This window comes from Hesperophylax consimilis, chromosome 16 (genome assembly GCF_061612785.1).
Source record: "Hesperophylax consimilis isolate HC1 chromosome 16, BYU_Hcon_1.0, whole genome shotgun sequence".
Taxonomy (NCBI): Eukaryota; Metazoa; Arthropoda; class Insecta; order Trichoptera; family Limnephilidae; genus Hesperophylax; species Hesperophylax consimilis.
Window position 1 is genome coordinate 12,959,733 of NC_142851.1, and position 144,179 is coordinate 13,103,911.

Here is a 144,179-nt window from a genome sequence, read left to right on the forward strand (position 1 = left end):
CTGAGGGAAAGGATATCAGGAGAATAAAGATAGGAAAGTGCTTGATTTTGAATATAAATGTTCTCTAAATGGTGGTCTTTCACCAGGGCTGTATTCTACTACGGAACTGAGTGCAAAAATTATATAATTTTTGAATCGTTTTTCTGAAATACACATGTCAGTTCGTAACAAATATCGCTGTATTTGCTCTCGAATAAAAATTACACCGGCTCTTCAAGTGGCATGGAGTTTGGAGTGGAGACATTCTTCTAAGGGGCTTTAGAGAGTCAGTTAAAGAACACAACATAATTTATGTTATGTTCTTTAACTGACTCTCTAAAAATCACACCGGCCCTTCAAGTGGCATGGAGTTTGGAGTGGAGACATTCTTCTCGAGGGCTTTAGAGAGTCAGTTAAAGAACACAACATAATTTATGTTATGGTCTTTAACTGACTCTCTAAAAATCACACCGGCTCTTCAAGTGGCATGGAGTTTGGAGTGGAGACATTCATCTCGAGGGCTTTAGAGAGTCAGTTAAAGAACACAACATAATTTATGCTCGGCTAGTTTTCCGATGGTGACTCCAGCGATCTTTTTTTTATCAGCGACAACTTTGTTGTCGCGATGCGTCCATGCTTCATCTACTATTGTTAACAAATTATTTATTCATCCAAAGAAATTGAATTAAGTTTTAAAGCATCTACTTTAAGTCGAACATAACTTATTTTCCGGAAGAAGTAAAATTATCTCGCAAGTTTTGCAAATTTTAATGACTGTTACGCGTGCGCTTGATAAGTTTCAGATTTGTAGCTTGCACAAAACACTATTTATTTGAAAAACAAGCCAGGCGCAATATAGACGCGTCTTGTTCGAACAGAAGACCACTTATTATTTATTATATACCTACTCTATTCGTCTCAAATCCTGTATGAAATAAACAATAACCTATTAAATTTCGTCATAAGAGGGTTCCGGACTTGCAACTTCTGGGTCAAAAGTGAGAACTTGTTGAGAAATTAATTATCTAGGGCTAGAAACAGGCGAATACGCATAAGAGTACGATGAACTTTAAGTAAAACTTAATCCTTCTTCCTTGGAAAAACGTAGGAAAGACTTTGATCTTATCTGCATTTTTAAAATTATTAATGGTATGGTTGGCTCACCTACTTTTTGCAACTCATCCCTTTCAATATCTCTTCAGGTAGACTCAGAAGTAATTAATTGCTTTTTGTCAATCAACACTCCATAAATGATTGATACCATTCACCAATGTTCAAAATGGCCAGACTTGTCAACTTCAGTCAGGGCGCTCAATGATTTGGTGTAAGTCATAATGATTTTCGTCAGTCAAGTAATCAAGTAATCCAAGTATTTGTATTGATGTGACAGAAGTCGTGAACTCCATCAAAAGCTTGTTCTCGTCTTGACTTGACTTTATCTTTATTGTTTTTTATCCATATTTTTGTCATGGCTGTATTTTTTTTAATCATATATTGTATCGTTTCTCTTATCGTTGTGTTAAATGTATTGTGTTGTAATTTGATATAATAAACAGATAAATAAGATGTTTATTTCTCGTGGTTTTAGTTCGGGTATCGGCGGCATAGGCTTCCGTCAACTTTGCGCTGGAGGAGAGAAGGGCGTGAGCTCGTGCTTGGGCGATTCGGGCGGTCCTGCCGGCCAGGGGATCAAGATCGGCAAGAAGATCAAATTCGTGCAGTACGGTGTGGTTAGTGCTGGCGCACTTTGTGGCTCCGAGGGAAGGCCCACCATATTCACTAGCGTGCTCTACTATATGGACTGGATACTCGACCAGCTGGAGCCGTGACTTACACACTAACTAAGTTCAAACAAATACCCTCTAATATTAATAATAAGTCCAACTTCTGACATTTTTCGTACATTCTGATCGCAACATGCTACACTAGCACCTTCTAGTGGCATGAGTTGTGCACCTGCTTTGTTTGCTCTTACATTAACTCTGTCTTTGGTGGTTTAAACAGGTAATAAAACTGATTGTGAGAAATTTTTAGATTTCACTTTTTATGATATGAATCGGCACCTTTCACATTTTCCAGATGGTATAAATCTTTTCTTTACATGCTATAACACTGTTTTTTAAGCTGAAATAGTTACTAGTTACAAGTTAACAGTTATATGTCACTATTTTGACGACAACGTAAAATTTTATTTGCTAGGATTTAACGAACTCAAATATATAATTCTCTCACGAAAACAAAACTAACTCCGGGATTCCCCAAGGATCGAATCTAGGACCCCTCATCTTTCTTTTATTCATTAATGATATAGGCATGACCATTAACCGCTCAAAATATCTCCTCTTTGCTGACGATATCAAACTTTTCAGAGCTATCAAAAGTTGTATCGATTCCATTCTTCTGCAGAATGATCTTGATTCTCTTGTCAAATGGTCTGAATTAAATAAATTACCCTTCAGCATCCAGAAATACAGTGTAGTTACATTTACAAGATCCAAAGATACATTTCTATTCCCATATCACATTAATAAAAATATATTAACACGCAAAAAACGAGATTCGTGACCTTGGGGTGATCTTCGAAGCAAATCTCTCTTTCAAATCCCACATATCTGACATTGTCTCCCGCGCCAACAAAATGCTTGGATTTGTTCTTCGTAATGCGAGATCATTAATTACTAATTAAATGGAATTGCAATACGGAGAATATATGAAGCACTTGTCCGCAGCATCCTGGAATACAGCTCCATTATTTGGGCACCTTCTGAACAAAACCATATCTTAGAAATAGAAAAAGTACAGAAAAGATTTATGCGTTACCTGTATATGAGGGAATATACATACTATCCATTCCTGTATCCATCCTTGTTCTTAACAGGATTGCTCGATTTCAATACATTAGAAGCCCGCAGAAAAATATTTTTAGACAAACACTTTTTTAAGTTAATCTCTGGTACAATACACAATCCGCCTATGTTGAAAGAGGTTAACTTTTATGTCCCTAACAATTATACTCGAGGGAGATCCCATGCACTCTTATATGCTCCGAAAGCGAGGACTTCTGCCTATCAGAACGCGCCAATAAACAGAGCGACTCAACTGCTTAACGATTCTGCATTAGCCATCGACATTTTCAATGTCACCTACAGACAATTCAGTAACTATCTTTTAACACATGTCACAAAATAGTAAAACTGCCTCTGTAAACTTTTTAATTTGTAATCTTCTCCATGATATATTGGTGTATAACCGTTTTATGGAGAACATAAAAAAAATAAAAAAAAATTATTCACCAACTATGCAGTCAACGTCTTTTGGCATCCTGAAAACTACTCGGAGTGTTTTTTTGTTTGTAATTAGTACACCCGTAAACTACACACACGGAATCTAATTTTTGAGAGCACAGCTGGAGAGGGCAGAGGGTGTCCCCTAACCGGCCTCACCCAATCCAGCCCGCCACGCAGCTGGTGGGGTGGCGGTACCCATACCTCCATATTCCATTAAAAATTAAATATATATTATATCATAAAGTAAATACTTTTTAAATTATATTTTGTTGCAATTTAAAAAAATTTTAACTTATTTTATTTTACTTATTTTGTTTCAGATTATTATTTATTATAAGTGAAATCGATGCAATTTTACATTGAATAATGTTCTTTATTGACGTCTAAACGGCCACATAGATTTCTATAAGTGAGCAAGTTGAATTATTTAATTTTTGTCATTATCCATTAATTAATAAAATCAAGAATTTAAATATGAACTTAACCAACTTAGTCGGAAGGTTAATGAACGAAAAAAAAAATATATATACAGATTTTAAATATTAACATTTAAATATAAATATTCCCAATTAGCAAATAAATAATTTATTATACGTTTATCCTGACGAAGCAACCATTGGTTTTAAAACATGTCGATCCTTTTTATTTATATAATAACTAACGGACTTTTTTATTTTAATATATTACAAAGCAACACGAAATTTGGGACAATGTACAATGCAAGAGTAAAGGATGGTATATAAAAGCAGAGACAAACAGGGAAAATAAGCAATAATTAGTCGCCTGAAATATCAATACAAATTGAAAATATCTCCCGAGTAAAAATAAATGCCGCCAACGGGAATTGAACCCGTGCCTTCTGATGTCCGGTCAGGTTTTCTGAAACCACTGAGCTATCTCAATCAACAATTACTGCTTATTATATTTTTACCCGTTCTCACATGTCAACCGTGCACATATATAGGGTGTAGGTAATTTGGCTTATTTCCCGACTACGCACCGGTGTCGAAGGGATCAATGACGCTAGTTCCTCGGAGCATCTTCCATTGAAATACCGGTAGAACAAGAACAGCATTCCCATCTGAAGCGTGTGCTAGGTTGTAATCCGTTTGTTAAGATGGGGGAATCGATAAAACGGACTCCCCAGAGCAAGGGTTTTTTTGCTGTATTTTGGGGCTCCAGACCAGAGGTGGCAGCCAAATTAAACAGATTTGTACAGGGTCAGCCTTTATATAATATTAAAGAATCTGCGGGAAATGTACTGTTCTGAGATGCTAACTCGATTCTGGATTAGATGGAACCCTCATGCCAAAGCTGGTCACTTAGGACGGTTTGTTTAACAGAATTTGTATAATTTTAAATCAATAATAAGCATTTTTAATTTTAATAAACTATTTACAATCAATTATAAACAATTTTCAATAAATCAAAAGTAATCAAATTTCAGTCTTAAAATTCACGTTCTGTTGCTATCCAAGTAATGCGAGACAACCGGCATATGGTGACATAATTACAGAACTTGAATTCAACTTTCACAGAACTTGAAGTTGAACTATGAAATTTGACAAATTTTTTAAATTCTGTGAAACAGCCCGTCGTCGGAGTTACACCAAGCATATCGATGGAAGGCATGTTGGGAAGGTTGCTTCCATTGGATGAGACTAGATCAGACATTGGACGTTATGTCCCAGTTTTAGTTTCTCACCAAGCAGTTCCTGTTCCAAGAAACCAATCATATAAACTGTTATAATAAACTGGAAATTTCCATGTATGTTGGCATGAGCAATGTGGAGAATGACTTGTTGACCTTGAACAATTATACTTTACGATAAAGTTAACATTTCAATTTTAATATTTTTCATTTATAATCATTTTATAGTCATTATAAGTGCTCCGAAATAGTAGAATATAGAAATATATATAATATATTAGCACCGTCCGAGTATACATTTAGGCACAATCAAGTTTTAAAAATAATTCACCAAAATTTGGTAATTAAACATAACTTGATTGACTGCCGTAATGTAGTACCATATTATGAATACGAACCAAATTCATTTTTAGAAAACGAATTTTATAAAATATATTATGATAAAACTATACTAACAGACCGAGCGATTAGTCATAATAGACCCGATATAGTTTTACATGACAAAATTAAAAAAATAACTTATATCATTGATGTTGCTATTCCAAATTCCTGTAATATTCAAAAATCTGTTAGTGAAAAAATAAGAAAATACACAGATTTAGGAAATGAAATAAAAAGAATTTGGCATTCTCAGACTATAAAAATATTACCATTCGTTATTTCGGCTACTGGCATTATACCTAGCTCTCTAATTAAAAATTTAGGCGTATTAGATCTATCAAAAAATTTATATATAAAGATGCAAAAGTCGGTCATTTTGAATACATGTAGGATAACAAAAGATTTTTTAAATATTTAAATATTGAAGACAACATTAGTGATTTTTAAACGAAAATCTGAAACAGAAAAATCAGAAAAGGAAACGGTCACATCTGGGACTCGAACCCAGGACCCTTGTCTTTCCGGGACAATGCTCTACCAACTGCGCTAATGGGACCCTATCCTACTCGGTCACTTTTAACTGTATCATACTTCGAATAAGAACTACCAACATTGTCTTCATTTTTTCACCGCACATTTTTAATGGCAACTATCTTTATGTATGATCGCAAGATTCAACCCGAACTAAATGCAATCCAGACAGCGTCTTTTAGATAAACCTATCTTATTTTTTTATTTTTAATGTGCGACATCTGTTGACTTTTTCTGCAAGTCTAGAATGAATATTAATTTTTCGGAATAACTTTATTGAGTAAAACCTCAAATTGTAATATTTAAATATTGAAGACAATATTAGTGATTTTTAAACGAAAATCTGAAACAGAAAAATCAGAAAAGGAAACGGTCACATCTGGGACTCGAACCCAGGACCCTTGTCTTTCCGGGACAATGCTCTACAATATTTAAATATTACAATTTGAGGTTTTACTCAATAAAGTTATTCCGAAAAATTAATGATTTTTTAAATATTTATGTTGAGGGATCAGTAGGATTTATAGGCCCTGTTAGAAGTTCTACCGAGCCGAACCCTCTGATATGAAAATATCTGGAGACGGTGAATTTTTTTTTCCCATTTGATATCTGGTGATTTGACGTGTTGTTGTTCTTGTATTGTTTTGTATTTATTTTACTTATATAATGCACTTACATAGTGTTGATTGACTAGCTGATCATTTGTGGAAAAGTGAGTGGAAGGGTTAAGTTTTTCCTTTGGGGAAGACTTAACCCGGACAACTAAATCGGAAGTTTAAAAAAAAAAAGGAGAATATTAAAGGAAGTTACATACACACAAAAATACAAACAAAAAATACTATCGAACATCTAAATATTAACTCGAAAAAAATAGATGCCAAAACAAATATAGAAATTATGGCAAACCACGTCAATAACTTTTTTGCAACTATAGGGAAAGTTTTAGCGAATCGTAAAAAACACAGCACAAACACACTAACACAAACAAACAGATCAAACATCGATACTCAACCAACACAGCAAAGATTTATATTAAAAACAACTTCGGAAATGGAAATTAACAAAATAATAAATACACTAAAAAACCGGATTGCTCCTGGATTAGATGAGATAACAACGGATTGCATTAAAATAATAAAAAATGAAATATTAAAACCTATAACACACCTAATCAACCTTAGCATAACACATGCCTGCTTTCCTAATACTCTTAAAAAAGGACTGGTAATCCCTATTTATAAATCCGGAGATAAAATGGAAATAACTAACTATAGACCAATCACTTTGTTAAACTCACTATCAAAGATTTTGAAAGACTATTAAAAAACCAAATAATAAAATACCTGGGAGAAAACAAATTAATCTCGGACAAACAATTTGGATTTAGAGAAAAAAGAAGCACAAAAGAAGCTTTGGCAAGTACAATAGATTATATACATACATATAAGTACATAGCGATATATCTAGATTTGGCTAAAGCCTTTGATTCAATCTGCCACAAAACACTTTTTAAAAAATTAGAAAATATGGGTATCAAAGACAAAGAACTCCAACTATTGAAAAGTCACATGAGCGACAGAACACAGCAAGTCAAAATTAATAACTATACTAGCAAACCACTGCCGATTACACACGGAGTTCCACAAGGAAGCATACTAGGGCCCGTTCTTTTCACAATTTACATAAATGAACTTTGCAACATGGAAATAGATGGAGAAATAATTAGTTACGCAGACGACACAGTTTTACTATTTAAATCTAAGGATTGGAATAAGGTATAAAACATAGCGAATCTAGGAATCACGCAAGTGAAAAAATGGTTGGACTCAAATACACTTACACTAAACACATCGATAACAAAATTGACAACGTACAGCATAACTAACACAGGACAGCCAAAAAATAATACAAACACCATAAAAATACACGAATGCATAAACACCAACATCTGCGATTGCCCCCCTCTAGAAAAAACAGAACAAATAAAGTATCTAGGAATCGTAATTGACCATAATCTAAGATGAACACATCACATCAAACAAATCACAAATAGGCTTCTCAGAACAATACACATTTTCCTAAATATAAGAAACATATATAAAATAAAACAATTGAAAACAATATATTTTGCACTATGCCAATCAATAATAGAATATGGACTAATTGCTTGGGGAGGAGCAACAAACGCAGCTATCACTCAAATAGAAATCGCACAGAAAACGATATTAAAGGTAATACTCAAAAAACATAAAGTAACCGACACAGACCAAATATTTAAAAGCTGTGACGTACTTGATATACGCCAATTGTATGTTAAAACACTACTAAACTACATTTTCGACCAAAAAAACAAACCCCAACAAACACAAAATATCACTAATAGACCGGTCAGACAAGCGTACAAAGAAAACATAAAAACTCCGACGGTAAACACTACCTTTGGACAAAGACACCATAAATACCACGCTATTAAAGCATTCAACAGTCTTCCACTTGAAACAAAAATTGAGGAAAATAAAAATAAATTCAAACACAAAATAAAAAAATGGATTAAAGAACAAAAAGACAATATTACCAAAATTCTATAACATAAAAGAATAAAACATATACACGCAACACAAAAAAAAAATATAAAACACGCAACACGCACAATCACATAAATCATTATAAATGCCGATTTACATTCTCTTTCAATATTTTTCTTTTAGTGTGATAATTATATTTTAATTTTTAATCTTTATTTTTAGTTTAAATTTATCTTTATTTTAATGTTGTTTTTCTTTTTTTTTTAAATGTATAAATTCTTATATTATAAAATGGGGGCCTCAGCACGGGTAAACAACCCAGTGAGGCCAACATTACTGAATTAAAATATGAAATATTGTAAAATAATGTATCAACAATAAAAAATAAAAATAAAGTATACCCATCAACAGTCGGTACTTGTCTTTGTTTCTTTTTTTAAGTAGTTTACAACAAGCAACATTTTAACTACCGGGGCCAGTACTTTTATGCAATCCCATTCGTGGAATTTTCGTCGTGGAATGAGGCTACAATCCTGCAGCCCGCAGGGTGAACAACTCAGCAAACTCAGCCAACCTCCGATAGGAGAGATCACCAGAAGAAAGCTTCCTGTGCAAGAGAGACAAAAAAACTTTGTAGGAGTATTTTGAGGAACTTTCCGTGTCATGTTGTGGCGAGAATATTTAAGTTATTAGTTTAATACTGACTAAACATCTGGCACAAAAATTTCAAAGACAGCAACTCTATCTCAGACTACAAATTTTTTTTCACAAATATAGAACTGACTCTAAAATACTCGCCAATAAATTATATCAAACACACATACTCATCGCCCCTGAGGTGATATCTCACAAAAGCGGCGCTTTACAAATTGTCCAATAAATAAATAAATAACACGGAGAAGTCTACTCCTACAATGTCACTAACTTTTTAAACACATATATTCACTGAGAAAAAATTAACCTTGCCTAATTTCATACATGTATTTCGAAGGGAAAAGTAGTGAGGGCAAAGTAAAAGCACCAATGATATTGTTAACTACTCGCAATTAATTTCGTTCACGCACCACCTAAAGGCTGGCCAATTCCTGCTGGCTACCGACTGAACTGGTCAAGGCTGGCCAGTCCTACTGCTGGTCACCTAAGGCTAGCCAATAACTGTTAGCTACCGATTACTGGCCATTGCTGCTGGCCACCTACTACTGGCCATTTGCTGTAGCAGTCTTGGATGAACTTACTCATTCTTCCCGTCTGTTAAACTCAGAATGGAAGGGGCATATTTAAACCTGCATCTCTATTTGACCCAACTTCTCTCAGGGCATGAGGAATTCAGGGGGAGACTTCACAGTCTCGCCCTGTCCCCCCATCCAAACTGCGCATGTGGCAATACTGACCAGACTGCCGAGCACATTCTGTGGCATTGTGAGATTTTGACGGATGCAAGAGAGGAAATGTTGGATGGTCTAAACGTCATCACAAGACCGGTATGGAATGCCGATCTCGTTTCGAACAAGGTGAACTTTGAGTGCCTGAGGAAGTTTACAAAGGTTTGGGTAGAGAGATGGCCTGATCTTAGAGTCGCTGATTAGATTAAAATCATTAAGAGTTTCAGGTGCCATGTGTGACTGCTTCTGGTTTCCTCGGTTAATTCTTTTCTTGCCCTCATATTACCTTCGTTATGATGTCTGTTTTATTTTTTATTTTCATTTTATATTAAGGTTTGCAATCACCTTTGCATTACATATTTGTTTTTGTTTTTTTTTGTTTTCTTTTTAATTTTGTCTAATGCTTTTCTTCTTTCCATAGTAGATGTTTTTATTTTGATTATTTCTTTTGTTATGATTGTTTCTATTTCAGTAGGATTCCATGCGAGACTGAGACCTTGAGCGATGGTAGTGATGACACCATCGCACAATCCGTCAAAATGAATTTAATTAATTTAATTTGAGTTTTTAATTAACTTGTCCTTCATTATTATTTTTTATTTTTTTCTTTACATATTATGAGGAGTGTGTACAGTAAGCCAGAACTGAACTTTAATCGTCCTGTACCGTCCTCAACCCGTTTTGGGTGTGAAATAGACCTCGTCCCTGCGTAATCAGACGCCTCCCACACCGGACAAGTGTTCACACAGAGTCGACTGCGCCTCCCCCACCAGCAAGCTCGACAACCTTCCGCCCACCCTCCAAATGCCTGACGCTCACTTAGTCCCTAGGGTCTTCGGGCACGCCCCCAACCTTCCCACATACCTTTTCTTCTGGGAATAATCAGGTAATCCGGCGGAGGGGCGCGGTAGTCGTTCTTTGTGTACGGACAGACCGATCGCCATGCACATTCTCGATGGGACTGCCAGTGGATGGGTGTAATACTCTCCAGTAATATTTATATGTATATGTTTAAATGTAGATTCCTACAATATAAACATGAATATATGTAATGTGTTTCTTTTCATTATAATATTTTTCTTCTTTCTCTACAGATGGCCTAGTCTTTACGCAGTTATTTCGTCCTGTATTATTTTTAGGCTTATTTTATTTTACTATACCCTTACATATTTTAATATTGTTATTTGTTTCGTCAAATTTTGTAAATTCACTTTGTGGCACCATTTTATTAATAAAATAATTAAAACACTTTGTTTTTACCACGATAATCTTTATTTTTTATATAAAGTCAACATGTTTCGAGAACGATGTTCTCTTCATCAGGACAATTAATGTACTAAAAACTAAATTGCCAAGTATATAGAGACAGGTGTGGGTAGAAAAGGAAGTAGTGTGGGGGGGAGGGGGTTGAGGGGAGGGGTGAGAGATGGAAAGGGGAGGTGCTTAGAAAATCAAAGACAAAAAATTACAATGGAAATATGTTTAAGACAGGGTTATTCACAAAATTAGTTTGATTATTATTAATAATATTTAAATTTCTATTGACATTTTTCCTAATTTCTAATATTTCTAAAAGGTCTAACTGAAAACCACTAACATTAGTTTGTAAAATTTTAAAACCAGTATTTATGTCAAATGAATGGTTGAATTCAATTAGATGGTTAGCAAATTCCGAATAATTATTGCTATTTAGACATCTCAAATGTTCCTTAATCCTTGTTTCAAAATTTCTGCAAGTTTTACCTATGTAAAAATGGTTACAATCATTGCAATTCAATTGGTAAACTCCGGATTTTTTCATTTTTAAGTCTTTGTCCTTGTTATTTAGAATATAATTTTTCAATTTATTATTAGTATAAAAAGCTGGCTGTATTATATTGGGAATTTTTTTCCCTATTAAAATGGAACTTTATTTTTATGATGGTTTGGATAGAACAACACCTCACTGTGTTTTACTTAAATCATTACCCAGGTTGAGGGCTGATGTGTGCCGGTGCTTATTATTTACAATCTTTTCTTGTTTGGGCAAACACGTCCCGTACAATTGGGATAGCTATTGCAGGTCGTTTTTCCACTCCCTGATGGGTTTACCACACTCCCTACGCTATCAGTAGAGGTTTAGTTAAATAATAAATATTGAATTTTCTCGACCAATAGTACATAAACGGTATCCTCAGGCCCCCATACCTGAGATACAGTCTCGAGAATGCTAAGCACTTAGCTGCAGTAAAGAAGCCTTGTAACAACAAGGTTGGTTAACTCTTTTGAATTGTGTATGATAAAACCCGATATCTTTGTGGCTCATTTTCATAAATATGTTTGCAATGTGAGCATGTTAAATGAGCGTCATACAAAATACCTAAGTCCTTACGTGCTTCAAAGATGTATATTTTATTTTGTAATTACAACACACGGTTTTCTGTGAAATCGTAAAGCACACAACTGAACACTTTTGGAAGAGTAATCCGAATAAAATTGTGGAGATTAGATGTGTTGCCCGAACGACACCCCTTATTCCGAGCCTCCTCCGTCAATAGAGAAGCTGCGTTGTGCGCTAGTGTGTACTTGTTATGCTACGAATACATACGCGAGCCGAACTGCCGAACTGAACCTCAACTTATGGGAATGGAATGAAGCAACCGCAAATGGCGCGAAACACCGCTTGCAGTTTGTTTCGTTCCTTTCCCGTAATTCGTGGCTCGGTTCGCGTTTCGGTTCACAAATGTATACGTACCATTATATAACTAACTAACTCAATATACAATAAAAAAGTATCCCAACATGACATACTTTTTGGATCTTATTTTAATTTCATTATTAAAGAAATTAAAGAAGATAAATTTGGATCCAGAACCTCACATAAGGCATACTTGATCCAAATTGAGCAAATCTTAAAAAAAATTAAGCAAATCTAAATCAGAATTGAGACGAAATTTACAAAAAAACCGAGTTGCGCCCAATAACTAAACAATAATACCTTCTCTATTCAATGGTTGCGACAAAGATTTCAAATTTCGCGTTCAGTGTTGATCTTTGGTTCGGAGTGTAGATGCAGCATTCGTCCTAAATAAATTTATTGCTATAGAAACACAGACATAGGAATTAATAGACGAGAAGATAATGGCGAGGGGTAAAATCAACTGTTGAAGAACGAAGGGAGTAAGGCTGACTGTGATTCGTCAATAAATCAATCTGACAGTAAATAGGTATCTCGCATTATAATATCACCATTTAGTTCTTAAAAGTAAAATCTGCTTTTGAATGAATAAACATTTCTACATGGGAGCGCAAATTACTCGCCACGTTATGAACTAATTTGCGAAGTCCAAATTCGGCAAAGTAAGGCAGCTTCTATTTTCAGAGTCGTAGTTAGTTTCAGAGTATTTAGTTAAGACACTTTTACAAATGTCTCATAATTTACTTACCCCAGTAAACAACGATGAGCACACTTGAGAATCGCTACATTGTGATGTGATAGTATATGTTTCTAAAACTGATCCATATAATACGGTGTGAATAAGCTTAAAATAATGCTTACTTATGGAATGTAATACGACAATTGGGTTTATTCTCTTTTTCACATCTATTTTTACAAGTTTTCATATCACAAGTCAACATTTTGCCGTGTTATTTAGTAAAATGAACCGATGATGCCTCGACCATAGTTCGCACAAGAATGATGACGTCACGTTTTCAAATTTCACTTGAGGCCATATGCGAGCCCAGCCGGCTCAATGGAACCGGTATGGGGAGTGGGGATAATACGCTTTTAATCACTTATGGTGCTGCCACACGCAAAGCTCACATCAACAGATAATATAAAGCACAATAGCGCTCGCCATACAATCCCATACAGACCCGACACACGTAAAAAGATAACGCGCTATAAGTGTGGTTCTGAATTTCGCTAACCGAATTTATTTTACGTAACCGCTCCCGACGCGATATTTGAAAAGTTATGCGTCCCCCTCTCCGCCGTAAAAAGGAGAGGGGGTCATTTTAATTACGGAGCTACCAACTAAGTTCCGTGTTCCCTTTGACAGCCATGACATAAGCAGCCTAATAATGCATTTCTTATTTATTATGTTAGCTCATATCGTCATGTGTGCTAGTAAATTTAGAAACATAAAAAAAACTTTATTTGGCAAACATACTTAACATATATTTAAAATATAAATATAATCAATATTTGAATTTGAAGTAAACAAATTTTCGCCCTTTCAAAATTAATCATATTTTTAATCTCAGTATGTTTATATGGTAATATCATTCGGTTTTTTGATAAAAGTTGGACGGCTTGGACGAAAGTTGAGCTTATTTTACAATAATTTATTATATGTCGCTTTCGTCGATCGGCGTGCGAACTGCGAATTTCCTGATTCGACGGAGAGGTTATGTCAGGTTATGTGAAAATGCGCTATTTACGCGCAGATTGTTTAAAATCTAAAAAGTTTATAAATAGCATTTATAATTATATAGTTGGCGACATCATCATCTGAGGATGAGCTGTCCAACAGATCCAGCAATAGGCGACAAGTATCATCCATTTCGAAAACGTGCTCAAGCTGTCAGTAAGTAAAGTTGTCACTTACTTTGACAGATGAAATTATGTTCCTCGGCCGCTCTCGAATTCAACTGACCCCCTCTCCTACCATAGGAAGAAATATTTGATAGCGTCGTGTGTCGGTAGAAAAGATGATGCGCTGTACATTACCTTTTGATGTGAGCTTTGCGTCTGGCAGCAGCTTTAGGGCAGGTCTACTAATATTCATATGTCTATTGTCTATGTATAGAAATGATTCTTTACGCAAGGCCATAGAGGTATTATAGAAGAACGCATATTGTCTATGAACGCATCAAAACCAAAAACTGTCTTTGGTTTGGTTTAGCTGTCATATTTTGTATAATCGAATATCCATTTATTTATGCAAATATCAAATAAGTTCGAATGCCTAATTTGATGTGTAATAAATACATTTAATAATTTGCAATGCCGTTACCACCTGCATTACTAGCCCGTTTAGCGAAGCGAGGCATATTAAATGCATCCGAGAAAAAAAATACCGACGCTGAGCCAGAACAACATGTCAATGAAGAAATCATTGCGGAAGATTATGATTCTCACAGAGATGAAACCCCTAACGGAAAGAGCAACTTCTGGGAAGGAATAGACGGAGTCAACGTCGATCCGTTGAAAGGACACAAAGGCTGCCCCAACAAATATAACATTTACCATGAATGCACATTATTTTGCGTGAAACGTTGGCGGCAAGGAATTCCAGTACCCAGCGAAGATTATTTACGACTCAAAGAAAAGCTTCTAGAGAAGTATCCTTTACCCAACGGTTGGCAGGAAGTATACGACGAGGGTTGCGGTCAGCATTATTACTGGAATATGTATAATAATATGGTATCGTGGCTGCCTCCAACACATCCAAAAGCATCTTTCTCAGACAGCGCTTCTCACTTACGAGAGGAGCGCTTGTTGAAAGAAGGTGATGAGAGCGACAACAGCAGCGATGGTGGAAACTCGGACCAAGAGGTGCCGCAGCACAGGAACGTGGACACAAGAGAAGAGAGGGAGAAGTTCAGAGATCGAAGAGGCAGAGAAAGATTCAGGGACGAAAGGATGAAGAATGAAAAGCGTTCTAAGGTGAAAGATAATGATCTTGATCCCATGGATCCTTCTTCTTATTCCGATGTGCCACGAGGAGAATGGTCAGCTGGGTTGGATAAGCATGGGGATGCCAAGACGGGGGTTGATGCTACAGCAACGGGCCCGCTGTTCCAGATGCGGCCCTACCCTAGTCCCGGAGCCATCCTCCTGGCTAACTCTAAAACCAAACCTCCCCCGCCCGTGAAGAAGTCCGTCTCCTTTCCAGAACAGCCAAAATAATTCTTTTGTACCATGATTGTATTCAATGTGTTATTAAAATAACTTTGAATGAACTTATTGTGTTAATTCTGAAATAAAATCTTGTGAAAATATTGTAAGTAATACTGGATATTCATTGAAATAAGTGTTGACCAAAAGCCATCTCAATAAGGAAATGTCAGATTGATGTTTGCTTTATTTTCCATGCTGCATTATCAAAAGTTCAGACGTCAGTGGCGGTCATCCAACCTCCAATAAGGTACAGAAGTCTGAGAAAAACATTGAAACAACAATGGTTATAGAAATCAGGGCATGGTTTATCTAATTCAGTATGAAGTGATGGTCGCTTTCGGATGTTGTATATTTCAAAGAATGCCCTGAAGAGTGATTAAATAATTCTTAGCTTACAAACTGGATAACCATTTCTTTTTTTAAGATGATAATTTTTATATAAATTTTACATTGAATATGAAATTCAAGGGTTTCCAAACTTTTTGAGACTCCTAAGGCTTTATTTAGAGCAACAATCATTTGCAAAATATGGATGGATGACTCTATCAAATAAGGTAGGTAGGTTTTTTCTCGCAGCTGTTATTTTATTAACTATGACAAGTATGATTTTACAGACAATAATATTGGTAATTTAGGTGCCGCGGGCATTTTTTTTTTCCTCGTTTTGGTGTTGTCAACTGTTTTGGTATATCTATAATTATTTCAATATCTCTGTAAATTTACTAAACACAGTTCATATTCTAGGTGTTCCTCAGTATTACATTTATGTATTGGATTAAATATATGTATTCCTTAGTATTAATTAACTACGCAAAAGAATAAAGTGTTTATTCGTAAAATCTAAAAAAAAATGCATGCATGCGTTGATAACTCGCTGTTTCACTCACTGTGCAACTATGCACCATTATCTGCCGGGCTGTAATAGACATTTTGTGCGTGGCTGATGCTTTTTACTAATTTTCAACACTATTGCATATTTTACTTATGCCCATGTGTCCATACATACTATTAATAAAATGATCTACAAGAGTAATAATGTAAAGTATTCATTTTTATCCAACTTAAAAATAACAAAATTCTAAGTTTGTACCCTGTGCAGAGGTGGGTCTAGGGATCCAGAAGTGGGAGGCCAATTGTAAAAAAAATGAATATGAAATGTTAATACATATTGCTAATGCGTAGTAAATATTATAAAAATGCCAATGTATGTAATTAATTTGCCGGGACACCCACCTGTTCTGAAACCGGTAGTACAAAATTGTCTAATTTAAGATTATTTATCTAATTATTTACACATATTAATAATTAATGTTTTTTTTTCTTGTGTAAATTTACTATTTACTACACATTGCTTCTAATAACTTTAATAACTATAAATATAATAAATTCTGGGTTCAGATTTTAGGTATTCCTCTGTTATACAATTATGCACTGAATTAAAAAATAAAATTTTACACAGTTTTCAAATTCAATTAAATATCAGAGATTTTTGTTAAAAATCGGAAACAAATATGTACACCAAACAATCAACCGTATGACACTGCTACGCGAAGAGTGTTCGAGGAAATGACAAGCTATTGATGTCCCGCTTTAGTTCGCTATGCGGGAACATGAGAAATCCACACGTCCGTAGTTGTATTTTGATTTAGACCATCGATACCTACGACCGCTTAGCTGTGTGTGTGCTAGCCGCCAGCCAGTCGGTCGCGTACCGTCGTCAGATGTCGACCCCTCGCACATTTTTTTAGCATCTGCCGATGGTTTTTTCATGTTTTCAGCAATTAAATTACAATTATTATCACTTTTGATATAATGTATAATAAACATAAGTGATTAGTTATGAATATTCATATTTTTCCCATATTAAATCGCTTATTTTGAGATATGTATTGACTACACAGCACCGGAACGCGTGGATTTTTTTAGCACAGTAAGGGAAAGGTTAAAGATCTTTTCCTATTAAGGCGATGCACTACGTCGTGTAATATTTTAAATCGAGCCGCTATCAATAACAACCCTTACGTAGATGGCGATAAAGTATAAATTCCCGCTTAACACCATCCACCTGTTTTGATTTATGCAAGAAAAAAACATGGCCAAAAAGTGCCTTTTATTTTATTTTGTGGATGTTCAGGCATAAATATTGAATTTTTTTTCGATCATTTTATAAATAACTTTATTTGCCACATTATACAATAAAATCATAACCGAAAATGGGTTCGTAAGTACGAGATTTTGAACTCTAAAGCAGTTTTCATAGGCCTTATACATTGTTTTTTTCTGGGCTTATAAAATGACTTATCTAAAAAATACTCGATTATTTTAAAGGCCAAGATGTATTCTACTCGCAGAATTTAATTAAAGCATCTGAAACATTTCTAGGCGACCACATTTTCAAACCAAAAACACATGATTTTGCATTACCACGTATGGCATCGCCTTGTTTTTTAATCACTAACTCCAAACTCAGTCCATTGTTTATCAATAAAAAGTAAATAATGAAAGAAAAAGTACCTATACGTTCATTTTATTGCACCCGCAAATGCACTGATAAAAGTTATAACTTTTGTTTTTAACCTATTTCTTTTTCTCTCTTGTAACATAAACTAATTGTCACTTTGTTTGAATACGTTTGTTATGATTCAATAAATTGCTTGCGATTTCTTTCGATATGAAATCCACAGAATTTGATATATTAAATTATTCTATGCAACATGTCAATAATGTCAACATAATTTCGCGAACTAATATTCATGTTCAAGATGGCTATCATTAATCACACAAAAAACTTTCGACTGAGATTTTTTCATATTAATTAATTATTCCCTCTAATACCTTAATAATCTTAAGTCGTAGATATATCTATCTCACCGTGGTCATGTCCGAAAATCCCTTTAAAATATATTTTGTATGATACTAAGCATACGTCAGACATGACAGTGTTTACCTCCTTTGTCTGTATAGCAACGAGAAAGAAAGAAGATAGTTTGGGGACAAAACTTGAAGTGACCCACGGTGGGTACATACAGTAGCTTCTCATTTGGACGCTAGATGGCACTGGAACCCGCTATTACCGTACGAATATGCACGAATATTAAAACTAAATTAATAATGGAGTAGTTTGTTAAATCCTTTTTTATTTAATACTATTGCAGCATATTCAAGATCCCCGTAGAAGAGCCGCCGCTGACTGTGTGTACTGAGTACACAGCACTGGAGCTCGAGGGAATTTCTGGTACTGTAAGGAAGATAAAACATTCCCGGGTTACAAATAACCTGACAATATTAGAAAATCTACTATCATCACCCTAAGTGAAAAATGTTGCTCATGTAATTATGGAGGACTTAGCCAGCCCAGAAATTGAACTCACAATTAACCGGACGCGATGCCAACTCGGTCCCAGACCGATCGAATACTTCCATTTAATACTGCTCGGTTTAGAATACTGTTGGGTGTATCTATATTAAAAATTAAATGAATTAATATTGAAAATTTATAACTTTGCTCTTTTCTGTTCACATATTTTTAATAATCGAATCAAGGAAAAATAATAATAATTCCTGCCATAAAATATGTGAGCTTAAAATAACCTGTGACACTTTTAAATATATGGGATATTATTTAATAATATGATAATTTTATAACAAAGTAGATTTTACTACATAAGTACTACAAATAGCTTACATAGGTACTGCTCTATTAATAAAACAATCATAATGTTTATCCTTAACTTACATTATTTTGTCAGCTAAACTACGCAAGCATTATAATATGGCACTGGTGATAAGGTTTATTTATCTTGTTTTTGTCACCTTTGTGATGATTTAGAGTTTTATTTTTGTGTGATTCAATCTACAACACAAGAACTGCTAAATTTGATAAAATTTATATTAGTTTGGGAGGGAGGTTGCCACAAATTTAGGATAAAAAACATATTAACCCTGGAAAGGATAAATGGCTATGTTAATAACATGATAAATGGCTTTATCCCTTCCAGATTTAATATTAATTTAGGATAAACAATATTAACCCTGGAAAGGATAAATGGCTATGTTAATAACATGATAAATGGCTTTATCCCTTCCAGATTTAATATTAACCCCTCCAGCTCCTTTTAGGAAAGTTATGTTTATTTAAAAAGCTTACAACGAAAAGATAATTTTAAGTAGTTACATTTTATTATATTATATTTCTTTATAGTTTCCATTAGCGCATTATAATCAGAGATGTGCTTTATTTCAAATAAATCCATTTCAAATGGAAATGCAAAATGGGTATTTTACATTTTGCATTTTAAATGCTTTTCTAAAAACTATTTTGCATTTTGCATTTTAAATGCTTTTCTCAATGCATTTTCCATTTTTTTTTTTTTTTTTTTTTTAGTAAACACCTTTTATTTTTTTTTTTATTTTTTTTTATTTTTTTTTTAAACATACAACAAAACGATGTTGTATTCCCAAGAGTTATTGAACTCATTAAGGGATATTATTTTAAATGCTTTTTTGCAACATTCTTCCTACTATCTCCATTCATCTTTTTTTCATAAGCCCCAAATAATCAGTCGGTCCTCAACCTCGCTATGAGAGAAAATTTACATTTGTCAAGTTGCTCCCTGGTAGGAGCCCTGGCAATTGAGTGATACCATTACAAAAAAATACTGATTCAAATACTGAACATGGGGCCATGATGCTGTAATATTAAATGTTAGATAGCAGTTTCTATGTTTTTACGTTGGCAACATTAGTCCTGCGCAAATTTTTTGTGGTTTCATAATCCGTAGTCGTGGTGTTTTTGGATTTACCATCATGTAATATGTTTGTTCTACATTGATATCCATTATTAAATGACAAAATTGTTTAAAAATTTTATGATTATTTTGATTGTTTGACCTGAGAAACCATTTTGCATTTTCAATGCATTTTGAAAATAGGTATTTTGCATTTTGCATTTGAAATGCTTTTCTAAAAACCATTTTGCATTTTCAAATGGAAAAGTTTTGACCCATTTCCATTTTGCATTTCAAATGGTTTTGGGTACCCATTTTGCACATCTTTGATTATAATATTGCATTCCTTCGTATAATAGACTGTTTTGTGTATTGGCTTTGTCCTTTTTTGGTAGCCTAATTACATTGCACATTCTAATGATATACCTGTCAATGTCCTTGAAATATATATTTTTGCTTAAATTTTATATCGTCACCACGTGTTTATCCCCCGTACTGACTAAAACAGCAAGGTCGAAAAAGTTATTTGCATTTGATAAGAGATTCATAACACAAATATTATAAATTTAATTTCTTGACAAAATAACCCCTGAGCATCTTTTGTTATAATTTTATCAGAGATTATTATTCTATAAAGGTAACCTCGGCGCCATTGTTAGTTGAGTTTCAAACAAGATTTGCTGATTGATTGAGTCTTCATCGGGACATTGAAATAATGAAAATCTCTTGCCGAGTTCTGGGCGAGTGGCTTCAGGTGCCAAGTACTGATGGTGGGTACACTGCGTTTGGCAAAACATATTTTATATACGTAATAAAAACAGTAATCAATGTGTGTCAATTTAATAGGAAAAATTTATTTCTATTTGTTAATGGGAAATTATTTCGGGATATATATTATGGATGTAAATTAACTTGCATAGTTTTACTTTTAAAAATGGCCTGAAGAGACTTTAGCTGCGACGACAGTTGAAAAGCATTCCAAAATTCATAAAAAAACCAAAAAATCTCTAGTATCGCGTAGCTCGTGTGCGTTCCTCCATAATAATAACAATAATAATTAATTGGCTAGTTTATATAGCGCCGTTTTCGTGAGAAATCACCTCAAGGGCGCCGTACAAATATATTTCTTAAATAGTTAACACTAGAACTACTGACTTAAAACTAGTGACTTACGTCTGAGACTTATATCTAGAGACTTACGACTAAGGCCTATAACTACTATCTTAATAAAATATATATTTACATATATAGAAACTTATTACTAAAATTAACATTAACAATCTAATTTTACAATCGCCAGAAGAAGGAGGAAGTTCTATTATATTAAGGTGTTTATAAAATTAGTTTTTATTATTATTAGGAGGTGTTCCGAAATGTGCGAAAACTTGGGTACCCCGGTGATTAACCTTGCTGCGGCGTTGAACACTGATTATAGTTTATCAGTTTTGCATTAAGGAATACTTGCATAGATGCCGTTGCAATAGTCAAGACGTGATACTATATATGAGTTCACAAGTAGTTTAGTTGCCTCTGTTGAAAGGTTCCTACGAACTGACTTAAGTTGTCTTAGATAGAAGAACCCCGTGCTAACCGTCTTATTTACTTGACTTTTTAAAGAAAGGTCTGAATCCAGATAAACTTCACGAAGTTTGACAGTTCTTTTAGCAGTTACGTCGTTGCCGGAAATAGCAATTGGTGAGTTTTCTATCAAATGTTGGCGTCTATGTGAAGAATTTTTATGCCGGCAACTGTCGCCATAAATAAAGTATCTCTTCTCCGGGCTGCCTAATCCAAATAAAAGATATTATAGGTAGGTACTTAACCATTCCAGCAATGGTGTATTTACAAAATGAATATCTCGAGCGATGGAGATTTTCGCGCATAATGTTTTGGATTCGGCGGCGCTCCTTCAAAAAATCATACCTCTGAATACATGGAAATATATATAATTTATAAAAATTGCGAATTTCAAATAAATTTGAAAAAAACCGTCTAACTTAAATTTAAGCAGTAGTCACTCAAGGCCTAGAGCGATGAGAATTATGGGTAGCCATGACTGGATTTGAAAAGATTCTTTTAACATTTTTCTTAACACATCCATCAGTTCCAATTTTGAAAAGTTCATGAAGGAAATTATGCTGATAATTTTATAATGCCAAAACGTATTGATTTCAATTAACAATTAACCCTAGGAATGCGGGAATTTTTTCTACAACCCGCATAGTAGGAATTAAACTTCAATTATGTACCTAGTCAATGGATGCTCAATTTCACTGGTCGCATCTCTCAACCGCTTGTAACTAAGAACATAGTCCCTAAATTCAACAAATCAGTGAAATCCAATCGTAGGAATTGAATCTGTATTGAATACTTTTATCGGAACTCAAATTCGAGCTGTGGACACAACAAAAGTGGATGTTCTAATACCTGCATTGTTTATTGACTTTAAAGTCCTGTTTAAAGTCAACTGTTTTGCATTTCGTCTGTATGTAAATTTGTTTGTAGGTTACGTTTCAAAATAGTGGCCGTTTAAGTAAAGATTATTTTTTCATTGTGTTTACTTGGACTTTCTTATTCGATTTTTTTCAATACATACTGTGATACCTACCTGCCTAAAGAAAGTTTGAAAAAATAATTGACATTGGGATAGTGACGTTTCTTTGGATAAATTGTATCATTGTTTGATTTTTTTTACATAAAATATGGCTTATAATTAAGAAGGTAGGTATTTAGGTACCTACTTACAAATCTAATGATTTCATTCGATATTGGTTTTGATTTTTTATGTAAAAGAGAATTAGAAATTTTCGTTACTAATTTGAAAGAAACGCGCTTTAGGTACAAGGATTTGAGAAAGTGATTGAAGTGGGACGAAAAGACAGAAATATTTATTTTTATTTGTTTATTTATCAATACACTGATGGGTTTATACACAGAGTTAGTGCATGATACAGAGAAAAAAGCAACAACTTTTAAATTGTAGATAACTAAAATTGAAAGATGCTCCTATGTAATCTTTGCTATACTAGGTGTGTAAATACATTATGAATGCACTCTTAAATATTGGCAAGTTTTACATTAAAGGTGTCAATACACAAAATTAATTCGTTTCAAAGTGCGTATAGGAGCAGTTCATCGTAGGAGAGCAGTGCAACAAATTATTAATCGCATGAATTATTACTTTAGCAGGCCGTTCACGTAGCTATTTCATTCATATGCTGTCCTTTTCACAAGCCGTGCTTCATTTTAGTATGAATATAATTAATGCGTAGTTTCACTGAACTAGGTCTATAGGACATTCTTTATTGGGGAGTTCATATAGCTATTTAATTCGTATACACATTTTTTAATGGTTGTCCTTTCCATAAGCGGTGCTACATTTTTTGTTTGATTTGTATGAATAAAATGTGATTTGTATTTTTAAAATGTCATTGTTCCCAACAAACAATATCGAATGTGTAAAATTGCTAACTTTGCATCAGACCGTTTACTGTTGCCGTAATATATTTTTATAAATAAATAAATAGAGGTTGCTCTCTAAAACATAAAAAAATGTAGACACAACACTTTTAATACTTTATCAAACTTTAAACAGTTCTTATAGAAAGTTACCAATTCGCACATCTGACATTGTACATTTGGGCAGTGAATTTTATTATTGCTTAAAAAAATTATCTAAAAAGTATGCTCTTGAGTGAATTATTTGTTTTTCAAGATAAAAACACAATTCGCTGGTTGGGAGCAGAAGCAATCAAAAGATACCAAAAGCTTCACGTAGGTTTGAAACCAACCGGTGCTGGCAGTAAGGACAGCAAAGACAGCTCCAATGGGTTCACCAATCTGACTGTTGAAGAGGTCCGCAAAACCAGAGGAGGAGTCATCCTTGATTCTGATGATCTTATCAAGCATGTTTTGGATGACAATGAATTTGTAAATATAGGTCTGTAAATACTTGAAATTTTTTAAACCAAATGAACAATGTTTATAGACACAGATTAAAGCATATCTTATATGCTATAAACTTAGTAATTTGTAGTTAATTTGTTTTTTCGATATATTTCAGTTCTGACTTCAGATAAAGAAACGAGGTCTAAAATGATTCCCGATGAATTGAAGCATGTCCTGGAACCTGTGTATCCTTTTATAATGAAAAAGTTAAATTATGGTTTAGTACATCCGTCAGGTTGTGGTCAAAAGGGCCAGGGCCAGTCCTGTGATCAATCTACAGACTTGCAAAGGAGCCAAGGTATAAATTATTTTATAAGCAATAATTATTAGCCTGAAACACTCATCCACATTGAAAAATCTCCTGATAAAAGATACATGACGCCAACGAGACACGGGAAATCGAAGGGACACGGGTTAGGAACCCGTGTCCCTTCGATTTCCGGTCGACAGCTCTGACCACTGAGCTATGGCGGCTTATCTCTTATCCGCGAAATAATTCAATATATACTAGTGTTTCATTCAACAATTACTGCTTATTACATTTTTTCACCTGAAAACAACCAACTTTATTTTATATGAGAAAGTTGATTGTAAGTGCTAACTCTCTCACTAGATGGCATCGAGACAAATTGTCTACATTTTTTGGTGAAGATACTAGAACTTGTCAAATATTAATTATTATTTTTTTGGTAAACTAATGTTTTTTTTGTATAGCACATGCATAAAAAATTTGTCTTAAAACATTAGTTAACCCAAAAAATAATAATTAATGAGCCAAGGTATAGATAATAACCTAATACAGCAGTTTTTATTAACGCTGGAGCTAAGGGCTAAGGCTTCTGATCTCCACATCATGCGTTGCATTTCCTATCCTCACTCATGAGATGCATGTTGGGCAGAAATAAGAATTTAAAATGTTGGGCTGTTCTTATTCAGCAGTAGAAAGAATTATTGACTTTGTGACCGTTCACAAAGCATCCCCAGAGATACGTAATATATATTAGAACTTGAGATCTAGGTACTTCCAACCAGTGGCGGCCAGCTAATATGTGCTCCCGGGTGCCGAACAACCAACAAAATTTCCAACATGGCTAATCACAATACGAAATTTGGTTCGGTTATAATATCTCATATAAAAGGTACCTACTTATTAAGCACGCTTAACTTGCAGACCGACTGTGACTTGTGCCTATGTTCGTAGCAGTTCGTTTTCGATTGCGATCCAAAATTTGACTACTTTGTTCGCATATTCTGTGGAACAGTCGAAAGCTTGGGTACATACTATTCTTTGCAAATATTACCATATCGAGGACGGCGTCCGGAGCTTTACCACCACATCAGAAGGAACGTTTTGTTCAGTAGAAAGTTAAACTAAAACGTTCACGTTGATTTCAACACGAGAGTCATAGAGGTCTTCGCTAAACAAAAAGTGCGGATAATAAAACTTTTTTATAAATAGGTATGTACCTTTATTTCATTTATTTTCTAACTTAATGTTGTACTCTGGTTAATCCCACATATTTTGACAACCGGCCGCCACTGCTTCCAACGTAATATTCTTTTCAACCCTGGCCTTTTCAATGCAATCTATCCCATCACGCGGCATGCTTTGACACAATGTTAGCCCATCGTCCCATAAGCAATCGACATACACCAAATGCTGTAGACTGCGCGCACAAAATTTTTTACACTGAAATTCACCACATACCGTTACCTTACCACAGTGAGCTTAATTTTCTGGGTCCCTGCGTAGCACTCGGTTTATGTCAATTGCTTACCGACCCGTGGGACGACGGGCTTAAAGTGAAACCTTATGGATCATATATAAATGCAACATCCGCCTAAGAGCAAAGATGCTGATGTATCACATATACAACAGCCATGTAGATATGGTTGACATTGTATGTATGTTTGTATTACCATTTTACTAGAATATTCCTTAACATACATTGTAATACTATGAAGTCCTGAAGATTTTCAACCAGCTAATGAGGTACCTATGTTAATTTTAATTATATTATTTTGAAATAAAACTTTAGGTACGATTTACTTAAGATTCTCAGTCTCTTTCCCTTTCACAGGTCTTTTTCTGATTTTTGGACAATTTCTTGGCAGCTTATCATTATGTATTAACAGTAATAATAATTATTTAAATTTAAAAAAAAGGTGCTGTTTCTGGATGGGACAAGTTTGACAACAGATGACTTGCGTCAGCTGGGACGAGGGAGATACAAAATAAAGTTGACGAAGGAATCGGAACAAAATGTCATCAAAGCTAGAAACTTGATAGAAAAGATATTGAAAGAAAATAAAGGTAAGAAGTTTTGGTCATCCAACTAATGTCAGTTATTAAGGTGAAGTACAGCAAATCATGTTACAAATTGAAGAGACAATTTGTATTTACACATAACAATGACACACATTATGTTTTATTTCATATTACTTATTACGTTACACTGGCTTACTTTAAGTTATAGAAGTACTTGGTTTTAGATTAGACTATGTATCTAGAATGTTTACTTTCCTATGTATTTTTTTTTTACTTACTTCATGTCTATTGTATTGATAAACTAAAAATGGAATTGAACAAACGTAAATACCTACACACATTTTTTTGATCTTCAATATGCCGCATATACTTCTTTTGTACTATGAATTATGAAAAACACTTCACTATTCATATTTATTTACTAACGGACCATGTCCAATTACAACACATTACATATTACACAAAGTTGATACAAGGAGAAATGTTACAATACAGAATAATTAAAAAATTACAGCTATGACAAAAATGGTGACCGGATAAATCATCACAATGATAATTCATCACATCTTTAAAAAGTTATATAAAGTCATGGAACGTGATGAAACAAAAACTTTATTAACTGGGTTAAGTAGGTTAGGTTAGGTTTAAATTTTTTTTTCATCGTTTCTAATGACTTTTTAAAAGTGTGTTGAATTGTCATTGTGTTGAGTTATCATGGAACCGACAAAAAAAGGGCACAAAAACAATGAAGATAATATCAAGTCAAGATATGAACAAGGTTTATTTAAATAAACCAAAATACTTTTGGTTATAATTCGAGATTTTTATGGGTAAAAGAATTACAGTGATTTATTTTGGGGTATTATGCCATATTGCACTACTTCCTTCTTTAGAATCATCAGGGCAGATGTACAGGGTGGCGCAGATGGATTGGGTGGTTTTGAAGTGGATTGTACGTCTGGAGTGGGGGAGCCAGGTGTTCGGCGGTCTTCGTGCTGTGGTGGGGGGGACGGGAAGTTTCAGTTGCAGACTGGAAGTCAGTCGCGATGGCTACGTGGTCCGTTGAGCATCGTGTTTTCGCAGTGGACGAGTTTATACGCAATAACGAGTCAATTGTTGCTGTGACGCGTGCCTTTCGCCGGCGTTTCAACATCCCGGTATTGAAAGCATGTTCAACTCTCAACTCTCTTTAACCTTGTTTGGTGAGTAGACCTGAATACCCATGGACCTTTCACTTTCTCATCTCACTCCCCACCTCACTCCCTTCGTCCTAACAGACAAAATGATTTTTATATCAATCACAAAAACCCTAATTTCTACATGAGTTGATAACAAATAATAAATTAATGAATCTTTTGCAGTTGTATATGGGATCACAACTGGCTTTGGCAACTTTGCCAACACAACAATTCCCATGGACAAGTTGGAAGAGCTCCAGTACAATCTGATCAGGTCTCATGCAGCAGGAGTGGGCAATCCCCTGTCTCCGGAGAGAACCAGGATGCTGCTAGCCCTCAGGATCAACGTCTTGGCCAAAGGATATAGCGGGATATCTCTGCCAACATTGATGTGCCTTGTGCATGCTTTCAATCGTAAGTCAATAAAAATAGAGGTAACAACTTATCCTTAATATCCATCAGCGGTTATCCAAGTATGTGGAAAAATAGAGGTAACGACTTATCCTTAATATCCATCGGCGGTTATCCAAGTATGTGGATGTCACATATATGATCTCTTAGGAAAACACACATTGTATCCAAAAGTGGTGCATGATGGGATAGATTGCGTCGAAAAGACCAGCATTGTAAAGGTTAACTTTCTCGCATAATTGCGATGTTAATTAATGAAAAAAATATTACTTAGGTGTAATTTAGGTGTCATGATAGAAAGCGACAGAAAATAAAAAGGATTAGGTTACACCAGGCTCGAAATTAGGACATCTTTTCTATCTGGGAGAAACGCACCTATCCACTGTGCTACGGAAACCCATTTGCCATTTTAATCAATCTCATATTTATTTAAAATTATCTATACATCTCTACATTCGTAAGCTTAAGAAGTTCTTTCCAAACATAATTGCAAACATCGTTGGCGTCATGGACTGAATTATTATCGATTTTATTTACAACTAGTTGGTACCTGTGAAAAATCACACAGTTTGTAACTAAACTTCACTTGCAAATTACACTTTTAAAAATGGCCTGCAAAAGTACGCCATATATTATGCAAATTTCAAATATAGAATTAAAATAATTTTCTCCTAAAATGTATTATAGGTAGGTACTTTATTACTTGTCTGAATTTGAAAATGTTTTAAAATTTTTCTCAACACATTTAACGGTTCTAAGTTTGAAAAGTTGAAAACTTCTTAATGTGTAAACATGGAGTTTATAAAAGCAGTGGTTGGCATATTAGATTTCTTTATTTTAACTATGACAATTTGTCTTTAGATAACTGTCTGTCCTGGGTCCCGGAGCAGGGCTCTGTGGGGGCTAGTGGGGACCTGGCCCCCCTGTCCCACCTGGCCCTCGGCATCATGGGAGAGGGACGCATGTGGAGCCCCTCCACCGGATGGGATGATTCTGCCAAGGCAAGCCATTCAAATCCTTCACCTTACTTGTAAAATTATTATTCTCGGTAAATATTTACCTACGACTACCGTTTTTACTACTACAAAAAATTGCCCCTTTAATAACGCCTGCTCGCGTCCCCTTTAGAGTTATATCCCAGTTTTCAAGTAGTTTGTGGGCTACGCTAGGTTTGTATAGACTGGTTTGTGATTTAATTCTACCTAATCCAACCTAACCTAACATGTACGGAATATTTTCTCAAACGGTAGTCGTAGGTAAATAATTAATTTATTCTCTTGTTAAAAACTTCTTGTTATTTTTTTTAATTTTTTTTTATCTAGGAGAAAAAACAGATACAGATATCAATTTTCAAGAATATACAAAACATCAACTAGAGAATTCACCTGCATCCAAACTATTTCTCACGAATTGACTTAAACAGCAGTTAAAAACATATACAAATATTTTGACTTATAAATAGGGGAAAAATATATACATAAGAATATTATTTTACAAATAGAGATATGAAAGAAATGCGCAATATCCTTATAAGAATTTACAAATTATTTTTGAAAAAATTTAGAGGGTAAAACAAAAAATATATATATATACCTATATAAATAGATAAACAATGTTAGACAGAAATTTAAAAAAAATATATTTAAACGAAGTATGTCTAAGTTGTTTACTTTGAACTTTGTAGGAAAACAGTCTTCATTTTTCTACTAAAAGTAGTGCGTGTATCAAAAAATAAGTCAGAGTCCTTGAGGTTTTGATTCTGATTAAGTGATTCGCACATTCTTCTGATTGGATCCCTGACACTAGCATTTGTACGCGTCCTGCTAATGTGGAATAAGTCATTAAGCCTTGTTACTCTGGGTGGTACTTTGAAGTTTATTAATTTCAGTAAGTCGGGACAGTCAATAACGTTGTTACAGATTTTATACAGAGTCATGAGATCAAGGTATGTTCGCCGGTTAGATAGAGTGGAGACGTTATAACTCGAGAGCATATTTATGTACCGGCGTTTAGGTGCGCTCATTCTGTAATTGAGGCATCGCAGAAATTTCTTTTGAATACTTTCAATATTTTATTTATAGATATCGTAAAGTGGATTCCATATGGAGGTGCAGTATTCAAGTTGAGAACGGACCAGAGTGTAGTAAAGAAGAAGATATGTTTCAGGTTTTCGAAATTCACGGCTGTTTCTGATGACAAATCCTAGCATGCTGTATGCTTTATTCACAATATTATCAATGTGCGCATCGAAGTGATCTTCCTGAGTCGAAGTGTTCTTCCTGAGTCTTCCGGTGTTCAGCTATGAACAATAATTGTCTGTATAAAATAATTGTGTGGTAAAAACTATTACAAATGTGGAGATCCAGAAACAAATACTTTAGTCCGGGCATCTCAAGAGTCTGAATAACAAGAGTGTGTGAAACGATGTATGAATGTCAATTGAGCAAGGAGTATGTTAAACTGGGATCTCACCTGATCTATTTCATAGAATCTACGAAATAATATCCGTGAGAACAGGCATTTCTATGGAACAGAAACCCGTTGAATCACTGATCAAAAAAGTTAAATCACGGACCTAAAAAGCCCTGGACAGTAGGTCATGAGCAAGCCGTCCAATTGAGCTAGCTCTTTTTGATGAGCCATATTCGTTCGAGTCCCGTTAAACCGTACCACGGCTCAATTGAACGGTTACCCTTTTTTTGTCACGAGATATTTTAGAAAAATAGCACCATTAAAATTATTCAAGTATTAATTGTTATGTCATACTCAGAGACGTGAACGACGTCTGAAAGTTCGACATCTGGACTTGGACGTATGTACCTACACCTACTAATTACCTAGCATCATATTTATCTTATGTTACGAGGCGGTTCACGTCATACAATCATTCATACTCTGTGAGCTGCGAGTCATATCGGGGGAGCCGTATCGGTCGAGTTGTACCGTGCGAGCGCAATATTCTCATTGCAAATACGCTCTGAGCTCAAGTGATAACGACTTATGATTTTTTGGGGTATTTGATGAGACAAGGAATGGGATATTTCATTAAAAAAATTTAATTCGGCTTCAAATTGTTCTCGAATTGCCCTATTCAGGGCATTTTAGGTCCATGAATTGGATAGACTTCAACTTTCATTCTATAAATTGACCATAGATACTAGAATAAATTAGATGAGAATGCGCCAAGTTAGTCGTGCTACATGCCCAGAATAGTTCCACTTAAGATTGGATGTTTTAATGATTTTTTCTTTCTGTAAAATTGATTGATTTTTTTAATAATTTTCCGACTTTATGTCCGGGTTAAATCTTCCCCATAGAAAAAACTAAACCCTTCCACACACTTTTCTACAAATGATCATTATGCAAGTGCATTATATAAGCGAAATAAATACAAGAACAACATGTCAACTCACAAGAGATCAAATGGGAAAATAATTCATCGACTCCAGATATTTTCATATCAGAGGGTTCAGCTCGGTAGAACTCCTAACTGGACCTATAAATCCTACTGATCCCTCAGCATAAATATTTAAAAAATCTTTCGTAATCCTACATGTAATAAATGTTTTATTTAGGTTTTGACTGCCAATAACCTGAAGCCGATGACGCTGCACGCAAAGGAAGGTATAGCTCTCATTAACGGGACTCAACTGATCACAAGCCTTGGAGCTGAAGCTGTTGAGAGAGCTTTTAGCATTGCAAGACAGGTACACATTTGTGAATTTTTTTTCATCATTTATTATTCGTTTATACCTACATATTATATATTGCTAGATAAATGTAGTGAGAGATCCAAGATGCAATTACCTCTGATGGATCCATTATAACTTCTTATCCTATTTAATTTAATTTTTGTTATTATGTAATTATTATTTTTTTAAAGAAAAATAAACTTTCCCGTGTTACGAATAACCTGACAATATTTGAAAAATTCCTACTAGCATTATTATAAGTAGAAAATGTTGCTTGTGCAATGATGGAGGGTATTGAATTGAATTGAATCCACGACGCCTGGGTGGGAACCCGACGCACGTTAACTCAGCTACTAACGTGTCTAATCTAAATATATTTCTTTAACATGCACCATTCACTTTAAATATGCTATTAAAATGAATTTATTGACTTATAACTAATTAATAGTTGTATTTTTCTAAATCCAATCAGAAATAAATGTGTTTATTTTTGAATTAATTAATTAATTAATTAATTAATTCGCCCCTTCCAGCGGGCGCGCTGTTGTAAAATTTACGACATACGCGCCTTATCGCTTCCCCCACTCTTACCACTTAGTGATAAGCATCGAGCTTTGAGCTATGCTATAGTCAAATCAAATAAAATCAAATGTCAAACATTTACCGCAAGATAGAAGTGCTTTTCTCAAAGTTGACCCGATAACAGAAGAAGAAAATAGAAGCCTTCCAAAACGCGGTGATTGTCGGTTATGTGCACTGGATAAGAAAAGATCCTCAGCATCAATGAAATGTTGCCATTGCTAGTCCTTTACATGCAAGAACCATTCTTCAGTTGAGGTGGTTTGTAACAATTGTAAGGATGAGAATATTGATTCTGACTAAATAGGTCGATAGAATATTTTGTTTTGAAATATTAACATGTTCAGAGTGTTGCTTCGTTTTTTTTTAAGAAGGTCAAATAATTTTTTTTTTAAGTACTGCCTATTATCATTTTTCATAACCTTAAAGAAATTGCCTAACATTTATATAAAGAAAACACCACTTACATGGAGAAAACTCGATGACGTAAAATTTACGACAAGCGCTCGCTCAAGGAAAATTTCTCAACGAGTCCGCTGGAAGGTTGAATAAAGCCAGATTGTATATTTTTCAGGCCGATGTGGTGGCGGCCATGACTTTAGAGGTGCTGAAAGGAACTTCCCGAGCATTTGATTCTGATGTGCAAGCTATCCGCCCGCACAAGGGGCAGATATTAGTGGCCAAGAGGCTGAGAGCCTTACTCCATTCTGATACATATCCTTCACAGATCGCTCGTAAGTTTTTTTTAACCTTTACGTATCAGAAGGTAAAAATCACATGACCCGAAGGGTTCCCCGTCTACTGGGGTATATCGTGGAATGATTGTATCTCTTATTATTCCTACAACCCTTTCCAGGAAGACTTAGATACCTATCGTTTTAACTGAACATCGCCAGTCTTCTTTCCACAACGGTAAAGGAGAATAAGAAAAGAGTAAAACTAGAGAGAGAAAAACTCAAATATTTATTATTATATGTAACCCTTTTACCTTTTACGAACGCTCTTGTGGAGAAGTTTTTATAATAGTAATGGGATCTGGGGAGAGGCAGGGGAGAGTGATTTCGTTGGAATTTTATAGATATTCCTTAACCCTTTAAATGCCGGAAGGTATTTTACTTGGATGTACCGACAGGCCGCGAAGCTTTAAAAGAAGTTTCATTTAGATCACTCTAAAGTCGATATAATCTATGAACTGTTATATTATAATTATTTCTTCATCATCCCAATAGATGTCACCGTGGGTTCCATATTTTAGATTTTTCAAATTACTCAAAATCGTCATATAGAACAGCATGTTAATGCGCTCATTTTGTATGGCCGGCCTTGTGAGCACGGCTACCTAGAGCGCGTAAACGAACTTAAGGCACACAACCGGTTAATATCTTAAAGAGTACTTACCATAGACATTCAAATTGATAGACCAGCCAATCAGAGAAAGGGAAACAAACCAAGTCGAGCGGAGAGCGGGAGGCAGCCCGACTGTCTTCCGTTATATGTGATTTATCAATAAATCTCACATCAAAATATTACTATTCAGTCCTTGTAAATAAAATATGCTTATGAATTACCAGTCCTTTTTTGATTTTTGATACACTATTTGGTTAAAAACTTTTACAGATGTGTTATGATTTATCCACCTCACTCATTTTTAGTGTCGCTATGCCAAAAAAGTTCCACAATCAACTACGCTGTAAAAATATGCCTTACTTTAGCAAACTTTACTTTTCTGCGCAGGCTCTCGTTATTTCAGAGTGCACTCTTCGGCGGTCAATGTATGACTGATGCCATAGTTTATTCGAAGCATTCCTGAACCTCCTGGTGCCAAATATATACTCTCACTTGGTTTGCCTCCAACTCGTCAAAATGATACCCAGGTTTCATCTAAAAGTCAATCACGATAATACTTTTGACCATTAGAATCTGAAATCACATCTCCCGTGTTCAAATGTATTTATTTCAATTTTGTAGAATCTCACCGCTTTTGCAACAGAGTTCAGGATGCCTACACTCTTCGATGCTGTCCACAAGTCCATGGAATAGTCCACGATACAATCAACTTTGTCAGCCACGTGATCACCACTGAAATCAACAGTGGTACAGATAATCCGGTAACTAAACAGATACAATTTTTTTGATAAAGAGAGATTAATAGTAGCTTGTGCAATGATGGAATACCTAGCTACGAGAAGATTGAACCCACATCGTATGGGTGAGATCCCAACGATCTGGACCTAATAAATTACTTGAGTCGGGCCTTGTCAAGAGTCCGAATAACAGAAGAGTATGAATTAAATGATGTATGAATGTGAACGAAGCAAGGAATATGTACCAAGACAGAGTTATGTGGTGGTAGTGAGTTAGCAAAGATATTACACTTTTAATTCATATTTATTTCTGTTCTGATCAGTGTATTAAAATAAAACTGGGTTAACCAGGTTAGGTTAGGTTATAAGGTTTTATGACTTAGTAAAACTTTTCAAGAGGGTTCTGATATATGATGGTACCTTCTATAGCAAGGCTGCCCAACCTTTTTAACAGTTGGGCGAAATTAACGATTTTGAATCACTGGTGGGCCACTGAATACCTGACGGTTCCTGTTTCCATGGGGGGGGGGGGGGTTGTTAGAGAATTTCTATAAAACATAATTCCCCACAAAAAAAAAATCTAAATGAGTGCTCCCCACAAAATATTTGAAATCCATGGGGGGGGGGTTGTTACGGAACTTGGCTGAAAAAAAATTCCGCGCACCCAAAAACATCATATGTGATTCCCCACAATTTTTCGAATTCCATGGGGGGGGGGGGGGGTGGTGGCTACAAGATTCTATTTCGAACGCAAAAAATATTATATCAAAAACCGGTGTATTTTTGTTTTGTTTAAAAAGTAAGTTCAACAGGTTTGATTAGCCTAAATAGCGATAAATCGCCTTCGTTGGCAACACTGGTGACCGCGCGCAAGCTGCATTGTTTGTTTTACCGCGGGCCCGCGACCCTTTTTCAAATTGGCGGATTGGCGGGTTTTTTGAAAATGGTTCACGCGGGCCACTTATAATTCGTTCGCGGGCCACATTGTGGCCCGCGGGCCTGGGGTTGGGCAGCCTTGTTCTATAGCAAGCTGTTTGTATTTCAGATTGTGTTTGCCGATCGCGGTGAGATTATCTCAGCGGGTAACTTCCACGGAGAATATCCAGCCAAGGTTTTAGACTACCTGGCTATTGGTATCCATGAACTGGCTTCAATGAGTGAGAGGAGAATTGAAAGGCTCGTCAATCCTGGTAAGTTATTTCCAGGCCTTGTTAAAGACCCCTGATGATATTGCACAAAAATGCTCTAGCACCTAGGTAGATACTTATCAACATTTTTCAAGAAAGACAGTACTACCTACTTATTAACATTTTTCCAGAAAGTAAGTACCTACCTACTTATTAACAATTTTCCAGAAAGAAAAAATACCTACTTATTAATATTTTGCCAGAAAGTAAGTACCTACCTACCTATTAACAATTTTTCAAAAAAAAAGTAATACCTACTTATTAACATTTTACCAGAAATTATGTATCTACCTACCTACTAACAAATTTCCTGAAAGAAAATAATACCTGCTTATTAACACTTTACCAGAAAGTAAGTACCTACCTACTTATTAACAATTTTCGAGAAAGAAAGTACCCACTTATTAAAGACCAGAAACTTATTAATTTCCAGAAAGTAAGTAAACTATTTTAGGCTTCCTAAGACAAATTTATCGGCAACACCAAACAATATTTATCAAAAAGATTTTAAAATTTTCAATGAACTCCCCTTAAATGTTAAGGAAGCTAAAATTCTTGAAGCTTTTCGTGTATAATGTCTCAATGTTGTGAGGTCCAAATATTAGTGCGTAGGTAATATAGTAATACTATTATAGTAGTTTGAGAATAGGTATATTTTTTTATTTTATTTTATTTATTTATTTAACGCCCAGAGGGCTCTTACATGGTTGGTAGTATAATTTTAATTTGACAGATACTTTAAAACATAAAAAAATAAGAATAAAATTACATTTGATAAAAGCTATGCAACAAGTCATACAAACACAAGAAACAAAAACAGAAAATTACAGCTATTTGTAGGTTTACATGATGTGTTTAGGAGTTTTGTTGAAATAAATGTTATGATCCACAAAACTTGCCAAGTTGGTATTGAATATGTCAACATCACCCGAGTAATGATTTCCCATGGTGTGAAGTCGTTGTATCGGAGAGTGGGCAATGTAGTTACGCTTATCTGTGCTGCTGTAGAATATTGTATTTTGTCGTGTTGTTACTGTGGGTGTATGTATGTTTATAAGTTGCAGGAGTTCACAACAGTCGAATTTAGAGTTTATCTATAGTATATATTAGATATACAATTTTATAGCTAAATAAAATATTCAATAAAAAAGTACCTACTTATTAATGAAAAAAATAGATGCCAATTTTCTACTAGCAAAATAGTATGGCGGATAATCATGAGGCGCGTATGCTACGTGTATTTGGTTGTAGGTATCTCCATGTACGAATGGCCTCAGAGTACTTAATACTTATTTATTTTCTATTTCAGCATTGAGTGAGCTTCCCGCGTTCTTGGTGAAGGATGGAGGAATAAACTCTGGATTCATGTTGGCCCATTGCACTGCTGCGGCTTTAGGTAAAACCAACAGTTTTTTTTTAAGAGATTAGCCCAAACCCTATTTGTAGGATTTGTGAAGCTGAAAGTATGTTATTTTTTTAATGATAAACTAATATTTATAAGACAAGGTTTTTTATGAACCATTACCACTGAGTGGCCATCAGTGGTCCAGAATACCTGACTGTACATCAGAAGGTGCGGGTTCATTTCCTGTCGGCGGCATTTATTTTTACTCAGGAGATATTTTCAATTTGTATGGAAATTTCATTAATGCTTACAATTATTTGTTATCCTGAAAGTATATGCTTATAATATATTTTCCTCAGAATAACGTTGCCTTTCAAAAAAAAATATTGCCAATTTTCTTTGTAATGCAATAATATTTTTTTGTTGACATATATTTGAGAGAAGCCATTATCTTTAAATACATCTAAACTTGCTATTGTCTCACAAACCAAAGATAAAATGTGGCAAGTAAGAAGCACTGTTTTTAGTAAATTCTTAATTCAAAAGTTTTGTTCATATATGAAAGAATATGTGCGTAAACGAAATAAGTAATAGCGGGTGACATTTTTGTATTTGCGTTAAATACTACACATTCTACATCACAGGTGTGACTGAGATAACTAGTTACGCTTACTCGCTTACACTATAAGATCAACACGGAATACTCTACGAGCTATTAGGTTGTCCTTACACTTATGTGATTAAAATTTTGAAGCATATTTAAATTCAATAAGCAGGAATATAAGACAACCAAAATTAGTATGTTTGATAATTATTATAAATGACACAAATCTTTTAATTTATTTTACAATAGTTAGTAACTAACCAATACATTGAAAAAATTATGAAATCATTGCAAAAATATTCCTAATTAGTTTACGCAGGTAAATCCATGCTTAAATTTGCTAAATGCGCTAAAAAAATTAATCAATAGAAATGTGTTGTGGGTATCGCAGGTGCGCCGGAAGTAGGGTAAAATTTTCCTTACTTCGGGTGAAATTTTTTAAAACAAATTCTTTCATTAACAGATAAACAATTTCATTGGCCTCTCTGGGGCCTAGGAGTCGAAAGGTCTTATGTAAATTGGTAACATTAATTTTATTTTAAATCGGTGTACATGTTTCTGGGGATTTTCTGTTTAGCATAGAAAATGTCCACATTTCCTATGAGGCAGTTTATTGTGTTGATGGCCTCGCACAAAATTATCTGTAACATATAAACCTATCTAAACCAGGGTTACCATATTTTTATATTTGTTGGTTTAGTATACTCAGCTTTAATTATTTCAACATGATTATTACTTTATTCCTTAGTTTCTGAGAACAAAGTTCTTTGTCACCCGAGCAGTGTGGACTCCCTCAGTACCAGTGCGGGTCAGGAAGATCACGTATCCATGGGAGCCTTTTCCGCTAGAAAATGTCTATCGGTAGGAAAAAAACATCTAACCTAACCTATTATTCTGTCACTGTTCTGTTTTAACCGGTTACCCTATCATCAATATTATTTGACAAAGAGACCCACTTGCTAATATCTCTTTTATGTCACTTTTCAGAACTCAGTTTTACTTGCACATCGGTAACTCATAAAAGTAAATTGAATTCCTTTATTTTGTGTTGCTAACCCTTTCAGGACAGAATTAAAACTGGCAGTGGTATTTCTTCCAAGAATAAAACATTAATGCATAATATATGGAAGTTTAATAAGATCTTAGATTGAAAATTTTGGTGTAGTTATTTTTTTCTTCTCCATAATTAGATAGGTTATTAGAAATATTAACTTTTATAAATTTTTAAATTTTTTTTTGTACCAATAGCTAAATAATTCTGAATATCTGTTGAAACTCCACAAGTTCAAATCTGTCTCTGTTAATTTCAGTGTATAGACTGTGCAGGTTCAACGTTGGTAAGGTAAAGCCAGCCATAAGCCTGCTTTGAGGCAGTTTTCACCATAAACACTCCGTGGTAATAAGTCAAGTTTTTCACTGTTACAACTTTAAGGACGGGTTGTTTCGGAGAATCTGAACAATTCATCAAATTTCAACGTTCATTTTCAAGTTCTGTGAAAGATTTTTTCAAGTTCTGTTTTTATTTCAGTTTTGTCAAGCAACTAGCCTACACTGATATAATAACAGAACTTGAATAGGACTTTCACAGAACCCGAAAATGAACGTTGAAATTTGATGAATTGTTCAGATTCTCCGAAACAACCCGTCCTTAGTGTCGCATTATATTTACACCGCGATTATAAGTAAAGGGTGTATGTATGTAAGTTTATCCAATGTGTGAAAGGCGTCGCTGAACTTAGCAGATTTTAGTCAGTGTCAACTGTCAAACGATATTGCCGATAGTCGGCGTGTCGAAGTCGACTAATCAAAGACAATGTTGATAAAGACCTTTAACATGTCAATGTTGACACATAATGGTCATGTTAAGACATGCAGCTATTGAGATAACCTATGTAAAAAGTATAATACCTTATTCTGGCCCAAAATGCAGACAATTTGAAGGGACAGAAGGACATATATACAGCAATAACATTTTTGAACAGTTTATTGAAATGTTTATTCTTCCAGGTTGTTGAAAATGTAGAGAGAGTGATAGCCATAGAGTTGCTGGCAGCCTGCCAGGCTATTGAGTTCTTGAGGCCACTGAAGACCACAGTCCCGATCGAGGAGGCCCACAAAGTTGTGCGCAGTGTTGTGAGGTTAATATATACTTTGAAATTCTATTATTACTATGTAGTAGTTCTGTGAACAGTAGACATTGTGTCCAAAAAAAGTATGTTTCTAATTTTCTCTTATTTGATAAATCACAACCAAAATTTCCTCTGAAATCATAAGATTCGTAAGTAGGTAGGTACTTGAAAGAAGAATAATTGCAGAACCATTAACCCGTCTTGTGCAATCGCTAAATTTTTGCCGTGCATCTGTTGATACTATTTTCGTAAAAACATATTTTTTTTATAGAGCAAAGACGGTTTACCTATAGTTCCCGTGAGCACTTAGGCCATAGGCCCATTGTGCCATCTCCCATTTTACCTCAATCCTTTAACAGTCACCCGGTCCCTTTTATAAAGTTCACCAGGGTTGTTATTGGATATGTGGCTATGTCTTCTGGTTCCACAATGTGTATTTCCAGGTCTCATTTCTCCTCTGCAATCCCCCTTGGTTCCCTGAAGGCCCCTTAAGGAAAGAGAGCCTCATCTCTCCTCTCCATTCCCCTTTGGTTCCCTGAAGGCCCCTTAAGGAAAGAGAGCCTCATCTCTCCTCTCCATTCCCCTTTGGTTCCCTGAAGGCCCCTTAAGGAAAGAGAGCCTCATCTCTCCTCTCCATTCCCCTTTGGTTCCCTGAAGGCCCCTTAAGGAAAGAGAGCCTCATCTCTCCTCTCCATTCCCCTTTGGTTCCCTGAAGGCCCCTTAAGGAAAGAGAGCCTCATCTCTCCTCTCCATTCCCCTTTGGTTCCGTGAAGGCCCCACAAGGGAAGAGTTCACGGAGGTGGCCTCATCTCTCCTCTCCACTCCTCCTTGGTTCCCTGGAGGTCCCAATAGGGAAGAAGCCTTTGTCTCTCTTCTACTAAAAACTTACTTTTCTTTTGCAAATAATATTTTTGTAAATTGTAACGTCTTACCAGAAAATGTGTTTATATATTTTTAAAATTCAAGTATTATAGTGACAGTGCCTTTCGGCGACAGGTTAAAACGGTCACCATCTTTAACAGGAAACGGAACGTAACAAACAAATTTAAAGATAGACGAAATGCAAAATGCTCGAGTAATCCAAATTAAAAAGTACCTCTCGGTCTTGGCCACGCTCAGTCAATAATACAAGTACTGAATTTAATTTCGACAGGATGTGTACTTAACACGCCAAATAATAATACTAACATAAACATACCTTTAATTTGCTTTTTGCAGGGCTTGGGATAAAGACCGATACATGGCTCCAGATATAAATGCAGTCACGAAGTTACTGGTTGATGAGAAAATTTGGAATTCTGTCAAACATCATATTGATTATTACCATGCCCCAAGCGTAAGTACTAAACCTAAATTACATATAATAAATGTATAATCAATCATACACCATTTTTCTTGTTTCTTTCTCATTTTTTTCATACATTGTAAGTAATTTGTATTTAATTCGTTGTAATTTGCCAATTCATCTTGTTTGCAGGAAATTGAAACCCATGTGTTCAGTCCTACAGCGGTGATGGTAGGGGAAGTTCAGAGACCTCGTCCCACTTCGGGGAAGAAAAGAAAACTGGGGAACAAGGGAGATTAAACTTTGACATCTGATGGCAATCGTTCATATTATGTAAATCTATAACAGAATATGTATTACTGTTCAAACACTTACCTACCTGAATTTATTCAAATAACTTCATATTGAAAATTTTACTGAAAATTACTAAAAATTATCCTGCGAGTGATAGATATTTTCTATACCGCCCTAGTGAAAGTTTATCACTCAGAATCTAAACGCTATTTGAAATAGCTTTAGCCGTGTTTTTGGTGACCAGATTTGAATGGTCAGGTACTTACCCACCTTCCTCCTTAACATCTCCTTCCCTCTCCCACTACCTTAGCCTCACAACCTACATTATCCCCCTGGATCCAGACGTTTGGGAGTGACTCTTGTGCAGTATATATTTTTACATTCTATTCTGATACATTTTTAGTCTGGATTGAAATAAACAATAACAGTTTAGGATATTGTATTTATTTAAAAATAATAAAGGTAGGTTCCTACCTACAAGAAACTTTGTTAAAAAAATATTTTCACTGACTACATTCATTTTCCTATATTTGGAAACATCATAATTTAGGTTATTTGTTTTTAGGGTGTTATGCCGTGTTACGCTAACTAAATGTGTGCCCCGTTGTGACAGGGCACACATCTGCCCTGATGATGGACACTGTGACGTTGTCCGAAACTTTGGCTAAAGAAGGAGTTAGCGCAACACGGCATAACACCCCAAAAATAAATAACAATAATACTTTTGGCCGTGAAAATTTTAAATCATATCATAATTTAGATACCATTTTTGCTCTTACAAATATTCGTAAATACCTAATTAAAAATTATCCCTACATTGTATGTTATTAATTGAGATAGAGACTTGCAATCAGCATTAACTATAGGTATACCTATTTTATTAGTTTTAATTTTACATTGGAAACTAATATTATTATTTGAGTATTCAGATTTCAAAGTATTCACTTACATTGTTCTCAATCATTATTTCTTATCTAAAAAACAAAGTATTTATGTATACATATTATTATTATTATTATATAACCGATAGTAGATTTTAATTCATTAATAATATTAATTAATGCTTTTCTAGAACCGTATTGAAACTTACTGTAGGTACCTGCTGTATGCTATTATATTAACGAAGACTAGCCAAGACATTGTATCTCCAGTTAAAGTCAATTTTATTATTGTTGTTGTTCTTGTATTATCTGTAAAAACATGACAAACACACAAAAATTCTCTAGATCAGTCCCAATTTGATAAGAGTCAGTTTAAAACCACAGTCAGATTATGGTTTAAAAAAATAATGAGAAATCATGAATAGCAGTGGCAGTACCATTCGAAAGATATTAACATTTTCTAGCATTAAATTCAATGTTTTTGAGAGATTCCAAATTCTAACTGTGTTTATCTCTGAATAATATTTATTGTTTATGTATTTACAATATCTTGGCTATAAGCCATTGTTATGTGGTACAATTATTTTGTACATATCTAACAATATAATGGTAAATGCACGGATATAATTAAAAAAAAAAAAAAAAATTGCACTTTGAAAAACTTTCAACAGAGCTTAAAAGATTTTTGTTCATAGTAAGTAAAAATATTTTTTACAATAATTTTGGATATAATACTAACTACAGTAAACGCTTAGTCTATGTTAAAATAGGTACTATTTGCATTTTTTATATCATGGCGTTAAAAATTCACACTCTTAACCTAACCATATCAATATCATTAAAAGGTACATAATATTACTTATCAATATTTTCTTAAAACTAAAATATCAGAAAATAGATCACCATAAAACTAAACAAAATTATTTGATTTTAGGGTCTAAGATGATTATAAGGTCTGAAGGCAAAAAGCAGAGAAAAAAGTCATTAAAATGTAAATTTGAGAAAAATCGATTTGGGAAATAAGAAATTGTTTGTGCTTTATATTGAGTGGCGTAGTGAATACATTTTGGGTAACACGGCAAACCCTTACCACCGCTAAATAAAAGTTCTTTATTAGATAACATACATTGTATCTCCACTTAACAACCATCTAGGCTCTTCTACGGAGAACCCATATTTTTAAACACATCTATTTAAATTTTACTTTTGTTTTTGTTAATTAATGAATGGAAATTAATCCACTTAGTAAAAAAATCTTTGTTTTTTACGTTTTGATTTTTTAAATACTTTTTAGTTACTTATCTTAAAATAATAGTTAATGGACATACAACGTCTGTGCTCCAAGTCATTGTAAAGTTTTTCAATCAGCCTGAAAACTTCTTATAATAATTTATGAGTTTTACTATAAAGGTATATCATCCCATGGTTCAGTGGTTCAGGAATCATTACTTAAAAGTATTCCACCATCACCAAAAGTACAAGAAAATCATTTAAAATAGGACACGTTTGAATGTATTTATGCACACCAATAGTATCGAAGTTTCAAAAAAGTTTTTCGAACTAGTTTGGAGCACCCGCCCGCAGTCCCCTCTTACCCCCCAATTTCCCAAAGATTCTGGGTGCATAGCAACGTTAATCAATTTAAATTTAGACTCACGATTCAATTCCAAAAATATTTTTTTGTGTTTCATTCTCCAGCTTCCTAACAAAAAAAAGTTATTATTAAATTTAATATTTTTTTTGATCCATCCAGTAAACCACTAAACATGCAAGGGTAGCTTTAAAAAGCTTAATGATTTACCTGTAAAAGTGTTAACAAATTCACGAAAAGTTACCATTGAACATACTAATAATAACTTCATCCTGTTAGAACTTCAGAAACCTTTTGGTTATTGGCTGTTGAATTTTCAGTGGGTAAATCACATAGGGGTGTTGTGGCAACGATTTCAACCTTTTTTTCAGTTGATGTTTCTCTTTTTGAGTTCAGTCCAATTTTATCTTTGGTCTTTTTGTCTGCTTTGAACTGTGACACTTCATCGAACGGTTTAATTTGTGATCCTTCCGTGAGATGGCGCTTTACTGTGTTGATTTCTTGGTCGAAGTATACTTTGGGGTGTCTGATATCCAGGTGTGGTGAATTGGAATTATCGAAGAACCAGGAGTCACCGTTGAACTCTCTATAGAGTTCATCCCAGAAGGCGAGTCTTTCTGCCTCCGGCGCCACCCTGGGTGTGAACTGGCTAGTGATGTCCAGGAAGTTGAGATTCTTCAGATCGTTGTTGGATACTTGCGGCCACTTGAAGTTAAACTCTCCTCTGACGCTGCCTGGTGTCGGATCTCTACCAACATAAATTACAATTGAAATCTTTAACTATGAAACAAAAATATATTCTGAAATGGAAAAAAAACTCTTTGGTCTCATACAAATTGTACAGCCTTTTCTGTGTAGAATGGAATTCTTGGTTATGGTTTTCTATCAAAGTGGTATTTTTTTATTTAAAATCTGAAAATCTTTGTAATAACCACTGACAAGAATCTAATGCCTGCACGCTTCTACCACGTGATATGCACTGTCCTTTAGTCTTTGGGTACGATTTGTTGTTTGAAACGTTCTTTCATTAGGTTCTTGTCACTGGCGAAATGTGAAAGATTTAAAATTTATCACCGGAGACAAATTATTTTGACGGCCGGCATAGTCCAGTGCAAGGCTGCCCAACCTTTTTAACAGTTGGGCCAAATTGACGATTTTGAATCACTGGCGGGCCACTGAATACCTGACGGTTCCTATTTCCATGGGGGGGGGGGGGTTGTTAGAGAATTACTATAAAAGATTCCATTTCGGACGCAAAAAATACTATATCAAAACCGGTATATTTTTGTTTAAAAAATAAGTTCATCAGGTTAGATTTTTTCGTCGCTGATTCTCGCTCTGAGTAGCCCAAATAGCGATAAATCGCCTTCGTTGGCAACACTGGTGACCGCGCGCAAGCGGCATTGTTTGTTTTACCGCAGGCCCGCGACACTTTTCCAAATTGGCGGATTGGCGGGTTTTTTGAAAATGGTTCACGCGGGCCACTTATAATTCGTTCGCGGGCCACATTATGGCCCGCGGGCCTGGGGTTGGGCACCCTTGGTCCAGTGGTAACGCATTGGACTGCCATTCCGAAGGTCGCGGGTTCGAACCCGGCGTGCGCAAATAAATTTTATTTGATTAATTTGTGTTATTTCACAATTAATTAATTAAAATAATATATAGTGTATTTGCGGCACGTTCCAGAGTGGAAGATACTACCAGTATCGCCCTGGTGTAAGACCACCATTCAGAATTGAAACTTTGCTCCAAATGGCTTTAGCCGTGTTAAGTGACTAGATCTGAATAGCCAGGTACTTCCCCACCTTCCTCTTTCCCTTCCCCACTTACCTTCAGCCTCACAACATCCCCCAATTGGGGATGCCATAGTCTCACTGGCTCCAGACGGGAGCAGTTGGGACTCTTGTGACTCTTATTCACTATAAAAAAAAAAAAAGCTAAGTAATCGCTTGGTAAAGTATGTTGGGTGCACCCTATATATTTGATTAATTTATCATAACATCATCCAAACATGACTAAATTGATGCACGTCTTTACCACCATTCTGGTCTTCTGAGCGACCCATCATCATTATAATAGTGCGTAGTATAGAATCTCAATCAAACATGGAAAAATTGGTCCACATCTTCCCCGTGGTCATGATGGTCTTTATAAAGGCTTCGGGCCACTTATCACCATTATAATAATATTATTTAGCACAGAAACTCACCCAAACTTGGCAAAAATCTTCACCATGATGGTCTTCATAAAGACTTGGGCAAATCATCATCATTGTATTATTATTCTTGTACTATTATTAGTACAAGGCGAAATTGATCCATATCTTCACCATATTGTCACTATTATAAAATGGTACAGAAACTCACCTAAACTTGGCTAAATTCTTCACCGTGATTGTCTTCCTAAATATTTGGGCAAGTCATCATTATAATAATGTGAGTAGAGAAAGAGAGAGTACGAAAACAGTGTGCAATATAGTTGTGAATGAGGAATACTTGGAACAGGTGGATGAGTTTGTATATTTAGGAAGTATGTTTACGAGAGATGGGAAGGCTGACAGAGATATTGATAGAAGGGTAAATGCAGGTAACTCCGTTAATGGAGGACTGAACACATTTGGCGCTAACAAAAAATTGTCCAAAGAAGCGAAGTTAGCAGTCCACAATTGAGTGCTGGTACCTACCCTGATGTATGGAAGTGAGGCATGGAACTGGCAAAGAATGGATGAAAGTAGATTTAATGCTGTTGAAATGAGATCCCTGAGGCGTATGTGTGGTAAAACCATGTTTGATCTATGAGAAATGTGGAGATCCGCAAAGAATGCAAGGCTGATGTAAGCGTAATGAGTAAGATTAAGAAAGGGACGTTTAGATGGTTTGGGCATGTAGAGCGAATGAGCGAAGATAGGAGTGTAAGAAGGATATATGATGCAAATGCATGGATGAATGGTAGCAGAAGTCGGGGACGCCCGAGGAAGACATGGCACGATCAAGTGAATCAGATACTCGAGTCGGGCCATGTCAAGAGTCAGAACAATAGAATCAGTATATTTTTATCATCATTACGATAATAGTACAGAAACTCACCCAAACTTAGCGAAATTGGCCCACATCTTCACCATGATGGTCTTAACAAAGACTTCAGGAGACTTCTCGTCCAACCTTATGTTGAGCCCGCCGAACTTGAAGAGGTATCCCATCTCGTCCCCGTGGCACGTACCGGGCCTGTTGATGCCCAGCAGCCGCTTGAACAGGCCCAGCGCGCCGTCGAACGCAAAGCGGTACAGGTAAATGGGCATGTCTGGAGCCGCACGCTTCATGAGCCGTGCTGACATGGCGAGCGGGCGGACGAACATGATATCGGTCATGAGCTAGAAAAAGAATCGTATGTTAACACAATATTTTTCATATTGTACAAAACTAACTAACTAACTAACCATCACGCCGTTTCCCTGCAGGGATAGGCAGAGAGGGCGGACCGCCAAACAACTCGGTCTTGGCACACACTCCTTGCCTCATTCACATTTATACATCGTCTCATACATACTCTTCTATTGTTCTGACTCTTGACATGGCCCGACTCAAGTATCTGATTCACTTGGTCGTGCCATGTCTTCCTCGGGCGTCCCCGACTTCTGCTACCATTTACATTTGCATCGTATATTCTCCTTACACTCCTTTCTTCGCTCATTCGCTCTACATGCCCAAACTATCTAAGCATCCCTTTCTTGATCTTACTCATTACGCTTACATCAGTCTTGCACTCTTTGCAGATCTCCACATTCCTCACACGATCATACATGGTTTTACCACACATACGCCTCAAGGATCTCATTTCAACAGCATTTAATCTACTTTCATCCTTTCTTTGCCAGTTCCATGCCTCACTTCCATACATCAGGGTAGGTACCAGCACTCCATTGTGGACTGCTAACTTCGCTTATTTGGACAATTTTTTGTTAGATGACCAACTTCGTTCAGTTCTCCACTAATGGAGTTACCTGCATTTACTCTTCTTTCAATATCTCTGTCAGCCTTCCCATCTCTCGTAAAATCATCTCTTGTACAAAACAGGATCCAAAATTTTGTTTTCATGACAATACAGAACATTGAAGAAACAGAACACTAAGGACGGGTTGTTTCGGAGAATTTGAACAATTCATCAAATTTCAACGTTCATTTTCAGGTTCTGTGAAAGACTTCTTCAAGTTCTGTTTTTATATCATTGTAGGCTAGTTGCTTGACAAAACTGAAATAAAAACAGAACTTGAAAAAATCTTTCACAGAACTTGAAAATGAACGTTGAAATTTGATGAATTGTTCAGATTCTCCGAAACAACCCGTCCTAAACAAATTGAAGAAACAAGCTAACCTAACATATCATGTTCTTTTTTGCCCGGTTAACATTAAAATTTACCAATAGAGAAAAATATTAATAATAATACTCAGGTTGGGTGGTTTGTTTCGGCCCATTATAGAGTTTGATAAAAATTGTGAAAAGCTGACGAGCATAAATATCATTTATTATTGATTAACAGTTTATTGGAATTTGATCAAAAGCTTAAATGGTCCGAGAGTCGAAAATCTCAGTGGTGCTTAAAATGATAGGTGTTTACCGTTGATTAATCAAATTCAATATGGTGGAGTTGAAAACATTCAAAGATATTCCGTAAAAAGTAGCAAAAGAGCTACGAAATATTGATTTGACTTCAACTTTACATGTAAAATAGTGGTATTCAGAATTTCATGAACAAAAACTTCAGAAACACAAATAATCTAGGACAAAGATACATGTTTTGGATTGTTGATCTCTTGATCCAAAAAACTTTGGATCAACAGATGTTAAAATTCTTTAATAAATTACCTACTGGAAAAAAAGATTAATTACAAACGACTTAAAAGAATTCAAAACATAACTTTAAAAAGTATACAGAATAATAGCCGTCACGGGACGCCTAACAGAAATTGATATTTATTGAAGGAAGTGAAAATGAAAGTAAACAAGTTTATATATTTTTGATGATAGAACAATTCACAAAAAAATACTTTAAAAATTCATCATCATTTAGAATAGATCCTTTGCTAATTTTAGTAAGAATAGAAGCAAATATTCCGCACATAGTTTTTGCGGCCGTGCGGAAAGAGCCGACGAGTTACGAAGCTAGCCGAACTAAGCGTCGTTCCGTGCAAAAGTTGGTGCTACCCCTAGGCGCGTCAACAGATGTTTCACGTCAAAAAACAACAATAATTAATATTAACAAACTTCTGAAAATTTAATGACATCCTCCATACACGTAAGCACATATTTTTATTATAGTATAGATATAAAAGTTTAAATTATAGTATAGATACTAAAGTTTAAACCATAGTATAGATGCAAAAGTTTAAATTATAGTACAGGGAAGGCGCCAAGCTCTTTAACCATAGTTTTCCAATATAATTTCGGGCAAAGTCTGGTAGTAAAAATATCTAAAATAATAGGATAGGTAATTACTAATTATTTTTTCAGTTTGATCGGTCGCTGCGTAATATTCCTCCTTATTATTTTTGTGTGATAAAAAGATACACGCATAAAAATAACTACTTACCTACAGTTATTGAGGTATGTATTCGTATCTGCTCTTTAGAGATGTTTCTAGCGTTTTTAACTGCATTAATCTAATATCAGTTTGCCCTCTTGACTCTAGATCGATATTCTCCAACAAAGTTGCATTTCAAACAAACAAAACAGATTACACTACATTGTATATCAAAATACATTAAAAATGATGACAATTAGAGGTACCAACAGGTCGCCAAAAATTGCAGATTGGAGATAATGTACCGCTAGCTACAGAGAACAGAGGCGATAAGCGTTTGGTATAAAGGGGAGTCGGTCTTTGCAGAAGGCACAATTGTCTTGGTTGTTGGACAATAGTCAACATGAAGATTGTTTTCTTGTTTTTGGTGTTTCTGGTGGCGGCTTCGGCCGATTTCATCACAGGCTCTGGGACCGGAATAGAAACAAAGCTAGAGAAGATTGGTAAGCATTTATTATTTATTTTTAAACAGTCATGTTTTTTTGTTTTAAATAGTATTTCATCACTTTAAAAAAAAATGTTGTAAAAATAAATTTTAATCTGTTTTTTTTCGCAATTAAATAAAACTTTTATTCAGTTTTTAATTTGAATATTCAGATCACTAAACACGCCTAAAGTTATTTCAAGCAACATTTCAAGAAAGCGTTCCAAAATAAGAATGATTTGAAAGGGAGATATGTAAACACGAATGTAAGAAGGAGCGCGCTAATGTAAAAAAAAACGATTATAATGAATAGACGTTAGCGAAAATATTTAATAACTTTAATGACTTATTTAAATTGGAGTAATTTTTTTCCTGTCTATAAAGGTACTGATGCATTTGCGAACCGATACTCGAGCCGAACCATGAATTACGGAACGAAGCAAATGTAAGCGGCGTTTCGCGACTTTTGCGGTTGCTTCATTCCTTTCCCGTAAGTTGAGGTTCAGCTAGGCAGTTCGGCTCGCATATGTATATGGCCCATAACATGTTAAATAACAGAACCGTGTGTTATTTTTTTAATGCTTTTTGAAGCATACTTTGCGATTTTTTTCTATTGAGAGGATTTCATAATTAAATTACTTATTTATCTCGGTAAATGTACAGATATTATCTGAAAAAATAACAAATATTTGTTTAAGAGCTTAAAAACTTTAATTAAATTAAATTTTTTCAAAACGAAATTAAAAATGAAAAAAGTATAGGTACATTTAAAAAAAAATTGTTCAGTTTTATGCTCAATCAACAAAACAATGAAACTGAATAATATCAGTGTGTAATATATTTATGTGTAATATACAGGGTGTCCGGAAACTCGTAGTGCAAGCGGGAAACTGGTGAATCTACATCACATTTGGAGTCGATTTTGTAGTATATTTTTTTATTATTTGAGCTTTCGTTATCGAGTAAATCGAGTTTGAAGTTGATTTTTTTTTTTTTTTTTTTTTTTAATCAAATTCTTATAAATTATTACTGAAGATCAAAGTACCCAACTAATTAAAACTATTTGAAAGTAAAACAAATGAAGAAACTCGGATTTGAAGCATTATTTTGAAATCACCCTTCATTTAACCCGGTGTAATCATAAAATATTTCTGCTCTGCAGGGTTAAAACATCTGTTATTCAACCCTAAACACCAGAAAAAACTTTAACCCTAAAATAGCCGAAAAATATTTTTTTTTGTTTTTTTTTTTTTTTTTTGAAAATTCTCAAATCAAAAAACATGTTTTTTTGGGTTCCCCATGTGGTGTAGATTCTCCAGTTTCCCGCTTGTACTACGAGTTTCCGGACACCGTGTATATGTTATTTCTAGTTAAATAAGTGAAAAATGTAATTTTCTTTTATCTAGAATAAAAAATAAAAAAATAAATTAATTGTTTATTAAGGAAAGTTCGTTATATTTCGGTAGAAAATCGGAATGCACGTTCTTAACTAGGGCGACACTGAGAGTATCCACCTTAAAATTGATAATCCATGATCGTTTAAAATTTTACTAGGATATTACTAATCATAAAAGCGTTAAAATTCCCCGGATACTAATGTAGAACCTACCACAAAGTCATTATTTTTAATGTACAAAATTACGTTATTTTGTTATGATTTTTACGGCCTATCTAAAGTACTATCGTGATTATTTTTTGTTTTATTTCTCCTTTTTTATTCTTAATCATAACTACCCTATAAAAAATTTTTTTATCATCAAACACTTATTTTCACTTAATTCACGCAATTATGATATTTCATTTGACATTGAATGAGTTAATACTGTAATTAATTAATAAGAATCAGAATAAAATGTATTTTGTTTTTCAGCTGACAAGGAATTCATTGTTCGCAACAGGAACATTGTCAGGCTTTTGCGTCAAATTCACTCCCTCAATGCCAATGAAGACCAGAGGAGAATCGCCAGGGAATTCCGCATTGAATCCAATGTTGACAAATTCACCGTGAGTTTTTTTACCTAAATCATTCCCCATTGAATCCAATGTTAACAAATTCACCGTGAGTCTTTTTACATACACCATTTTGCAATGAATCCAATGTTGACAAATTTACCGTGATTTTTTTCCCTACTTCCTCCCGCATTGAAACCAATGTTGACAAATTCACCGTGAGTTTTTTTTACCTAAATCATTCCCCATTGAATCCAATCTTAACAAATTTACCGTGAGTCTTTTTACATACATCATTTTGCATTGAATGCAACGTTGACAAAATCATCGTTAGGCTTTTTACTTACATCATTTTTATTCATTTGATTCCAATATATAAATAATAGTTAATGTTAAAACACACAATAAATTGTTTCCACCAAATAGTTTAGTAAAATACATACCAAAGCTGATAGCAAAATTAAAATGGTAATAATATATACCTATCGTAATTCAAATGTTATAAAAAAACATTCCTTTTAACGATTTGGGAGGTGGTTACGGGTACCGTCGCCATAGGAACCATTTATTGGATAACTATAACCATTTATTTGATACATCTGCCAACACGGGATTGGTTATGTTTGGGGTTTAACAGGGGTGCCCGGGTTCATAGGGTGAGGTTTGTCTAGGTGTTGGCGGCAGACGCGTCTGTCCAACGGCTGCGTGGTGGGCAGGATCAGGATAGATCAGTTAAGGGAGACCCTTCGACTTCTCCAAGTGGACTCTCGACCTATCGTCTTGCAGTCACTCCTAGATACGCTGACCCCCAGTTTCCCCCTTATACCTTTTTCCTTCCCAGAACTTCCTCTCCTTCCTTTCCTTGAAAAATACCCTCCACACAACATCCCAAAAGATGATGTGGGCGCTGAGAGTAATTATGTTCCTCAGTGGGCTCCTTTTTGGAATTAATGTAAAAAAATAATTTGCCGTTTTGGTTTCCAGAAAATCGGGGTGGTTAAGGAGTTTCTCGACAGACTGAGGGTGGGGATTTTGCCTAGAAACAAAATCTTCAGTGTCACCAATGATAGGCAACGAGACGAAGTAGTGAGCCTATTCCACATGTTCTATTTCGCCAGGGACTTCGAAACCTTCTACAGGACGGCCTGTTGGGCCCGCGACCATGTCAACGAGGGGATGTTTGTGTACGCCATAACCGTAGCAATCTTCCACCGCAAGGACACTCGTGGAATGGTCCTTCCTCCTCCTTATGAAATATACCCCTTCTACTTCATCAACACCGAGGTGATTGAGAAGGCTCGTCGTCTTAAAATGCAAGAAAGGATTGTGGACCCCAAACTCGCCGACTTCTTTGGAGTCCGTCAAGTAGACAACACTTTCTACATTAGAAGCAACTACAGTGGATGGTATACGAAGACCAACGAAGAAACTGCACTTACCTACTTCACGGAAGATATCGGCCTCAACACCTACTATTACTATTTCCATGCCACATACCCATTCTGGTTCAGCACTGAAGAGTTTGGATTGACCAAGGACCGCAGAGGAGAATTCTTCCTTTACACCCACCAGCAGCTCTTGGCTCGTTACTACATGGAGAGGCTTTCGAACAATATGGACGAAATTCCCAGATTCATGTGGGACCGGCCCATTAGGACTGGATTCAAGTCTTCTCTTAGACATTTCAATGGAATGGACATGCCTTCAAGGCCTAATGACTTCAATCTCTACACCGAAGATAACCTTTGGGATCTCACTGAAGTTAGAGACTACGAGAGGCGTATTCGTGATTCTGTCGACAGGGGATTCATCATCACCGTAAGTTTGTTTAACCATTTATAAAAGTCTTTACGTCTTACTAAAAAAAAAGTATTCCTGATTTGTAATGTATGTTTCACTCGTAGGACGGAAAGACATACTCTCTGAGAAAGCCCGAGGATATCGAGAGGCTTGGTAACTTGATGATGGCCAATAGAGATAGCCCGGATATGCGTTATTACGTGCTTGGAACATTGACTGCCAAAAAACTGTTGGGCAATGGTGATGACGTTTTTGATGAGTAAGTAAAAATCATTCTTCTTTAAAAAAATTCAATATAACTAAAAAAAATGGAGAAGATAACTAGTTTGTGCTCTTTTTTTAGTTACTTAATCAATCCCACCGTTCTGGAGACATACGAGACCGCACTGCGTGACCCCATGTTCTTCCAGCTTGTGCAGAGGTTCATGTACAACTTTCTCCGATTCAAACGAACTCTGCGCCCATACACTCGTGACGAGATTTCCTTCGATGGAGTCAAACTTGAAGATGTCAGGGTCGACAGGCTTGTTACATTCTTTGACACGGTTGATGTTGACATCACCAACGCCGTACACCGCAGGGGAGATGACACGGACAAAACCCGCGATACATTTATCTTCAAGGCTCGTCAAGAACGTCTTAACCACCTACCATTCGATGTAAAGTTGGAAATTAACTCTGACAAATCAGTTGATGCCGTCGTCAGGATGTTCTTGGGACCTAAATTTGATAGCATGCGTCGCAGGATCAAATTTAACGATAACAGATTTAACTTCTTTGAATTGGATCGATTCATGTACAAACTGAAGACTGGCAGGAACACAGTGACACGCAACTCTCGAGAGTTCTGGACCACAGTTGAAGATCGCGTCACAGTCAATGATATTTTCAAGAGGATGGACATCTGCATCACTGGAAATGAGCAGTGCTTAATTGATTTCAGCGGGTCTCAAAGGGGCTTCCCGGACAGGCTCCTTCTGCCCAGAGGCAAGAGAATCGGTATGGAGTTCTACCTTTACGTTGTAATTACCCCTCATCGTGACACAAGGGTCTATGGCGTACGCGACACTGATAAGGTTGACAGAATTCCTGTCGTCAGGGAAGTCAGAAGGGACTTCTTTGCTGCCGTGAATACCTTTGATGACAATGCTTTCGGCTTCCCCCTAGACCGTGAAATCGACAGATCTACCTTCTGGAACCCCAACATGTTGCTGAGGGAAGTTTTAATCTTCCACAAGGCCGGTATATCCGACAACATGACCGACCGCGACAGAGAGAGGGTAGATTTGGACCGCACGGACAGGGACAGACTGGACTTAGACCGCATGGACAGAGACCGCAGGGACAGGGACAGGCTGGACATTGGACGCGTGGACAGGGACACGCTGGACAGGTTATAAATGCTTTATAACAATAACACACTCCAATAATACTGACTATGAAGACTTTGCACCTCTGAATTTTGATTAAACTAATAAATATTGAACTTGTTAATTACAAAAAAATGTTTTTCACTTTTTCTAAAACTCCGTCTTAAATGCATTCACAAGAAACAACAAACATCTAATGCCTTTTAATCATTAAGGAAGATAATATTAACAACTCTCAGTGAAAATATGAAACAGACAAAGACACGGAAAATAAAAAGGTAATGTCGCAACTGGAACTCAAACCCAGGTTGTAAACCCTCTTGTAAATAAACCATAATAAAAATTAAAGATTATTTTCTTGCAAAATATTGACTGCGAAACAAATTGTGGTTCTATTCACAAAGTGGACTGTAATCAACAATTATTATAACTTTTAAGTTGACACAACTATTTAGAATAGTTGGTTAACAGTTGTCTTTAATCAGAATTGGGAAGGCATTCTGAACTTACCCCTGGTCTTCTGATACACACCTTGTTGGTAATCACTGCACAAGTTTCCGTAATAGATTTTATACTATACATACTTAGAGAGCACTTAACATGTTCACGGCATAACCTTTCTTAAGACTAGTTTGTACAATAGGGTATTTTCTAATCATAAAAAAGTTTTTTTTAATTTTTTACTTCTATCATCATGTAGAATCACCTGCCGAAGTTTGTGTACTTCATAGACGTGCTGTGGAGATCTCAAATTGGAAAGCAAAAAGTACGTCAATTGTAGGGCTTTCGATTTCGTAGTTTTAGTACTAAACTGTCAAGCGTCGCACAAGGTTGTGTGCTACCTCTAAGTAAATTGCCCTAAAACGTGTCAAAATGCCCTCGTGTATAATGAAAACGTGTTTTAATTACTCGGTAAACACTAGTCAAAGCAAATGAACGACATTTCATTAGAAAATGCACTAAAATCACTTATTATTATCGATTATTATAAATAATTTAATTGTTTCCCGCCCGAAGATTTATGCGGCGTTAGAGAAAATGTATGAGAGTACAGGTCTAATGGCGCAACTGCCAAATCATGAAGTCACTGCTGTCACTAAGTAAACTTCACTATTTAAATTTTATTTATCTGCTTGCGGTAAAACAACATAAAAATCAGAAATAAATCAACGATCGCCGCCATTTGCAAACTGTCGTTGCTTTATTACGGCATGGCACTGACTTGATCATTTGACAACTCAAAATTCGTTGGCACCCAGACCTGTAGTCAAGTCGGGCTCGAGATAGTATTCAGCGGAACTTTTGGATACGAAAATTCGGCCGGCACTATAGTTTATTTCGTTCATATACATTAATATTTTTTATTTATCTATTTGAATTTCACTTTTGTTTTCCTGAATGAATCTTGAAAGTGAAAATTAACCCACTTCCCAACATCTAATCGAGCTGAAACTCGGTGGATATACTCGTTGTTGATGACAATGCATCCCATCAACAATTTTGGTGGCAAAAACGCATACACAAGCGGATGTATACGAATTTCTTTGAAATTGGATGACATTACAGCAGTTAATATACGAAATAAATGTCAGCCTACCCAATCGGGATTTGGCGCATTGTTAGCGCCATTCCTTGGGGAGGAAAGTTAAATTCTCAGCCAAACCATTTATATTTTTTTAATGTGAAATTGTGGAATATGAAAAAAACAATAGATTATTACTTAGAAAATAATAATCTATAGATGATCCAGAAGTTTCAATTGTTCCTATTATATATGTATACTTACCTATTACATAATGTTATTCTATATTCCTTATAATTAGTGTAAATCGCTCACCAAGCACAAGAACCAGTTTCTTCTTTGGTGAGATTGCGATTATAAATATATTTTGTACCCATTTGTAATTTATATAACACCACTGTACCCACTTATATATATATATTAAATAATAATAAAAACAAAAAATCAATAATACGCTATTTAGAAGGAAAAAAATTCGCTTTTAGAAATTGCCAACCATTGGTAATCAGAACAGACAATAATAAATAATAATAATAAATTCTTTACTCCAGGATGTGGGGAGGTTAGTGCAATCCTACACATCCCATAGAGGGTATAAGTAGAGATAATATTTACATATAGGAGAATAAATAAAATAGATTAAAAATTGAAATTAAAAATGAAATTAAAGCAGAGAAGCACGGGAATCCATCGGACCTAAGATTGTGGGAGCAAGTATCTTTCTCCAATGATCTTCAATGCTCGATCCTGAAGTCAGACGGGATTCTATGATAAGAATATTTCTGGAATGGTTTATCCATCCCCTCAGTCCTGCAATCCTGGTTCTTAACAGATCTGTAAATCCTGGAACTCGCCCTTCTGTAAACATTGAGGAGGCACTGCAGTGCCTGGGGAGTTCGAACATCAATCGGTAAGCTTTGTTATATTGCACCCGAAGCCTTTCCATTGTTCTTTTCTTTTTAATTAGCCAAGAGCTCGCATGTGTACAGGGTGGTGCAAAAGGCTAAGAAGAGCGTCCTTTTCACTCGTGGACTACAGAGCCGAAATCTTCTACTGAGCGTGTTACATTTTATACTCAGTACACGCCTCTGCCTGTCAATATCTTCATCATCCGTTAACTTATTGTTGATGACATGTCCAAGATATTTTGTGGTTTCTACTGTTTTCAGAAGCTCACCATTCAAAAAGACGGGGGGGATTGTTTTTGGGGCCTTTCCCGTGTTTATGATATAAACACTTACCAACATTTGAATTGTGCCATGGTGAATGAGATTTACAATTTTTTGTTTTATTTTCACACACTTACGTAGGTACACATATTTTATTATTTAAACAAAAAGCTTATTTTATTTTTTCATTATAAAAACTCAATACAGGTATCTCTATTTTTTAATTGTTAATTACGAACACTATTCTTATATGTATCTATATGAATATAATATTGTTTTTTTGTATGGTAGTCCTCGAAACACATATGCAAAATGCAACATCGCGTCAGTGCACATAAATTTCGTGTCCTTTCTATTTTGAGGTCGAACATAGGTATAGGTATGTCTATACATGGCATTGTGAATGAGTTCGCCTTCCTTGGGCCCCAGTTTCTGGTACAGGACGGAGAAAATGTCCCCTAAAAGGCGAGTTGGATGATCCAATACTCGCCTTCCTCCAGATGATGCAGACCTATTTGTATGAAATTTTTCGGTTATCGTGATATTAGATTTTCCCGGAATTCGCTAAATGATAAAAACCTTTTGCGTTTTCAAACGATGTAAAAAGAAAGCAGTTAGTTGTCAAATATCTATCAGTCTGAATAAAATCTTCTCGTATAATTTAATGTACTTTCTGAAACTATTTGAGAAGTCCAATATACGGTTTAATATACTTTGTCAACAGACTCCATATTTTTAGTATAATTCAAAACATCCTGTTTTTATTTTATTATCTCCCGTGGTGAAGTCTATTTTACCTGTTACAACCATTGCGTGTGAATGTATATTAGTAAGCATTATTACATCCTTTTTGTCGCACCATCAGACTGTAATTATTTTCACTATGTAAAGCGGAAAAAATAATTAAAATAACTCAATTTCCAACGAATTTTCGGTAACAGGAATATTTGATCTTATATCTGAGTTACTAGAACCGAATTCGTGAATAATGGGTGTAAATTCACCCTGATCCCATTTACGGTGATTAACTTTTATCTTTTTCGAATTTGAACGATTGGGGACAGTTTCATCCTTGTCAAATGTATCGGATTTATCGGATGAGCTCTCCAAATGTATTGACAAACCTTCAAAATCCTCGTACACATCCTCGTCTTCACTTTAGATCAATATATCCGTAATGTCTTGTTCATTCAAAGGGTTAACCATTTTTATATTTGTTTATAAGTTGTACGAAACACATAGTCAAATCACGGTAAAACAGGTGACCAAATTACCCACAAAGTAAATTCTACACTGTAATCTCAATCATAATAACTTACAAATAACATTACGGTACGTATACATTTGAGAACTACGCGAACCGAGCCACGAATTACGGGAAAGAAACGAAGCAACTGCAAGCGGCGTTTCGCGCCATTTGCGGTTAATTTGATTATTTCCCTTAAGTTGAGGTTCAGTTTGGCAGTTAAGCTCGCGTATGTATACGTAGCATTACAGTACGCACTTCACTATACTTTTATTCCAACTACCTAGCAAAATCTGACTTCAAACTGAACAAAATTATTGTCGGCACAATAATATAATAAATATAGGTACACATCCAAATGGGTAAGATAATTATTCAATGCGAAAACAAATAAGTTATGGCATAAAATAAATGGAAACATCAACGTTATATTCTTTCAATAAAAATGTTTATTATTACTGATTATTACCAACTGCCGAACGGTGACGTCACAGAATATTTAAATAGTGAATAACTCGGCCGGTATAATAACTACATGGCTAAAAAGTTTGTAAAGTTATGACGAATTGTTCAGAGATGGCAGTAACTCTCGGTTATTTGGAAGAAATCCAGTGATAATTAATTTTTAGGCGCTAACGTACATGTACGGTCATGTGGTTTATTTATGGTCAATGGTCATACTCCTTCGGGACTATTTTGCTCAACGTACATGTACGGCCATACTCCCGGACTGGTTGAAAGCCTAGATGTAAAAGCAAGAAGGAATAAATAAAAAAAGGTAGAAAGGTTTATATGTTAGGTAAAAGTTAATATGTTACTAAATTTTCTTATAAAACATGTACCGATAAAATGAAAATGTGAAGGTTTAATGAATTCTTGAAAACCGCAACCATGTAGTGAATTGGTTCATAATACGAAATAGACTTACTTTTTACGTGTCTAGTTCCCATTCTAGAAATCAATTTCGTTTCAGTCAAATACCGACGAGAAATCGTGTAAAAATGTGGATACATATTATTGTATTACAGAGGAATTTACAATTATGATAGGTAAATAGTCTCAATGAATACAGTGGGACGATGGCTCCCCAATTGTGGTAGCTGTCAATTCGGATATAGTCAGTATATCCCCATATTCCGAATCTTTACGTCAATAATAATAATTATTGCATGGTTAACATAAAAGCTAATTTGATAATGTATATGATTAGTGAATACTGTTCCACTTAGTTATTATGTGTATCTTATGTTTGTAAAAGCTTGTATAGGAGTTTATTATAAATAAATAAATAAATTATATAAGTTTGAAGCTACCTATTAAAAAAATATTTTTTAAATCACAATTTTTTTGTCGAGTTGAGAAGCTAACTGAAATTCCCTCGATAGAAAAAAAATCGCAAAACATGCTCCGAAAATTGTAAGCATCTGGTTCTGTTATGTAATTTTTTATTTAAAAGGTATGAAAAAATTTCAGTGTTTCTTTAAATGCTACTTAGGAAATATATTGAAAGATTTTTGCTCTATTTTAAATAAGCTCATAATTTACAACTACCAGATAAAAATCCGCTACCGCGGTAACTCTTTAAGTTTTTTTTATCAAAAAAATAAATGTTATTTTTGAAGATAATATCTATACATTTGGTATGCCGAAACGTTAATTATATGAAATTCCCTCGATAGAAACTAATCGCAAAGTAACCTCAGAAAATTATTAAATACGTTTTTTCTGTTATTTAATATGTTATAGACATGAAAAAATTCACAGTGTATCTTTAAATGCAACTAAAGCATTTTTCAAGAGATTTTTTGCTCTATTTTAAAACGTGTTTTATTAAATATTTTCACCATTTTTGCTTAATTATTATTGTTTTTTAATATTAGCGCGCTCCCTCTAACATCTGTATTTACATTTCTCCCTTTAAAACCATCTCTGAACGCTTACTACGGGGCCTTAAGTGAATTTGATAGGAAAAGTGGTGTACTAGATAGAAAAAAGCTACCTAAAATGAAAAAATTACCTTTACATGCCATTACTTGACTTACGAAGTCGTATTTTTTTTATTATCAAAGGTTGTAATAATATTATTGCCATAGTTCACAAGACAGCTTTAGTCAGGGGAATGTGATAAGCAAATAGTGTAATTAGATAGGAAACAGCTATCTAAAACGGAAAAAAAACTGTTTCAAGCAAAGTTTCGATTCTGATTCGTGGTCTTTCTCCAGGGCGAAGCACATAATTTATTATGTAAAAATAAATCAAATGTATTTGCGCACATTGAATTTCCAAATCGTAACCTCTGGATATGGAGCCAAGGATCTTAGCAGTCCGAACACGGAGGTCATCTATAAAAACAACTTGCAGATAAGTAGCGTTTTGCGCCAAAATTTATACAATTATTTCACTCTGTAATCCGATAAAAACTTATTTATTTTAATCTTTAAATAAGGTTGCATATTTTATTATTTTTTTTGACGTATCAGTATAACAGATATATACAGGGTTTTCCAATAAAAGGTGTTATTTTGATATTTAATCGTAAAAGATGGATGGTTCCATGATAACTCAACACAGTGACAATTCAACACACTTTTAAAAACTGATATAAAGTCATTAGAAACGATGATTTTTTTTTTACATAACCTAACCTAACCTAACCTAACCTACTTAACCCAGTTAATAAAGTTTTTGTTTCATCACTTTCCATGACTTTATATAACTTTTTAAATATGTGATGAATTATCATTGTGATGATTTATACGGCCACCGTAAAATATCAATGGTTTCGTTTCTTGTGTGGCACGTAGCGCCGTCGAAAAACAAAATTAAACGTTGTCCAGATCAATACCATCCAATTCCGGTCATAAAAAATCATTAATCATCTCTCGATAGCGCAATCCATTAAAGAAAATGTTGCTCCAGCCTCATTTTCGAAAAAGTAAGGTCCAATGACTCCGCCGGACCATAAACAGCACCAAACAGTCACACGTTGAGGATAGAGAGGCTTTTCAAGAATAACTCTAGGGTTTTCCGAGCCCCAGATGCGACAATTTTGCTTATTGACGAAGCCACCGAGGTGGAAATGGACCTCATCACTCAAGATGATGTTTTTTTAATAATTTCAATGCGTTGTTGAAGCGTGTATTGTTCCATTTTTATTAATGGCGTAGTTTCTACTTGTCAAATATCAAAAAATGACAGCTTCAAAAGTAACATCTACCGAAATAGCGGGCTATTCAAAATAACGCCTCTTATTGGAAAACCCTGTATTAATACGATGTGAATTTTATTTAAAATCTTCTCTATTTCAAAATAATTATTCATTCATTCATAAAATCTTATTTAAGTATTCAATTAAATTATTTATTCGACCCTCGAACAAAATATTATAGAAATATTCATGTTTTTAATACAAACGTTATCTGAATGCATTTAAATAAGTCCGTCGAACTTTCTGACATTCAAGACAGCTCGCCTATTGGTAAATAGACTAATTTGAATCCGACCACTCAGAAATACAAAAAAAATAAACTTTAGGTCAAGTTCGTACATAAATTTAGTGGCATTCGTGTTGTTATGTTGTAAAAGTGTATTTAGTCGCTAGTTTAGTTGGTAGCGAACATTTTTTTTTCCAAATATCGTTTTTCATAATCAAGCGTTCTTTACAATTTCCTTAAACATTCGAAAAAAATTGCAAAATGATAATTTGAGTATTTTAGTAATTGCTCCCCTATTTTATCAAAATAAATCCAAATAGGGGAGCATCATCGACTTATACACGGTGTTCGGCAACTCGTAGTACAAGAGGGAAACTGCTGAATCCACATCACACTTGGAGTCGTTTTTATTCGATTATCAGATTTATTCGTTTTCGAGTAAATTGAGTTCAAAGATGGCATTTTTTAGGTCAAATTTGAAAATAATCGGTGGCTATAGGGTTAATATCAGCTACTTAATATCCTTTATAAAGCATCAAAGCTACAAAAGTTTTTTTAACACTAGTTGCTGAAAAAATGGATAGAGCAAAAAAAACGGATTTTATATACTAATAGACTAATTAATAACTATCTTACGAAAGAGCAACAGACAAAACATGAGATTCAAATAAAATTAGGAAAATATGTATTTAAGGAATAATTTGTCATTAAAATTGGGTAATTTGCATTTCCAAGGATTTTGCATACTTGGCATAATCACAATTAAGGGAGAATTTACCCCTGATTTCTCAGAAAGTGTATTCAAACAGGCTGGATACTGTCACGCGTAGTGCGCGGGTTTACTAGCATTCTGACAAAATATGCTTCCCGCACAGTGAGCGGGATTCGTCCGGAAAGGGTTAATAAGGGCCCTCGTAGCAGCATTTGCGTGATGAATCGATGAGAAAATCTGCATAAATTTGTATTTGCTCTAAGAATTATGGTACTAAGTGGAAACATTGACAAAATCTGCACCAAGTGGAAAAATCATCATTCTTGCAAGGCTTGGGCTCGAACTTTGAAAGCCGTTTTCTCATGCTCTATGGCGCCGAACGGAGTGAAATTTTGGAATCGTGCTTAGAATTATCATCTAAAATGGGAACACATGTTTTGGCTGAAAATCTAGTTTTCGTCGGATGAGTATAATTATTAATTTTAAAAAAAGTATCGTCCCACTCACCAATACCATCTCCGCAGAGGTCTCAATGGTGACCCGGCGTCCCCCGAGATAGAATTGACGGATTCTGTCAGACACTTCCAGACCAATTGGCCCATCCTTTCCCCCCGGCAGCTGCAGGTCCAGCGGGATCATGCGCTGGAAGTCTAGATCAATCTGGCGCAACAGGTTGGGCTCTTTTCGTAAACCTGGAAAAACAAACATATTGAAGGATGTAATATGCAGAGATGTGCAAAATGGGTACCCAAAACCATTTGAAATGCAAAATGGAAATGGGTCAAAATTTTTCCATTTGAAAATGCAAAATGGTTTTTAGAAAAGCATTTCAAATGCAAAATGCAAAATACCTATTTTCAAAATGCATTGAAAATGCAAAATGGTTTCTCAGGTTAAACAATTAAAATAATTATAGAATTTTTAAACAATTTTGTCATTTAATAATGGACATCAATGTAGAACAAACATATTACATGATGGTAAATCCAAAAACACTACGACTACAGATTATGAAACCACAAAAAAATTGCGCGGGACTATTGTTGCCAATGTAAAAACATAGAAACTGCTATCTAACATTTAATATTACAGCGTCATGGCCCCTTGTTTAGTATTTGAATCAGTATTTTTTGTAATGGTATCACTCAATTGCCAGGGCTCCTACCAGGGAGCAACTTGACAAATGTAAATTATCTCTCATAGCGAGGTTGAGGACCGACTGATATTTGGGGCTTATGAAAAAAAGATGTATGGAGATAGTATGAAAAATGTTGCAAAGAAGCATTTAAAATGGAAAATGCATTGAGAAAAGCATTTAAAATGCAAAATGGTTTTTAGAAAAGCATTTAAAATGGAAAATACCCATTTTGCATTTTGCATTTCCATTTGAAATGGATTTATTTGAAATAAAGCAGATCTCTGGTAATATGATATATTATGATACTCGGTTCCATGACATCAGAACGGTGACAAAACTGAACATTGAAGGAAAGTAAAGATAAAAAACCTAACCTAACCTAACTTAAACCTACCAAACCTAATCTAAATGAACATACCTATCCTACCCAGTTTCTTTTATCAAGTTTCTGTTTTATCTTTATTGTGAGAATACCACACAGTCTTACTGTCTGGAGCCAGTTATACCTACTATGGCTTCCTGAATTGGGGTATATTATGAGGTTAGAGGTAGTAGAGGAGGGGAAGGAGACGAAGAAGAGGAAGGTGAGGGAAGTACCTGGCTATTCAGACCTGGTCACCAAACAATTAAATCCATTTCAAGCAATGTTTCAATTCTGAATAGTAGTCTTTTACCAGGGCGATGCTGATGTATCTTTCACTTTAAAACATGCCGCAAATGTACCTACTACATATTATTAAATTAATTACTTAATTGGGAAACAACTTTCATTTGAAGGTACCCCCGAAATGAAGCCGGCAATTTACAGAGTGTATTGGCGTTTACTGATTTGGAGGATTGTTATCATCGCCAGTTAAAATGGGTTGTTGGCTAAATGATTCTGCGGTTCTCCAATCCGCATAATCCAAGGTTGCGTGATTACTCTCAGTGTGAAATAATGAGAATTTGGATAATTCCAAATTAGTTTTTTATTTTAACAAAACTCACTTTTTATAATTTTATGAACAAATAGATCGCGTACGCTAGAGGAGATTTAGGGCTAACCCGACGGCTAGACTGCTGGAGTCAGAATAATATTATTTGCCGCGCGAGATACCGCGCGCAGGTTTACAATGATACCAGCCTCACAAGAATGTAGGTAAAAATAATGTTGTTGTTATTTTCGGGAGATGTAATCTCCCTATAATTTACCCTAAATTGACTGTGGTAGTTCGTTTTGTAGTTATAATGGGAGATAAACACCTAATAGACATAGTATGACGTTATGAAGTGATCTATAACCTAAAATCCAATAATGTCATTGAAATTTGCATTGCGTGCGTTGGAAAAGTGTGCACGTTGGCACGGGAATGTATTAATGCAATCGTTGCGTACATGGGCCCAGTTTGTCGTTACCTATTGTGTTGCATATCTTGTCCTGATGACGAACTTTGACGAAAGGTTTTCCGAAAAGTTGGCTAAAGGAGGAGGAAGCGCAACACGATGTATTAAACCCAGAAATCAATCGTCGATGATAAAATATCATAAAATGTAAAAAAAATCATGCAACCGGCTCATTATTATCTATCGATGACGGATTGTACTTTATATATCGATGCTATTGCCAGAGGCGGTTCCCTTGGTATATTGTGCATTCGTGCAATGCTCTATTTGACTTCAGTCTTCAGCCGAGAACTATATTATACTGTCAAAAATCGCACGAAATTTTATTCGCAGTGCGTACTAGTTGTAATTCCGATCGCGGAATATAATTCGCGCGAATTTAAAACGCGCGAATTTAAAACGCTGTGTGGACAGGGCCTAACTTACAACGTAATCAGTGCCTCTGTCATCGATATACCAAAATACGGTCCAGTCATAATTCCCGCCAGGTCATTATTTTCTAGTACGTGATTCCCGCGCAAGCGGAAACGAATTACTGTGCATATTTTGTGCAATAATCTGCGCACCAAAAACAGCAGCGGGCGGTGTCGAAACAGCTCAGCCCACCGAATGGTGACAAAAGCGAGACAGCCAATTTTCAGTGCAGATACATAACTCATCTCGTGCACTATCGAAGCATGCGCGAACCACCGTGAAGGCAACTGGTTTGCATAACTTTGATCATGCGTAATCCAAAATCCAATGTGCCTAGAATACATTCGTTTAGGAAAACTAATTAACAATGTTAGCGCTACAACATTCAATCATTGGCACTCGGTGCGGTGAATTTAAAAGGTTTTGCGAGATTTTCTGAAAGCATTACGTGTCCTTTAAATCTCTAGGTTTTGCGGGCGCTGACGGAGCATCATTATTTGTTCCATTATTTTACTAAAAATGTAACTTACTGGAGCGGATGAATTGCAGTACCCACATTAATTGATTTGGTACACCTATATTACATACTAGGTACGTTTTAAAAGTGAAATGCACTGCTGCCAACTTCAGTCACGAACCGACTCTGGTTAAGTGTTAACCTATTTAAGTGTTACGTTACGTCAGTTTCAATCGAATTTTGAACAGCGTTGTTTATTTACTACGAGAACGGTTCTCATCCCACATTGTATGTGAGATCATTAATGAATAATAATGTAGAGGAAGTTGCGGATGGAGATGGTATCACGCGCTTTAATAGGTTGATATTGCGTAAGGGTTTCTAGCACGCAACTTTACTTTCTTCAGCGCGGAGAGGTTTGGCTCTGAAGATGATAATGTCAGCTAAGTAGGGGTTTTACAACTTTTATTAAACCAACAGATAAAATCAATAACCTCCATTGATAATTTTGGTTCCATAATAATAAATTATTGTTACTGTCTTTATTTTGGATGAAATGCAAAATAATTTGATCTGCTTCTATTGTCATATTGAATGATTTTATTTATTTATTTAGTTGTGAACTTATCGCCTTGGTAATAAACATTGGATATAACTTTATGAACTTGTTTGCTTTTATTTGTTTTTCTTCTAGGAATGATACTGGAACCTTTTTAATAATTTTACTGTATATAATTGTACTGATTTTTGGTCTGTATTATAAGGGGTGGAATAGCCTAATGTCTTTTATTTTGTGATGCATGCACTAATGAGGCGTAATATTAAAGAAAAACATGAATCAGGATATGTTATTGGACTGTATTACTTACGGAAAATGCCTAAAAACTGTTCTAAATAAATTAAAAAGAGGTATTTGGAACGAAGTTCACATAACGTACGAGTATCATTTATGTATGAAGTATTTCTTAGAACAGAAAGTCCCATAGTCGCTGAAATTATAACGCACATAAGGGATTGATTTCAGATTCGCTTTCGGGCAGTATTAATATGGACGCGGATGGGTGAATTTTTCTGAACGGAAAAAATAACGTGCTGTTTAGTGTGGAAAAATTATAACACAAGTTTGTCTTATTTTCTTAACGTTTTATGGGAGTTCACGGCACAAACGCACTTTGGAGAAAACCGCCACTATTGCGGAAATAATATATACATATACAAATCTAATATTTCATATTTAATTAATGCAAAACGATATATCTATAAGAGGTATGTTTACGTCACATTCCAGAGATACTCTAATGGCAGTTTTACAGGACACCTATTTTCACCCACTTTTATCTAATCTGGATGAAAAAAGGGACGTTTTCGATTTTGGTAGTTGGTACCGTGAGAGACGTGCATTGGTATTACCGATTTTCGTACATTTTAAGGGTACTTATACATTAGCGAACCGAAACGCGAACCGTACCATGAATTACGGGAAAGGAACGAATCAACCGCCATAAGATGGCGGACATTATTTGACATCTGCCTTCTCTCATTGGTTTACGTGAAAATGTAGAAAAAATTTCGTGTGCTGCGCATTTCGGAATCGGTATGAAAAAAAGTATGGTGTAAAGCAGTCATTAGTATTTCTCCAGTATTGTCCACCGTGCAGGCCCGAAACGTTGCTTTAGCGACTAGATCTGAAAGCCAGATACTTCCAAACCTTCCTCTTCTCTATCTCCTTTCCCTTTCCACTTCCTTCAGCATCACAGCTTAGGTTGCCATAGTCAAATACGAAATAACTTCTTAAAATTTTTTTTTCACACAAGCTGTTCAAAACGTAGACCCAAGAATAAAGAGTAAGCGCAAACGGTTAATTATCTCAAAAGTCAAACGTCTTAAATATTCCTAACAGTATACATGTTTATTACTCCTGCATTTATTGGCATCTTTTACAGTGACTAGTCGGTGACGCTCTGTTAGTCAGGTACCTGTTTGTTGGCTATTATCATCGTCTGAAACTGGCTTTATCCCACAGCAGTCAGCAGATACTGATTGCCACTTTCACAGTAAACACAGTTATCACAGAACATGATAAGGTAATAAGGAAATCAAAAGTTTGTCGATTGTAATATGCCCTTATTACATTAATCATACCCGTGGTGTGACCAGGTCACAGAACCGGTAAACTCTTTGAACATTTTTTTATACAATTTAATATGCGATAACAGAGAACACAAATTAATAATACGACATTTACGTAAATGGTAACAGATTTGCATAATATTAAACATACTAATTTCGCGTAAAATTATTCAAGTTGATTTAAACTTGTAACTGGTATATAAATCATATCAGACAACCGATAAAGTAGGTAAAAATTTATTTCATTAATTCATATTTCTTTATTACAAATGTGTATTTGTTTTGTTTAAATTGTAAGGTATTTAGGGAGTTTACATCTCCCGAAAATAATGACAACATTATTTTTACCCAAATTCTTGTGAGGCTGGCATCACTGTAAGCCTGCGCGCGGTACCTCGCGCGGAAAATATTTTATTCTGTTTCCAGCGGTCTAGCCGTCGCGTCGGGCCAGCCCTAAATCTTCTCTAGCGTACGCGATCTGTTTGTTCATAAAGTTATTGTAACGTGAGTTTTGTTAAAATAAAACCTAAATTGGAAATATCCGAATTCTCATTATTACACACCGAGAGTAATCATGCAACCTTGGATTCTGCGGATTGGAGAACCACAGAATCATCCAGCCAACAATCCATTTAAATTGGCGATAATCACAATCCTCCAAAAAATGATTAGTTTAAAATTTAGAGCATGCTCTGTCGACTACAGCCTAACCTACGCAATTTCATAGCTTTGGCTGCGAATAACGATAAATTTTATATCAATGGCTACACAGTATTATTATTTTAACTCAATTACTTTCATACTGGTTTTACGCTCAATCGCTTCAACATTTATAATAAACTTAATAATTTTTCAGACGATCATTGAAAGCTAACATTTGAATACTTTTTAACAACAAACATAACAAAAAACAAAACATAATATATAACAAAAGAAGTGTAAGAGTATCTTTAACATTTTACGTGATATTATGTTGGTAAAAAATAATTTATTCATAAATTTTATGAAGTTTTAGAAAGGCATGTCGGGATATGACATTAAAAAATATATATTTTACTAGTATAACTTCAAGTAAAAGATCTATAATATACCGATATTGCATGCATGCATTATATATGTATATTATTCAGTATTACTTAGTATTCCTTGGTACTATGTTAGAATCTGCAGACAACAGATATGTGCACCTTTGCAGGAACACTTTTCTTGTTTATTGCAAATCTTATAATGTTGATGTCTTTTAAAATAATAAAAAATATATAATTATAAAACCCATCTTTTTGTTTGTTTTAGTGTTGTTTTTTATGTGAATACCACACAAGTGTACCAACTGCTCTCAACCGCATGGAGCCATTGAATCTATGGCATCCCCTATTGGGGGTATTTTGTGAGGCTGAAGGTAGTGGTGAGGAGAGGGAGATAAGTAAGAGGAAGGCGGAGAAGTGCCAGGCTATTCAGATCTGTTCACAAAACACGGATAAAGCCATTTCAAGCAATGTTTTAATTCTGAATAGCGGTCTTACACCAGGGCGATACTGAGAGTATCTTCCACTCTGGATCGTGCATAAAATATACTCTAAATAATTTTAATTGAATAAGCTGTAAAATAACACAAATTAAACAAATCAAAGATGGGATTTTAACTCGCGACTTCCGGATCGATAGTCGAGAACCTTGCTTCTCGATCACGGAGGCTGTCAAAGGCCACCGTTGTTTTTCTGCTTATTGATTCTAAAACTGTGGACCATTGACGTTGATCGATGTGTGGACCATATTGAACTCACTACAAAGATTCTGAAAATATCCTTTTAAATCTATTTGATTTCACTTTGGTTTTCGGGAATGAGTTAATATAAATCTTGGAAACAGAAATTAAACCACTTCCCAACATCCGATCGAGCTGAAACTCAGCAGATATACTGGTTGTCGAAAATGCATGGCAATTCATTATATCAACCATGGTGGCATCACGCATACACACGTGGACATTGACACATTTCTCTTAAATTGGATGGCATGACAGCAGTTAATATACGAAATAAATGTCGGTCTTATCCGATCGGGATTTGTTTCGGTTGTTAGAGATATCGACTTCAATTCCTGAGTAGGAAGATTCAATTATCAGTCAATATTTTATAGTATAAATTTATCCATTGAGTTGATTTTTTATGTAATGCTATTAGTAAAACACTCATTTGAAAGGTTATAGGTATTTCCCACGTTTGTTAGATATTAAACTGTAGAGATGACCGTTCAAAATAACTCCATTACCTCCATTCTCAGTGATGTCTCAGCAATATGCAGTCGTATGACCTTTCTATCTAATATCAGCATCTAATTCGCCAATTAACCGAGCTCTTCATACTCTAAATAATATTTGTCTTAACTCTAACATCGACATTTTTTCGGATTCACTGCCCAAATTCAAACGTGGCATCATGTCAATAATTTAAAGTATTCAATGCGCGTACACACAGACACACACACAAACTTACATTTCACACGTCACACACACACCTATAGTCTACACACGTCACCTGGTAATTAAGGAATAAACATACCACTTAGCAGACATTACAAGGAAACATATCATAGGTACTCAACATGAAATATCTTATTCCTGTATATTGTTTCATCTCTATGGATGCAATAAATAAATAAAAATAATATCAAACCAAATGGATATATATGCACTACACCAAGGCTGCCCAACCCCAGGCCCGCGGGCCACATTATGGCCCGCGAACGAATTATAAGTGGCCCGCGTGAACCATTTTCAAAAAACCCGCCAATCCGCCAATTTGCGCGGATTGGCGCAAAGTGTCGCGGGCCTGCGGTAAAACAAACAATGCAGCTTGCGTGCGGTCACTAGTGTTGCCAACGAAGGCGATTTATCGCTATTTGGGCTACTCAGAACGAGAATCAACAACGAAAAAATCTAACCTGTTGAAATTACTTTTTAAACAAAAATACACCGGTTTTGATATAGTATTTTTTGCGTCCGAAATGGAATCTTGTAGCCACCCCACCCCCCCACCCCCCATGGAATTCGAAAAATTGTTGTGGGGAATCACATATGATGTTTTTGGGTGCGCGGAATTTTTTCTCAGCGAAGTTTCGTAACAACCCCCCCCCCCCCCATGGATTTCATATTTGGTGGGGAGCACTCATTTTTTGTGAGGAATTATGTTTTATAGAAATTCTCTAACAATCCCCCCCCCCCATGAAAATAGGAACCGCCAGGCATTCAGTGGCCCGCCAGTGATTCAAAATCGTCAATTTGGCCCAACTGTTGAAAAGGTTGGGCAGCCTTGCACTACACCATATTATTGTGAAGCAAGAATGCTTAACTGCATTCGCATAGGTGTAGGTACTATCACCAATCTTTGAAGCTGACGCAATCTGTAAAACTTGTCGAATAACATCGTTGATTTTCCGTTACTTATGGTGATTTTTGCAGCTTTTCTAATGTGATTGGGTGAACTGTAGGAACCCAGGAACGTCGAGGTGAACAGCATCAGTTCAGATGTTGCGCCACCGAGCTGAATAAGACGATGTGTGGCAACACCAGTTCTAGACCAAACCTTGAGCTAGACAACCTCCACATGCAACCAGGGCCGAACATCCGCTGGGGACCTGATGGGGCCAATTCGGAGAGGGCTCAAAGAGGTGTCAAAACGGTACATAATTCTAAATAAAGACAGGACTTTGCTTCCTAGTGTCCCAACTTCGGAAGGAGCCCGGCTAGGTACCAAAATGGGACTATTGAGGACAAAGAACTCGCAAAAATATGTAATTTTTCCGACGGCCCCAACCTGGGAGGAGGCCTTGGCTGAGAGGAGGTATTGGCTGGGTGCCACCTGATACATATTCCATCTTCTCATAATAGATAATACGGAGGGATAAGAGCAGGTTAGTATAGTCTGAGTCGCCCCCCCTAGTACTAACGCAGGGCCACTGGGCCTCTAAATCTGGGCCTGCCTGCAGCGTGCTTATTGCCTTATGATTGTGACACTTCTAAATATTAGAAGCGGTAAAAGTTACGTCGGCTTATCAAGAACCGCAGTAAATATAAACATCAGAATATTATACTCAACATTGAAAATTCCTTTAAATTATAATATGACTGCGTTAGAAATCCAACAAAGTCGAGCTGCAAACATATGAATGATTCCATCGATGCCATAGTCGCATTGGCTCGGACGGTTTGGACTGTTGAGCGGTACTCGCATAATTAAAAAAATTTGAATACCGCACAAAATGAACGAATTCACATAAAAAATCAACTAGTAAAAATATATGCGTGTTCGATTCCTCGGCTGGCTAAGTCCTCCATCACAACACAAGCAACATTTTCGGCTTTCTGTGGTGGTAGTAGGAGATTTTCAAACATTGTTGGGTTATTCGTAACCTGGGAATTTTTGTCTTTCTTTTTTTAAAAAAAAAAAAAATATATATATATACATCTTTTTAATATTTGAAACTGTTATTTCGTGGTGGAATTCCATTATGAATATATATAAAGAACACAATTTTAAACTTTTTTCCACTTGTTTTAAAAACTGTTGTTTTACACTTGTTTAAAAAAAAAGGTTTAAAATTGTGTTCTTTATATATATTTATATATGCATCTATTACATATATACATCTATTTTTATAAATAATTAACATCAGCAGCACACATAAGCGTAACTACATTGCCCACTCTCCGATACAACGACTTCACACCATATGGGAAATCATTACTTGGGTGATGTTGACATATTCAATACCAAATTGGCAAGTTTTGTGGATCATTTAAAACATTTATTTCAACAATACTCCTAAACACATCATGTAAACCTACAAATAGCTGTAATTTTCTGTTTTTGTTTCTTGTGTTTGCATGACTTGTTGCATAGCTTTTATCAAATGTAATTTTATACTTATTTTTTATGTTTCAAAGTATCTGTCAAATTAAAATTATACTACCAACCATGTAAAAGCCCTCTTGGCGTTAAATAAATAAATGAAATAAATAAATATACAAAAATACATCTATTTTTGTTATTAGATGTATTATATTGGGATTGGCTAAGGATTGAACCTGCATTAACAGGGACTGGATTCAACCGCGCTATATTGTATATTTATATATAGATACATGATTCGTGACACACATAGGTAATATTATCAATCATATAGTATCATCATATTAATAATAAAATCACTGAAACATTTTTTACTAAACAAGTGTATATGTATGTCAGCGTACGTGTGCATTAGTTCCTTCAGAGAGTTGATAGGTTGCTTTCACATCAACAAAGATTCTATCTGCCGGGTTACAGCTTAAGAGGAAGCTACAAGCCAAAATTGTGTGTATTCTTGGTATACCTTATAACATAGGTAATATGCACTAAAATCGTTTGACAAATGGAGTCTAGAAACGTTCGATTTCAAGCACAAAACTGAATTTTATTTATTTTGTAAATAATTTTCTAAGAAAGCAAAAAAGTTAATCAAGTGAAACTGTCACAGATAATCTTAGCTATAATACTGATTTTTTCAAAAGTTATTTCCTTTATGCGTTGATACAATTCTATTGAGAAAATATATTTTTTAGTAGTTTACATTTATATTTTTTATTGAGTAATTTATTTATTTATTTGCATTCTACTCAAGCGAAACGATATTAAAACCTTCAATTCATCTAAAGCATATTTTTTGGTATTCATAATGTACACCAATTCGTTAAAAAGATTAATCAAAATAGTGATTTGGCATTAAGCTTCGCCTTAATTTGATGTGGGGAAGTGTGTTAATTTCCACTCATAAGATTTGTATTAATTCATTCAACAAAATCTAAAATCAAATTCTAATAGGTATTTTTAAAAACACATTTTTTCGAAGGCCATACGAATATATACTATCACAAACGTTAAACTAATAATGTGTACGTTAGGTTAGGTTAGGTTTGCCACGTCATTTATTGTCAAAGTTGCGTTTTTTTACGGCTTGCGTTATTTATTTTCCTCTGTTTATTATTTTATATATATCCGATGTTACATATAAATTGCTTCTGAGAAAAATGACAATCATGTAACCTAACTATATTAAAAACATTTTGAAAAAACGTGGCACGTGTATACGCCATTGAGGTCATTTTTCACGAAAACGGCAATATAAATAAGCCAAATATATCATTAGTACTCATATGTGTAATACCAAGATTATATGAAGTTTTATTGAATTTGTTTTCGACGTCATCTGATAATTTTCTTTTGATGTTTTTTTATAACAAACTACGTAACTCCTGTTGCTTAAACCAACAATTATTAACATAAATACGAGACGACAAACTGATTGTTGCAAAATAAACTTCTTTAAAAAAATAATTTGTAAGTGCAGTCATTCTTTTTAAGAATACGCATGTCAACGCCGTGCAATTTAATCACCTGTTTGTGTCAACACACCGTGACAAGGTAATTAGGATCTCTGTACTTGTTTAATAAAAAATGTGTCAGTGATTTTATTATAAATATTATGAAATTATATGATTGATTATATTACTTATGTGTGTCAAGTTTTAAGTTTTATAAAACCTATCATCAGAATTAAATAAACATTCACCGCAACTAATCACTGATGTTGTCAGACCCATGTGAGTATTTATCATTTTAATTAGTAGGTATTTGAGAGGAAATAGTTTTCCTACAAAATATTTGCAAAAGTTTTTTGGAAAGCACCAGTCACAAAGCTGAGATTTTCTTTACGCAAATTATTTATAATAGCTGAGCCCTAATACGAAAAAAAACAGAGCTATGTGAAAAAGGGAGTTCTGAGATATTGATATGTATATATAATAAGGTATTTCAATTTATACATAATAAGCATTTTCAATTTGTATATAATGTGTTATTTCAATTTATATAATAAGGTTTTACATTTTATATATAATAAAGTATTTAAATTTTTATATTATGTGTCCTTTCAATTCTTATACCTATAGTAGTTCATGTTTAATAGTTAATATAATATTTAATGGAATATAATGTGGTATTTCAATTTATAAATAATAAGATATTTCAATTTATATATAATAAAGTATTACAATTTATATATACTAAGCCTTAGTAACTAAGGTATTTCAATTTATATTTAATGTGGTATTTCATTTTATATATAATAAGGTATTTCAATTTAATGTGTTTCAATTCATAAATAATAAGGTATTTCAATTTAATGTGTTTCAATTCATATGTAATAAGGTTTTTTAATTAATAAAGCGAGTACAATACACGTAAAAGAAAAGAAAAATAACGCAATTTTTCAGAACATCAATTTTTTTCGTATTACTAACAAAAAATTGAATAAAATTTGAAAATTAATAATTCTGATTATTTTACTTACATAATAAAAAGTAACGTAATGCAAAAATAGAACTTCATTATGATAATAATGACAAATATTCCAAGCGCTGGTCGCACAAACCGTCAGTTTCTATTAAATAATGACCGACTTGTATTGAGAGCGCGTTACTAGCCATCACATTAGGCCTTATACTGGAACCAATATAAACCTTTAAGACCACATAGGGGTTCAATATCTAGCAAGAGTATCAGTGAAATAATGTAGGTAATACGGTATACAAAGTTCATTATAAAATTGCAGCCCACAGTTCCAAAGATTGTATTTTCTTAATATAGAATTGTGTTATAGACTTTTTAATCTTAATCATTTTTTATAAATCAGGGAGTGGAAAAAACTTGAAGAGATTTGGTCAGTTATTTAATTCACATAAATGACACAACAACCATTATCAAGTTACTATTGCATATCAAATAATAGTTATTGATTCTATAGTGCGCCATGTCATTTAGACATAATGCTAAAGTAAAGAATGATTTAAATTGTAAAACCTAGTGTGAAGCTATATAAATGTACTCTTACGCGTCCGCTAGTGTCGCCATGATGTGAAGCCAGATTGCTTGAAAAGTAATAAAGCCATGCTGACAAATTGTTGATCGCTATGTCGACCTCAAAAATTCGCTACATATGGAGGAGATTTTAAAACGATTTTTTCTTGGAACATGGTTGAATTTAATACGGTGAGTAATTTGAGTGGGTATTTTTCCGCATAAGTGCTAAATTACAATGGGTCAACGTATGGCAATTTTCAGTGTCTGATCTACCAATAGCAAATATCCCTCGTCCAAATAAATTAAACTATGAAATTTAACTTACGTTTTATGAAGACCCTCTCTCTGTTGCCCGACTGAAGCATGTCCACGGGGACGTGGAATGGGTTAGTGAGAGTGGAATACTTTGTCCAAAGATAGTGCCTATATTATGTAATCTTAAGATGCCTCATACAACTGTGGGACTACTTTATTTTCCCCTACATGTGGCAATACTAACGCGAATTAATCCGCTGCTATACGCAAGCGAGCATAAGAAGAGGAATCTTCATTCCTGTTTTAGCGTTCGATTCAAACGCCAGTACTACCACTATTTCTGCCACCATCACATCACCGCGTTCTGTATAAATTATAATATTTGTCCTCACGAATAAATTAAATCAATTGTGCAAACACTCGTTTCAATCTCCCATCTCCTGAACACAATTTACGGTTTAGGAAGGCACCCTAAATTACAGCTAATTACAAGCCCAATATAAAGCCCCTTGCCACACAACTATACTTCATTCAAGGATTCCTTATCCAAAAACACTTCATCCAAAGATACCACATTTAAGACATATTTTGGTGCAATGAAACTTACGCCTTATGAAGAAGATTTATAGCTTTCTGCAGAACGGCGAGCGAACCATGAAGTGGGCTAGTGCAGGTGGAATACTTTCGTCAGAGTCCTATTGCAACGATATTTCATTAAATGATAATACCTCATCCAAAAACACTTCATTCCTATATATCTCAATCGAAGTCACAGCTACACGGGTGAATAAAAAAACTTAGGTCTTATGAAGAGCAGCCTCTCGTGCGAGCTGAAGCCTTCTGCAGCACGGCGAACTGGCTATAAAGTGGACTAGTGCGAGTAGAATACTTTCTCCAAGTAGTCCTCATACGACGATGCTTCATCCAGATACCACACATACAAAAATACTTCCTTTATGCCTCATTCAAAGACAGCTACATAGGTGAAATGAAACTTACGTCTTATGAAAAGCAGCCCCTCGTGCGAGTTGAACCCCGTGAGGTAGGGCACTTGCGTGAAGTTGCCCCTCTGTAGCACTTGGAGAGGTCTCTCGGTGAGCAGGGGGTAGTCAGCCCCCCCGCCGCTATGTCGCTCCACGGAGGGCACGAAGGGGATGCCGATGTTCTTGCGCGCATCCTCCCGCGTCAGGATCTTCTGACCGGCCACCACGAGCGTCTCACTAGGGATTGCTCGCAGGAAACCTGCCGTCAAAAAAAGTCATATTAATTGGATCCTGAAACTCGTTAAAGTCCTTGTGTAAATGTAATACTCACATGCGGAGAGTTGTAGTAAAAGCAGTAAATTTGAGAATCTTCATTCTACGTCATGTTTGGAGTCGATTTTGCGTTACAATTTTATATGATTTGAGCTTTCGTTTTCGAGTAAATTGAGTCCGATGTTGGGATTTTTATGACAAAATTGATAATAAAAATCTGTCGCTGTGGGGTTAATACTAGCTGTTTTATGCCTTTTAAGCTTACACTTAAAAGTAGTGTCTACACCTTACTAAAAAGTTTTTTTAACCTTTTAGTTTCCGTTAAAAATGGAGAAAAAATAATGCTCTTTCGGGTTCTTTGTATTCACAAGTTTCCTGCTTTTAGTACGAGTTTCCAGATACCGTGTATAATAGAGTGGACCATCAGTGTGTCACATAAATAAATTGACCGGTCGCGTCGGTGGCTGAGTTGACATCGCGTTTGCGTCCCACCCAGGCGTAGTGTGTTCAATTCCTCAGCTGGCTAAGTCCTCCATCACAACACAAGCAACATTTTCCTTTACTGTGGTGGTAGTAGAGGATTTAAAAATATTGTCAGGTTATTCATAACCCGAGAATGTTTGTCTTTCATTAAAAAAATTAGCTCCTATTACACAGATATATACAAATGAAATATTTTTTGCAAAAAGGGTTTTTCAAAATTTGTGTCGTTACCTATTATATAAGTATAACAATATTATATTACTTAGTACGTTATAAACAAGTTAGTAAGAACGCATTTAACTGATATTTTTCATAGTCCTTCTCACTAGGAGATTCTAAAACTCAGGGTAGAGGTGGTTTTGGCTGAGGCCATTTGGCTATTTTGTGTGCAAAAGATTGTCTTCAATTTCTATGATTATGTTTTTGACGTGAAAGAACCTACTTTTCAATTTTCCTTTTGATAATTCTGCTGTGGTGTACTTTTCGTAGTTATTTTAACATTTTTTAAATCAGAATATTTTGTGAAGATACGTACTTTGTCTAAATCTTTGGTTGATAAAATATTGAATAATTTAGATTGTTCCTGTAAATAAACTGAGAGGTTACCTATCAACTGCTCGGTACTGTTGGTTTGGAGACCCAGTGCTCTTCCAAGGGCGAAACCCCTCTGCAAAGGCTCCTCAGCCAGGGCCCAGGGGCAGTTACTCCAACCAGACTGGGAAATGGCGCGGTGGAATAGACCCTAAAATTCGATTAATTAAAAACATATTACTGTGCAAAATATATTTTGTAGGATTTCATAAAATCTGGAAAAAAAATCATCCAAAAGCTAAAATTTACAAATATGTATAAAATACTTGGAGTGCTGGCACGATAGCATTAAAGTTGGAATTAATCGTCGAGAAAGTTTTTATCATCATTATCGGTGGTTAAATTTATTCACCGATGGAGTTTGACACGCGGAGAAAACTTCATAAATATTGTTAATTTATTAAAAATCTGGTCAAATTACTCGTTTTCCTGTTCAAAACGGGACTGCAGGCCTTTAACGACCGAATCGACAGATTTCATAACAAACTATCAGTAAAGCACGAACATGTTATGAAGAAGTCTGTACACATGTTCTTAAATATTATGAGGTTTTCGCATTTCATCCATAAGGACAAGGCCACCTGCGTGAACATGAGTTCAGATATATTCTGAATGACTAATATATGATTAGGAAATGGGAATGCCGTCACATTTTAATAGTATTTTGATAAATCTTCCTTACTCATTTTCTCCGTGCGGTAAGTTCTAATAGGTTTCACCTTGGGAGGCGAAAATGTGCATCGCCAGCTATCTACTGATACCAACAACGCCAAGTGGTTCGCTACGTTTATCAGCTTAGCAGGGTTCACGTCACGGATCACATCGGATGCGTCTGATCAGAGATCTACTAATTACTCGGGACCGAAGAAAAAATCTGTGTTGTCTGAATAAAAGACATTTCCATTTTCTCTATCACGAAACAGCATAACGGATTTTACAAACTATTAACAACCTTTTCTTTCAACATTGTTGTGTGTTGTTAACCCCAAATTCAAATTCTATAAAAACCGTTATGTTATTTTATATGAACTTCGCAAAAACACAACAATCGGTCACTGGCACAAGCTTATAAAAAAAACTCAAAGCTGACTCGATCAATAAATTGTCCAAATTAAAATGAGACGGTACAGAATTTGGCCAACTTGTTTGCTGCTTTAGGTTTATTGGTGGGAGTTAAATATATAAAAAAATTAAAATGCCAAATTTATCACTGGTATTTTCTGCGGCCTGGTTCACTCGATTAAATGTTTTTTTGTAGTTTATAACTTCATTTTAATGAAGCTGTGTAATTGAATAAAATAAAACTATTTGAAAAATCAAATCCATAAAGTTAGCGAGTGAATATTTATTTTTGCTCTATTGGTGTGTTTTCATTGAAATGAGGAAGGAAACGGTAAACCAAGCAGGTTTTAGTTATTTTTTTACATTTACGCAATGCGGTAGGCCCTGAGGATAATGATTTCTCTCTGGGCTGTTGTGTGGAGGTTCTTTTTAAGGAAAGGAAGGAGTGGAAGTTGTGGGATGAAAAGGGGTGTGATGGGCGGGTAGGAATCTGGGGGTCTGTGTGTCCAAGAGTGATGGACTTATCCATTACTCCCACTGCATTGCAAAACGATTGGTTGAGAGAGGCTGGAGAGGTCAAAGGGCATCCCTCAACCGGCCTCTCCTGATTCAGCCCGCCACGCAGCTGTTGGGCAAACGCATCAACCGGAAAGTACTGGAAAAACCCCACCAAACCTAGCGAAGCAACTATGGCAGATGATATAATCTTCCAAAATTGTTTCACTGACCATACAGAAAAAGCTTTGTAGATTTGTTAAAGCTACATATTTGGTTAGGATAAGGATTTACCGTGGCAATTGGAGTCATCATGAGGTACTGTACCGCGGCTGCTCCTGCCGACTCTCCGAAGATGGTGACCAGGTTAGGATTACCTCCAAAGTATTCTATGTTGTCTCGCACCCATTGCAGGGCGAGGACTTGATCCTGTAAAAAAATAAATAATTTTATTGAAATTCTGCCGGAGTCTAGTGCATGTGATGTTTTGAATATCCACAAAAATAAACGATAAATAATAAACGAACGTGCTCAAAAAATTTTTTTGTTTAGACAACGACGGAAGATTTATTGACAAGACAGGCCTGGAGTAAACAGATTCCCACGGGAAAGGAGAGACCGGAGGGACAGTCGAGTTTTGAACTTGGGTGCATTGACAGCCCCGAGAAATGGATACAAATCAGAAGTGTTGTTTGAAGTTACAGTTAATTATTGAATTCAAATGGTATTAGAGAATATTGTGGAATATTGAATTAAAGTGAAAGATTATTGATCCGGTGTTTGTGTGAAGTGAAAGTGGTTCGACTCAGTGGGAAAACAATTAATAATAATGACAATAATAATAATTGGATAATTTGTAGAGCGCCGTTTTGTAAAAACCCACCTCAGGGGCGCCAGGTGTTGTGCAATCGCGATTGTGTTATAAAGTTGTGTTGATTTAAACGTGATTTCGTATACAGTTCGAACTAGATTGCTTGTCTTAAAAACATGAAAATAATAAAATAATGATTGCGTTTTTAAAACAGAGTGAATGTACTTAAAGGCAGGAAGTGTTTAATCGGGCTAAGTTATTGATTTGGCGAGATGGCATTCTATCCACGGAGACCGAAAACCAGAGAATCAAATAGATTATTAACTGTGGGTTCGAATCCTAACAGATTAGGGAGGTACAATTTTATTTACAGGAATATTTAATTACCCTTTTATAAGCGTAGGGAGGAGGTCGAAAATTAAAGTGATTTAGCTATATAGTGTAACCAGGTAAGCTTCACGCTGAGAATGAGAGGTGCCTAACTGGGTGAGTTTTTTATATTATTTATTAAATTTCAGAGGACCTTTTTAAAAGACGGATACAACCGAGGTACAGGAACTAAGTTTACGACACCTGCCGCCCAAATAATGTTATCATTAACAGGGATGTGCTAGGCGAACCGTCAATCAGCTGTGAGCGAGAGACGAGTCAACGACCTTTTCATATATAGGACAAGACGCAGGTACAGTCAGTCAAAGGGGGAAGTTTTGCTAGCGTATGCCGTCCCGAATTGAAAGCGATCGGATGCAACCAGACGGAACAAAATGAAAACTTTTTTTCTGTTATTTGACTTTCTAATTTAATACTTTTCATCTATTGTTTGACTTTCTAAGTTACGAATTGGGATGCACAAAAACAAATCTAAAGTCGAAAGAGGGAGATGGTAATCTCCGAAATAAAACTACCAACCGAACAACTTTTCTCAACAGGTACCTTTCGAGAGGTAGGCAGCCTCTTTAAATTAAATGCAAAAATCAAACCAATTATCCGTTTATACCTACCTGAGAGGATAGGTATTCAGTAGGAGTTACCCATACCTAATACACGAGGATGCTAGTAACCTCATAAAATAATTACTAGAACCGAATATTAAAATACAGACAGTCCTCATCCTAAATTTGGCATTTCGAGTAGACCTTACATATATCTCACATGATAATTGGCTGAATGGGTAGGCACACAACCTATCGTTAAAAAGCGGGCTAAATGTCGACAAGATCGTCGTGTGTTATCTATGTATTGACCTAGAAAGCGATGTAAATCCCCGACGGCGTGGGAGTTACAACGTTTTCTAGAGGTGGCACGTAACTTAGGACCTTGCGTGTCACATTTTCGCGACTAGATTCGTGACAAGGGATGTCATGGTTTTCCCCTTCTACACTCAGTAAAGTAGATTTTCCTGGAGGTGTTTGAGATTGGGGCAATTCTGAAATTGGTGATGAGACCTGGTTTTCTTTATTCTGGCGTGAAGGTTGCCGATTTGGAACAAGGGGAGACCCGGCCGGTTGTGATATCCAGACACGCAGATATCGATCGCCTTGCTCAAATTATCATCCATCAGTTTTGTTTGGTAAGAGGAGGAGTCAATCTTAGCTTGAAAAAAATTCATTTCCTTTCCTCTCCTTCCCCTCCCAAAATATATACATGGATGGCGCCGACAACTAACACCATAAACTTATCGTATGTATATCACATATATAAAATCTAACACTTTATTATATTCACATTACCCTACGATAGGTAGAATCGAGTAGCTAGTGGGGGGGGGGGAGCAGGCGACTTAGAAGATAAGGTTTATGAAATGGTTTTAAAACACAGCGGTAATGGATTCAACTCACTCTATCTCAAAAGAACCAAGGGATACCACACATACATAAATAACTAGGTTTCTAAACCGAGAAACAAAAACCCAACACAACGTTCGGTGAAGCCTTTTTATACTGAACCGTCACGTGAAATGAGTACGTTCAAGGTCGTACGTCACGTAGACAAACTAGGATGTACACACTTGAAGGGGTGTGTAATAAAGAAAAGACGGCAGGGAGGACCTTCCTACCCCGGATATATATACAACCAAAGCCTTATGGAAAAGTTACCTACGGGACTTAAGGAAAATTATCGTAGAAAGAAGAGAAGGAAAAGTTAGAAGTAGAAAGGGCAGATCATTACATGCACAGTTACTGTTATTTAGAGCTAACACTAGATACCACTAGCACACGAAAAAAATTAGTATTTCTGATTTATTAAGAATCTCTTCAGATTACTTCGGTTAAAAACGGGATTGCAGGCACTTAATGAAAGAATTAAAAGATTTCCTAATAAACTTTTAATAAATTACAAATATATTATCACGAATCACGACATATTAGGAATACACTGAAATTTTATCAGAAAACGGGCAATAATACAGTTTTTAACCGGAGAGATTCCCAAAGAGGGACCCAAACGCGATGTCAACTCAAACACCGACCGGTCAATTGTTTCAGTTACGATGGTGATCTTTTAAACTGAAACTAAGTACCTACGAATAGTATTCAATATTCTAATTTAACTGGATGAAGAGCCAATAAGCCTATTACTCTGCCACAGAGGTCGACAGGTTTTCAAAACCCTTTAACCTGATCAAAGTTAAAGGTCACCATTTACCAGACGTGTTAAAGTATTGATCACACTCCTTACTGAGCTAACCTTGAGAATGTGCCAATTTATTGCTGACTTATCATTGTATTTTCCCAATGTCCTCGAATTTCCCAAGCCCCGATTACTTCTCACAAACAATGCTTATTTAATCAACGACCATGATTATTTCTTCATAAATTCGTTCCACATGTGGCAGCTTAAATGAACATTGTTTATCGATGAACAGGAACAATGAATTCAGACCACAAGGCCTTGATTTTTAACGAAAGATAACAATGGTTTATGTTGATGTTTTACCTTTTTAGGGCTTTCGAATAATTGGAAGGCTTTATTGTGAACTGATATTGATTATTTACGAACAATGTTTTGGAACAAAGCGATTTTTCGATTTCAGTAATGAGGTGGCAATACGTATGTCAGTAATTTGCACTCGTTCAAGTTTACGTAGGCAGAATTGAAGCAAACTGCATCCACTACATCGAATAGCTTATATTTTAGCAATGTACATAGATATATAAATAGTATCTGCATTAATACTCGTTACTATACACGCTCCAATCCAAGATCAAAAATTATCTATGTGCTATCTATCTATACAGGAGGTTAAGGCCCTGTAGTAAGCGTTCAAAGACGGTTTGAAAGGGAGATATATAAATACGAATGTTAGAAGGAGAAAGCTACATTAAAAAAACGACAATAAATAAGCGAAAATAGTGAAAATATTTAATAAAACACGACTCGTTTGAAATAGAGCAAAAATCTGTCGACGAATGCTTTAGTTGCATTTAAAGATCCACTGTGATTTTTTTTTCATGCCTATAACGTATAAATAACAGACAAAAACGTGTTTTTAATCATTTTCGGAGTTTACTTTGCGATTTTTTTCTATCGAGGGAATTTCATATAGTTATTTTGTCTTGCGCCGAGTTAATAAAAATTCACAAACCGCGAATCGAAATTAATTACTATTATATACTTTATTATATATTTTTTGGTCATAAATTATTTCTAATGTTTCAATAATGTCTTGGTAAATTATTTTTGTAAAAAAATCTGTACCAACTATACCAATTTGTAAGACCATAAATAAATAGTCATATTGAGGGATTTTCGTCACAAAACGCGTGTTCGGATTTATTTATTAGTAATTTTCTTTGAAATAAAAACAAAATTCTTATACAAACTTTTAGTAGATAATTTATTGATTGTTTATGCTGTGTTATTATATGATTTGAAACAAATTCACCTTTGAAAATGCAACAAATCTGCGCAACGTCCAACGGTAACACTTTATTATGATATGAAAATAATATTATTTTTCTAAATTTAACATCTTGCTTTACTAGATAAAATAAAGAACTTTCAAAATGAATTTGTGTTTTTTACTAGAAATGTGTCCATACGTCTAAAACTGGCCTCAAAAATGCCCAATTTCAGGTCAAGTCTACCTATTTCGCCTTAAAGCGATGCCATACGTAGTAATGCAAAAGCATGTGTTTTTGGTTTGAAAATTTGGTCGCCTAGAAATGTTTCAGATGCTTTAATTAAATACTGTTAGTAGAATACATCTTGGCCTTTAAAATAATCATGTATTTTTTTAGATAAGTCTTTTTATAAGCCCATAAAAAATAATGTAAAGGCCTATGAAAACTGCTTTATAGTTCGAAATCTCCTTCTTACGAACCCATTTTCGGTTATGATTTTATTGAAGTTATTTATAAAATGATCGAAAAAAAAAAATTTATGCCTGAACATCAGCAAAATAAAATAAAAGGCACTCTTTGGCCATGGTTTTTTCTAGCATAAATCAAAACAGGCGGATGATGTTAAGCGGGAATTTAAACCTTATCGCCATCTACGTAAGGGGTGTTATTGATGGCGGCTCGATTTAAAATATTACACGACGTATTGCATCGCCTTAACGAGAAACTTGTTATAAATCGGTAAAAATTGGTTATGCGGGGGCTTTAGGGACGTACTTGACTTACTTTAAGCAGTGATTCCTGACATGAAATTTTGGTGTTCGGTGACTTTTTGATGTTTTTTTTTTAATATTTCAAAAACAATTTTGAAAAAAATTCTTCAATATCGTCACTGGTCACCATCGTCAGTGGCGGCTAATGAGTTTTGCGTGTACTAGAATGCTAATGTTATAAAAAGTTGCATTATTAATGTTGTTGTAGCTGAAAACAATTTTAATGTTTTATTAAAAATTCGATTTTTTGTTTGATGATTTTCAGGAAATTTCAGTCAAGCCGTGTGGCGCGCGGATTTCCTGAAAATCTTCATACAAAAAATCGAGTTTTCTAAAAAAAATAAAATTCGTTTTAGCTACAACAACTTCAATAGTGGCATTTTTTGTAATATTAGCACTCTAGTACACCCAAAAGTCACCAGTCGCCACTGCTGGTCACTCAGCCGAGTAACAGCCCAACCCCTCAACCGGAGACCAAAATTTTAATTAAATTTTTACTCCAAATAATGTCCGCAATCACTGGATAAAGTAAGTCAAGAACGTCCCTTATGAAGAGGGTTTGTGGCGGTGTGGCTCTGATATTTTGATAAATCTAGTGTTTTATTCGATGACTGACGAAATTTTGCGCACTCGACTTTCAAAACAAGATGAAGGTGACTGTATAAAAGAGTTCAAAAAACCCACCCCCATATCCCTTTACCACCCCTTAAAAAGAATTTTTATACTTCTTGATGAACTTTGATCACCACCACGATCCGATACCACGATCTTCGTTTATTGTTAGATACAATTAAAATTCGGTTGCAGGAAATAAGAGCATGCCTTTCTCTCAGGGAGTACAATATTGAATGCCGGTCAAGCCATAGATAGTTGGTATCCCGCCGTCAGTCTATTTAAAGGAGGTAGGTACACATATTGACGTTCGAAAGAAGAGGACAATTACTGCGTAGATCCTGGTAAGTTTTGAAATCTAAAACAGGATCTCGAGATAAACAACATATGTTTAACAAGTCATATGACAAGCTAAACACTTGAACCTGAAGACTTTATGGGTACTGGCAAAGTGAAAGGGATGGGAAGCAGAGATCAACCATTTCTCTTTTATTTCTATTTCTATCATCTACAGCTGCCAGATTGGTACGAACCTTGAGACCAGCATTACCGGGCACGTCCTCGTTCTCCAGGTTGAGGAAGCCCAGACTGCCGAGGCGGTAGTTGAGGGTGACCAGGACCACTCCCTCGGCGATCAGATAGTCGGGGCCGTAGAAGAAGGAGTTTCCGGAGCCCATGGCGAACCCTCCGCCGTGGAGCCACACCATCACGGGTAGGGAGGGGTTGAACCTGGAGGCAATATAAATAATTAATTGAACATAACCTTTCATATATACTATACCCATGAAATGGTTTCATGACATTATTGATTCCGAGAACCGGGATTCTGGGAATCCCGAACTTTTCTAAGCACTGTAATCCCAGTGCCGAGCTTTTCTGAAAACCGGGATTACTGTGCTGGGGTATTTTAACCGTTGATTAACTTTTCTTCATTACAGCATATTTGACGGCCGGCATAGTCCAGTGGTAACGCATTGGACTGCCATTCCGAAGGTCGCGGGTTCGAACCCGGCGTGCGCAAATAAATTTTATTTGATTAATTTGTGTTATTTCACAATTAATTAATTAAAATAATATATAGTATATTTGCGGCACGTTCCAGAGTGGAAGATACTACCAGTATCGCCCTGGTGTAAGACCACCATTCAGAATTGAAACGTTGCTCCAAATGGCTTTAGCCGTGTTTAGTGACTAGATCTGAATAGCCAGGTACTTCCCTACCTTCCTCTTTCCCTTCCCCACTTACCTTCAGCCTCGCAACATCCCCCAATTGGGGATGCCATAGTCTCACTGGCTCCAGACGGGAGCAGTTGGGACTCTTGTGAGGTATTCACTATAAAAAAAATAAATAAAAATATCCTTTAGAAAGTACCTTGAATCTAATTGAAAAGAATCGAAAGAGCAAATCCTTCACACGGAGAAAACTGAGTATCGCTGATTTATTATAAATCTCTTCAAATTATCAATAATCCAGTTAAAAATGGGACTGCGGGCTGCCTCCTGAAAACTTTTAGTTATTTCGTAATAATATTGGAACATGTGTTCGTGCACCTGCGTTTGACTTAATAATATATAATTACGGAATGTGAAAATGTTGGGATTTTTATGAACACGTGTTCGCACATCATGACAAAACATTGGTATTTTACTAAAATTTTATCAGGATATCTATCAATTCATTCATTAATGGCCTGCAATCCCGTTTTTAACCGGATCACGAATAATCTGAAGAGATTCTTAATAAATTAGCAATATTTTTTATCAGCATTTTTTCTCCGTGTAGAGACATATTGAACGTTATTAAAAAGTGCAGTATGGAGTAAATCTAGAAAAATGATGCGATGATTTAAAATCAATAAGTGGAATCTGCACGAGTTTTTTCAAGATACGGGAAAATAGACACTGAAATAAGATCGTGACACTTTGATCTTATTGATGTAGCATTTTAAGTCTCAAATTATTGAATGGGTTTTTTTTATTGTCTTACGTATATTTTTTTTGTGCAGTTATTTTTACATTTGAATTTTATTAATAATTTATGTTAATGTACTTATTACATGAAATATAAAAACAACTTAATAATACATAATTTAAACATTTGAATTCCCGGTGAATACTCAGTGATTGAAATTTCTATTAGTCACTAATGATTTTATTTTAAGAGATACAAGATCAAACTTACCCAGATTCTTTATGCGGCAGCTCGGGAGTATAAACATTGAGGAAGAGGCAGTCCTCGTCCCCCTTGTAGTTGTCGAACAGGATGAACTTGTGGGGACACACGTTCCCCTCCTCCAGCGCGTCACGGGTGCCCCGCCAGGGCTCCACGGGCCGAGGGGCGCGGAATCGGAACATACCCGTCGGGGGCTGCGCATATCTGGGGACCACAAACCAATTAGTTATTTTTGGGGTGTTCCTCATGGATCAGTTCTAGGACCGGTATTAATTTAATCATTTTTATTGTATTGAATTGATTCAGTTTCGTAGTAAATGAAAATAATTTAAATTTTACATATGAATTTGTCATCTTACTAATGCCTAACATTTTATTTTCTCATAAGGTTTATTTTTTGAAAGCTGTACAATAGTAAGGTTTACAATATGTATACCTTACTATTTAATTAAGACACGAAGAAAATAAATTTAATGGAAGAAAAAGATTAAAAATCATAAATATCATTAAAAAAACATTAAAAATTTAAAATCAACGGAGAAATTCGCAAGTAATAAAGAAAGATTTCACATGCGAAATTGAAATCACGATGAAACGGAACTTTATATTCCATGAGAAATTGGATAATATTAACATCTTTAAAAGAAGAAACTTTAGAGTTCATATTATTATTATTATGATAAACGTTCATTTAGGCAGATATAAGATTGTACATTAGAACACACATAAACGGGGTAGGCAGAGAGGATGAATTGCCACACCACTCTGTATTGGCAAGCACTCAATGCTCCATTCACTTTAACACGTGCATTGTCTAATACATACTGTTCCGTAAATAATAAAATAGTTAATTAAAATAATTTATATTTAAGAATTTCCCATGCATTAATTACACACAAACCTCTAGAAAGAACGAGTACCGTTTCCTTTAAAATACAGATGCAGGTCGCGAGCGGAAAGAAACCACTCCATCGGGTAATCGCATTGACCCACAAAGAGTTCACATAAAAACATAACCAGTTTTTTAATCTCCCAAAGAGTGTTAGATAATAAAACAACCAGTTTTTAGTCGAGATGCTGGACACTGTGTTCCGATAGTTACCTACCTAGTGAACCAACTGGTTTGTGTTATATTTTAATGTATTCATCACGTGGTCGGAGAAGAATACCCATAATGTACACATATCATTGTTGTGTTATATTAGATGAGACATGAAGTGTAAAAACAGGTTCCTCTTTTTTTACCTCCAGTTGCGACCTCTAACGCTCTAACGCTGAACGACCAGAAACTACCGAATCCGATCCAGGCACACGGCTTATCGCGTTCTAATGAGTTTAATAAACTGTAATATTTTGCCTTTGTAAGAAGTTAACTTTACACTATTCAATATTCACGCACAAGCTATTGAAAAATACAAAATAATACGTTTTCTAAGATGAATGATGGGTATTCCAGTAATTTTGTTGAACTACAGCACTCTTAAATTAAATGAATATGCCTAAATTGTCGGATAGAATGATTTTCACTGGCTTGGTATTTCTTTATTAAATTCTAAATTATGCTTTTGATAGTCCAGAATTGCTCGTATTGATAAGCTTTCGGATTCCGCTACGTAATACTAGACGTCGGGATTTTTTTCAGTTCAGAAATTCTGGGACATATGCCCAGAATACGTACAGGGGGAATTATACCGAGTCAGTCATCTTCAATTTATCACTTAACAAACACAAAAAATTGTTAGTAAGACAGTCTAGCTATGTATAATAAATACTATAAAAAATTCACTATTAATATGTAAAAGCCCGTAAATTAATAGTTGAACTGGACATTATTAGCACGCAATAGCGCATCCGATTGTATAGTTCTTTGACACAGATCTGTCTCGTAAATTACTTAAAGAGGTGTGAACATAATGATGTCATCTATTGAGAATGGCCAAGTGCAGAGAAAGTGTGTAGAAATTGTGTAGTATTTGCATAATGTTATGGCAGTTTTATGATCACTAAAAGCATAAATTAATATACACTAGACTCCCTTTTTACACTTTGTTTTTACATGGTTTCGAAACTACACGGTTAAAATACGTTCCTTGAAGGCGTACTAAATGTGCGTGAACAATTTAGTCTATTATCTGATAGTGATGGTGAAGAATCTTAATTACGATTTTTTTTACGAAGTAATTTTTAAATATGAAATTAAGATACAATAATGTTGTTTTTTGATACCCTGTATTTTCATACAAGGAAACCTATCCACTATTAATATTTTTATTTCACTATACTTTTTTTACACGTTTTATAATATTGAACAGTTCATATGCATGATTCTTGCAGTGACAATGTGGCCAATTCAAATTCGTAAGAAAAATTTATAAAAATACTTTTGTTACCCTCGCCCTACATACAAGCTCGTAGCTTTTCACCGCCCCCCCCATTTGCCCTCAAGGTTACCACCTCGTCCAGATTGCGTCCCTCTATGGCCCCCCATGGAAGTATTAATGTCCACTTTTGGAATCGCTAGCTAGCATTACATTATAAGTGTGTGGGAATTAACAGTTGTTTTTATTGCAAATTTTTAATTAGATTTGTCGTTAACCTACTCACGTTATGTATGTAATAAAAAAGAACAGAAGTAATGACTATTTTTTATAAACAAATTCATTCATTTTAATTAGCCAGCTTGGTTAATTTTTATTGCTTCTCGCATGAAACCATAATCTCATTTTTATTGATGTTTGCTTTGTAGGTGAGTTTACGTTGAAATTAATCGCATTGTGTCATTAAAAATGAAAACAAACAATGTTAATTTTACATTAAAATTATCAAAATCATGTCTGATAAATAGCGGAATCATTTCAACAAAAATGTTTGAGTAGTTTAAAAAGTAGGTCATGCCATAGAATATTTTTGTTAATAAGAATAGGAAGGTACTATACATGCCATATTGCCGGGATGTGTATGAACATTATATGCTATGCAGACGACATGATCACACTAGCTCCATCGATAAGAGAAATGAGAAAACTTCTGGCCAAATGCGAAGCATTCGTTCATGGTCACGGGCTTATGTACAATATTAAAAAATCATTGCTGCTGATATTTAAAGCAAATATTGGTCATCCCGCTCAAACGTCTCGGCGGAGCCAATCTCAAAATCTGCAGCGAAATAATATATTTGGGGAATTTCGTCACTGATGACCTAAATGATAAAAAATCACACAGTACGCAAAAGAAGAGTGATGAGCGTGCGAGTCAACATGTTCGCCAGGAGATTCAACAGGTACAGTCATTCCAGACGTACTTCATGAGCTTTTAAACTAGCGAACTATGGCGTCATGAACACATTCCGATAACAGTATAACCACGCATACAGGGAGATGTTCAGCCTCCCTTGGCGATGCAGCGCCTCGCAGATGTTCGCAGAGGGAAGGGTGCATGGGTTCGCTGATTTGATGCGCCACAGAGTAACCGGGACGATTCAGCGCTACCGGAGATCGGAAAACACTCTTGTCCAGGCCGTTGCCCATCAGTGGCAGGTCGCGCCCCTTCACCATAGCTGGATAATTTCCCTCAAGCCACCGTAGTAGTGCTAAATATGATAACCATTATATTATATTCAATTTCCTGTCATTTAATATTTATTTAGATACGAATGTATGCTTTTATGTCAAACAGACTATAGCACTCACCGCTCTGTTTAGCGGAAATAAACAAACAATATTATATTTTATTCTCGACTTTGCCTGCATTCTGTTCATATATATATCGTGTGTATTCATGTAAAAATGGATGACTTGCTAATGCAACTGCGATATGAGAGAAGCAATGTGTCACTTTGACGCAGATATCTATGTAGTTGTTGCTTTCAATTGAAACTATAAAGGATCATTGTCAGCTGAAAAAAGTTGCTTCGATCTAGAAATTTGCAAAAGAACGATCTAAAAACTGTTCGACTCCGTTGAGTGTTCCACTTGTCACCTGAGCTATAGACCAAGGTGACTAGTGTGCAGAAAGTGTATTCAAATTTAATAGCTTATTGAACTAGTTCACCAAATTAATATTAATAAATATAAATGTAATGTCTATTTTCAAAATTGAGGAGCATTTTCACAAAGAGAAATATGAACTTAAAAGGTTTTATTTATTATTCTTATTCTCTATGGAGTTATCTATGAAATGGCTAATTAAGATTATCAGCAGGTATATATATATATACCTGCTGCAATGTATATAAAAATGAAATAACTAGTTAGGTATATAATGTAAAAGAGCCATTATTATCTTATTTCAATGTATCTGAGTAGGTCCCGAGTTATAAAAAATATATATATTTCTGATTCGCTATCAATTTTTTTTCTAGATATTACTTGTACATTTTTTGTATGTAAGTATCAACGGCAGGTATTATATTTTTAAATTTTAATTAAGAATTTAAAAGTTGAATAGGTACTTTCAAAGATAAATTTGTTTTATTCAAATCAATAGTTTTATTGTAAAACTGAATGTATGGGTATTTCGCTTTGTGAAATCTTTTTTCAAATATGAAAAAAGATTTCACAAAGAAAGATATTTCTATTTTTGAACAGTTAATTGAATTTGCATTTAAATATCATCATAAAATATTGACCTCGAGTGATTATTCAAGTAAAACTGTCACACGAAAAAAAAGTTTTCGTAGATATTTCTCTTTATGAAAACACTCCTCAATTGCAATATGGCTTGTGTGTTGTACGGAATGACATGCACCTTTAACAATAAAATTTCGTATGTACACAAGTATTTATTCCACATAATTACGCCTACAAATGACATACAAAAATAGTCATATGACCCCAATATTGGGAGAAGTATTGTATGATTTATTATTATTATTACCAACATTATTAATCTAAAAAAAGCTCAAGTAATGCAAAATCATATGTTTTTGGTTTAAAAACATAATCGCTTGGAATTATTATAGGTAAATATTTTTAATTAAATACTGTGAGTAACACTCAACATTTTTTCAATATCTCTTAATATAATCAGTTCAATAGCTCTTACTTACGAACTCCTTTTCTGTTGCTATTTTATTATAAACTGTGGAAAATTAAATTCTTTAGAAAATGATAAGAAAACATAGCAAAAGCAAATAAAACACACTTTTTGGCGATGTTTTTTCTTGAATAAACAAAACAGGCTGCTCGTGTAAGCGGGAATTTAAACCTTATTGCCATCTATTGTTTGCGGCCCGATTCCAAATGTTACCAAAAATATTATATATGCTTGGTATACCTCATATTGTAGGTAATACGCATTAAAATCGCTTAACAAACGGAGTCTACAAACGTTCGTTTTCAAGCACAAAACTGGTTTTTATTTATTTTGTAAATAATTTTATAAGAAAGCAAAAAAGTTAATCAAATTAAACTGTCACAGATAATCTTAGCTATAATACTGTATTTTTTAAAAGTTGTTTCCTTTACGCATTCATACATTAATATTGAAAAAAAAATTTTTTTAGTAGTTAACATTTATATTTTTAACTGAGCAATTTATTTATATTCTACTCAAGCGAAACGATAGGAAAACCTTCAATTTATCTAAAGCATATTTTTCGGTATTCATAGCCAATTCGTTATAAAGATTAATCAAAATAGTGATATAGCATTAAGCTTCGCCTTAATGAGCGTTTTTAATTGCATCCCACATTTTTTTAGGACTTTTCTTTTTTTAATGTTAATTATTTTTTAAATGTACACAACTGATAAACAAATCATTGATGTACGGTAAATGTTTGTTTATCGGTTATGTGAATCTTAAAACGCGTTTATTAGTAAGTGAAATAACGTTAAACACAAAAAAAGTTTATTTGTGCTCGCCGTGTTTCGAGCTCAAATCATATTGAAATACTTTAGCAATTTGTCAAAAAATGGAGACGAGGTCAGCTGTAATAATTATTATTGTTTATTGATATTCATCGAAGGTCTCAGAGATCGGTGGAACAGCCCATTGACTAACTAAGGATCATATCCATAAACAATCATTACTACTGTCCTCCTCGGTCTCATAAAAAGCTCGTAAATTCTGAATATGCGCTCTTGCACGCGAATATTATGTTGAGATTAATTAAAGGTTAAAATAATGTTCTTAAATTACAGCGCGTTGATATTATTAATAATTAAATCGTTGAACTTTACAAATGTTGAGTTATAAATATTAAACTTATAAGGCTATGTTGGTTCACGAATTTAAAAATGAGAAAAAATAAAGTTCTAGGGCTGTAAAAGAGATTTAACCTCTAGCGTGCCAAATTGTACACTAATTGCATTGTATACTAATTGCTCACCGCACTCGCTTAGATTTTATGGCATTTTGAACCTTAAAAATTGCTCCTAGCGTACAAAAATATGTTTTATGCGCTTGGTAAGGAAATATAACATATTATTCTAGCTTGTCAATTTGTCACTTGCATTTATATTTATTTTATCTGTGAAAAAGCGCGTCGAGATATTGCGTATTTAATGTCGTATTTCCGATTTTCATAATGCCTACTGTATTTTTTTTTACATGAAAGCATCAAATTCAAGAATTTATTCGTTATATTATTTTTTATAACATTAGAGAGGAAAAATTATTTTTTCTGAATATAAGTAAATATCCTGGGGAAACAACATAAGAAACATAAATACAATTTATATAACTATACAAATTCATTATCAAGTAAGACGGAACAATTTACAGAAACATAATTTTACAAAAAACAAGTAAGTTATTTCGAAAATAGTGTCAGCCGGCGCAAGGCGAGCGAATGCTTAGCCCCGCATTCCCAATTTGAACCTATTTATAGCAAGTTTCTATTTAACTCTTTAAGTTTTTAAGTTCTAAAAAATATATGTTTCTTTTGAAGATAATATATATACATTTTTTATGCCGAAACGTTAATTATTTGAAACTCTTTCGATAGATAAAGTAAGTTAGATAAATAGCAAAGTAAGCTCCGAAAATTATAAAAAACACGTGTTGTTCTGTTATTTAATATGTTATAGGCATAAAAAATATTTTTGAAGATAATATCTATGCATTTATTATGCCGAAACGTTAATTATATGAAATTCCCTCGATAGAAAAAAAATAGCAAAGTTAGCTCCGAAAATTATAAAAAACACGACTTTTGTTTTGTTCTGTTATTTAATATGTTATAGGCATGAAAAACTTCACATTACATTATTAGTTTGTCAAGAGATTTTTGCCCTATTTCAAACAAGTAGTTTTATTACATATTTTATCTGTAATTATGGTTTTTTTAATATTAACCTCCATCTAACATTCGTATTTATTGATACCTGAAGATTGACGGTTCAACAAGGCCATAACATTTACATATCTCCCTTTCAAACCATATTTTACTTACTTTGGCTTACTACGGGTCCTTAAGTTAGTTTGTATTATATTGTCTTTGAAGATAGTAATATGTCGCGGAAACTTGGAATTCCAAGGGTTAATGCGACAAACTCCCTACTTATACGAACCAATTTCCCTGATTTTTTCCCTTTTTCTGATTTTTTATTCCTTATGTCATAAATATAATAAGTTTTTCTAAGCTACGATCGAAAACCCTTGAATTTTGTATGCCAGCTTCACTAAATAAAATAAAGCACACTTTTAGATATATTTTTGGCACATATTGATACAGGTGGCCTACTTTAAGAGCATTTTAAAGCTTATCAATAAAAAATTACTTCACATTTTAACCACAATAATAATTACTGAGTGTACATGAAAATATATAGTATAATTCAATTTATTACTAATAAATATAACCTGACGTAGTAAATCAATATATATTTAATTTCTTCAGCCTCTCTTTGGTGAAATATCAGCTCACAGTTGTCTAACAAACTGACATAGGAGTAGGCATAGTAATAAAACGTTTAGACCTGAGTTAATTTATCTTATTCTGCTTAGTTAATTTGTGTGTGTGGTAATTTTAAGATTTATGTGTTTGTTGAATTGACATGTTGTGATCAAAATGCAAAAAATATATAATTTCAATTTCAACAGAAATCAATTAAAATAATATGGTAAAAATAAAAGTAAAGTTGTATATAATATATATATATATTAAGAAATTACAGTTGGTCAATAACAATTCTTGCACGCTGTTTTGTTTGCATCATTCATTATCATTGTTAAAAACGCTTGTATAACGTTAAATTTCAAACACATTATTGACTAGCTAACAAATTCGTGAAGATATGTTGTATTTCTCTGACGTTGACACATTATTTTTTTTAAATGTTAAACTGTACATGAGTTCCAACTGCTCCAAGCCGTCCAATCTACCATTTTCATGTAGCAAAAAACCTTGCGAATTGTATTTATTGAAATAATAAGTGATTTACGAGTACATACGAATGGAAAGAAACTTCATCAAATTTGGTTTTTGCTCGAGAATGATTTGTGCACCTCTCAAAAGCACAGAAAGGAATTTTTTCACAAAAAAAGCCTAGAGCGACGTGTCTGTGGTATGTGGTGACAGCCTGGTTGACCAACGAACGTATGTGCGATACTAAACGCAGTAAATCTCAAATATGTCCACTGGACCTACTTTAGTGAAACCACGCGTTGTATTAAAAAAAAACTCTCCTCTTTTAATTTATCTAAGGTTAAAACTACGTGCTTAATATTTTTAATTAAAATAGTTGCAGAAAATAAGTTTGTTGTGTTTCACGAAGTAAATAAATTCGAGCTAAAAGTTTCATTCAAACATTGTTCATTCGACCTACCTTATGCCACTTGTAACCTTTTCAGGACTTTTTTTATGAATGAATTATTGCAAGTATTTATGTGTTACCTGTCCCCATTAACAACACGCAAGCTATGAGCTTAAATTTATTATTATTAAGATTAATAAATTACAAAAAAGAAATACATCAACATGGCTTTCAAATCATCTTTATGCACGCTAGGCATTTACCGAAAAAGAAACGTTGGATAAGGATGCAGCAATTGCAACTTAAAATAAATTATGCCAAACAAAGGCAAATGGTAATTGGTTGATTGGAAAGGACACGTCGTTCATCACGGTGCTATATCCAAGGATGTCATTTAGCCTCTTACGCAAATGTTCTCCACTGGCTTCGGTCTCTAACTACAGCCTCATCCCTCCCTGACCTGCTTCCACACAGAATATTTACGTCTTTATCGGTTTGTCTCTGGGTCGCTTCCACTTGGTCGTAATTTTTGGTGTTCTGTCATCTGCGCTTCATTCAACGTGTCCAGCCAATCGCAGTCTTTAGGATCCAAAGAATCTTATGATGGTCTAATACTTAGTAAGATTTTTGTTTACTTTCATTCTGCACGATACATTATCTTGCTTAAAAGATCGTTGATTTTGATCTGGGTACCACGTGTCATAACCGTAGGTTAACCTATATGCCAAAATGTGTAAAAAATTACATCTCCATGCAGTGGCGTTCAAGGGCGACCATTAGAAACTGTCTCTGAAACACAGTGGATCATGTTGTGGACTTTTTACACGATGCTTTTTTTTGTTCATTTTTCATATGTGTCGTCTTTTCATTGTAATTAGGAATGAAAACAAGATGTGTTCTATTTCTGTACAAATTTTCACAGTTTAAGATGGCTGATATTGTTTTACATATCTATATTTTGGGGAATAGTTGCATGTTTACTTGGTTTTGTATTAATTTTTAAGTTTAAATAAAAAAAAAACATGTATTTATTATTGATTGTAAACGTGTACAGTAAAATTTCTCGTAACGAGCACCTCCTAAAACAAAACAGATGATGAAAAAAACTACTCCCTTAACGAGTGACATTTCGCAAAATGAATTACGCAGAAAGGGCAAGTCCCATCTTCAAGTCACTCACATGTGAACCGGGACTTCCACGCCAGTGCGTCAGTCTCTGGTTAGCACTCGTTTCGCTAGAACGTTAGTGGCGCATGTGATCACACATTTTTCCACACTTGTATTCAGACATTATTTGTACAAAGTTTAAACCCTTGCAGAAATCTCATTTGAAAAGACCAGAAGAAGACAGCCATAAGATAATAAAAGTAACTGTAGAAATAAAACGTAAAATCATAGAAAAGCCAGAACGAAGTTGAACTGGTTGATCTAGCGAGCATATTCAATCACCTAAATCAACGATTTGCACTATCTTCAAGAACAAGGATAAAATTAAGAACATAGATAATATGATAGATACAACACCATTCCGTTACTGCAGTCTATAAACCGGCAGGTTATTTCTAACTTTAAGAAACTCTCTACCATAACACTTTTCGAGCGTTGTTTTGAGGTGACTGAAGGGACATATCAAACTCTCAGAGAGTTTTGGAAAGATCACTTTAACATCGTTACTTGCCTCAAAATGATTGCCAAGGCGTGGGAAGAGGTTGCCAAGAGAAGAAAAAGCTTTGGCCAAAGAGCGTTGTCGAATGTGATATTGAGGGGTTTGAAACAGTACCCGTAGAGTCTACAGTCAACGAGATTGTGTCTTTAACCAATACCATGGGACTGGTGGTGGATAACAACGATATTGATGAGCTTGTAGAAGAGCACAGTCAAGAGCAGACCGCAGAAGAGCTTATGGAGTTGCATTGTGTTTCATAGCAAGAAGTTAGGAGTAGAGTTTGTTTGTGGATGAAGAGGAAGTAGCAGAGCAACAATCTTCTGGCGCTATAAGAGAAATGCTGAAAGCATGGGAAACTGTTGCATTGTACATTTAGAAGCATCACCCTAATAAGGAGGTGGCTATGCATTCTACAAATGAATTCAATGAAAATGATGTGTCACATTCATAACAAATATCTCTGGACAGCATTCTAGTAAAAAATAATAAATTATTCGTCATAAATTCATAAATAATAAACTAATAATTATTGTTTTATTTAATATTATTTGAATAAACGTTAAAAATAAAAATGAAATGATTATTTTTTTGACATCCAACGTATTTTTTTCCGCTTAACGAGTGTTTTACATGACAAGTAATATTCTGGAACGAATTAAGCTCGTTATAAAAAGTTCCACTGTACGACTGATAATCTGTTGACGGCAATCAAAAAGGCAAATGACATGTGGATGAAAAAAGGATGTTTCGGTGTTTTTGGGGGAAATTATTTGACTTCTAACGTCTCTCATTGTTAAGGTAACTTTGTTGTGTAGAAATGTTGCATGTTTATATGGTTTAGTATTTAAATATTGATAAAAAAAGACAATAAATAATATTAGGTTTATTACTGATTGTGAATGTGTATTGCCGTTTTTACGGTATTGGGACTTTCGCGGGAATTTTAAAGGCAAATGACAGATGATTTCGCATGATATATGGTTATGTTCAAGATGTTGCCATTTTATAGTCCCTAAATATTATTTCTTCTCTAATGGTAACTATCTGAATGAAATCGTTAATTATGAAAATATTGATCACGTAAAGCAAATATTTTTCACATGGGTCCCGATATTGATTCCATATGGAAATCGGTATGTAAAAGCATCGTGTGGAACGCCCATTAGGCAGAAGCACAATAATTGGGGAAAGAGTAAGAAGCTTCGGAGTTGACTTCTAGAAAAAAGTGGAAATAAAGAACAAGAAAATATTCATTTAATAAAATTAACTACTGGCATCTATGGCGTTCATTTTTCTTTTATATAATGGTGTTGAATGTTGAGTTTTGGTGGCCGAGGTAATTTGATACACGGTCGAACATGTCAATCTTCTAATTAAGATTAAGATACGAGTTTTAACACAGTCATTATAGAAAAACAAATGGATTATGAAATCTACCTAAAATATAACATTCACATTTCAAATAAAATATAATTCCGTTGTGAAAAATAACGCTTTCGAACTCGGCCAAGTGCAAGTGAAAGTAATATATTGTTTGTTTTTGTTTTTTACACTAAGAAAATTAATTAATTAAGGCATTATATATATATTATAGCAGTTCGCTTTAGTTAAAAAAGAATAATAGCTTCCAATGCCTTTAAAACTAGATCAAAATAGTGTACGCTACTTTTCAGCCAACCATTTATCACTTCTCCTAATTCTGCTCAATTTTTTTCAGCTTCATAACAATCATACATTACCGGCTAGAAACGGGAGATTTTGAGTACAATTCTCGGTCGCAACCTAATCTTTGTTCCTTTCTGTGTGTTTTTATATTCCACATATTCAATTCTCGATCACACCCTAATCTTTTTTCCTTTCTGTGTGTTTTTCCATTTCACATATTCAATTCTCGGTCACACCTCAATCTTTTTTCCTTTCTGTGTGTTTTTCTATTCCACATATTCAATTTTTGGTCGCACCCTAATCTTTATTCCTTTCTGTGTGTTTTTCTACTCCACATTGAATTCAATTCTCGATTGCACCCTAATCTTTATTTTACATCCTGTGTTTTTTTTTCGCATTGAGTTGAGTTTTCAGCCGCACCCTAAACTTTTTCCCTTTCATAGTGATTTCCTATTTCACATCGATCTCAATTCTCGGTCGCACCCTTAGCTTTATTCCTTACCCTGTGTTTTTATATTTTATATTTTTATATTTTATATAATATTTAGTAGTAGGATCTACAATAATTACCTTATCCCCTTGAAGCTATAGTACTGGCGTGTGGGGTGTGTTTTGGTGGTGAGAGCACGCCCCCTGAGCGTGCCCAGCGAGCACTTCACCTGCGGCGCGTCGCCCACGCGCAGCCGGTCCACCAGCTGGTGTGCTACGGTTGCTGCGCGACCGGGCAGCACGCGTAGCCGCCGAAGGGCCAACTTCAGCGCGTCGTGCTCGCGCACGTGTGACGCGAATGCCTTCCACGCGTCGGAAACCTGAAAAAAAAAACGAATGAAAAAAATATAATGGACAGTATATACTACGACAGTACAATCAAAATCTACGTGATTGGTACGAGTGCAGTTTCGGAGAGGTTTTCAGGATTGCAGTCTACAGGGAGAAGATTGCCTGATAACAATAAACCCCCTATGAGAGAGGGTGGAGCGCTGGTAGGAAAAAAATGAGGGATATGAGCAGTTTTTAAATATTGTTTTTTTACTGTGAATACCGCACAAGAGTCCCAAATGCTCCCAACCATCCGAAGCCAGGGATACTATGGCACCACCAGTTGGGGTATGTTGTGTGAATGAAGGTATTGAGAAAGGATAGGTGATGGGAATAGAAAGGTGGCAAAGTACTTTGTTATTCAAATCTGATCACCAAACACAGCTAAAGCTATTTTAAACAACGTTTCGATTCTGAACGATGGTCTTTCACCAGGGCAATACTGAAAGCATATGTTTCACTATGGAACGTGACGCAAACATACTTTAATACATTTTTTAATTAATTAATGTGAAACAGTACAAATTTACTAAACACAATTTACTTGCGTACGCCGGGACTTGAGTTCGCGAACTCCGGATTCGTATTCGAGAGCCTTCCTCGGCCATAGATAACCGACTTAATGCCTATTCAGAAGCACATACATATAAGTAGTTACGCTTGGTAGAAAAGTCAGTACTAAAATTATTAAGTAAGGATGTTCCAACTTCCGTCACATTTAATTAATTAGCTACATTTTGATTTTGTCATATACAAACGGTGGCCGTTATACTTCATTTTTTGGCCGGTTTCAGCTTTTGATAAAAATTGAGATCAGCTGTCAAGCATAATGTTCATGCTATCATTTTTTTTAATTGCTGTTTAATTTTTAAATTTAGAAGTTATAGTGCGCCCAGGGGCACTGGTTTTTGAAAACTTGAAACAACTCTTCAGAGAATATAACGTTTTACGTCTGTACATCTGCCCTGAAGATGGACACTGCACTGTCATTTGAAACTTTGGCTCGAGGAGTAGAAAGCTCAATACGACACAATTCTAAAAAAATATTTATGATAACATCATAATATTTTGTTTGAAAACCCAGTGAGTAAATTTCAATTTCGTTGATAAACTTTGAATAACGTTAAGTTAATTAACTCACTCTTCAACTAGGAAGAACAACCGTGAATAAAACACGTTCTACCAATTCGTTCCACGTGGGACTAAAACGTTGCGTAACTAATATAAGATCAAAGATAACCGTGCTTGCCCCTTCAAAATGTGGCCGAAATTACTCTTATTGGGTGTAATAAATTTAAATAATAGTGTAATCAAAATAGGCTGCATATTTATACCAAAATGCTAGGATGATAACTGTAATAACTCGTTTGTTTTGGAGGTTCTCGATGATGATAAATAGTATTTGAATATGATGTTTGAGTACTAAACTGTAACTGTTATTATGATGTTTGAGTACTAAAACGTAACTGTTATTATGATGTTTGAGTACTAAAATGTAACTGTTATTATGTTGTTTGAGTACTAAAATGTAACTGTTGCTAGGATGTTTGAGTAATTAACTATAACTGTTATATATCGCCGGTTATAAAAATTCGCCTTACTATTTTTTAAAGAGGCGGAGCGCCGTTTTTTTTTCAATATCAAAAAATAAATGACAGAAAGCGGCATTTTGGGCATTCTGCAATGACCTAAAAATTTCTTGACAGAAAATCAATGGTCTTTTATATAAATGGCTTTGAAGCCAAATCTAGGGTGAGGGGAAATTGCCTGGAAGCCATCTTGTATTTATTTATTTATTAATCTTAAGTTAGCTCACATCTTCGTGTGTGCTAATAGTTTTATAAACATATAAACATGTACATTGTTTGGCAAACATAATGTATGACAAACTTTGAAATGATTTTTATGCAAAGTGGTGGATACTTTTGGTGTTGTTAATGGAGTTAAAACAGCCAATGTTTTTTGGGTATTTTATGAAAAAAGGAATGGGATACGACATCAAAAAAATTATGTTTATTATTATGATTTGGTGTTTTTCATACATCTTCCCCCTCACCCCGCGGCTTCAAATTGTTCTTGAATATCTCCGTCCAGGGCTTTTTAGTTTCATAGTATCGTGGCTGCCATAACCATATGGACATATATTTTGAATTATTTTTCGCGTAAAAATGACGAATGTCACGTAAAAATTCGAGGTTATAGTAAACGAGAAAATTTATCAGGTCTCTAGTTGTTATCGGTAAACAGAAAGGGGGCTATTCATCAAATGTCATAAAATATAAAGCTCTGCAACAGTAACATGTACCCAGTATCTCCCCATATGCTTGATAAATGCGTTCTTGTTACCTCCTATTTGTAGCAACATGAAAAAGTGCGGGTCCTTGATATAATCAGTCGAAATCATCAATAACCGTCGTCTTTCGAGCGCTATTCTACCTACTGTTAAAACCTAGTCCAGCAAATTTATTGTTTCGTGTTTCTTGCCATGAAGTTTTTTTAATCAATCTGGCATCTCCTTTGGAAGAAGTGAGTTATTTAATCAGAAGCAAATGATGAAATTTCACAACGAATATTAAGTTGTCAAGCCGAAAGTAAATAGTTTATCGTGAACCACGCGCAATTGGATGTAGTCCAATTATAGCGGAGATAAATGTCAAAGTACCTTTTTTTACGTAAAACGTTTAAAATCCCAAAAATGGTATTCGGAACATTTCGGTATTCAGGGTCTTAAATTTTATATTTACAAATTTGTATGTCGGAAGGACAGGATCATAAAGATTTTTTCTTGGGAACAGGCCTACTGAATATAATTCAGGCATTGAGTTATTTTTAGTGTCTGTCATATATTTTGTACGCATTGTAGTCAGATCTCAAGAAATTTCATTAAACAATATGGGAGTAGTAATTTCCAACGCAAATTTAAATCCAAACATCGTTTCGGTAAACTTGCAAATTCCTCTGCATGCAAAGGCTCTTTAAAAAACAAAACCTGATTAAATTAAATATCTAACGGAGACAACTATTCAAGTCGGAGATTTCAGTAAACATGCACAAAATAGTGTTTTAGGGTGTGAATTCAGGTTGTTTCAATATTTTTTTTCTGTATTTCCTAACCTTCAAACTTAACTTTGATTGAGAAAGAAATGTTCTTTAATCCATCTTTTACCATCTGTATACTCACGGTACACTAATAAATAGTTATTTATTGTAGTAATTAAGTTGAAACCACGTGTTTTTTTTTGCGTATTAAGTGGAATTCGACTAGTTTATCTTTTTAAATCAGCAAAAAATTACACTACACAGTTAATTTCTTTATTTTTAAAATTTTGCTGTAAAAAAAACAACATTCGGTTTCAACTTAAATATCTCAACTATTTATGTCGGGGGTTTAAGGAAACTAACATGCACAAAATAGAGTTATAGGATGTGAGTTCATGTTATTTTAATATTTTTAACGTATTTCCTAACCTTCAAATATACATTTTATTGAGAAAAGCTAGAACTTAAATACACTTTTTACCATCTCCCACGACGATAAATAAATAATTATCTCATGTAGTAATTAAGGCGATACACTACGTCGTGTAATATTTTGAATCGAGCCGCTAATAACACACCTTATGTAGATGGCGATAAGGCTTAAATTCCCGCTTCACACCATCCACCTGTTTTGATTTATGCAAGAAAAAAACATGGCCAAAAATTGCCTTTTATTTTATTTTGTGAATGTTCAGGCACAAATATTTAAATGTTTTTCGATCATTTTATAAATAACTTAATTTTCCACATTATACAATAAAACCATAACCGAAAATGGGTTCGTAAGTAGGAGATTTTGAACTTTAAAGCAGTTTTCAAAGGCCTATACATTATTTTTTACTGGGTTTATAAAAATACTTATCTAAAAAATACTCGATTATTTCAAAGGCCAGGGTGTATTCTACTCGCAGTATTTAATTAAAGCATCTGAAACATTTCTAGGTGACCAAATTTTCAAACCAAAAATACATGATTTTAAATTACTACTTCGTGCATCGCCTTACGTTAATATGTTTAAAAAAATCGTTTGAGAGTTATTCATATTATGTTCAATGATCAAATAATATTATTAGTAAAATCCAAGTTCTCTGCATGTTGTTATGACATGTTTTTAGAGTGCTATTGAGAACTCTCTACTAAGGTGGGCTTTAAACAAAATAAGTACAAGGTTCCAGTTGTAGACAGTGTAAATATTGATCTTGAGCGAGATTTCCAGTAATGTTCCAAATGGTAAATCAATACAAAAACAGCGGTGTTGTTCTTGCTGGACGTAGGAAAATGAATTGCTCGCGGGATTTCCCGTTAAAATGATTATTGTGTAATACCGACTCAAGTTGAGGAAAAAATAATCTTGCAATGATGGTCCCGCCCATACGAAGCCCGCACAAAGCGCTGAGCCGGACCCAAATTTGATCAATGTAAAAACCCTTTAATCACCACTGAAAACATTAAAAAAAAAGTTTTTTTTAGTATAAAAAATCTATTTTTATTAAAAGATATTAAAATTTATTTTTGGTTTGACTGAAGATTGAACAATCCTTCCCAGGGACTCAATCTTAACTGCTGTGAACTTTTAAAATGTCTTTTAAAACATTAAAAAATGTTTGATTGAGGATTGAACCTTCCTCCCGGGAACTGTAGTCAACCGCGCTTACAACTGAGCCAAATCCTTATTGGGTAGGACCGACATTTATTTCGTATACTAACTACTGTAATGTCATCCAATTTGTATCCACGCCTGTGTGTGCGTGATTGCCACTAAGTTGACATACTGATAGTTTTCGACAACGAGTCTATTTGACGAGTTTCAGCTCGATCGTATGTCGGGAAGAGGGTTAATTTACCGGTTCAAGATTTCACTTATACATTCGTTAAAGAAAACGAAAGTGAAATTCAAATGAACACGTATTGGAAAAACTAGACATTATTACTATTTGTGTGACACATTAGGACGGTAGAACGCTCTTCCAACTAGCAAAATAAAGAGTATGAACCTTTCCATAAATGGTCAAGTGTTTAATTAATTGCTAGTTCTAGCTGCTCAAAATTTCAAAAATTCAAAATGTTGTTTTTGGTTCAAAATTAAAATACCTAACTAAACTAATTCGAACAACTTTTTCTATAACTTTTGAAGGTTAAATCAATCAATGTATTATATCATTGAAGAAGAATATAATACTAACAGGCCTAAACGAAACATGAAACAGAACAAGACACAGAAAATAAAAAGATCACAACGGTCACAACTAGGATCTTTCTCTTACCGGGACAATGTCTTTATCCACTAGACCATTGGGGCATAGTTATTACACTAAATATTTGTCGATCTCATATTTCAAAATTTGTATATTAGTTGCAAGATAATATTCTATTAATAATACATATGTCCCAATGGTCGAGTAGATAAAGAAGTTATCCTGGTAAGACGAGGATCCTGGGTGCTATTACCATTTGAGACCGTTATATTTTTATTTTCTGTGTCTCGTTCTATTTCATGTTTCATTTAGATTTTTTAGCATTATATTCTTCTTCAAAGATAAATGAAATTTAGTTGCATAATGCAAGATGTGCCTGACAATTCAAACTCCGGCTAAAAATTCAAGGGATATCTTAGAAAAAACCAGTTTTACATAAAATATAAATATGGTAATACTTTATCAAAAACATGTGAACACCTCAGCACAGGTTCTCTTAGTGAGGTGTTCAAATAACAGCAGGAAAATAATTACTGTGCATTCTATAAACGAGTTTTATATTAGGAACATATTTTTTATCATTTTACTTTCACTGCATTTATTTAACTGTAAACTGAATGTACGAGTATATGAATAGATAATTTAAAAAATATATAAATCTTTTTAAATAAAAATTTTAGTGAATTTTCTTAAAATTATTCACCGATTGCTTTGAAATTTTGAACAAAACGTTGCATTCGAATACGCGTGTATTTTTACATAACTACATTTTATAGATGTCACCTGTGACAGGTAAAAACATATATTTTTTAAACAGCGCCATCTGTTAAACGTAATTTTGTCTCTATCTGCACAGATATACTGTGCAACAGCAACGCGTGGTGAGGTACAGCTAGTACAAAACAAATAAACACATTTGTAAGATATTTAATTAACCACCATTCATTTATTTTTAATAAACCTAGTTTGCTTCTTGCAAGATACACACACCTGAAATTGCATGGTGGCTACTTGCGTTCATTGTTTTAATCATTTATTTTGTAACCAGAGCAATAACTCAGCCGGTGGTCATTTATAAAAATACGGCGGCCTTTGTAGAGGTTTCACATTTGACATGGCGTTGATGTATTTGCAAAGAAAAATTGGGGCGCCGCTACAATTTTATAAAATTGCTTTTTCCATGGTTTGAGAACAATAATTTTTTTTTATTTTTTATTATGTGACACCTCACAAGAGTGTCCCTGCCTGTGCAGTGCACAGACAGGGGAACTATGTCACCACCCGGTTGGGCGGCGTTGTGAGGCGGAGTAAGGTAGGGGCTGTAGGAAGGGATTTGTTAATGCGGGCCTTGAAGAGGCTCGGATTATAGGAGGGAGGAAAAACAGATGCCGGTAGCTCGTTCCACATACGAGCCGACTTACACAAAAACGAGTCGTAAAAACGGCCCGTTCTCATGAAGCCAACGTCAACCGTGAACGGGTGTTCAGTTCGTGTCCGTCGAGTTTCGCGCACGTGCACCGGTGCATCAGGAATCAATGCTGCTAGCTCCTTGGAGCAGGCTCCATTGAAATACCTGTAGAACAGACACAGCATGCCTACATTGCGTCTATGCATCAGAGAAGGCAATCGGTCTGTTAACAACGGATTGTCAATCAGACGGATCGCTCTCCTTTGCACAGACTCAAGCAGGTTTATTAAGTATTTTGGGGCACCAGCTTTGTTGTCAAATTGATGGGTCCTCGGAGCTAAAGCATACAGTACTCCAAGGAAAGGCGCCGAAGAAAGACCGCATGCCGTCCCATTTTGCTGCCCTGTAGTGCCATACCTTCCTCTTTACATGTTTGTCGGGTTGACGGTTCATGGAGGATGGGACAGAGGTGGTAATCAGGCGGTGGTCAGAGGATCCTAAGGGCGCTGTCACCTCCGCTCTGTACCCGAGTGGCTCACTAGTGAGAAACAAATCGAGTAGGTTGGCTCGATGTGATGGGATGTCTGGTATTCTGGTCGGAGATTCTACGAGTTGGCTTAGTCCATGGATAAGGGCAAAGGATTCCGCAGATCTACCGGCAGAGTTTGTTGGGCCCGAGAACTTCAGCCATTGTTCATTATGAACATTGAAGTCCCCCAGGATTACAAACTCGGCCGATGGGTAACGGGGCAAGAGAATATCTACAGTGTCACTCAAGTATTTAAACAACTCAACAGTGTCTGATTCGGCAAGGTTTGGTGAGCGATATAGGCACGCATAAATTCTCATCATACCGGTGAGATCCACACGTACCTATAACACTTCGTGTTTTGCGCTCTCGACATTTGCGAGACGAGCGCAGCTGATGTCAGCACGGCTGTAAAGGCAGACACCTCCTTTGGGCCTGAAAAGGCTTTCCAGATGATATCCTGGGCAGTTCAGATAGGAGGTATCTGGGGGCTCGGCAATCTGTGTTTCCGTAAGGAAGAGGAGATGGGGATTTTGTGAGAGAAGGTGGTGGTGGATGGGAGTTAGGTTGGTGTGCAGACCGCGAATGTTAGCGAAATTCACCTTCATCCTCGGTCCACACTGAGGACTCCTACTGTTCGCTGTCGCTGAGTTTATATTAATTTGTTGTGAGTTCATAGTTTTTAAGTTTGTTTTATTTGTTTGTGGGATTTAGGATGGGTTGGGAAGGATTAGGTTAAAAAGGTTGGGTGGGGAGTTGGAGAGTGGAGCAACTGGATACACCAAATGTAAGGTATGTTCTTCTGACTGCGGTTCTAGGCAATGGGCAGGAGAGTCCGGCTGTGGAGGTCGCCCAGTGCGCCCCAAACACTAGATGCTGGGTCCTCACCGGTCACGAACCGGCACAACATCAGCGGCAGGGTTTTTTCGCTGGCTGATGGGGCAGCCCACCCTTGGTCGTGAGCCCAAGGGTCGGGCCCCTGTACTATCCAGCGGCCCGGACAGCGATAACCGGTTTACTGGATCTCCCTCAACCGGCCTCTCCCAGCCCGGCCCGCCCCGCAGTGAGTAGGCCGACCATTCATCAGTGTGATCCAGAACGCACAACCCTCCATGAACCCGGGCACCCCTGCTAAGTCACCAAACGTAGCAAACCACTTCAGGTGACCTGTGGCAGAGGTGTTGGTAACCCAGAGTATGGTTCTCGGGGCGGCGGTACCCATTGACCACCTCCCAAATTAAAATTAAATATACGTATCGAAAGATAATTTTGAATATGGTAGTCCCAGATAGAGATCGTATACATGTCATTAATGACTGTCCTCAAATGCTTTGATAAACATCTTCTTTCTCGCACTTCTTATATGAAAACGAAAAAAACAGTAGATATCTATCTGAATGACGAATGTCTTCGATAATATTTTCAATGAAATTTCGTGAACTTCTTTTTTTTTAATTTTAGAACTTTTATGGTATTGCCAGTTGTAAAAATAATCAAAAAAGTTAAATGTTTTAATTTATAAAACGAATAGGATGAGATATAAATTTAACATTAATCTCACACATTCTTTAATAATAAATAATAATATGATAATAATGGTAATATTCACCAAAAATGTTTTGTTTTATTTAATTGTAAAAACGTTTTTTAACGAATTATTTGTTTATCATTTGCAAAAATTAACTAATTCAATTTAATTTTATTTTTATTTGTTTCGTTGCAAATTTATGTTATTATGTATTTATTATTATTTCTTCATGAAATATTTTCGGCTGAACGAGTAAATACGTACACATATATAAATAAAATTCTTGTATTAATTCCGCTTTAATTTTTTATTTCGATTTCACATATTTATTAATGTAAATAAAATCTAATGCACCTTAATCATGGATGTAGTCATTTTTTAATACAATGTCTTCAATACAATATATCCTACTATAAAGGTACTGTTAATTAAAAGAAGGTCTCTGTGTTGTGGTGAAGGACTTAGCCAGCCGAGGAATTGAACACACTACGCCTGGGTGGGACCCAAACGCGATGTCAACTCGGCCACCAACCGGTCTGAAAATACTGAATAATGATTATCTGTGGATGTTTTCCGGATGATTAACTTTTTTTACTTTTAATTACTTTTGCGCTTCTAGACTCCGTTTGAAGTCGAGCATTTCAAAACTTTGTTTTTTAATCTAAATACCTATTACATGTGTAGCGATATAAGCATTCGAAATAATGCACATTTTTGAAATGTGGCTTTTCCTGGAACGTTGTTTGAAGGCATCAATAATCACAGAATGTAAATAAATTAGCCGAATGTGAATCAAATCGACGACACCCAAATATAACATTACAGAGTTCAAGGTATAACTAATTGACCCAATTATAAAGAAGAAAATGAATCGATAAATTATGCTGTAAAATAAATAACAAAGAATAACAGCCAAAATAATTCATTGAAATTATGGTGATTTTTTTAATCTAACTTGCTTAACATTGACAATTATTATTATTTCTAACTCAACCCTATTCATACATTATTCATACAAATATTAGCAATGGATTGCAGGATTGTTTATTTGGAGGAAAAATGTGGAAACTATTAATAAAATAACAACGGACTGCAATTGAGTTTGAATAGGTTCTGTCTGATAAGGAATGAACTTTCTAAAATTGCTAAAGATGTTTTGTTCTCTCTCTGTGTAAATCATTTATGAGATGACAGCAGAGTACAGAGGTCTACTGAATTACTGATGTTATAGTGTAATATGGGCTTTGGCTGTTTGACTAGTGCTATTCTATTTCTACATAGACTATTTATTCAGTAATTTGTAATTACATTTACTAGCCAGTGTAAGTAATTTTATAGTCTAATTCTTCTACGATGTGACATCAGAATACCACTATGGCAATATTTATGTATATTTTTTTCTTTAACACGTGAAGAAAACTTTATGATATGTAATTATATTTCCACATTAAGCTGGTGATGAAAAATTGATGAAACCTGCCTTTACAAATTCAGAATTGTGAATTTGTAGTATTATAATGAGTTACAGGTCGCGCAATTACAGTTGACTCGAATACGGGATTGTGTCAGTTGTCAATTGTCAATTGATTGTGTGTATTGATGCAAAAGGGTACACTTTTGACTTTCTAAACGTCACTGAGAAACACCCCCTTAAAAGTTGCTTCCGATTAATAAATGTTATTAGTGTAAAACGGACAACGAGTCTCTATACGATTATCGAATTTGTTTTTATATTAAAAAAAGTCGACTAATAAGATGCTGTATTCAAGCAAAGCATCTGTGTGAGTAATGTGTTCGAAGCAACTATGTTTGCAATACCTCGATTATTAGTCTCGATCGATGCGAAATGAAGCAGAACGATACATGTAGTTTGTTTAGTTTTTACCAGTTATGAATAACATTTTTATGTATTTAATATCAAGGGTACATACCAAAAACAGTAATAACACGTTACTAATAAATTTAATTATTAAAAATAAGTTGATTGAAGAGATATTATAGCGCCCTTGAGGTGATTTTTCACAAAAACGGCGCTCTACAAATTATCCAATTATTATTATTATTATAGCTTTCTTGTACCTATCTTCAAATGCAGTTAAATTAATCCGCCACTTCCGCGTATCTATTACCAATTACATGTAATCTGGGTATAAACTAGTGTTTGAGATGCTCAGTCCTAGAATTGTTCCATTTAAACAGGATTTTAGAAAGACGTATATGGAATTCAATGAGATTAAGTAAATCAGGGCTGTCTATACTACCAATTACAATTTTGAACATAAATATTAACTAGGATATAATTCTTTGAACTGCGAATTTTAATAAATTTTAATTCTTCTTACTTAAATATATCATATCACTAGTAAAATAAATATGTTAACTCAAAATATTCAAATTCGGTTTTCTCGATTGATTTAACCTTCAATTTTAATTTTGATTGATGTACCTGTAAAAAATTACATTACATCACATTACTTCAAAATATTCAAGTTCAGTTTTCTCGATTGATTTAATTTTTCTAAAGTTCCTCGACCTCTGCGCCCAGAGCCTGGATGTATGACCTCTCGAGCACACATCTTGTTATACTATGCCATTATGAAATTGCCTTAAAATGTATACTTACTCGAAAAAATGGCGGAAAACGAGGTTGAAATCTTTCACTGCTTTTCAATAGCGCGATACAAAAATAAATAATCGTAGTTTGTACCAGTGGAGTGCCTTGTATATTATATTGCAACTTCTAGTTCGCAACGCAACTTGACACCATTTGTATTTGAAGGCATATCAATATTTCCTCATGCAATTTTTAAAAAGTAAACAAAGGTTTTTGTACTTATGTTATAAGTATAAGTTTAAAACAAAAATTCTTAACGATATGAAAGTTTTAAAAAATAAGTAAGTAATGTTTATTTATTATAGTGATATTTATTTATATATTTATTCATTTTCGGGAAAACGACAGTTTACATTTAATCAGTTTGTACATAAGTATTGTATGGCTAAAATAAAACCAATTATGGATTTCCTCCTTGTGACTTTACCTCTACTGAGACAGCATATTATGGAATAAGTAAATTAAATTTGTGTGAAAGGAATATGAATTAAAAAAGTTATACAAAACAAAAAAATTTATAAAAGTAAAAATTTAAGCATGTATAGCCAATACATTTTTAGCCATGGACATAGGCTGTAGATATAAATCGAATCATAATAGAGACATAAACATTATTCACAAACCATCAGAGAAATATTCTTTTATGGAACTCTTGTATTTGGTAAGTTCGCAACTGAAAATATCAACCTTGGATAATACGCTATTGTAATTATTGCATAGTCTGTTCAGGCAAGAATTCTGATTAGAGTTCGTTTTGCTTTGTTCAACCTTGAACAGGACACAAGAGCGTGTTGAACGCGCAGGTACATTGAATGGATATGTTTTTTTTAACGTGAATACCGCACAAGAGTCCCAACTGCCCTCAACCGTCTGTATAAAGTGAGACTTTATCATCCCCCATTGAAGCTAGTGGGTAGGGGAAGTGGATAGGGTAAAGGACGTAGTGTAATATTCATTCTGGTCACAAATCACGGCCAAATCCATTTCAAGCGAAGTTTGAATTCAGATTTGTGGTATTACTACACCAGGGCGATACTGAGAGTATCTTCCACACTAGAACGTACCGCAAATATGCTATATATTATTTTTAATTAATAAATTGTTGAATAACACACATTAATCAAATAAAATTTACTCCGGCATTTGAACCTGCGACCTCCGTATTGCTAGTCGAGAGCCTTACACCTCGACCACCGAGGCCAATAAAAAATAAAATAATATTTTAGATACTAAATTTAGGTTATCGGTGATGTAAATTATTCCTCAGTATTCTTCCGTTATGCGTAAAATTATTAAATTTCAGTAAACTTTTGATTTTCAAAATTAGAACTGAAATTTAATTAAATCACATCATTAACTTCAGACAAGAAGAAGCAAAAAATATTTTATTTTAATAATTAAACAAACTAATTTCGGCTGTCGGTGCATGGGTGATGTGAGATATTCTTCCATATTAGTGTAAATATAAAATAAAACAAATCAATATCTTGTGTGGTATTAAGATAAAAAGAAATAACAAATATAAATCTCTCTACGCCCCGTTAGAATTTCGCATTAATTGCAACAAACGGAACCACGTTTTTTCTCAAGGTTTATTCGTTTATAGAAAAGTTCAACTGTGAATGATAAAGGTATTTAAACCATTATTTTCATCAATGTTAATCCTCTCCCAATCTTCTCTCTTGAACACAATTATATAGTTTTGGCGTTACAAATATGATATATTTATGATACATGTGTGGTATATTTATGGTATATATTGTTGGTATATTTTAAATATATTTATGGTATATTAATTGTATATTTTTGGTATATCTATGGTATAATGATGGTATATTTGGAGTATATTTATGTTTGATTCATGATATATGAATGGTTTCGTGATGGTATATTTACAGTGGTAAATTTATGGTATATATAAGGTAATTTTTGGTATATGTTGTATATTTATGGCGTTATATTTATGATATATGGTAGATATAAGGTAATTTTTGGTATATGGTGTATATTTATGATATATGGTATATATACGGTAATTTTTGGTATATGGTGTATATTTATGGCGTTATATTTATGATATATGGTATATATATACGGTAACTTTTGGTAAATGGTGTATATTTATGATATATGATATATATACGGTAATTTTTGGTATATGGTGTATATTTATGATATATTGTATATATACGGTAATTTTTGTATATGGTGTATATTTATGGCGTTATATTTATGATGGTATATTTATGGAATACCTTAACAATAATCTCTTTTAACCTCTCCTAAATCTGTAACGATGATGGACATTGAGATACTATAACGCTATCCGAAACGTTGGCTAAAGAACAAGGAAGCGCAACACGTCATAATAACCCAAAAATGAATCACGATAATAATTATTGTTATCCATAATAATTATAAAGATTCTAAATATGTTTTTAATTGTGTGTTTAACATCTAAATTTATGCAAATTGGGTCTATAATCGCGTTGTGAGCCAAGAAAAAACATTACATCACTAATGTCATATTTATACCATTATGTAAAATGTCAACAAAATCACGTTTTGAAAATTAGAGATACCTACAAATAAACACGGAGAAAGTAATATATTATTTTTCGGACTATTTTTTTATTTAATATATTTAGGATATTAACACTTTATATAATAACTACAGAAATAGTCAGAAGTAATATGAATTACCTAAAATTCTTTTAGACAGTCACATTTTATATATATTTTCACAAATTAATATTAGATAAAACAGGAGAAATTTTACAAAAAAATAAATCATGCACTTACAACCGAAATTTCATGTTTTATAAAAAAACTATAGATAGGTACATATAGAATACATAATTTTTCATTTCAAGAAATATTAGATTTTACACAATTTTGTAAAAACTTTAATTCAAAATAAGGACTCACCGTAACTTGGTTAATCCCTGCACCTGCATTGGACACGACTTCCCCGATAGCCGAGGGCGGCACAGTAGCCGCACCAAGGACACACGCACATGCCACCAGCACTACCGTCACGCTAGACATCGCGAGGAACACTGCCGACTCGAGCCTGAATGGTCTCACCATCGTGAGGTTCTCACTTCACACTTCACACCACTTCAAACTTGTCTCTTCACTCTTATTTGACCTCTTCGTCGGCACACTCTGACTGCTTCACCTCACCGCTATTAAATTATAATTAAACAGCTTGCCGATTCATAGGTTCACAGTTCACTGGTAATGGAGTTTGGTTCTCCTCGGATTCTCACAACTCACCGCATTGGAAAATGGGTTTCTATGATAACACATGAAAATGACAATTCTATGACCTTTAAAATATGATATGAAGTCATTAAAAACTAACATATAAACCTAACCTACGTAACCCACTTAACCTTGTTGTTGTTTTATCACTTTTCGTGACATTATAACACATGAATTATCCGATCACCAGAAAATAGAAGCCTTTGCACTTGCCAGAATAAACACCAATAATCGCAATGAAGTGAAGTTTCTTTGGATAAATTGTAAAATTCCTTTTTTATTTTCAAAAGAAAGACATATATTCCCGGGTTACGCATAGCCTGACAATATTTGAAACTCTCCTTCTACCACCACAGTAAGCGGAAAATGTTGCTTGTTGTAATCGAGGACTTAGCCAACCGAGAAATTAGTAGGTACCAAAATAATTTTATTAATAATTGATTCTTTTTTCGAATTGTGAATTTCTTTTCGATGTTTGACAGATGATGATTGTATGAATAATTAATAAAGTGAAGATAAGTTACTGAGACTTTTATTAGTGCTGCATTTTTTGTTTGAATAGTAAGCATGTTGTGTCTTGTATTTTTGTAATGTAATTGGATAGAATTTTAAGTAAATATTAGAACATTGGAAAGGTTAATTTCTCATTTTGAAAGGCAATTTATCCTGCGCGGAGAAAATGAGTACGGCTTTTGGTAATTATTCGGAATCGCTGGACACGGATTATATGAAATATTTTTAAATAAAACCTTCTGATTTAACTTAATTACTATAAAAGGAATCTGACTGCATTTGGGATATTTTTAATTTTAGCATTTTAATTTTTAAATACGTAAATCGAAAATTCACTTTCGTTGTATGGGATGACAGCTGGAATCATAAATAAACATCTCTCGCTGGAATGATTTCTGTTGATAAAATTTTCTTTTGTTGGTATTCCTGATACGAGTGGCTAGATTTATTTATTATTTACTCTACGCAAATTCTAGGTAGGTATTATTTTGGTCAAACTTGAAAAACTGTTCTTATTAAAATATTCTTACTGTCGTAAATAAAACTGCATGATTATTTCATAATAAAATATTAATCATTCAGAATATACATGAACACGTGTTCACGCAGGTGCCCTTGTCCGAATAATAAAATGGACGAGATGCGAAACTATTATTATTTTGAAGTACACGTGTTCCCACTTCCTCAAAACATATTCGTGCTTTACTGATAGTTTGTTATGAAATTTGTCAATTCATTCGATATAGGCCTCCAGTGCCATTTGTAATTAACAATATTTCATATCAGTAAGTTTTCCCAAACACAGTTTCAGTTTCAAAAATCCTACAATATTATCATTCACCTATTACACACGGTGAACAATATATTTTTAATAAAATCTGCGATATAGTTACGCATGACTGTGGTAGTTATTTGTACAAAGAAATGGATTCTACAAAATATACACTAAACATTAAATAAATGCAAAAACGATAAGTTAACGAGCATTGTACGTTAGTGCATATTTGAGTGTTAAATATTTTGTAGATTATACTATATATAGATATCAATCGACCTAGTTGAAACCACACAAAATAACAAATAAAAACCACCTTTACAGCAAATTTATCAGCGCTAATGACAAGTATACGCATTCAAAGGCTTTTTTTTAAATCGTGACAAAGGTGATTGAAAAAATAAATCAACTTCATTAAAAAAAAACAATAACGGACTCACCTACATTCACGATGACTTCATCTTTTTTTTTCTAGCCATTTCACCCACTGATACATTTGAGATATTGACCTCCATTAAGTTTTTATAGATGTTTTCAATTCCAATACCATATCTCATTATAACTCTTATTATAATGTACCATTTACATAAAATAAGAACGATCTATTGTCTGTTACTGCATTCATTGCGTACAAAAAATTAGAAAGGAAACAAAGAAACAAAAAATAGATAAGTTGCAAGTAGAGCGTCATTCGGAATGGGAGTAAAAAAACCTGAGGCGAAGCTTTTATGATAAATAAATATTATAAATAAAAGAAAAATGAGTACCAATGGTACCTTGTAGGGTAGGTTTTTAAATCTCAAAAAAATTACGATAGTGAAGGTATTTTTATTTTATTTTTCTGTTGAAGAATACATTTTCTATAGTGATGTAAAGTTAGCCGATTACCATCGATAGTATCGATTATCGATTTGCTGTCAAAACCACAAGTTAATTTTTATTCGTAAATTCAGCGGCGTTGACGTCAAGCCAGGCGATGTTGGAGACAGCCGTATTACCAGACATTGACGTTTTCTATGTCGTACTGACGTTGTAGCCAATTGGAACCATTTCGGAATGTGCGGTTTTAGATAGTTATTGAAATCAATTATTATGAATGAAAAGAAATAAAATTACATATTTTTATTTCGATAATCGTAATCATAAAAATAAATTTTAAAACTTCCATAGATTTGTAACTGTTTTGGTAGTAGTTAAAGATAGTAGTTCTGTGATAGTAAACGTATATAATAAAACAAAACCATAAACTCCTCAAGCAGATGGGTACTTAAATACCGACCTACTTAGTTATAAACATTATAATATTTTAAATAAAAATTTTATAAATACAAATAAGGAATTGTAAAATTTGTCTAAAGCTATATCACTATCTCAAAGACAATTCTTTTCCATAACTTTCTTCAGGCATGTAGGTACCATAATATTGAAAAGCTCAGTCAAAGTTAGCCACCTTGTAAAAGTAACTTGCTTTAATAATAAAATGAATACATCAGATTTTAGAAACTAGAAAAGCGCAAACAAATTTACAGACAGATGAAATGACAAACGATCGAGTTAAAACAGGATTTCGCTACGATCGGTCAATGAGGCGCATACGTCGTAAGAGAGAATGGCAATAACATGACATTTCACATATTCAAAGGAAAAAAAAAAACATGAAAACAATTTAATTTTTGTATATTCGTGTCACCTGTGTAAAAAAACCTTCTAAAAATATCTTTCAATTATTTTTATGAAATTTGACCGAATTTGTTGGTCGTGTAATAGGTAATTATAATCAACAGTTTCCTACTTAATAAAAGTATCAAAACATCATCTCACCACATAATCACTCGCAAATCACAAGAGCCAAAATAATCAAACACTTTCAAGTACCTTATATCAAATCAACGCAAAAAACATAAATACCTGGCACCACCATAGAGCTATAATTAAAGGTGCTACTGCTTTGTAATATCTCATCGAAACTTGTTCTATTAGAACGCAATAAGCGGTGCTTGCAGACGGAATCGGTAGTTTTAGTTGGGAGAGTTGGAGGACAGTTGGAGATCAAAAAACGGAACCAATTTTTTTGCTTCATGTCTCGTCTAAATATAATATATCAATGGTCACACATTTTCAATTTCTTTCTATAACACAAACAAAACCTACATCACCCAAATAATTTAAATTGGCTGTTCAAATGTTTTTTAATGTGGTTGAATGAAAAAAAAAGAATGGACATTTGAAATATTCTAAACTATCTGACGTTTACCTAGCGTTGTTCAGGGACTTGAAAATACAGGGTTTTTCAATAAGACGTGTTATTTTGATATTCAATCGTAAAAGATCAATGGTTTCGTTGCTTGTGTGGCACGTAGCGCCGTATTGTTGAAAGTAAACGTTGTCTAGATCAATACCATCCAATTTCGGACATAAACAATCATTAATCATTTCTCGATAGGGCAATCCATTCACCGTAACTGTTGCTCCAGCCTCATTTTCGAAAAAGTAAGGTCTAATGACTCCGCCGGACCATAAACCGCACCAAACAGTCCCACGTTGAGGATAAAGAGGATTTTCAACAATAACTCTTGGCTTTTCCTAGCCCTAGATGCTACAATTTTGCTTGTTGATGAAGCCGCCGAGGTGGAAATGGGCCTCATCACTCAAGATGATTTGCATTTGATTCACTCAAGTGAATTTTAATAAGTTCAATGCGTTGTTGAAACGTGTATCGTTCCATTTTTATTAATGGCGTAGTTTTTACTTGTCAAATGTCAAAAAATGATAACATCTACCGAAATAGCGGTCTATTCAAAATAACACCTCTTATTGGAAAACCCTGTAGTTTGGGCTATTGTTTTGAGATTATGATTTCTAGAGTACCTGACAATTGGGTGCATTTTTAAAGTGAAAGTAATATCATTGTATTTTGATTATTATTTGTTTGACTTGATCGTGCTATGTCTTCCTCGGGCGTCCTCTTCAACCACTCACTTCCAAATCATACTTTCTCCTTATACCACTTTCTTCGTTCATTACTTAGGTGTCATTTTGCGACCAATAACTGCATGAATTGATGTTTTCCTCGGGCATCCCCGATTTTTTCTACCATTCATTTTGTGTAGTATCATAAAATCCACATTATGAACGTTAAAAAAACTACATTTTGTCGACATTAACTCGACTCCGTATCTCATTTCGGTGCAAACATATTATTTTGAACAGTTTTTCCGAGCGTCTCCTACTTCTACTATTTCGGCTCCTCTCTAAACACTCCTAGCACTAATAAGAACAAATTTTGAAATTTACAACGAATCGGGACAAACGAACAATTTTTTTTAAATATATACAGATTAACTAATACTACATACTTGTAGATTGATATTTCATGGATTTTATAATGAAATGATATTTTGTTACAACATAATAAAATATATGGTGTACGGATTTTTTTGTAATGTTAATTATAACAAACCTACTAATAAATTTTCACAATTCATTTATTTCTTGTCCAGCTCTCATGCAACAACAACAGTATACGCTCTACCCATAAATATATTAAATACAGTCGAAATTGGTTATAACGATCACGGCAATAGCGATTACACGGCTATAACGGACAATTACAAAAATGATATTTTAGTTCAGGCTTATCTTCATATTCATTATTATAATGAGGTCGATCACTGATATACCGTGCAAACAATTTTGTCAACACAATTTCTTAATACTTGAATGGGTCGTTAGGTCTCAAAAATAAAATAAATTGGAAGCCTTGAACTATATAGTGATGGTGTATTTTTCATTTTTTTTCACTCTGCCTTGAAAATATTCTGTACATTTTCGAATATATTGATAGTAGGGGTAAGTAGGTAGATATATACGACTTTAAAAAAATCTATTTTGGATAACACGAGTAATGTTGAAGCAAATTTAGTTGGTCCTCTCGTGCTCGTTTTAACCAAGTTTAACTGTTTATCCATATTACCCGCCTCGGAACAACAAACTTTATTTGATGAGATGGACAAAGAATCTATGAATACAAATATTACAGTAAAATAAACGCCCGGGTTGCTGGCATTAAAATTGAAGTGATTTGATTTGTAAGAAAATTTTCCGACTTTATATCCGGGTTAAATCTTCCCCATAGGAAAAACTAAACCCTTCCACACACTTTTCCACAAATGATCATCTAGTCAATCCACATTATGCAAGTGCATTATATAAGCAAAATAAATACAAGAACAACACGTCAAATCACCAGAGATCATATGGAAAAATAATTCACCGACTCCAGATATTTTCATATCAAAGGGTTCGGCTCGGTAGAACTCCTAACAGGGCCTATAAATCCTACTGATCCCTCAAGATAAATATTTAAAAAATCTTTCGTAATCCTACATGTATTCAAAATGACTGATTTTTGCATTTTTGTTTATAAATTTTTTGATAGATCTAATACGCCTAAATTTTGAATGAGAGAGCTAGGTATAATGCCAGTAGCCGAAATAACAAATGGTAATATTTTTATAGTCTGAGAATGCCAAATTCTTTTTATCTCATTTCCTAAATCTGTGTTTTTTTAAACAGATTTTTGAATATTACAAGAATTTGAAAAAGCGACATCAATGATATAAGTTTTATATGATATCATTATTAGACTCTGAAAAATTCCAATTACATCGCTAATGAAGTCATTGACAGTGCTTACTATAAAACTATTTACGTCACACGTGTGATGTTACCAAAGATATTACTTCTAATGTATGTAATGGATGTTACAATTAATTAATTAGTCTTGAATTTTTTGCCATCGCTAAACACGACCATTTTGCTAAATGGCCCAGTTCCCACAATATATATTTTCATCCATAAATCAAGCACACAGTAAAAGTGTCTTGTCATGAATTGCTTGTTTTGATGTCACTAGTAGTTCTTTCATTTAAGATCACGATTATTGAATGAACTTTTATTCAAAAAATATAACATACTTATTCGTGATATAATTTATTTAATTTTTTAATTAAGGCGATGCACTACGTCGTGTAATATTTTAAATTGAGCCGCTATGAATAACAAGCATTACGTAGATAGCGATAAGGTTTAAATTCCCGCTTAACACCATCCGCCTGTTTTCATTTATGCAAGAAAAAAAACATGGCCAAAAAGTGCTTTTTATTTTATTTTGTGGATGTTCAGGCATAAATATATTTTTTTTTTCATTTTATAAATAACTTAATTTTCCACATTCTACAATAAAATCATAACCGAAAATGGGTTTGTAAGTAGGAGATATTGAACTTTAAAGCAGTTTTCATAGGCCTTATACATTATTTTTTTCTGGGCTTATAAAAAGACTTAGACTATAAAAACTACTCGATTATTTTAAAGGCCAAGATGTATTCTACTTGCAGTATTTAATTAAAGCATCTGGAACATTTCTAGGCGACCAAATTTTCAAACCAAAAACACATGATTTTGCATTACTACGTAAGGCATCGCCTTAAGCGAAAATGTTGAAAATATTTAATAAAACGTGACTGAAGTTTTTTCATGCCTATATATAGTACAATACTTATTATAATTCAATAATATTTAAGCTGAAATAAAATAAAATAAATAATCTGTAATTATGGTGCCTTCTATGCGGTACGGTTGTACATAATGTAATGTGTTTTTTAAGTATTTATGTTTTATTATTTTACATTTTGATATAATTTTGTAATATTGGATTTTTTGTTCTTTAATCCATATTTTTTTTGTCTCTTAAATGTTTTTTGTTTCCCTGGCTTTTTATATCGATTGTTGAATGTTTTTATTGCCTGGTATTTGTGGGGTCTTAGTCCAAAGCTTCTATTTAGCGTCGGATTTTTTTTTAATGTTTTTTTGTACGCTTGTCTAATTGGTCTATTTATGATATATTGTGTTTGTTTTATCAAAATTCAGTGGATGTCAGATGGAACTCATCTCTGGGGATACTGTGAGCAGGGTCTTTTTTATTAGGGGAAGGAGTGAACATGGGTTTTGAAGAGACTCATGTTGTAGGAGGGAAGAAACACAGAGGCCGGCAAATCGTTCCAAAGCTGAGCTGTTGAACTCAACAACGAGTCCTAGAAACGACCCGTTCTCTTGCGAAGAATGTCATCCATGTACATAAGTTGGGCGCCCGTTAAGTGCATTAGGTATACATAGTTAAAAAAATGCTCTATTTCAAAGCCGTGTGAATTAGTAATTACAAGAATTACTCACATTTTTACTATTTGGTATAATGTTATCATTCCCATGTTCTTTATCACGAAAAGAAAATGCTCGCAGTCAATGGTTGCTAAACCTTCGTGTGAATAATGTCTGGTATCTCTTACTAGGAATTCCTATCATTTTCTTTTGGGGCTCCCACGTCATTATGGGTCGACGCGCCAAAGAAATAGCCACAATAACTCAATGCAATGTCACAACTTGGCCCATTTCACCCTACTTACATAATGCTTTTATGTGCATATCTACATAATAATTGTTTGACATCGCTTTAAGCCGTTAGTAGATAGTTTACTTTGAAATTTTGAATTGAGTTCATTATTTTATGTGATATGAATGGAATAAAATCATTAGCTTTAGCTTTGGAGAGGCTGTGTGGAGTGTCCTTTTGAGGAGAGGAAGTAGTACCTACTAATAATTAGATAACAAAATAAAATGTTCATTGTTTACAAGAGACCCATGTTATAGAAGGAAGGCAACACAGAAGCTGGAAAATCGTTCCACACCCAAGCCGTTGAACTGAAGAACGAGTCGTAAAAACGACCCGTTCTCAACTGAAAGATGTCAACCGTGTCCAATCGATAAAAAAATGGAGCTCTGCTACCATAACATAGTCTTAGGTGACCGTATCTGAATAGAAAGATATTTCCCAACCTTCTTCTTTCCCGTCTCCTTCCCTTCCCACCCCTTTCAGACACACAAAATACACCAAATGGGGATGCCACAGACCTTCCGGTTAGTTAAGAGCAGTTGGGACTGTAATACTGTGGAACGGTATTCACATAAAAAATACTTTTATTTGATTTCTAACCTAATTTTCTTACTTAAAACTTACTCACAACAAATTTAAAATTGGGGGAGCCTTGCGCTAAAATGATAAACACGTGGATAATAAATTAACAATCCAGTTATTAGGGTGGTTATTCGACTGAGTGACCAGTGAGACGTAAAAGAAGTTGTATTTATATGAAATTAAAAATTCTAAAAAAAATTCATTATTAAAATTTTTTTACTGCTTTTACTATTTTACTGCAAATAAGATCAGGTAAAACTTGTCAATATTTGTTGGGTAATTTAGCGGGTATATATTGAAGAATAAAAAATAAAAAAAGTACTTCCTAAAACACTCTGTATAAGATTTTAACTTGTGATATAATATTACGTTTCCAATAATTGCTTTATTTTTTGTTCGTGTTAAATCTTTTTAATAACGTAATAACGCCGTAATAGTAAGCATGTTTAATTTAATGTGTAGAAATTTAAGAACAGGTCAGCCTTTGTCAACATTCAACATGAATAATGACTACATCAATTGCATGTATGTATTGCGAAACTAAAAGCAATAAAATAATCCAAAAGCAATAGTTGTTTAGGTATGAATGCATATGCATGTGCGAACAATACCCTTATCAGGGTCGGATTTATCGGCAACTTGGAGAAATTAGTGCCTCTGGCCTCTCGTTCTGGGGGGCTTCAATATTCAATATGAGGCGGGGTAATAGTTACATTCAGACTGGCAAACGAGGCAGCTTTGCAACAAATTATCAAATTTTTAAAAATACTAACATTTTTTTAAGCCGATAATATTTTTTTGTAGATGTCTAGATTCCATTTATATATGAGATTCTAGTTGTGTGAAGATCACAATGAACCCTTCAGTATGATGAAAAGGATTATAAATAATACCATACCAACGTGATAGGTAGGTAGATTTTTATTCTATTTAGTAGTTGACAAATTTTTTCGCATAATAACCACTTAAGACTTGCAATACCCTAATACATTAATTTGATTGTCCCTAAAATGTACAATTCACTACAGACAATCTTTGAAGACACCGTTTTGCGTCAAAACATCAACTCTTACAAAAATATATCAAATCGTGGCTAAAACTCACTGAAATAGATCTATTTTTCTTTAAGTCTTAACAGTCATTATCTATATTATAGTATTTACTCACAAACAGAGTAAATAGGAAAAAAATATCCTATTTTCTTTTTATTATTTTGACTTTATCGCGCCTATTATTTTTTTTTCCTAGCTTGCTTTGACTTTGTGTAATTCTTAATATTTTGTGTATAATTTTTAAAACTTAAATCATAGAATTATGTTAAAAAGTATTATAATAACCACGCACGGGCTTTTTTACCTTTGTGGGTTTTTTCAACCATTTTTTTATATTTCCTTGTATTTTCACTTTACTATCCGGTATTTTAAGACTGTTTGAAAAAAAAAATTGGAAAGCGTTTTTTTTCTTAGTCTTCCTCGCTAGAGGTTCTTGTGCTGAAGCCATAGATTGACATGGTTTATTTAAATACTTTTTGTTACACAATATCATTCTGGTTATCTTTTGTGTGGTGTAAATGTGTTTTTTTAGGTTTTTTATATTTTTTAAATTTGATTAAAACATTCTTCGAGTAGATATTTAGAATGTTTAGGCTGCAGAAGATTTCCTTTGGTGGCATCCTCGAGGGAGCTCTTATTGTGTTGTCATTTAATGGGATTGTTATAAATAAAAATCATAATTGATAATTATGTACAGACATACACTCAATTCTTCTTCCATTTGAAGTTGTCGGCAGTGAAGGCTCGTGACTCTTGGGTGTACTAGAATGCTAATATTACAAAAATGGCATATGTTATTGTAGCTGAAAACTTTTTTTTATTTTTTTTTCGGAAATTCGATTTTTTTTATGAAGCTTTTCAGGAAATCCGTACAGCGGCCAAACTGAAATTTCCTGAAAGTCTTCATACAAAAAATGTTTTTCAGCTACAACAACATCAATAATGCAATTTTTTTGTAATATTAGCACTATATTACACAACAAAAATTCACGAGCCGCCACTGGTTCTCGATAGCTTGGTGGGACGCTCGATTGTCATTCGGAATACCGTTAAAAATGTGTGGAAGATTAAAAGTTTATTCTTCTGATTCTGGTCATCGTACTAAAAATACAATCATTTGATTCATAATTCTTGATTTGAAAAATCGCACATTCCGAAACGGTTCCAGGTGGTACAACGTCAATATGACGTAGAAGCCGCCAGCGGCTGGTTAGACGGCTCTCACCAACGTTGCCCAGCGTGACGTCAACGCCGCCAAATTCACGAATAAAAACTAACATGTCGTTTTGGCGGCAAATCGAAAATAGCACATATTAAATCGTTATAGAAAATTCATTCGTCGTAATCTTTTTCGATTTTTTTTCGAGAATTAAAAAAAGATTGGAAATAGTGAAAGTTAAAAAAAATACTTGTTGAAAAACTCTATCTTGTCTACCACACAATAATTTACACCAATCTGAAATTTTTATAGAAGTAAATCCGACACTGGCTACTCTTGATAGTGTACGGCAACTTTCACTGCTGTTTGCAGTCATTCGAACATCTCATGATAATGTCGTCATTACTCGATAGGTTCATCGCATCCGTTCCCACAATATTATCTACATTATTCTTATTATTAAATTATTCACGCATTCCGCTGGAAAATACCACTAAAATCTATGCTGACGTATCTAGACTTCATAATCTGAACAAATGGTGATAATAGAATAATTAAACTGGTCACAGCGAGAGCTGGTACGGACGTTATTGAAGTTTATCCTCTTCGTTCTCGTGCATCTCACACTCTAATCAGTAGCTAAATAGACAAATGCGTAGGACTACTACTCAGGCAACTCAATATGTTTAGTATATGGCAACGTTTTGGATGCGTTGTTTCACAAAATTTGGACAATTCACAAAATTTCAACGTTCATTTTGGGGTTCTTTAAAAGTCCGATTCAAGTTATGTTGTAATATCATGATAGGCCAGTCGCTTGACAGAACTGAAATAGTAACAGAACTTGAAAAGATCTTTCACAGAACTTGAAAATTAAAGAATTGAATCCAACCTGAAGAAGAGAACCCAACAATACCCAAGTATGTATTTACAAGTTAAAAATAAAATGTTATAAGATTATAATATTATGTTGAAAAGTTCTAGTATTAAGACTTAAAGTTTTTGAGCTCTTAAAAATATATAGATTATGTTTTATGATAATCTCGTTAAAGGAAAATTATTAAAAAAAAAACACATTTGGTTCTGCTGTTTAACATGCTATAGATGAGAAAAATTTCACATTGTATCTTTCAATGATACTCAAATTAGATTTCGAGAGATTTTTGCTCTATTATAAATAAATCAGATTTTCATAAATATTTTTAATAAAATCGCTTACGCCTGATAATTTAAACCTTTTTTAATATAAGCGCGCTCCCTCTATCAATTGTAATTACATATCTCACTTTCAAACCATATTCTTCTTCTTTTTTGACTCTTACTTCAGAGCATTAACAGAAAATTCGGATACACTAATCGCGTGCTCAGAGAAATAAAACATATAACTTCCTAATTGATAAGAAAATACTTATAGAAATAATATTTGTTTGATCAACAGTGGAGAGTTCAGTAACAGTTTGGCAACGAAATCCAGGAGCGGATTGGAAAATAAATTGGCGAGGAAAATCATAAAAACGAACCTATTATTTTTTCTTCATGGCGCCCTTATCTCAAAATAATATTATTTCATCTAAAAGTTTGATGAAAATACTACAGCCGTTTTAAAAAATTCTGCACTTCGTATGTAGGTATGTACATACAGTATGTTACCTTTTAAATTTTAAAATACAGTTCCACCAAGCGCGCACCGGTTCCAAATCGTAAAATAAATGAAGTTTCATTATTCTTGGGATAAAGAGATGGTATTTTTTTAAAGGATAGGGAGTAGGATTATTAAATAGTTTTCTATACACAACTAGATTTACAAGTGACAGTGGATATTGCGAGAGATAACGTCTGTGCTAGAGGAGTTCTGGGTTCGAAAGAGATCATAAATAAATCAATCACCAGATATCTTCGGGATTTTTGTAAGAAACAAATTGGTCCTAAAAAACCATAGATATCCCAAAATATACAGAGTACAATTCTCATTCTGAGCCTACTTATTATACTATACACCAATGGAAAACTCTGAAAGTTTATTCCATAGACTTTCAGAGTTTTTCATTGGTGGATATAGTTAGGCAATCATATGACGTCACAATATGCACCGTTCCAATTTTCCATCGGAGTTATACCCCCCTGAAAGAGATCAAGCAAGCACGCCCACTGTAGGTACCTACATAAACCTTTGACTGTTTCCGTCTCACTCTAACACTGCAAAAGTTAAACTAATAACTTTATTATCCTACAGAGATCATGCCATAAAGTAACTCAAAAGTAATTTTGAATGCAATCTATTCAAGCGCTGCTGCTGAAGTTTTCGGTGAAAACTAACATTCTGTAATAGGGGGCGTTTATAAGGAAGTAAAAGAAGTTATTACTTACGAATGCTATTAGCTAGTTTAGAAATAGTTCGCCCCTGACAGATTCCGCCTGATACCATTGATATTAAAGATGGCGTGTAGTTTCGTTTGCACGATTTGTAAATACTTTGACGTAATGAGTGCAAGCAGATCAGAACTGGCACGTTATTAGAACGACTAAAAATTCGCATAGCGATCGAAAAACCCTTTGGCGTTTGAAAAACCACCGAACAAAAAACATACAGGATTTAGCATAGATTATGGAAACAAAGGAAATAGGCCTTGTGTAGGGCTGCCATCCGTCCCGATATATCGGGCTTGTCACCGTTATCTAGCTTTCTGACCCTACCAAGACCCAAAATGTCTCGACAAAACCTATACAGTGCAATTTAAAAACCAACACAATGCAGCAATACTAACGAACATTTTCTGCGGCTTTGCTGACTAACAATATTGCTGACATTGCTGGCAACGCGGGCACAAAAGTGTCACTAACATCGTTCACCCATAATAGCGTCCGTGTTATAGCAATAAATATAGATACAGCATTTTGGCTTTGCATCGCTCAATTAATTCCGTCGAGTTACACCACATACAATTATTTTTTACTGTGGCACAATGCTGTAACTGCAAAAATTCCTTTTTGTAATAACAGAACATTGCAACTTAAAACACAGCATCCTGCTAGAACAATGAGGATAACTTCACAAATAAGCTATATTTCCATTGCAACGCCGTTGTCGTACATCATGTACCAATTCTAACTGTCATGTTGTTCCTCCACAGAGCTAGTGTTGAGATAAATGAATTTTTGGACATTTTGTTAGTGTCCTCGCAAACTAAATGTAGTAACTACTTTAATTTGATATTTTAAACGAATTGTCAACCTAACCTTTTACAAAATTTCAAATTGTTTCTTCTCTCAGTTCACGAGGAAAATAACAAAATGCAGATATGCCATATTGCCACTACACGGGCATATGGCAAATCGCAGCTACGCTCAGCGGAGCCTTGCCTTTTGTTTCTACCTACACACCAAACGCATAACTTTCATGGGCTCCACCAGATCATAGAAACGTTGTACTGTTTGGTATTCGGCAACAGTTGGCACGCTTCAGTCTCATTTCGCCATTTGTTTCAATAATACAGCAAATAATAATGGTCTGTGGTGTAACTAAACCATTTGTATTGACTATAAAAGCAGCTGATTTCAGACACATTTGAGCACATCAAAAACATACTTAAACAATCATATTTTATAATTAATAATAACATTGTGATCGGTCCTCTTTTTCGCTGCGCCACTGGCGTTAATAAGCAATAATGCATTGGGGATAATGCAATGATGACCTTGACATTGTGTTAAGATTAATCCTTTATATCCTCACCAGTAGCAGGTAGCAAGGCAAATCCGTAAAGCAGGTCACTGTACCACTATTCACCTGTTGTAACTGGTTACGCGATTTCAGGTGCACTAGAGTAAATTATTTAAAATAACTTTAAATCTTTTTGTTAATTAGAACTTGTTTTTGTTTCAAGAACTCCACTAAGATTTTTTTCGTAGATTATCGTGAATAATTTCGCGGTAATAATTTCGGTAGGCACTTACAAACGATATTTTTATATTATTTCCATGTAGGTTCCTTTTAAGAAAACAAATAGATTTCATTTTTCTCAACTACACCATTATTGATTTCCACGTAAAACATTGGAAAATATTAATAGGTTTTAATAACAATCATAATATTTGGATGATTTGTATAGCGCCCTTTTTGTGCAAAATCACCTCAAGCGCTCTGTACAAATATATAATACATTTCTATAATGATCTATGTTATTACTAACTATATATGGGGATAATATACAGTACAATACTAACCTGGTAACTTGAGATTAACGTTATATCTATAACGTTATATTTATATAGTATTGTTTAAATTTGAATAAAGGTCTTTAAGGATTAGTTGTTTCACAAAATTTGAACAATTCATCAAATTTCAAAGTTCATTTTCAAGTTCTGTGAAATTTCTATTCTAAGTTCTGTTATTATTTCATGTAAAGCAACTGGTCCATAATGCTATAATAACATAACACGAATTTAATTATCCCAGAACTTTGAAATTTAAAGACTTGTTAAAATTCTCTGAAACAACCCGTCCTAATTAAGATGTTTCAAACTATCTTCAATCGACGTTTTTGATGATTATTAACGAAATACTAAGAGAAAAATTTAGTGTCTTAGAGAATTAACTTCATTAAAAGAACCCATATAAATTGCAGCCTTCCTAGCGATTATTGCATTGTGGAATTGACTGGCGCAATCATAGAGCCATTCGTAAAACTGAAAGTGGTGTGCATCGGTTCCAATACCTGACTGAAAACATAATATTATGTACCTATCTGCACAGTGGCACATCGCCACAATGAATCTTGGAATTTCGTAGATAAAACTGGATTTATATATTATATCCCTATGCTATCCGCCGCCTTTTATTTCGGAACAATGCACCACTAACATAATCACCAGAAACAAGTGTACAAGGATATGGACTTTCCGAAAGGTGTATATAAACATGCGAATACCTCAGCGCAGGTTCTTCTATGAGGTGTTCACAAAACTTAACCGTTTACACAAATCAGTTTCTGTTTACTTAACTTAACATGTATTTTATTTATTTACACTCTGTTCATACAAATATTCTCACCTGAGAACAATCCAGATAAAAAACTCTATTAATATACAAAAAAACCTACTCAGTAAAATTTATTTATCTTAAAAATACAAATAACATATATTATGATACAGCGCCCTTGAAGTGATTTATCACGAGAACGACGCTATATAAATTAGCCAAATATTATTATCATCAATGATCGAGAACATCTTTTTTTAAAGCAGAGATGCGTACATTGGTAAATAAAGTTTTAACATACATTTTTCAGTAAATATTAGAGCCCTTGCTCTCTTGGGCAATACTTTTATACGAAAATAATATTAAGAATAATTATAAGAAAAATAAATAGAAAAGAAAAAAACAAGAAGAGAAAAAAAATATTACTGTATAAAAATATAGTGGTATTTGTGATAGAAGGTATTATTAATAAAACATAAATTAAATGGACTCCAGTTCCTCATTGAGAAAGGGTTTTTTTTTGTACTTTTGAATTTTGTATATTATGTTTTTGTATTGTTTTTTTTTTATTGTTTGTTTTGTATAATTTATTTTTGTATTGTTTGTTTTGTATAATTATTATATTAGGATTAAAAAAATCGGTAAATCATTGAACTTGGATAAAATTCTTTTGCAAAATGGTTATTATATTTAGTAGAAAAATGCATTTTATTTCTTAGTACCTAACTAAACGGTAATCGGACAAAATCCACCTAGGGATTAAGTTAGGTGATTTTAGGTTAGGTAAGGTTAAGTTAGGTTGTACTAGGTTGTCATAAGGTTGGTTAGGTATGTTAAGGTTATACGACGGTAAAAATTCTTTTCAACGGAAGTTTCCTGTTCGTAGGATATTTTGTTAAATCAAAGAAGTGCACAATTCGTATTACTTGGACCACTGTGCATCTGTCATAACATCATATCCATTTCAAGCTCTGCTCAACACATCAACCAGCAACTACTAAAGTTGTCGTAAATACCGGCCGACAACGTAAGAACAACTTCGCGCATTTACTCTTCCGGTCTGCGGTTACGTAGTACTAACTTGACGACGGTAAAAGATTGCGAATATAAGAACATGTCTTGTTTGTGGTTCCATTAAAAAAAAAACAGAACAGTGTCGAAACAGAAAATATCAAAATTTTTTAGAAAATTTGAATTAATAAAATAATTTTTAGTTCCATATTGTGTACTAGCAGGGGATTATCCTTAGATGATAGACATATATAATGTTGGAATTTTTTGTAGGCCTTTTTAAGATATAAAATTCCGTAGTACATTATTTTGATGTATCTCATAAGGTTTAGCCAGCGTTAGCAATGTAGTGCCCGAAAATATATGTTTACGTCTTGATTATAAAACATCGAATTTTCTTTACTTTCTATAAATATAATATTCATGTATCATATATATAAAATATAAGAAAGAAATTCTCTAAATAATAGTGAACCCTGTCAAAATCCGTTACGCAGTTTAGAAGAACTAAGCGCACAAACTGACAGACGCGGATAGCAACTTTATTTTATACTATTTAGAGAAAAATTATATTATGTCATACACATTTTAGGGGATATTGCGTGGAGTTTATTTTTATTGAAACAAAGAAGAGGAAGTTATGGGAAGAAAAAAGGTATAAGGGGTTGGTAGGAATTGGAGATAGTAATTTTAATTTCTTTATATCTTTGGGTGACCGGATAAATCATCACAATGATAATTCATCACATCTTTAAAAAGTTATATAAAGTCATGGAAAGTGATGAAACAAAAACTTTATTAACTGGGTTAAGTAGGTTAGGTTAGGTTTAAATTTTTGTATCGTTTCTAATGACTTTATATCACTTTTTAAAAGTGTGTTGAATTGTCACTGTGTTGAGTTACCATGGAACCATATCTTTGAGACAGTAGATTTAAGAGATGCAATATTGTATTATTTAGTACATTTTACTATCGACCAAAATTGTAAATAAAATAATTTAGTTCTAAGCCATCAATATACGAAACGTGAAGAAATTTTGATCATATTCTGGTCTGTCTCTGTTCTTTTTAAACGGTTACCCTTTTTGTTACCTAAATCCCACCTATAGATTGAGTATCGAGTAACGTATATTTATATTAATAAACTTTGTTGTTATTACAGAGAATAGGTATATCTGTCCATATGGCAAAGCAGGTTTTTGTCTACAGACGGCTTTGGAAGGGTTGCCATACTGCATCATATATCAAAAGGTGTCATCCTTTTATTCATTGCCTATGTTCGGTATTGAATTATTGGTAGTTTTTATATGATTGCCACACAAGAGTTTCAACGGCCGGTGTCCCTACTAGGGAAATGTTGAGAGAAGTGGAAGAGCAGGAAAAGAATTAAACATTCTATTCGAATCTATGCGTATTAAATCGCCGAGAGCCTTGGTAATTGCCCAGACTGCTCGAAAGGTCGCTACGCTACTGGAGACTAAGGGTGGCAAAATTAACACTTCAATTTACAAATCCCTACTTAAGGCTTCGTTAATAAGGGTTCAAAAAAAAGAAGAAAAGTACTGAAGATGGTTTGAAAGTGAATGCCAATGATAGAGGGAGCGTGCTAATATATACATATTAAATAAATATTTTTAAAATAATACAAAATGAGTAGGCGTAAGCGGCTGTTATAAAAAATATTTAATAAAACACGACTCATTTAAAACAGAGGAAAAATAACTCGATATCCAAGTAGCATTTAAAAAAACACTGCGATTTTTTTTCATCCCAACAACATATTAAATAACAGAACCAAATGTGTTTTTGTAATTTTTGGAGCAAAATTTACGATTTTTTTTTATTGAGGGAATTTCAGATTAAAGGTTTTTTTTAATGTGACTACCGCATAAAAGTCCCAAATGCTCCCATCTACCTGGTGCCAGTGAGACTATGGCATCCCCAATTTGTGTGGTATGTTGTGAGGGGAGCTGGAGCTAGTAGAGAGGGAAAGGATATGGAGGGAGAGGAGGGTATGGAAGTACCTGGCTAATCAGATCTGGTCACAACACACTGCTAAAGCCATTACAAGCAACGTTTAAATTCTGAATGGAGCCCTTAAACCAGGGCGATACTAAGGATGGGTTGTTTAAAAAAAATTAACACTTCATCGAATTTCAATGTTAATTTACGAGTTCTGTGAAAGTTTTATTTAAGTTCTTTTATTATATCGGCAAGTTACTTCATAAAACTGAAATGATAACAAAACTTAAATAGAACATTCACAGAACTTGAACATTTACTTTGGAATTATATGAATTGTTCAAATTCTGTGACAAAACCGGTCCTAAGATCATCTTCCATACTGGTACGTTCCGCATCTTCATAATGATAACATATATTTTTTTTAGGTTCCATGATAACTCAACACAGTGACAATTCAACACAATTTTAAAAAGTGACATAAAGTCATTAGAAACGATGAAAAAATATTTTTTTTAACTTAACCTAACCTAACCTAACCCATGACTTTATCTAACTTTTTAAAGATGTGATGAATTACCATTGTGATGATTTATCCGGTCACCATTTTTTTAAGAGCTTAGAACTTAAAGCGTTCAAATGAAGAATGTCATATGTCGGTATAAATTAGAAATTTCTTTCTGAGGAAGGCGGCAAAGGAAAATATCGTAGATCCATCACTACCAAAAGACATAACTGTATTTTTAATTTATAGGCCCATGTGTTAATAAGCCAATTCTATTGCAATATTATTTGTATATCATAGAATAAAGAAGAAAACTAGAAGTGTATTATTTACAAATTTTAATGGGAAACAATTGTGCCATTGACTTAGTACATTTTGGTTCTAGACTATTTAGCACGCGGAAACATGAAATTGCATATCGCTATCCCATTCGAATTTCGTAATCATGTTGAAACACAGTATTGTTTGAAAATACGAGTATCAACAAACACGCCCACGGGGCACTTCTTGTGTTATTCTTTTTTCTATGGTACAAGCAAAATGCCTCTTTCGTTCAAACATTAAATACTTGTTAAGCCACGCGTTGCGGTAAAGTGGCCATTGAATGAGATTGCGTAAATATTCTTAGAAAATAAATAATATTGACATGTTAATTTAGTGAGCAAGGATTAGTTTATATTACAAAATTTTTCCTAACTGTAAATTCATAACAAAAATAAAATATTTCGAACAGTCTGTCGAAATATTTTGTAAGAGTGAACTAAAATAATAAATATTTGTCATTTTCATAGAGGAATTATGTTGTTTTTTTTTTAATTGGTAAAAATAAATAAATTAAACTAATACCACCCGACTGTCGGGAGCTAGTGGTACTATGGCATCCCCAATCTTATAATAATGATTATTATTTGATTGTCGAAGACAAAAACAAAAAAAAAAGTGAAACAGAAAAGACAGAAAAAGTTTTGGACGCATCCAAAAATTCCCAATTCAAGAAGAAGATAATTTCTATACACCAACGAATGTATATCAATGAAGATAATCTCTATACAGGGTGACCGAGAGTAAAGTGCACTAACTTCGCGGGGTGATTCTACAAGCTTTTAGAAGTAGAAAAGGCAAATATATTTTTCTCAAAATCCAACGTTTTAAGATAGTTTTTAGGTAAAAAAAAGTTTAATTGTTTCTATGGGAAAATAAATATTCTTCTATTGTTAAATATTTTAGTATGGGAAAAAGAAGTTGTAATTTCGAAAAAGGTTATTTATCTTTTTTTACTTCTACCATAATGTAGAATCACCTCCCGAAGTAGCGCACTTTGCCCCGGTCACCCTGTATACATAGATGCAGAGTTGAAAAAATAATTATATGAAAATTCCCCAGACATAAAAATATCGCAAAGTATACTAAAATTGTAAAGACACAATTGGTTCTGTTATTTACCATGTAATAGTTATGAAAAAATGTGTTTCTTTAAATGCGGCTTAACTCAGATGTTAAGAGAATTTTGTTAATTTTGAAATAAGTCGTTTTATATGAATATTTTCATAACAGTCGCTATTAATTATAATTGTTTTATTTTATTTGCGCTCCCTCTATCATTCCAATTTAATATCATTCCACATTACTCCCTTTCAAACCATCTTCAGTGACATTATTCTTCTTTTTGAACGCTTATGAGACATTTACGTTGGTCAAGTTGCCATCGTGTAATCGGGTAAACCTAATCCTGACAAACCAGTCCGACTCATAACATATTCAACCTTGGAGTCGCGACCCCCAGGTTGAGAGACGCCGGTCTAATCTATTTGTTACTCTCATTATTTCATTATTTCAGCTGTAAATTAAAATTGTTATTATCGATTCTCGCACAACGCAATGTATATTATAACATTATGAAACTGCGAAATTAGTAGATATCTGTATAATTTGTTATGACAACATAACACGAGGCTATTGGCGTACCATGTTTTGCCATTTTCCTACTTGTAATCTCCTAGATCAGTGTCGGTCAAAATGTGTGCCGCGAAGGAAAAAAACCCAAGATTGTTAATTTTAAATATTTCCTTTTAATTTAGAATTTCTTGAAAATCGAATTAAAGTACTGACTTAGCGTTACCAACAAAGCATTTCTGCGAATCATCATTCAGTTGCAAACTTGTGTTAACGTTTGCGCTGATTTTTATTTTATTTGGTTTAACACCAAGCCGGACTTTTACATAGATTTAAAAAAGTGAGCTATCGAAAATTATACAAAAAAATTTAAAGCATGATATAACAGTAAACTGACAAACTGAATATAAAACAATATTAGTAAAACATGTAACAGTAACATAAAATAATATAGAAACTAGAACAATACTACATGTAAGATAAATTACTAAAACTTAATTACCAACGCTACTCTACTTTGTAGGATTCAACGAAGTGCTGGTATAGATTACGCTTAGTTCTATAAATGGAGTCAATAAATATATCAATATTACCCTCAAACTTGTCGCCCAGATCATGCATCCTATTGGTCAGGTTAGGTTAGGTTGATCGAGCTCCTTCCATGCAGGGTCTTCAAAAGGCTTCTGGGGGTCATGTATTACAAAAAAATTACAAGTGAAGATTGTAAACTTCATGATTCACCGAGAAGTTTTGATGTCAAAGTCATTGCAGTGTCAGCTCATGAAGATGGACAACGTTATTATAAAGTGGTGAATTACATCGAATCGAATTCCCTCCGTTACAGAATTTTTGCATCACTGTGTAAAAAATATGGATCATTATGTGTGTTTGCTGTTTCATACTATGCTCTCAAAATGAAAAGTACTATCGCAATTTATCTCTTTGCGAGCAGAAACGATTTATTTCTTCGATGTGATTTTCTTCACGATTAGTGTCTGGAAGTATCGTTTCCTAATGATAATTGAAGCCTGCGAAAGGTGAACGAAAATGTCATTTCATTTACGGGAAAATTAAAATCTTTCGCTGACAAGTTAGAATTGTGGACGAAAAAAAATTAAACACTCACAGATTGATTGATTCCCAGGTGAAGATGCTTCCTTAAACAAATTTTAAATTTTGCCATAAGTGCAGAGGACATTGGAACTACTTTCTACATCATTTTCCATAACTTAATCAACAAATGCACCAGTGAGTCATCAATCCTTTCGGAAAATTCCACGATGTACACTGAGAGGAGGAAATTTTAATAGATCTTAACGACATTATGCACAAAGACCCATTTTCTGAGTTAGCATTTTTGATTCCGCTTCGGAGTCAATATCCTCGATTGGCTACAAAAGAAATTAAATCTCCTTTGCCGTTTGGATCGTTGTATCTTTGCGAATTTGGTTTTTCAGCGCTCGTGGAAATGAAATCTAAAAAACGAGATCAGTTACAGATGGTAGATGAGGAGTTACGTAGGTATTTGTTTATCTAATTTAGAACCGCGTTTTGACAGAATTCATTCTAAAAATCTATTGCATCCTTTTCACTAATAAAATTATTACCACTTTTTTATATTCATGATATAATAAAATATTTTTAAAAATTCTTACCCGCACCATGGAATTCCTTTATTTGTGGTTATAAAGTATATTATGTACTTTTTAACTCTTGACAGTCCAAGATGCCAAACAAATCGTTTGTAACCAAGTGGGTCTTCCGACGACCCCGTGCTTTTTTTATCTTATGGGCTTTTAAACAATAGAAATCCCAATTATTCAGTTAATTATTAATGGTTACTTATGTATTTGCTCAGAAATATTTAAAATACTAAAATGATATGTGAAGTATTTAAGCTAATATAAGGAGGATGGTAATTTTGGGTACTACCTACTCCAACACTTGGCTGCGGGATAGTTAAAGGCATTTTTATTTGGTGTGCCGTGGAAGAAATTCCATTCACAAGTGAGCCATGAAGTAAAAAAGTTTGGCCGTCAGTGCCTTAGATGGCAAATATTTATACAATGCCTATATACACTTCATTATTATTTATTAAATTGGCAAAAGTGTTGGCAATTTTCTGCGGTAAAATAATAAAAAAAAATATTCGAAATCTCTTGACATTTTTATTTTAAAACCCAGTATCCACGTTACAGAAAAAACCCTTCTTGTGAAACTAACCGTGAAATTAAGACAGTTTGAAACTTTATCTTAACTTTTGTGCAATTCCTTGCATAAAAATTCTGAACAAAAAAACCACAGCCAGATTGTAGTTAAGATAAGATAAGAGTAAGAAAATGTGAGAAAAAGAAACCAAAGATTCTTACGGATAACAAAATTATGTGAAATTGATTCAAATAAGATATCAAGGCGAAAGTCAAAGATTTTTTGGACAAACTTAAAAAGATTCTTAAAAAGTTGACATAAAAACCAAAAAAAAAACTGTTTTTCTGAGAATAAAAAGGTGACGTTAAAATGTCAACAGCATTCTCGAGTGAGTTAACAAGTTCCGTTGCATAACTTTGCAGAGAGAGCATGCCTGAATCATATCGTTACCAATCTAAAATATTCAATCCTCTTCATACCGTAAACGGGTCACGCACTTAATATCAATTATTCATAACAACAACCTTTTAACACAAATCATTATTTTATCAATTTTTCACGGTCGAATTACAACACGAGCGAGGCTTATACGGTGGTCTCGTAATTGGCGATGAGAGATAAAAAATAATTGCAGAACTTATAAATGTGTACACAAAAATGCAGTTTTATTAAATTACCAGTGATGACATTACATACTTTAACATTAACGGTAAAATCGTTCACTCGCAACCAATTTTTTTAATGCTTTACAACCTAAGTACGTAGCACTTTGAAACTATTAAATACTAATAAATAATTACGAAATTTAATATATTATTTTAAACGTCGTAACCGCGAAACGAACGAAAGTGCGACGGGAGCGCGCATGCCTATGAACTGCCTATGGACAGTTTGAGCGAATACTGGAAATGGTAAAAGAAAGTTGTTGGTTCATTTCATTAAATCCGCGGTGTTGTGTAAACAAAACGAGATGTGGTCTTGGAGGGAAGGGCGGTCGATAAGATGGTCAGGGATGTATTCAGTGGTGGATGTGAAAAAGGAAGATCACCAGTGGCAGCTGCTGAGAAATGCGCTCCTAAAATTTCAAGCAAATAACAGTAATGTAGGTAATACTATAAAAATGGCTAGATTCAACCGCCTCGAATTTTCGTTCTTTGTATCACGTATCATAAGTCACATGGTGCGAGCAGATTGCGGATTCCATAATACACACATCGAGAAATGTCACCTAAGAAAATCAATTATCTACACGCCCAGTCGACATTGATGTAGTCTTATTTAGTCAATGTGCGCGGAGCATGAATGTAGACCATTGTTTTAAAATTTTTGAAACATGAGCGGGGCTCATCATTGCCTCAGAATTCTTCTGAGAGGCGGAAATGTTCGAAGTTACAAAACATTTATTTGTCGCGCAGAGATGGCACCACTTTAGTTCATAGTTCGCATACGGATAATACCAGTACGTATTCTGTATCTTGTCTTGGATTAGGGGATAATGGAAAGACTGACTATGTTTTTAGCACACTACTCATTTTTGTGAGTACGAGCCACCACTGATCATAAACATAAATTTTAGAATGAAGGACCAGTGAAAGAAAACATGTTTTATCATGTTTTGAAGGATAAAACACCATATTTTTCATATACATTTAAATAAGTAAACAACGGTAACTAAGGACAGGTTGTTTCGGAGAATTTGAACAATTCATCAAATTTCAACGTTTATTTCGGGTTCTGTGAAAGTCCTATCCAAGTTCTGTTATTATAACATTATAGGTTAATTGCTTGACGAAACTGAAATAGTAACAGAACTTGAAAAAATCTTTCACAGACCTTGACAATTAGCTTTTAAATTTGAAGAATTGTTCAAATTCTCCGAAACAACCCGTCCTAAATAAATTATTTATAATGCTTGATACAAAATAGTCATTTTATAATAGTTACCTCAGTGTAGGTACCTAATTAAAGCTACGTGATAATTTTTAGTCCTTACATTTTATTATTGTGTATGTATTCATATTAATATAAATTACCCAAAAAACATGAAAACATGGTAAAAACCATTTATCAACACTGACAAGGACGGTTGACGAGTGTGACTTTTCTACCTACACACCATAACTAAACCACTCATTAGATCAAAATCTTCGGGCATTTTTGTATGAAACTTGGTCTTCTATTTAACCATAGATTTGCCAATATTTAGACAATTTTTGTGCGTGCGATAATACTGCATTACACACCATCGACGAAGATAGAAGAAATTTAAAAAATGCGCGACCATAGACAGTATAATTCTCTACTTATTAGCCTAAAATATTTAAAAAATAAAAATGTTAGAAATATCAAAATATTACATCACTACAAGAAAATGAAAACTCAGTTGCATGTTAAGCATTTTTATTTTAGCAAGACAATAAATTATAGATACAGGTTAAATAATTCATTCATGCGGCCTCACACTACGCACATTCCTGGCAGGAAAACGTATACTGTATTTAAAATTGATTCAATTCTGCAGTGAAGTTACATTAAGAGATTCTCACTTTTTTTGGTTACAAAAACGAGTTCTATTTTGTGTTCGAGATGTCAAGATTGAGCGTTGGCAACTCGTAATTTCATAACGAACCACTTGGCCTTTTGAGAGCCACAAACTGATATCTCGCTAATATTGGATAAACAATATATTAAAATCCGCCTCAACTACACGACAACGGCGTAGTTCGAGATCAAAATATCAAGCAACCATATATGTACTACTCAGCCAGTACTCAGCTATCAACAGTTTTTTCCAAAGATATTCAGAGTTTTTCTTTGGTGGATAAAGTTAGGCAACAGTATGACGTCACAAGCCATGGAGATTGCCGTGTCTTTTCTACGGTTCCAGATTTCGATCGGAGTTATACCCCGATCCTCTAGAGCAGTGTTCCGCAAACTTTTTGTGTTCAAGGTAGACCTCTCAAATCAAGAAATTTTAGAGGTACACCAAAGAAAAAAACAATGTTTATTCAATATTTATTTATTACTAAAATCAATATACCTAATATGAAAAGATGTTTAGTGAGAAATGTAAGCCTGTTTAACTGAGCACAGGCGATCGAAATTTGGAGCAATCGTTGATAAGGCTGCTCTTTTCTCTTCATTAATCGTCCTCAGGCGTTCTCTTTTTTTTTCCATTTAATAGTAGTGAGAGTTGAAAATCCTAATTCGCATAAGTAGGTTGTCGCAAACGGTAATATATTTTCAACAGCATGCTTTGAAATCAGTGGATACTCATTTTTTATATGCAACTAAAAATGTGCTAGCTCTACTTTAGAAAATTTTTGTTTTAATGTCCGATCAGTTTTTAACTCTATGAATTCTTCCTGCTCGTTTATCGGTAAGTGTCCAAGGGAAACGTTATCCGAGAGTGGATTTCGTACCCAGTCCGTAGGTTGTAGGTCACACTTAGGAAAATAATAGTTCATTTTTTTCTGCAAATAGCTCCAAGTGTTTCACTATCAAAGCCTGCACTTTGTTTCTGAATCGGCAGTCATGACATTTGGAAACAATTCATTACTACCATTGACAGCGTGGCTGATCCGTAATAGCAACTTAGATGACGTTAAAATGTAAGAATTCCTGCCTTGCATATTCCTGTTGAGCTCATTTAAATGAGCGAATATGTCCGCCAGATATGCAAGTTTTACTACCCATTCTTCTTTTTTAAACACAGAAGCAAAATCTGAACCCTGGGCCTCTAAAAACGTCTGGGACTCATTTTTGTAGCTCGTAAATCCGAAATAGCAGTTTTCCGCGAGAAAGCCATCGTACTTCTGTATGAACAGAAGTGACTGATATTATCTCATCTGCTCCCATTTGCTTTCTTATTATCTTCACAATACCTTGATTTTTTTCCGCGGCACACCAACTGATCACCACGGTACACCAGTGTGCCGCGGCAAACGCTTTGCGGAACACTGCCCTAGGGGGTATCTCACCATCCTCTTGATAGCTCTAAAAAGAAATTTAAACAAACAAGTGTAGACAAATAAGTACCTAAAGTTAAATTTATTACAATGAGAAATGTTACTTAGTTATTATTATTGTTCGCACAGTATATATGTGAGTAGGTAGGCATGTATTCGCAGAAACTTGATGGATAGGAAACCTCATTATCAAATCCTGTACTTGTCCTACCTACCCAATGTACCCATCACAATATCACCATGACCGGAATAATTGTTGCAATAGAAGAAAAATGTGTAAAAACCTACCTTTCGAAGTGACCGTATTCTCAGCGCAACTCAGTGAAAAATAATACCTCAGACAGGTAGAATTGATAAGTACTATAAAGAAGACCGTGGAATACAATATTTCGAATTTAACATTCGTATTACTAGTGAAGCATCCAGACTTTGTGGCCCCAACTGCGACGGGTGGGGCTATCTGGGACAATCTGGGCCTTTCTTATGTTCAAGAAGCTCTGATTTAAAATATTGAGGAATACTACCCATCAAGTTTAGCGGATGCATCTAAATTGATTGTCCCAAGAATTGCAGTTGACATAATTTTGGTCCTTTGAGTCTGTTGCGTAGGGCTCCCAGCAGCACCTTTAACGCTAATTCGTACAGTGGAGTCGCAGTTTTGCTATACCAATAATTATAAAAAACTTCAATTGTAAAAACATCAACTTTCTAACTTTAAATTCTTCTGACAGAAGTCATTTTTTAAAATATTTTATTTGGTTATAATTTTAAGACTTTAAGCTTCATTATCATTTGAAGGGAGTTCATTGTTCATTTTAAAACATTTATTAAATATTATTGTTATGTGTTGCCAATAAATTTATCTTAGGAAACCTAAAATCGTTGCAGCTTTTCGTAGAATAGCCATGGACAACTATTAATACAAGGTATTTTTTTTTTTTTTTTCTTAAA

The 144,179-nt window shown here is 34.4% G+C and overlaps 5 protein-coding genes across 6 annotated transcripts in view; 4 read left to right on the forward strand and 1 right to left on the reverse strand.

The window, feature by feature from the left end:
• Nucleotides 1-2,006, forward strand: part of LOC149416728 (phenoloxidase-activating factor 3-like) — a 19,057-nt gene extending 17,051 nt beyond the window's left edge. For both annotated transcript variants that reach the window (XM_089640916.1, XM_089640915.1), the window contains exon 6: nucleotides 1,568-2,006. In XM_089640916.1, coding sequence (XP_089497042.1) covers nucleotides 1,568-1,808 — 241 coding nt within the window. In that variant the 3' untranslated portion in view covers nucleotides 1,809-2,006. The remainder of the gene's footprint in view (nucleotides 1-1,567) is intronic.
• A 12,593-nt stretch (nucleotides 2,007-14,599) lies between these two features.
• On the forward strand, nucleotides 14,600-15,734 carry PQBP1 (poly-glutamine tract binding protein 1). The gene has a single exon (XM_089640623.1). It carries the CDS (start codon nucleotides 14,727-14,729, stop codon nucleotides 15,630-15,632), a length of 906 nt encoding a protein of 301 aa, XP_089496749.1. The 5' UTR covers nucleotides 14,600-14,726; the 3' UTR covers nucleotides 15,633-15,734.
• Nucleotides 15,735-20,962: 5,228 nt separating this feature from the next.
• Nucleotides 20,963-41,569, forward strand: LOC149416730 (histidine ammonia-lyase-like). The gene is made up of 16 exons (XM_089640624.1): nucleotides 20,963-21,120; nucleotides 24,066-24,290; nucleotides 24,414-24,483; nucleotides 26,264-26,291; nucleotides 26,465-26,612; nucleotides 27,929-28,159; nucleotides 29,018-29,157; nucleotides 31,732-31,863; nucleotides 33,002-33,161; nucleotides 34,396-34,535; nucleotides 35,557-35,701; nucleotides 37,008-37,094; nucleotides 38,396-38,508; nucleotides 39,655-39,785; nucleotides 40,995-41,112; nucleotides 41,254-41,569. The coding sequence occupies exons 1-16, from the start codon at nucleotides 21,066-21,068 to the stop codon at nucleotides 41,359-41,361; spliced, it is 2,031 nt and encodes a 676-aa protein (XP_089496750.1). The 5' UTR covers nucleotides 20,963-21,065; the 3' UTR covers nucleotides 41,362-41,569.
• A 1,985-nt stretch (nucleotides 41,570-43,554) lies between these two features.
• On the reverse strand, nucleotides 43,555-116,054 carry LOC149416731 (carboxylic ester hydrolase). Its single transcript, XM_089641312.1, has 10 exons — nucleotides 115,893-116,054; nucleotides 101,403-101,641; nucleotides 88,815-89,009; nucleotides 87,166-87,361; nucleotides 80,889-81,023; nucleotides 79,053-79,188; nucleotides 77,707-77,949; nucleotides 63,540-63,724; nucleotides 46,914-47,197; nucleotides 43,555-44,575 (listed from the first exon to the last, which is right to left on the reverse strand). Exons 1-10 carry the CDS (start codon nucleotides 116,052-116,054, stop codon nucleotides 44,095-44,097), a joined length of 2,256 nt encoding a protein of 751 aa, XP_089497438.1. The 3' UTR covers nucleotides 43,555-44,094.
• Nucleotides 49,689-55,084, forward strand: LOC149416732 (basic juvenile hormone-suppressible protein 2-like). Its single transcript, XM_089640917.1, has 5 exons — nucleotides 49,689-49,848; nucleotides 51,700-51,833; nucleotides 52,764-53,597; nucleotides 53,684-53,838; nucleotides 53,923-55,084. The coding sequence occupies exons 1-5, from the start codon at nucleotides 49,749-49,751 to the stop codon at nucleotides 54,977-54,979; spliced, it is 2,280 nt and encodes a 759-aa protein (XP_089497043.1). The 5' UTR covers nucleotides 49,689-49,748; the 3' UTR covers nucleotides 54,980-55,084.
• Nucleotides 116,055-144,179: the final 28,125 nt, after the last annotated feature.

Coding starts and splice junctions, on each gene's coding strand:
- PQBP1 (XM_089640623.1), top strand. CDS start 14,727: ATGCCGTTACCACCTGCATTACTAGCCCGTTTAGCGAAGCGAGGCATA.
- LOC149416730 (XM_089640624.1), top strand. CDS start 21,066: ATGAAAATCTCTTGCCGAGTTCTGGGCGAGTGGCTTCAGGTGCCAAGT. Junction 35,702..37,007: donor TGAAAGGCTCGTCAATCCTG/GTAAGTTATTTC, acceptor TTTCTATTTCAG/CATTGAGTGAGCTTCCCGCG. Junction 37,095..38,395: donor TTGCACTGCTGCGGCTTTAG/GTAAAACCAACA, acceptor TTTATTCCTTAG/TTTCTGAGAACAAAGTTCTT.
- LOC149416732 (XM_089640917.1), top strand. CDS start 49,749: ATGAAGATTGTTTTCTTGTTTTTGGTGTTTCTGGTGGCGGCTTCGGCC. Junction 53,598..53,683: donor ACAGGGGATTCATCATCACC/GTAAGTTTGTTT, acceptor TTTCACTCGTAG/GACGGAAAGACATACTCTCT. Junction 53,839..53,922: donor GGTGATGACGTTTTTGATGA/GTAAGTAAAAAT, acceptor CTCTTTTTTTAG/TTACTTAATCAATCCCACCG.
- LOC149416731 (XM_089641312.1), bottom strand. CDS start 116,054: ATGGTGAGACCATTCAGGCTCGAGTCGGCAGTGTTCCTCGCGATGTCT. Junction 89,010..101,402: donor TATAGCTTCAAGGGGATAAG/GTAATTATTGTA, acceptor TGTGGTCCCCAG/ATATGCGCAGCCCCCGACGG. Junction 79,189..80,888: donor TGATGACTCCAATTGCCACG/GTAAATCCTTAT, acceptor ATCGAATTTTAG/GGTCTATTCCACCGCGCCAT.